General features: G+C 49.4%; 4 protein-coding genes and 2 pseudogenes across 10 annotated transcripts; 5 read left to right on the top strand and 1 right to left on the bottom strand.

Annotated features, from left to right (window-relative positions):
• The first annotated feature begins 46,883 nt into the window (after positions 1-46,883).
• Positions 46,884-60,693, top strand: Cxcr5 (C-X-C motif chemokine receptor 5). Its single transcript, XM_021173373.2, has 2 exons — positions 46,884-46,940; positions 59,588-60,693. Exons 1-2 carry the CDS (start codon positions 46,884-46,886, stop codon positions 60,653-60,655), a joined length of 1,125 nt encoding a protein of 374 aa, XP_021029032.1. The 3' UTR covers positions 60,656-60,693.
• Positions 60,694-64,086: 3,393 nt separating this feature from the next.
• Positions 64,087-91,061, bottom strand: Bcl9l (BCL9 like). Of its 7 annotated transcripts, none has more exons than XM_029481486.2 (10): positions 90,260-91,061; positions 84,095-84,151; positions 74,358-74,459; positions 72,760-73,145; positions 71,988-72,107; positions 68,686-68,896; positions 68,448-68,532; positions 66,078-68,364; positions 65,505-65,786; positions 64,087-65,243 (listed from the first exon to the last, which is right to left on the bottom strand). In XM_029481486.2, the coding sequence occupies exons 3-10, from the start codon at positions 74,381-74,383 to the stop codon at positions 64,156-64,158; spliced, it is 4,485 nt and encodes a 1,494-aa protein (XP_029337346.1). In that variant the 5' UTR covers positions 74,384-74,459; positions 84,095-84,151; positions 90,260-91,061; the 3' UTR covers positions 64,087-64,155. The 7 variants fall into 7 exon arrangements, with proteins under 7 accessions (XP_029337346.1, XP_085700685.1, XP_021027195.1 ...); XM_085844559.1 differs by lacking the exon at positions 90,260-91,061 and adding an exon at positions 88,827-90,219 and having other exon boundaries at positions 84,095-84,164; XM_021171536.3 differs by lacking the exon at positions 90,260-91,061 and adding an exon at positions 87,125-87,239.
• Positions 91,062-97,155: 6,094 nt separating this feature from the next.
• Positions 97,156-97,269, top strand: LOC115031984 (U6 spliceosomal RNA; annotated as a pseudogene).
• A 20,838-nt stretch (positions 97,270-118,107) lies between these two features.
• Upk2 (uroplakin 2) lies at positions 118,108-120,122 on the top strand. Its single transcript, XM_021173125.2, has 5 exons — positions 118,108-118,230; positions 118,646-118,777; positions 118,906-119,044; positions 119,286-119,356; positions 119,756-120,122. Exons 1-5 carry the CDS (start codon positions 118,155-118,157, stop codon positions 119,890-119,892), a joined length of 555 nt encoding a protein of 184 aa, XP_021028784.1. The 5' UTR covers positions 118,108-118,154; the 3' UTR covers positions 119,893-120,122.
• A 3,340-nt stretch (positions 120,123-123,462) lies between these two features.
• LOC147002002 (small vasohibin-binding protein pseudogene) lies at positions 123,463-124,024 on the top strand (annotated as a pseudogene).
• Positions 124,025-133,222: 9,198 nt separating this feature from the next.
• On the top strand, positions 133,223-140,696 carry Foxr1 (forkhead box R1). Its single transcript, XM_085828258.1, has 6 exons — positions 133,223-133,283; positions 137,954-138,028; positions 138,131-138,374; positions 138,651-138,809; positions 139,998-140,239; positions 140,644-140,696. Exons 1-6 carry the CDS (start codon positions 133,223-133,225, stop codon positions 140,694-140,696), a joined length of 834 nt encoding a protein of 277 aa, XP_085684384.1.
• The last annotated feature ends 571 nt before the right edge of the window (positions 140,697-141,267 follow it).

Raw genomic sequence — 141,267 nt, 5'->3', positions numbered from 1 at the left:
CTGAGCCAACTAGCTCCCAAGCCTCCCTTCCATTTACATTTTATAATAAATTTGCCTATTCTTACAGGAAGCTTTGCTGGTGCTTAACTTTAATTCAAAATAATTTATTTTGGTACACTGTCACCAAATAGTTCCAAACACTGGCTTTGCAAGTGTCCTTTAAACATCACTGTGATCCTAACCACATACGAGGAAACTGAGGCATGGATAAATTAAACAACTGGGTTCATGTCACCTTGCTAGCAAGTGACAGAAGTAGGATTTGCAGCAAGGTACAAATTTCTGACTCTAGAAAGCACACTTTTACCCTCCTTGCTACTTCGCTTAGAAAATAATGATTTCAGTCAAGAAATTTTTGTCATTGTGCTATGGTGGCACATGCCTGTAATTCACACACATGGGAGACTGAGGCAGGAGAATAATCAGTAAAGAGATATCCTCAGCTACAGGTTAGGTCAGTTAGGGTTAGATGAGAACATGTCTCTAAAGAAAAAAAAAAAGCCATTCTGGAAGCCACAAATTATGGTGCATACATAACCCAGTCCAAGAACCATACCTCACTACCAATGCCCTGCGTGGAACAGAAATGGCATCAAGAAATCCAGATCATGAAGGTTTGAATCTTTCAAGAGGGTTGACCCCGAGCTCTTGAGGCAACCTTTGTGCTTTGCCAAGAAGACGAGGAAGGGCCTGAAGCAAATGTCAACAATGCCAAGGCCTCAGGTGGCAGGCCAGACTGCTGTGGCAGGTGCCTCAGGAAGTGATGTTCAAGATGCCAAAGCTGAAAAAAAAAAAAAAAAAAAGAGAAAAAAGCCGGGCGTGGTGGCGCACGCCTTTAATCCCAGCACTCGGGAGGCAGAGGCAGGCAGATTTATGAGTTCGAGGCCAGCCTGGTCTACAAAGTGAGTTCCAGGACTGCCAGGGCATACAGAGAAACCCTGTCTCAAAAAACCAAAAAAAAAAAAAAATGCCAAAGCTGCCAAAGTTCCAACCACAAGCCCTGCCAACTTGCTCTCCTTGCCCACAATAAGCATGGGAAACTGATTTGTGGCTACATGGCCAAACAGACAACTGAAGACCAAGGCTCAAGGCAAGGCCCCTCTGGTTGTTCATCTCAGGCCTCAGCCCACTCAGACTCCCAAAGGAACCCAGGACTCTGTGAAGACCCCATCGTAAAGCTCCCTGTCTACCCAGTCAAAGACCGACAACCTCTCCCCCATCCCCCTACAGCATAGTACAGACATCTGGTGTCCTGTGCTGTTTTTACTTGAGACAGAAAACAACTACAAAAATACACCCAGAAAAGTTTACTAAGCCAGATATGGCGGTACACACGTGGAATCTCAGCACTTGAAGGACAGGGGCTGGAGGGAGGATCATTCTCAGATGTGTACTGTGTTGAATGTCAGCCTGGGCTACATGAGATCCTGGCCAAAAATAAAATACCAGAACAATGAACAAACAAAGAACAATAACAAGGTTAACCCTTCTAAGCCCAGAGTGGTGGCTCACGCTGTACTCCTAGGACTTAGGTCGCAAATGAAAGGATTGGCCACTAGTTCAAGACCAGCTGGGGCTACAAAGTAAAGCCCTGTCTCAAAAAAAAAAAAGAATTATTATTTGCCTATCCTATCTCAGGGACTGTTGTAGATGCTCATGGTATGGTAAACAACCATGAGTAAAATAAGATTAAGCAGGACACGAGACAAAACTCCGGCTCTCCTGGAGCTTATGTGGTAGGGAGCCACAGAATGCTTCCAGTATGAGTGTAAGAAGAATTGTTTTGTTGAAATATTTTATTATTTGATTTATATGGGGAACACAGCTGTTTTCAGTCATATGTGCTGGGGTTTTACCCAAATGATATGGCAGTTCATTAGTACCACAGTTCTGTAGACTGGAAAATCCCGTGGTTGGTAGAGCCATAAAGGCCAGGGAAATAAAGAAGTAGTCTTTGCTTCAGGGTGGCAGAGCTGTCTAGACTGCAGCTCCTGTGTAGCAGGAAATGAGACCACACCTGTGCCCTGCAGGTATTCAAGGGACTGAGAAAATAGGAACATATGCAAAATGCTAGAGCTTTTGTGCCGTCTCTGAAATGGGCTCACACCAGACTCAAGATCGGGCTCGTTACACAATGATCGATGCTTCTTTACACTATTTTCTAAGAAACTTCATATCGAAATGTGCCACACACATAGAAAGCACTGGGACTGGAAGGTGCCACTCCACAAATGTCACTGGCAGAACCAGCACCCAATCAAAGAACCAGAACACACTAGGTCTCCAAGAGATCACATGCCCTATGCAGGCACTAGCCTCAACGACGGTCATTGTTTTGTTCAGACAAAGGTCTTCCAATGTAGCCCTGACAGCTGGGTACTCAATATATATTCTAGGCTGAGGCAACTATCCCGCCTCACTTCCCTAGTGCTGGGATTACAGCTCTGTACCTGTACAGGGTCTCACCACCATAACAGTAATCACATTCATTTCAATGTTTGTTAATATCAGATAAATAGAACCAGAGACTGTCTGCTTTCCCTGGCTCAACAGTATGTTGGTGAGACCCACACTGCTGTTACACAAAGTTGTAGTTTGTCCATTTTTTAAAATGTATTTATTTATTTTATGTATATGAGTACATTGTTGAAATCTTCAGACACACCAGAAGAGAGCATTGGATCCCATTACAGATGGTTGTGAGCCACCATGTGGTTGCTGGGAATTGAACTCAGGACCTCTGGAAGAACAGTCAGTGCTCTTAACCACTGAGCCATCTCTCCAGCCAGATTTGTCCATTCTTGATCAGTATACAATTCCACTGGGATAGAGAGGACACCTTCATTCTTCTCACCAAGACATGGAGGCTGAGTCCCACATGTGGCTATGCAGATAGCGCTGCTAAGAACATTTTCGTGCATAGTTTGGGGGAACATATGCATACAAAAAAACCCATGTGGGATATGGTCCTAAGAATGAAATTGCTGGATCCTAGGGATATATGAGATTTAACCACTTTTAGTAGATAATACTTTTCTGAAGTTATATTTGTTTTATATTGTTTTCAAAATGTCCTTTTTGAGGGGCTGAAGAGATGGCTCAGTAGTTAAGAGAACTGGCTTTTCTTCCAAAGGACCAGGGTTCAATTCCCAGCACCCACATGGCAGCTCCCACCTACCTATAACTACAGTTCCAGGGATGCAACACCCTCACACAGACATATATGCAAGCAAAATACAAATGCACATAAAATAAAAATAAACATGGGCAAAACTTTATTTTAAATGTTTTCTGGCAGTTGTGATGCATGCGTTTAAATCCAGCACTTGGGAGGCAGAGACAGGTGGATCTCCATGTGAGAAGCCAGCCTGGTCTACAAAGAACATCCAGGGCTTTCTCAAAAAACCAAAAACCAAAACCAAACAAAATGTTCTTTTGGGAGGGCTGGAGAGATGGCCCAGTGATTAAATTTTTTTAAATCTAAAATAAACAAAAAAATATGTTCTTTTGGTTTCTTTTATAAATGTAAATGTTTTTTCAAAATTATTTTTAACAACTTTTACTTTATGAATATTTGTGCACATGATGTATGTATATGTGTGGCACTTTTGTGGAGCTGGGGTTCTACCTTCCTGTGGATTCTGGGGACCCAACTGATGTCAGGCTCGTTTGGCAAGTCCCTGAACTTCTTTGGTCATCTCTCCAGCCCTCCACGGTTGGTTATTCATCCAATATGAACAAGTGGGGCTCATTTGCATGAAGTATCATATTTAATCTTCTCAAGAGCCCTCTGGGACATATCTTATCATCTTCTCGCTGTAGGTAAGGCAATTTAGAGAAGTGAAGAGAGCTGTCCACGTAGCTGAAATGCCTAGATCTAAACTTAGGTCTAAGGCAAGAGTGTGAGATCTTGTCATTTTTTACATATACATAACTTTTAAATTAAGTGGCTCTCAGGAGCATATAGTATCTTTGCATCTGATTTCAATTAAATCAAATATATTTGGTGACTGCTATGTACTGAAAACATTTTTTTAAAGATTTTATTTATTTTATGTATGTGAGTACACCGTAGCTGTCTTCAGACACACCAGAAGAGGGCATCAGATCCCATTACAGATGGTTGTGAGCCACCATGTGGTTGCTGGGAATTGAACTCAGGACCTCTGGAAGAGCAGTCAGTGCTCTTAACCACTGAGCCACCTCTCCAGCCTCTTGAGTGAAATTTGTTTTTGGATGATTATAGGAGGATGAAGAGAGGCTTGAGTGGGTGTTACTAGGATACTAGGATACTAGTTATGGTTTGGGAATGCTTTCTGAGGAGAGGTGACGGGGTCGGGGTGGAGAAAGGAAAATGGCTTACCAAGGGAGAGTAAAGACCCTTGGCTCTAGTTTGGTTTCTGTTGCTCTGATAAAGCACACTGACCCAAAGAAACTTGGGGGGAAAGGGGTTTATTTCAGTTTATGTGTCCAGGCAACAGTGCATCACTGAGGGAAGTCGGACAGGAACGCGGAGCAGAATCTGTGGAGGAAGGCTGCCTACTGGTTTTCTCTCTCCCTGTCACTCCCAGGCCTGCCTGTTCTAGGGCCCTTGGTGGGATCAAGACAATTCCTCGCAGGCATGGCCTTAGGCCAACTTGACTGAGGCAATTCTTCAACTGAGGTTGCCCTTTTTCACTGGTTATAGGTTGTGTCAAGTTGACAGTAAAAACTTATCTAGTTCATCCTGCAAAGCTTTTCTAAAAACAAACAAACAAACAAACAAACAAACAATATGTGTTTTGGGCACAGGTGTATCATGGCATATATGAGGAGGTCAAAAGACAACTTGTAGGAGTCAGGCCCAGGGACTAAAACTCAGGTTGTCAGGTTTGACAACAGGAGCCTTTACCCGCTGAGGCACCTCACAGCCTCTGCAAATTCTTTCCATCAGAGCCATCCAGTTCTGGAAGGCCAAAGAGAGCAGAAGGAACTTGAGGCACATCAGCCAACCTGGCATGGCTATTAAATATGCAAACACTCTGAGTGACCGATGACGTGGCTGGCCACCTCAGGGACAGTCGTTCTGGGTTGAGCGATGCCCGGGTCCCTGGCAATGCAGCAGACTATTGTGGCCCTGTGCTGGGAGTGGGAGGGACTGAGCCCCAGGTGACATGGCAGTACTGCCAGAAGAGGCAGTGTCTGAGAGGGCTGTCCTAGAGTCCCTTGGCTGGGTGGCCAAGGGGACTGCAGGGATCCTGAGGAAGCAGAAAGAGAATGCCTATGGGTCATTGTGGTAGTCAGGAACAGAATGCTCCAAAGTCCTGCCCTCTGGCCCAGCTCCTAGCATACATAGCTGGTGCTGAGCGTCCAGTTGTTTGGACAGCTTCACCTTTCTTCAGCATAGCCTGCTCAGGGTCAGTGCTCATTTTCCTTTTGACCCTAGTTTCAGATGGCCCACAATGTCCCTGCTCATGATTCAGACTGAAATAGCGGCCTGCTTTGCATGCCTGTTCAGCCTGCATTTCAGTTCTTGTTTCTTTGAAAAGGATCTGTTAGGAAAGGAGCATGAAATGTCAGGTTCCGGTCTGGTATTCCCCACACTGCCCTTCAGCCGCCAAGCCTGACTTCTGTGGGGTTCCCGTTCATGCCACTGCGCACGCCCTGCATATTAAGAGGCTCTGATTTACAAGTAGCTGGCTGACTGGTGACGCCACGGTGCTGTAAGATGACATCGCTCCCCTTCCATGGGGAAATCACTTGGCTCGGTCCAGCCCATCCTCACTTAAACATGCCTGTCACAGACAAGACACTTCCTGGAACCACGTGCACTAGAGCTGGCTAGCCTGTGCTAATATCTAATCCCTAGACCATGAAGACATCTTAAATTTACTTTTTCTTGTCCTTGGAGAAGTAGATGGAAGCTGCTCATCTGCCCTCTTCAGTCCTTTCCAAACACAAGACAAGGTCTTCATCACCTTCTGAATACTTACGTGCACTCTGTGAGAAACAGAGCGTGGAGTTGGTTGGTTGGTTGGTTGGTTTGATTGTTTGTTTGTTTTGAGGCAGGGCCTCAGGTATCCCAGGGTAGTTGAGGATGGCCTGTAACTCCTGATTCTCCTGCCTCCACTGCCACATGCTGAGATTATACGTGTACACTATCATGCCTTGTTTCGGTGGTACTGGGGATCGAACTTAGGGCTCTTGCATGTTAAACAAGCACTCTGTAAAAACTTGAAAATTCTCCAAAAGGGCTCCATTTGTTGTCCCTCCTGTTTGTTGGAGGGATGTCATCCCTCCTGCTCAGAGAAGGCTCGTGTCTCTTTCAGAAGTAGTTTTACCCTGACCCCCCTTATGCACCCCTCTTTCCTCTGAAAAGCCCCTTTCCAATTACCTATACATTACTTATAGAAGTCTTTATGTATCCACTTTACCCAGAAAGTTCTTTCCATACCCTGAACAGTAGAGCCATGTAAGCTAAGAGCCAGGAAAGCTATAGACTCTAGAGTAATTGGTCAGATTTATAAAGAGAATATATCAAGAGCTCCACTAAAAAAAATAATAAAATAAATGAACTTGAACGGTTCACAAAAGAGGAAACATATTGTGCTAAAAGACACGTGGGAAAAAGTTCTACTTCAGTAGTAACAAAAGCAATGCAAATTTTTAAAAACCCAGGTACCACTTTCATCTATAAAACTTATATCAAAAATTTTAAAAAGAAGAAAGAAAAATGAATATCCAGTAGCAGGAAGCATGGAGCACAGTGACCTTCCTCATGCAGTGCAGTGACCTTCCCCATGGAGTGCAGTGACCTTCCCCATGCAGTGCAGTGACCTTCCTCATGCAGTACAGTGACCTTCCTCATGCAGTGCAGTGACCTTCCCCATGGAGTGCAGTGACCTTCCCCATGCAGTGCAGTGACCTTCCTCATGCAGTGCAGTGACCTTCCTCATGCAGTGCAGTGACCTTCCTCATGCAGTGCAGTGACCTTCCTCATGCAGTGCAGTGACCTTCCTCATGCAGTGCAGTGACCTTCCTCATGCACTGCAGTGGTCATCCTCATGCAGTGCAGTGCCATGCCATCCTCATACAGTACAGTGACCTTCCTCGTTCAGTGCAGTGCCATGCCATCCTCATGCAGTGCAGTGCCATGCCATCCTCATGCAGTGCAGTGCCATGCCATCTTCATGCAGTGCAGTGACCTTCTTCTTGCAATATAGTGCCCATCCTCCCCCCTGCTAGAGGGATGGTGAATAGGTCCCACTTTCAGGAAAAGTGCTTGGTGTGGTGACTCTCTACCTGTTAAACTGTCCCAAGACAATGACCCAAGATATGTACAAAAGTTTACAAAGATACAATGTTACTTATAAGACCAAACAACCTGTAAATAAAAATAGACTCTTGGGCCGGGCGGTGGTGGCGAATACCTTTAATCCCACCACTTGGGAGGCAGAGGCAGGCAGGTTTCTGAGTTCGAGGCCAGCCTGGTCTACAAAGTGAGTTCCAGGACAGCCAGGGCTACACAGAGAAACCCTGTCTCAAAAAAACAAAAACAAAAACAAAAAAAAAAAAACCAACCCAAAAACCAAAACAAAACAAAAAACTCTTGCTCAAATAAGAATGTTATCTGAATTATTTAAACACTGAATAATAATAGTAATAATAATGATAATAATCTTTTTTCTTTCTTTCTCCCTTTTTTTTCTTTTCAAAATAGGGGTTCTCTGTGTAGTCCTGGCTGACCTGAAATTCCCTCTCTAGGCCAGGATGGTCTCCAACTCAGAGATCTGCATGACTCTGTCTCCCCAATGCTGGTATTAAGGGTATGTGCCAACCACTTAGTCTAATAATATTTTAATGTTCTGGTTAAGTATGTTGCAACATATTCTTCCAGTAGAACATGAGGTAAAATCATTAAGATGTTTTACCTGTGTATGACGGCACACACCCCTAATCCTAGCACTCAGGAGGCAGAGGCAGGGAAGATCTGTAAATTCAAGGCCAGCCTGTTCTATATATCAACAGCTAGGGCTTACATAAAGCTTTAACTTGGAATGGTGATGCACTTCTTTAATGCCCACACTTGGGAGACAGAGGTGGGTATATCTCTGTGAGTTCGAGGCCAGCCTGGTCTACATAGTAAGACTGTCTCAAAAGAAAAATAAAAATGGACCCTGGAAGGAAACTCAGGTCTCCAGCTGTGGAGACCTGTTTATCCATGAGCGCTCTCATCCCCTCTCAAGGATCCCCATACCACGAGAAAATGCTGCTTTTGTTGTTTGTTTGTTTTTTTTTGTTTTTTTTGTTTTTTTTTTTTGAGACAGGGTGTCACTATGTAGCACTTGGCTGGCCTGGAACTCACTACACAGATCAGGCTGTCTTCAAATTCATGGAGATCCACCTGTCTCTATCTCCAGGTACTGGGACTGAAGAAATGTGCCATCCCAGACACCGAGAAAATATTTTTATAAAAAGATTCATTCCTTTTTAAACCATGCATATGTGGAGAGATATGCATATATGTGTCTGGGTGTTTATGGAAGCCAGAAGAAGGTGTCAGATCTCCTGGAAGAGGAATTACCGTTGCTCTCGAACCTTTGCTGTGGAGGCGTGAACTGAACCCCGTCCATCCTCTGAAAAAATAGTGAGCTGTCTTAACCTCTAGGCCAGTCTCCAAGCCCATGAAGAAGCTTATAAACAGCGTTAAGCAAAACCAACCAACCAACCAAACAAACAAAAGCCCCACCAACAGATATACAAAGCTCATATCAAAAACAACAGGAAAAGAAGGCAACTGAGCTTGATCTGTTGTTCATTGGTTTGGTTTTGAGACAGGTTTTACTCTGTATCCCAGGCTAGTCTGGAATTCATTATATAGCCTAGGCTATCTTTAGGCTCTTGGCAATCCTCTTACCACAGACTGCCAAGTGTTAGACTACAGGCATGTACCACCGTATCATGTCTGGATGACAAGGGTGCATCACCATGCCATGGCAGGCTTTATTGTTATTGTTTAACATTATTCTTTCAAATTTAAAAAATAGTATATCAAGTATATGAACCTTTTACCTGCTCTTGTGTACCTGGTGCCTGCAGCGGTCACCAGGTCTTCACTGTTGCTGCTGTTTGTTTGCTTGTTTGTTTCAAGACAGAGTAGCTCTGGTTGTCCTGGAACTTGCTCTGTAGACCAGGCTGACTTCGAACTCAGAGAGCTCTCTGCCTCTTTCTCCCAAGTGCTGGGAATAAAGAAGTTTGTCACCACAGCCTGGCTAAAAGTAACTTTTTTTAAAAATCGCTGTCCTTTTTCCTGTCTGTAGATTGATATAATGAAGTTCTCTTTTTGATTTGGACCAAGAGTTGAATCTTAGGATAACAGTTAAACTTGTCATTCCTGCCCAGTAAGGCCCCACACTCTGGCCTGGGTTGCTGTGTCTTTAGGTCCCCTGTGAAAAGCTTCCTCTATTGACAACCATGGAGAGTCAGGTGGGGTTTCATTCAGGCTGCGAAGAGGAAAGATAACCCCAGAAACAATAAAAACAAACTCACTGTTGCTATGAACTTCTAGCACCAGTTCACAAATAATACAAAAGCCCCCTCCTCCCCGCACCTCCCCAACTTCCGGTCCTGAGCGCTTCCTGGTGTCTGATGAGGGAGAGGAAAGTCAGTAAACCCAAAAGTGCCAGAGGAGGATTGTGCCATGACAAACAGGGAAAGGGCCGAAGGAACAGGCCTGAGGCTCACGGGGACCTAACAGATCTAGCGGAGGCACCAGTGAGGTGGTTGGCCTACGGGAAACCTCTAAAGGGGGCTCCTAATGAATTTAAAGACAGGTAAAGGTTAAATGGCAAATCGCGGTTAGAATTCTGAGCAGACTAAAAAGCATGGCCAACATAAAAATATTACATAGCTTTCCTTTTAGTCCAGTGTGTGTGTGGTGAGTTTGAGGAAGTAAAGAGGGCTGGTATTTTGAGGAGTGATGTCAGCTGAGAGTAGAAAGTGAGACGGAGGTTATGTAAGAAGTCGGGAGCTGGTGCAGCCAGTAATACTCATGCCCTGTCAGCATGAGGGCCTGAGTCCAGGCTCAGCGCCCACACAAATGCCAGGCAGTAGAGAGAGAATAAAAAAAAAAAAATAGCTCAATGCCAGCCGTTGTCTTCCACTGGTGTTCACATGCCATACACACACACACACACACACACACACGACACAGACATAACTCGAAAAAGTTAGGTCATATTAAGGGAAATATGGTCACCCAGCTGGGCTGGCTTTGTTGCACTGGGAAAGGAACCCAGAGCCTGTGCCCGCCAGACAGGTGGCCTACTACTGAATGGCATCTTAGCCTGGGTCTCGATGTCCCTGAAGGAATTTGGGTAAGAGTGTAAACATCTGTATTTTCCCTTGTAGGGACTTTTACCCAGATATGTGAGGAACTAAGGAGAAATAGAAGAAGAAGGAAGCATTACTATAAACAATTTTAAACAAATACAAGAGAAGTCACAATACAATTATGGCTTGGCACGTGCTTGTCACCAGAAGAACAAAAGCAAAAGTGTAACTGTAACACAGTAAATATTCAGAGAATTTCCCTTCCTTCAAGTTTTTAATTAATTAATTGATTGATTGATTAGGATGGGGTCTTTCTACATAGTCCTGACTGTCCTGAAACTTACTATGTAGACTAGGCTGGCCTTGAACTCATAGAGATCTACCTACCTTGGTCTCCCTGGTGCTGGGATTAAAGGTGTGTACCACCATGGCCAGCTGTGTTAATATTCTTAAATACAGGTCTCTGTGGCTTTTGTTTTATTTTACTTTTCTGGGTTTTTGTTTCTTTGTTGTTTTGTTTTGTTTTCAGTCAGGGTTGGACCAGTGTTGAATTTAAGTTCCCTGTGTCTCTGGCTCCTAGCCCTGGGTACTGTCTCAGGCTCAATCTTTGCTTTATTACAGGAGGTCCAAATGCAAAGGAGATATTTTTCATTTGCACAGTCAGCAGGTGACTCGCTAAGAACACCTTCAACTGCCCCTCAGGCCCAGCAGTAGTGTACCCTGTACCCATTGCTTCACAGAGAGGCCCAGTGGCTTGGTAAAGTTTGCTCTCTAGTTTTACTGTTAGAATTGATGTCATTTTTGTAAATTGACATTTTTTTGGTTAGTTTCTAATTTCACAGTGGTGTTTGACATCACTTTTCTCATCTCCTCTCTTCCCATTTGCTCTGCAGGAGCGTTCCAAAGGAGCGCGACCTTCAGCCAAGGCTCCTTGCTAACGCCAATGAACACCTAGCGTTATACAGACAGTGGGATATTTGAGTTTCCTGGTGGTAAATAGATCACCACCTGAAGTTGCCAGTTTAAGCTCTTCCTTTGCATCTAAAATGTGTCCGTTGGATCGCCACTCATTTAATTTATATAAGGTTACTATACACGGCAGTTGTTTCCTAGGTATTTTCAGAGAAACATGCTGATAGCCTCAGGCAGAGCCAGGAACAAGGGTTTGGATGTGATGGGATGGGAGTCTGTATGGATGGGCTGTTACAGTCCATTGAGACATTACAGCCTTTTTGTTTAGCTTTCTGTGGGACTGAACCCTCTGGATTTCCCACATGCTAGACAAAAGCTATGCCACTGAGCCTCCTCCCTTGCCCTGGGTCTTCCAAGACAGTGCTTCACTATGTAACCCAGGTTAGCCCTCAAACTTATAAGCCTTCTACTTTCACATCCCAAAAGTGGGGATCACAGGCACAGATCACCAAACTTGACTCTGAATGGATCTGGTGACTGGACTGGACACAGGTGGGTGTTAGAAGTTAAAGGGGAGGAGCTGAAGAGACGGCTCAGCTGTTAGAATCCTTGTGGTGGACAGAGTTCAGCTCCCAACACCCCAGTCAATTGTCTGGAACTCCAGCTCCACAGGATCCGATGCCCTGGTCTTCATAAGGCACCTGCATTCACATACGTATCCCCACATTCGAGCACACACACATAATTAACAATAATGAAGTTAAATCTTTAAGAAGAGGAGAATGAAATCGGGCAGTGTGGGCAGGTGTTGGGACCCTCGGAAAAGAGGCAGCAAGCCAGGCCCAGGAGGCTTCATTTGTGTGTGAGCGGTGGACCGGGAAAGTGAAAGTAGGGGGTGGAATTAAGAGATAGCCTGCCTTGGAAACAGAGTGGCATCTCTTCTGGGCTTGCTTGAGTAACTTTCCCTTGCCTCTAGGAAGCCAGTGGGACTCTCTCCTCTGAGATAAGCAGGCCCAAACTCTATCTACCCCTCTCCCTGCTCCTAGAGGCTGTGGCTGTGTGCAGCCTGCATTTGGCTGCTCTGTGGAGGGACCATGTTAACACAGCGGAAAGAGCCTCAGATCTACTGCAGAGATGTTTGCAGGGGTTCATGCCCTTCAGTGGGTACGATCCCACTCCATGCTGATCCCACTCGGATCTGTCTTATCTATGCTTTCAGTTTGGATCCTGAACAGGCCAGGGCTTTCTGCAAGCTGGGATGTTGGAAAAGTCTCTTCAGCTGTTTGACCCTGCTCTCTTGCCTGTACCTAAGGCTGAGCAGTCCAGACCTCTGACATCCTAGGGGCCAAAGCGCCTTTTGTTTCCTGTAGGGATGGCTTCTCCATGTCCAGGTTCATCTGATGGAGGCATTAAATAAAGGAGTGCCCATCACACAGCAGATTCCGGTGCCACAGTGATGTCAATCTGTCTATGCACCAGCTCAACAATTCTCTGATATAAGACTAAAAAAAAAGTCTTGGGGTGTAGCTCATCAGCTAGGGTTGCACTTCACGTATGAGGCACTGGGTTTGATACCCAGCACTGCAAAGTGGGAGATGGGAAGAGAGAAAGTAGGTTATAACATTGGTAGTAGTATCAATATGAATGTGAGTCTGGGGTGGGAGTCCAGCTGTGTCGTGTGCATGTGCGTCTATAACGGTATAGAAATGGCTCTAGATGGAAACTTGAAAGTCTAAATCTTTGCTCCTCATACATTCATTTGAATTTGGTGGTAGCTCTGAAGAATATTCCTCGGTTTGACCTTTTTCTGGTCTTCTTCTCCTCTACTATTGGGAAACAAACTTGGGAGGCCCTGCACTCTAGGCAAGTGTTCCACCACGGAACTGCACCCCCGGCTAGCTCCCCTTCTTAAATTTATTGACTTGTTTATTGTTTGTTTGTTTGAGGAAAGGACTCACTGTGTTTCCCTGGCTGGCCTAGAATTTGTTTTGTAGCCCAAGTAGGCCTTGAACTTTCCCAAGTAGCTAGGCTAACAGGCCTGTGTCACCAGCCCTGGGTCCTTGATTCCTAGATGAACTGAAGGAGGATGAACAGTCATCTCAGACTGCACCAGACTCAGGAGAAGACGCGCAGGCCTGGAGCCTGGGAGACAGCGTATTGTCCTCCAAAGCTTCAAGGATTAGAAGAAGAAACCAGAGAGCTAGGGTCAGTGCAGTGTGGTGATGCCTCAGAGCCACACCCGGGGCTTGGGAGACAGGATGGTAAGCAGCATCTCTGTGAGGACCGCAGGGGTTGGCTGGGAAGGGATGGATGGATGGGCAGAGGAGTCCACATCTTTCTTATTGGTGAATTACAAAAGCTGTCAAGCAAAGGTGACTTAGCCATTTAACAGGTAATGCAAAGGAATAAAAGCCAACCCACTGAAGGTCACCCTTAATTAACACTCAAGCATATCATCTATCTATCTATGTATCTATCATCTATCTGTCAATCATCTGTCTATTGAGATAAGAGCTCAATATGTAGCCCTGGCTGGCCTGGAACTCACTATGTAATCAGGCTGGTTCCATAGAGAGCCCCATGCCCCAACATCCAAAATGCTGAGATTTAAGACATGCAGCAACATGCCTGGCCTAAAAACACTTTTATTGATTTGTTTCCTCTTGACGGTGGTGTCAAGTTTTGAACCCAGAACTTCCTAGGTGCTAATTAAGACTCCACCGCTGTACAACCTCTTAGCTAAAGCACATCACTTCTAAGGACAACATTCTCTAGTACAACCGCCCGGCTGCTAAACACAGAACCATCCTTTTAAATCATACGAAAATCATTGCAGGCCGCATGATGGCGGCACACACCCTTAGTCCCAGCACTCAGGAGGCAGAGGCATTTCCAGTCCAACCTAGTCTACAGCAAGTTCTAGGACAGCCAGGGCTACATAGAAAAAACCCTATCTCAGAAAAAAAAAAAAATCATTGCAATTTCACAAAAACACCACCCCTCCCCCATCACACAGGTAAAGCGCTGACATTGTAGAAGGTTTGAGGGGGATTCCTACCCCGTAACAAAAACCCACGCGTTGTGCTTTAGACTCACAAAAGGACCCCTCCCATCTTTGTAGGTTTTCTCACGGTCCAGGATCCCATTGAGGTTCACATTTTACACAGCCCTGTGGTTTGCCATGTTTGAACATTGCTACATTAGAGCTGTTTCCCAGAATCCCCTCCCCCTGAATGGTTTCAGGTGAGTGTTGACCAAGAGAGGAATTTTCGTCAGATCTGGAAGGCAGAAATGAGGCAGCAGTTCTCTGAAGGTCGTCGTGGTAACTGTCGTGAGTCATGCTGGTGAGCATGCATTTGCTTGGCTCCGATTGGGGTCAGAAACTGCTGTCTCTGGCCCACCAGACCTGAGACAGCTAGGTGCTGGGGAAAGACACAGTGGCAGCCCCGAGACAGCTAGGTGCTGGGGAAAGACACAGTGGCAGCCCCGAGACAGCTAGGTGCTGGGGAAAGACACAGTGGCAGCCCCGAGACAGCTAGGTGCTGGGGAAAGACACAGTGGCAGCCCCGAGACAGCTAGGTGCTGGGGAAAGACACAGTGGCAGCTTTCCGGAGACAGTCCTCCCTCAGGCATTGTGTGTGAATCTTTCTGATCCTCTGTCTCTTGTCCTTCCCATCCTCTAATCAAATCATGTAAAGTATGACCTCATGCCGGCCCAACCTTTAACAACAATGGGTAGAAGCAAGGGTTCACTGTGACCTGAAAGACAGCCTGGTCTGCGCAGTGAGTTTCAGGACAATTAGAGCTATATAAAGAAACCTTATGGGGGTTTGGGGACGGAGAGAGAGGGAGCCACGCATTATGGTGCACTTTAATCCCAGCACTTGGGGGCAGAGGCATGTAGATTTCTGAGTTCGAGGCCAACCTGGTGTACAGAGTGAGTTACAGGACAGTCAGGGCTATACAGAAAAACCCTGTCTCAAAAAACAAAAAACAAAAAAAACAAACAAACAAAAAAAAGAGCATATGTGCTGCTGGGGCATGAACCTCACACACACCAGACTGGCACTCCATTACTTTCGTTTTTGTAGGTTGAGACAGATACTCTCTGGCTGTCCTGGGACTATGTAGAGTAGGCTGACCTTGAACTCAGAGACATCCACCTGTCTCTGCCTCCAGAGTCTAGCACTCTTTTTTTTTTTTTCAGAGCAAAGACTTTTTAATGAATATATTTTACAAATACACTGGAGAATCATGCAATGCTGCCTGCGTTGGATGCAATCCTGGGCCACACACAAGTCTGCACACTCCTTTGCCACTGAACCTGTGATAGCAGAACCTTTCATCTCTCCTTTATTGTTTACTATGCCCCCTGCGTTATCTTCAAAGTAAAGAAACACCCTGTCTTTTCTTCGATATGACTTTTGTTGTCGACTTACCACTGCTGGATGGACCTTGTTCCTTAGTTCTGGTTTGCCTTTCTTAACTGTGGCCATCACCATGTCCCCCACACCAGCAGCAGGAAGTCTGTTCAGCCGTCCCTTGATTCCCTTCACAGAGATGACATACAAGTTTTTGGCTCCTTGTGTTGTCAGCACAGTTTATCACAGCTCCACACTACATATGTACACTCCACACTCACATGTACATATATATACATGTATATACATACATGTATACACACATATATATACATATATGTATATATACACATATATTTATATATACATATATATACATGTGTGTATACATGTATGTATATACATGTATATATATGTATATATATGTGTGTGTATGTAGATAGATAAATAGATAGATAGATAGATAGATAGATAGTTTTTTTTTTTTTTTTTTTTTTGGTTTTTCGAGACAGGGTTTCTCTGCATAGCCCTGGCTGTCCTGGAACTCACTTTGTAGACCAGGCTGGCCTCGAACTCAGAAATCCGCCTGCCTCTGCCTCCCGAGTGCTGGGATTAAAGGCGTGCGCCACCACGCCCGGCGATAGTTTTTTTTTTTTTTTTAAAGGACAGAGGACAACTTGTGGGCGTCAGTGTTTTCGTTCCACCATGTAGGTCCTGGGGATGGAAGGCAGGTTATGAAGCCATCTGGTTTGGTGGCAAGAGACCTGCTGAGCCATCAGGATAGCTCTATGGTTAAAATTGTCTTTATCCCTGAAAAAAAAAAACTATTATCTTTGAGTACCACATTTTGTTTATCTATCCCCTGGGTGCTGGGCATCTCGGCTGGTTCTATTTGTAGCCATGGCGACTAGCTCAGTGATAAACATCCATCTACCCTCGGGTATCTTCACCTAAAGTCCTTTGGGTAAGTGCCCAGGAGTGGCATAGCTAGGGCACTTGGAAGTTCAGTTTGTAGCGTTTTGAGGACCCTCCACACTCAGCTCTGCAGGGGCTGGGCCAGCTTTTATTCCCTGGCAGCATGCACGGTTCCTCTTTCCCCACATGCTTGATGCTTGCCAACATTTGGTGTCTTCTCTTTTTCTTTCTTTCTTTTTTTGGTTGTTTGAGATAAAGTTTTGCTATGTAGCCCTAGCTGGCTCAGAATCCACTATGTAGACCAGGCTGGCCTCAGAGATCTGCCGGCTTCTGCTTCTGGGTGCTGGATTAAAGGCGTGTGCCACCATGGTCTGCCATCATTTTTTTCCATGTGCTGTTTTTTGGCATTAAAAGTATGTGCATGACTTAAATAATAATTTTAAAAACCAAGCATTCTACCAAAAATACAAGTCAAATATATACTAATTTAGTAATTTCGTGCAGAGGAAAGATGGTAGGAAACTAATAAAAGCCTTTGAATTCTATAATTATACATTATGATTCTGTAAGACAGACGCACTTCATGCACACAGCAAAAGCGGTGCAGTTTCTAAGCAGTCTTGACTCTGAGTGCAGGGGTTTTAAGCAGCGCTTGCTGGCATTGCGTGATGGTGTACACAATGCACAGTGAGCACAAGTGTGTGTTCAGAGTCCTCGCTGCAGCGCGACCGTGCAGTCCCGTGCCAGAAGCTCTGCCAGACACCACGAGTTCATCCCATATTAAGTCTGGAGTCTCTTTCTGCCAGTGCACATTCAGAAACTTTCCTCGCTAACTACTTTGGCAGCCCTCGAGTCTGTAGTTTGTTAATGTTACTTTGTGTTTTTGAGGCAGGGTCTCTTGGCTGTCCTGGAACTCACAATGTAGACTGGTCTGGCCTCGAACTCACAGAGACCCACCTGCTTCTGTCTCTTGAGTGCTGGGATTAAAGGGGTGGGCCACCACAACCAGGTCAACTTGCCAATTTTTTTTAAAGCCCCTTCACAACTGCTTCATCCCCATCACACCATCAACATCACACACACACACACACACACACACACACCCCAAGCACCTTAAGGATACCTCTATCTAAACATGTGAAAGGCTTCTTAAATGGGAATGTTAAAACATTGAAGGAAGAAACTGAAGGAGAGACAGCTGAAAAGAACCTTCATGCTCAGAGCCTGTCAACATTAACGCTACAAAAGTGGCTGTGATCTACAGAACCCATGTAATTCCCATCAAAATTCCCATGACACTCTTCACAGAACTGGAAAGAAAATCGTAAAACTTAGATGGGAACACAAAGATTCTGAGTGGCCAGAGCAATATAGTAAGCAGAAAGAGCCGCTGGAGACGGCACACCACCTGGTCCCAAACTATACTATAGGATGATAGTAACGCAAACTGTATGGTAATGCCACAAAACCTCACCCAGATGACTAGGCTAAGATGGAGCAAAGTGGACTGTTGAAAATGACTCAGAGGGCAAAGGTGGAGCCACCAATCCCCACGCCTGAATTTGATCCCTGGGCTCTACACTCAGAGAGAACCCACTCCTGAAAGGTATGTCCTCTGACCTCCACACAGTCACCATGGTATTTATTTCTTACTTGTGTGCCCATGTGTGAGCACCCACATGGGCACACAAGTAAGAAATAAATGTAATATTTTAAAAGACTAAAACATAATATCTTAAATTGTGGATCAAGACCCTCATAAATAAATGTGAGAAGCCGGGCGGGGGTGGCACATGCCTTTTTAATCCCAGCACTCAGAGGCAGAAGCAGCCAGATCTCTGTGAGTTTGAGACCAGCCTGGTCTACAGAGTGAGTTCTGGGACAGCAAGAACTACACAGAGAAACCCTGTCTCGAAAACCCAAAACCAACCAACCAAAAGCATGTGTGTGCAGGTTTATATGTATATTCACATGTGTATGTGCAGATATGGAAGCCAGAGGTCAGCCTCAGTTGTCATCTTCAGGAGCCAGCCACCTGATTTTTTGAGACAGGGTCTCCTGCTGAGACCTGGGACTCTACTTTGAGGCTAGGCTGGCTGGTCTGTGAGCCTCTGGAATCACCGTGTTCTCACTTTTCCAGAGATGAGATTACTGTGCCTGGTTTTTTCAAATGGGCTCTGGGGATCAAACTCAAATCCTCACGCCTGCACAGCAAGCACATTACTAACCAAGCCTTCTCCTCAGCCCCAAAGTGGGACCCCTTGATGCCCACCACATCTCTGAGTTCTTCCTTGATAAGTTGGTCATTGATGTATAGAAAGGCACATGGTTATGTATGCTGCTACTTTGCTAAGTTTATGTCAGGTCTAAATTTTCTGGTTGGGTCTTTGGCTCATTTAAGTACGGGGTCATATTATCTACAAATAGGATACCTTTTTGTAACTTTTTAATTTCTAGTCTTTTGTTGTTTTTTGTTTGTTTGTTGAGACAGGGTTTCTCTGTATAGTCCTGGCTATCCTGGAACTCACTCTGTAGACCAGGCTGGATCGCCTGCCTCTGCCTCCTGAGTGATTGAATTACAGGTGTGTGCCACCAACCAGCTTAATTTCCTGTCTTATGACATCTAGCTAAGATGTAACATTCTACCTAGAATGGTAGTGAACATGAGCAGTTTTGTCTTAGTCCTTAGTTTAAATGTTGACTAAATGTTGTCTAGAAGTCTATTCTAGATAGTCATTTGATTTTGCAACAGGCCCTCTCTTTGTAGCCCTGACTGGCCTGGAACTCACAGAGATCTGCCTGCCTCTGCCTCCCCATGCTGGGCTTTAAGGCCTGTGCCAGCTCGCCAGCCATATATAGTCTTGATTATGTTGAGACATATTTCTTCTACCCTTTTTTCTTTAAGGTTTTTATAGAAAGGGATGTTGAACTCTGCCGAAGTCCACCATGTCTATCAAGATGGTGGCTGTCTTCAGGTCTATTCACGTTCTTTCATTTGAGATTGTTAAACCAAGCTTGCACCCTTAGGATGACCGCAACTTCGTTGTGATGCATGATTATTCTAGTTTTATTCTTTAATTAATTAACAAGATTAATTTTGATCTAGTGTCCATATTGTATGTTCTTGTGGACTCACTACATGGCTAAGTTGGCTTTGAACACTGCTAATCCTCCTGCCTCCACACCTCCCCTACCCATGTGTTACAGTCATGTGCCCCATGTCTGTCTGCTACTGTGCTCTTGAAATCAATTTGTACGTATTTTGTTGAAAATTGTGGGTCTATATTCATCAGAGAAAATGTGCTATAGTTTCCTTTTTCTGTTAATATCCTCATCTGGTTTGATACCAGGGTAACATTGGCTTTGGAATGAGGTTAGTGATGTCACATTCTTTGGACCTAACAAGGTACAGACTTTTTAGTATTACATTTTGTGTGTGTGTGTGTGTGTGTGTGTGTGTATACTTGTGCCACGGCAAGTAGTATGGAGGTCAGATATGGGAAGCCACATGTGCCGTTGCAGAGTGGCACAGGCTTCTGCTGGCCACCACGCATACATAGGCAGTAAAGTTTTTTTGCCAAGATGAGGTTTTGAGAATTAACCAAAATTAACCAATCAGATGAGAGAGAAGTTGACCAATCAGATGAGAGAGAAGTTAACCAATCAGAAGAGAGAGGAGTTAACCAATCAGGTGAGAGAGAAATTAACCAATCAGATGTAGGCATGCAAATGAGGTGGTAAGCATCAACCAAGCACAACCAATCCAGGTGTGAGACACGCCTCTCCTAGGCCTATATAAAGCAGCACCAGTGCTGGGCTCGGGGTCTATTTGCCTCTACAATCAAGCTCTCCCAATAAACGTGTGCAGAAGGATCCTGTTACAGCGTCGTTCTTGCTGGTCGAGTCAGATGCGCACAAGAGTCAGAGGACAACTTTCAGGAGTGGGTTCTTGCCTTTTAACCTGTGGATTCCAGGAATTGAACTCAGGTCCTCAGTCTTGGCAGCAAGCACCTTTAACCATTAAGCCATCTCGACAGCCCGAGACACAAGCTCTTAAAGATGAGAATTTGGGTCTTTTTTTTTTTTTTTTTTAAAGATTTACTTATTTATTTTATGTATGTGAGTACACTGTAGCTGTACAGATGGTTGTGAGCCTTCATGTGGTTGTTGGGAATTGAATTTTTAGGACCTTTGCTTACTCTGATCAACCCTGCTCACTTAATCCCTGCTCGCTCAGTCCCTGTTTACTCTGGCCCAAAGATTTATTATTATACATAAGTACACTGTGGCTGACTTCAGAAGTATCAGAAGAGGGGGCCAGATCTCATTATGGGTGGTTGTGAGCCACCATGTGGTTGCTGGGATTTGAACTCAGGACCTTCAGAAGAGTAGTCAGTGCTCTTACCCGCTGAGTCATCTCATCAGCCAGAGAAGTTGGATCTTATTCTCTGAATCTGATTGAATTTAAATGAATCTATGTCACTGGTAAGCAGTTAGTTAATCTCTCATTTGGCTTCTATGGTAGATGCTTGTGAAAGGTGAACTTGGGTAGTGCTGGGGTGTGGCTCAGTGATTAGAGCATTCACCTTCTGTGTGTAAGGCCCTGGGTTCAAGCCTCAGCACAGGGGTGGGAAGGGACATGAGACTAGGGTCTAAGTTAGTGTTTGTCTCGTATGCTAAAGATCTGGGTTCAATCTCTGTGTCTTATGGGGCAGGCTGTAGGGAGTGAGCTTGTATCTCACCATAGAAAGAGGTTGGCAAAGGAAACAATGAGCCTAGAACTTTAAATGTCTAGCTTGTGAGACCAAAAACAAACAAAACCCTGAATTATTATTGCCCCAAAAGAAACTCTTACTTTCTGTGTCCTCGGGGTCAAGTCTTCAAACAACCATACTGTAAGTCTGAACTTCCCAAGGTTGAACTTCAGAGCAGATGAACGTTCAACATAGCGAGGCCTCTTGTGTTGTAAAATAAGACATGGATCCAGAGAGACCCCAAAATCTCAGCATAGGGACATACATAGGGCTAGCTTCTAATGATGCTGAAGCCCTTAAACTCAGAGTTCTGTGGTTCCCCACCCCCATCCCACCCCTATCACTTAAAAGGGGGAAAGAGTCGTCTTTCCCCTCTCTGCAGCTAACATTCCCCACTTGTAGAACCTGTAATGGCCCCTGGAGGGATACTTTACAGAAGCAGCTGGTCGGCCTGGAACCTACACAGTCACTGCCTCTTTCAAGTCACAGCAGGCCCTGGCGGCGTCACACACACCAAAAGAATATTGAGAGTTTGTTGGTTTGTAAGTATGCCATTTTGCTTTTTGTTTTGACACACTTCAGTACTTAGCAAGAAGTTGGGTAAACAGGACAAAGGACTCTCTATGCCCATGAGCTGAAATCCCCAGTGTGGGGGTGAGTGCCTCAACAGAATTTCACAGAAGAGAAACAACAGCTATACATGCGCTGAGTATTCTGTAGGGCTGACTGATTCAAACTTGGTGATTGTGGAGAGTTGGAATGTTGCAGATGCTGAGCCAAAAGACCTTGAGCTAGCTCTCAAGATAATTTGTCCACCCCCTCCTCAGCATCATACACGCTGAACTTTGGATGTTTGTGTTTTACCTGCATGGGGGTAGTGCCTAGCTGGCTGGCACCAGACTTGGGTAAGGCAGGGGCATTTTAAGGTAAAGGGAGGTGAATGGACCAGTAGAGCTCTGGATAGGGCTTCTCTTGCCTGTTTGAGGCTGAGGAGGGCTGCACATAGTCAGATGAGGAAAGCTCTACACTGAGCTACATCACTGGTCCCTTTTGGATATGTTGACATCTTTAGGCATCTAAGAAAGGGCCCCGGATAGAGGTTATTTCTTTGGTAGGCAAAGATTTAAAGAGAGAAAACAAAATTACCAGGCCTTTAATAGTTGTCCACGCCCACCTTTGTGTCTGATCTTACATCCTGTTAATTGTTAGGTCAAATCTTTCGGATGGATTCTCCCCAGACCACTATTTTCCAACAATCCCAAAGTTAAGAAAGTCACGGGCATCTGAGATCCCCTCAGAGCTCTCCTGCTCTGTTGACGACTCCAACAAGGTGTCTGGAAGGTGCTTTGGACTATGACTTCCTTCTGTTCTGTAACTAAGAAAACTTCACAGAACTGATTCCACCATGAGGTTTGTTACTCAAGGTCACCGAACACTGTGTCCCTGGGCCATGACAATCATATTTGGCTCAGAATAAATGTTTCTGCTTTAAGGTGAGAACTGTGGGGTTTGTGAAAGCCGTTTACACCTGAAATGTCAATGGATGGAAACTTGGGGAATTTGTATGAGAAGGGAGCCCCAAAGGTGTCAGATTTGAAAAAAAAAATGAGATCTCAGATGTGGCTGAACTTAACGAATGTAGGCACTGTTTTATAAATGCCTTCGATAGTTCCCAGGTTATTGTGTGTGTTCCTCTGTTCAGCCTCATACATGCAAGGGAAGCTCAACACTGAGCTACACCACCAGTCCCATTTAGCCGCCTTGGCATCTTTGGTGGGGGTTATTTCTTCTTCTTCTTCTTCTTCTTCTTCTTCTTCTTCTTCTTCTTCTTCTTCTTCTTCTTCTTCTTCTTCTTCTTCTTGTTTTTCGAGACAGGGTTTCTCTGTGTATCCCTGGCTGTCCTGGAACTCACTCTGTAGACCATGCTGGCCTCGAACTCAGAAATTCACCTGCCTCTGCCTCCCAAGTGCTGGGATTAAAGGCAGCAAGGCGGTGGCGGGGGTGGGGGGGTGGGGTATGTTTCTTTGATATGCAAAGTATCAAGTGCAGAACCAGACCTCCCTTCACCTCCAATGCCTCTGCCTTCCCTGAGTCAGGATGCCAGCCAACTCGGCATTACCCCCATCCAGGTAAAACACACAAAACTATTCAACCTAGCCTGGCCAAAATTGTTTCTACCCTGTCCTTGGCTCTGGATCGAAATCTCTAGAAACACATGCCATCACACCTGTCACCTGCACCTGGCCACCTGCCTGAGTTTCCGAGGTGGCCGTGTGTGGAATGCCTGGTCTCAGGCCCCCAGGACCTAAGGATAAACTCTTTTGTTTTGCCTGGACCTTTCTTATCTCCTCTGGGACTGCACCTGATTGGTTATCTCATCGATGAACACAAAACCGTGCACCAAGTAGAGGTTCTGAGGCTAAGGTACTTGTTTGCTTGGTTCTAAGGATCCTGTCTGTTATTATACCCAAAGATGAAAGGATGCTAAGAGGTCAGAACTCACAACATGGCCGGGCAATGCTGAAGTGGACTCACTGCAGAATCAGCTCAATGCCCACTCTGGTAGGGTCTGCCTATTCCTCTCACAAGGTCCTCAGAAATACACTGGAGGTAACACCAGAGTTTCTTTGAGTCACACCAGCTCATACTAGCCTTGAACTATGTAATCCAGGCTGGCCTCAAACTCACTGCAATCCTCTAAGCTTAGCCTCCCCAGTGCTAGGGTCACAGGTGTGAGCCACTACCACTGACATGAGTTTCTGATCTCCACCGCCTCCCCTTCACCTCCTGAATCCTGCCTGGGATTCCAGACAGGAGGTACCACACACTCTGTATGTAGTGCTGGAGAGCGTTCACAGGGTTTTCCTCATGCCCTGACCAACTCCATTGTTTCTCTATGTGCATGTTGTGTATGTGTGCACATGTCTGTGCAAAAGCACATGTGTGCATGTATGTGTGGAGGCACGACTATGTCAGGTGTCTTTCTCAATTGCTCTCCACCTTAGTTTTTGACTCCAGGTCTTTCAACTGAACCTGAAACTCACCAGTTCAGCTGGGCTGGTTAGCTGGTCCAGAGATCCTCCTGTCTGCTTCTCTGGTGCTGGGATCACAGCGGCACCCAGGTTGAGAGGACCCAGAGTTCTGAGCACACTAGGCGACTCTCAGATAACTGAGCTACATCCTCAACCCCTCCTCTGTCACCTCACTCTCTCCTTCTCCCTTCCTCCCTCCTTCTTTCCTTCTTTCTTTCTTCCTTTCTTTCTTTCTTTTTTTTGTTCAGGTTCTCTCTATGTAGCCCTGGTTATCCTGGAACTCTCTGTGTAGACCAGGCTGACTTTAAATTTATTGAGATCCATCTGCCTCTGCCTCATGAATTCTGGGATTAAATGTGTGTTACAACACCCAGCTGTATCAGCATTTTTAAATAAGCTCTGTGGTGGCTATTCTTTGAAGGTAAGGCATGAGTGGGAAATTCCGTTATAAAACAGACTCCCTGAGTTAACTCAGTGGGAGTGATGGGATATTAAAGGGTCAGCAGGAAGGCTCTCAGTGCATAAGTTTCTTCAATCTGACACCTCCAAAACAATAGTCCAAAAGAAACTTATTTTCTTTATAAAGTAGCCTGCCTCAGGTATTTTATTATAGCAACAGAAATCAGATTAATGCTGTAAGGATCTGAGTGAATAGAATATACTTCCCAGCGGGTAGAATCCCACATTGATTTTTATACTAGAAAGGCCGAGTGGAAGCCTCTAGAACAGTCTGCATATGGAAACAGTAAATAATAACTGTACCACCTTTGTGGAAGAATTGAAGAGGTACAGAAAGAGCCCCATTTACATGCCTTGTTTGTCTGTCCACAGACCTTAGAGTGCAGAAAGGCAAGAATGTTTAGAAATCTGGCGACTATACTCGCAGGTGCTGCTCTGGCCTGATGTCTTTGCAAAAGCGGATCAACACTCCCGTGGGATGCGGCCTCCCACTGACCTGGTAAATACTTCAGGCCCCACACCTGCTGTAAACCTGGGCTCCAAAGGTGTTTCTGTGAACATAAAGCACTTCATGTTGTGTTCTTACCCTCGGCAGGGCTACGGTCCATTCCCACAGTGCTCCCCCAGGCGATTACCACAGCGCTCTCAGCCCTACAGAATCTGTTATAATCTAGCCTTCTAGTGGCTCTCCCTAAGGACTGCCTTGCCAGCTCTTCTGGCTTTCTCTTGAGGATTCAGAGTGAGCAAGGCGGAAGCTCCATATTTCTTATGACTCAACGGCAAAAGGAATGTGTCAACAATATCCCTTCCTTTCACAAGTCAGCACAATGAAGGGGGCGGGGCCTCCACCGTTGTGGACCAGGGCACAGGGAGCAGGACCACCCCGGAACCGGAAGTTACAGAATTCTTTGCCTCTTTATTTTCACTTTTCTCCTTTTAAAACATATATATTTCCACATGGCGGCTCACAACTATCTGTAACTCCAACTTCAGAGGTTCTGAAGTGAAGCCCTCTTCTGGACACCATGGATGACGGTCATCATGCTGGAGTGTCATCGTGTACACTCTATGCACACACAGCGCTACCAGCCCTACAGTCTCTGTTGTAATCTAGCCCTCTACTATCTTTTATCTCAACTAGATGAATCCTAGTGGGTGGGTGTGGGTATGGGTGTGTGTCTCAAAAATTATATATAATATGCATTTATTTGTATGAATATTTGTACATTTTATATCACACACACACACATTGTTTGTTGAATGCATATGAGTGTACATAAACCTCCAGCATGACTGGCATCCCTGGCGTCCAGAAGAGAGCTTCAGAACCTCTAAAGTTGCCGTTATAGAGAGCTGCGAGCCACCATGTGGATGCTTGGAACTGAACCCTAAACCCAAGTCATTTGCAAGAACAGCCAGTGCTCGTAACCATAGAGCCATCTCTCCAGCCCCATTTTTACTTTCTTAAGCATGTGATTGTTCCACAAACCTGAATTTTTTTAAAAGTGTCATGTACATAGAGATACTTGAATTTTCTGAGACAGGGTCTCACCATGTAGCCCTGTTTGGGCCGGAACTTGCTAAGTAGGCCTGGCTGGACCTTAAAGAGATCTGCTTGCCTCTGCTGGCCTCAAAGGCATGTGCCGCCACCCCCACCCCACCCCTGTGGGAATATTATCAACAGGCCCATTGTGAGGACCAAGCCTTAGCCCGGGAGACAAAGGCTTCTCCCTCAGTTCTTGCTTCCATCGCTGACTCCGGTTAGACTTTGCACAATTCTTTCTTCTCACATCTCGGGAGCTTAACGTCCTTCCCTTTCTGTAAACCGGAGAACAAGTCCCTCTCCCCCAACCCCCTTTCTTCCTTCCTCCAAAGAGATTTGTGCAAGTGTCTCAGCCACACCCCAGCGATACAGCTAATAAAGCCATTCATTTCCAAGTGCAGAAGCCATGAGGAGCAAGAGCTTTACCCAGCATCCCACAGCCTGTGAGCAGCACAGCCAGGACCTTAATCTCTGTCTGCCTCCCTACCATGCTCTGCCTTGAAGATGCTGGCAAAAGACTGGGTTCAAGTTTCACACTATTTACAACTTATTAGCACAAGGACTAGAGGGACAGCTTTCCTGTCCTCATCCTTGAACTTGGTAGATCCCAAACATTATTGAGGTCACTCAACCATATTCTTTTTAAAAAAGATTTATTTATTTCATTTATATGAGTTTATATGAGTACACTGTAGTTGTTTTCAGACACGCCAGGGTTATGTAGAGAGTCCCTGCCTCAATAGGTAGAGAGAGAGAAAAAAAAGAGAGAGAAAAAGAGAAAGAGAGAGAGAGAGAGGATAGATAGATAAATAGATAGGTGGATAGTGGATAGATGATAGATAGATAGATAGATAGATAGATAGATAGATAGATAGGTGGATAGTGGATAGATGATAGATAGATAGATAGATAGATAGATAGATAGATAGATAACAGATAGACAGACAGACAGACAGATGATGGTGTGGTGAAGCAAGCCTATCATCCCGGCTCTCAGGGGTCCCATGATGAAGTGGAAGTCTAAAGCAATTTGAAATGCAGGAGGAGGATAGTTGTGAGAAGTCTGGCCATCACTCCCAGATGGTGGCTTCATCTTGTCATTCCTGCCTCTTCCTACATGACCCCACTAACAGGGTAGAGACTGTCTATGTGGCCAAACCTGTTGATGTCACCTCTGATTTTTATTTTTAATTTTCATTTTGAGACCGGATCTCATGATATCTAGCTCAGAGTGACCTCTTTTTAAGTGTCTCCTCACCTGGTCTTCCCTTTTCAACATATAAGATTAAAGGGACACAGTTCAGTCCCCAGTAGTGACTAGGGACATGCCAGGAGTGGCAGAGCTAGGCACTAACTCTCCAGCCTCCCTTTCCTCCTTTAGGGCCTTTTTTTTTTCCTATTATTTGTCTAACTGGTGTATTGTGGGAAGGTGGCTAAACTGGGTGACTTAGCACCTTCTTCCTTCCTTCCTTCCTTCCTTCCTTCCTTCCTTCCTTCCTTCCTTCCTTCCTTCCTTCTCTTCTTCCTTTCTTGCTTTCTTTCTGAGACAGGGTTTTACGATGTAGTCCTGACAGGCCTAGAATTTTCTATGTAAACCAAGCTGGTCTCCAAGTCACAGAGTTCCACCTTCCTCTGCCTCCCAAATGTTTCAACTAAAGGTGCACGCCACCATACCCAGCCCAAGCACCACTTCCGATAGGGCCGGGCCAGTTTATTAATTTTCAAAGGGAAAGGAGGCTATGCTTGTGTGTTTACTCTTTCAGATAACATTCACAAATCACTTGGACCTCTCCCGTATTTGTGAATATTGATGCCTTCACTCTGAATCACCCCTACAGAAGCACGCTGGCCATGGGCTCCTGGGGTAGTGGGTTTTCCTCACGAGGATCTCCAGCTTTTTCCTGACAAAGGCTGTCTGAAGCATAGTCTTTCAGTTTGGTGCTTCCAAACTGCAAAGGTGCATGCAGACACCTGGTGATCTTTTTTTATTTATTTAGTTGTTGTTGTTGTTGTTGTTGTTGTTGTCTTGTTTTTTAAATTTCTGAGACAGGATTTCTCTCTCTATCCCTGGCTATCTTGGAACTCACTCTATAGTCCAGGCTGGACTCGAACTCAGAAATCTGCCTGCCTCTGCCTCCTGAGTGCAGGATCAAAGGTGTGTCTCACTACCATCAGGCTGATGTTCTTTTGAGACAGGTTCTCACCATGTAGCCCAAGCTACCATTGAACACACTGAACCTGCACTGCCTGTCCTGATAATCCATCAGAAAGCAGACTGATTCAATAGCCAAGATGAGACCAGTCATGGCGCTAGGGAAGCAAAACCCTCAACAGCTAATCCAGAGTGAATGGGACTCTGTAAGCTGGTTGGTTTCATGTCATAGTTTAGAACTAGTGGGGTGCTCTAGAAAAGCTTATAATTAAGAAAACCCAAATTACTGTATTCTAATTAACTCACAAATATTTTTCAATGTGATGTTCTTGTTTGTGAAATGCTCACAAAGTTTGTTCTGCCTCTTTTCCATACAGTTCCGTTTCTGAACCCAGGAGGTTTGCCTGACATGGAGTTCAGTCACAGATGCAGGAGGGGGGAACCCTTGGGATAGAACTAACATGTTCGTGCACACCAGCAACCAGACAGGGAAGTATAGTAATCAGTGCAAGTTGCCTGGCAACAGGCCCCTCCCATGCTGGCCCCTAGAGCTTGACTCCTTACCAAGTTCATCACTCAGCCTCAACCCATTGAATTCTAGAGCTTTCCAGGGTAGGTGCTCAGGCGTCAAGGGGGGGCTGAGCTTGGAACACCACCAAGTCTTACAGAGAAGGAAACGGGGCTCCACAGAGGAAGTCGCTTGTTGAAGTTGAGTGGTTGATGCGGCTAGAGTGAGAACTCAGGTTGTCCACCTTTTGATGAGATGAGTTTTCTACTTGGTACTGGGGAGAGAGAGAGAGAGAGAGAGAGAGAGAGAGAGAGAGAGAGAGAGAGAGAGAGACAGAGAGACAGAGAGAGAGACAGAGAGAGAGAGAGAGAGAGAGAGGTGTAGTCAAGACAAGGCTCCAGAAACACAGTCGTTTAGAACTGAGAGGGCCTCATGATTGTCTTATGAGGCGTCTCAGCCCTCTATTGTCTTGCTCTTCCAGAGTATAGTTCAGTAGGTCTCTCTGTGGTAGGCACTGTGCACTGTAGTGACAAAAACACAGAAATAATATAAGGATGTGTTTTAATCACAGGTGAGGGGATATCAGACTGTCCGCAGCAGCTGACGATGATTTGTCTCGTGCTCTAGCAGAGGCATGGTTTTGCCAGCTACAGATAGTTTCTAGGATTGTGTGACATTTGGAATTCTGGGAACTTTTCAGAGGGTTTATAAATCCTAGGGTCCCGGGGAAGGGGGGGTCATTAATTGTCTTTTAGGGGGGTTGCTTGAGGTTTGTTAGTAGTTGGGCTCAAAACAAACAAACAAACAAAAAAAAAGAAAAGAAAAGAAATTAGATGCCAGGCAGTGGTGGCACATGCTTTTAATCCCAGTACTTGGGAGGCAGAAGCAGGAGGATTTCTGAGTTCGAGGCCAGCCTGGTCTACAAAGTGAGTTCCGGGACAGCCAGGGCTATACAGAGAAACCCTGTCTTGAAACCCCCCCCCAAAAAAAAAAAACAAAAAAGAAAGAAATTAGATTCACAGATCTCAATTTCTCTCTCTCCCTTCTATCCTTTCTCCCTTATCTAGTGATGAAGTGAAACTTGGGGATAAAGGGCAGGAAAAAAGAAGAACCCACAGAGTAGCAAAGACCAGCTACAGTGGTCTATCATCTCCACGTTGGTGGGTGACCTGGATGCACAGCCAGGGTTAGACACCACCGTCCCGACCCAATGCCTTTGTTCTGCTGAAGAAGAAACTGAGCTCAGAAGGGCAGGGGCCCATCCAGAAGCATCGGTTAGAACTGGGGATGCAGCTCAGTTAGTATGTGAGCCTAGCTTGTGCAAGGTGCAATAAACAGTGCCACATAAACCAGTAGTGGTGCTGCGTGCCTGTAATCCAACACGTAACGTGAAGGCAGAAGGATCGGAACTTCAAAAGTTCAAAGTCACCCATAGCTAGAGAGTTTGAGGCCCACATCTGCACATCTGGAAGTCAAGAGTCATTGTCCAACCACAGATTCCCTGCTCAGGAGAGGAGGAAATGAGAATAAGGGGTTGAATCTGGCCTGACCCACCAGCCTTGGAAGAGCATGGGAGTGGCATGAGGCTTCCACCCTGTTTAAAGTCACAGAGTGCTTTTAAAGGGCAGAGTTCTGCTGGGCACAGTGGCCCATGCCTTTAAGTCTAGCACTTGGGAAGTAAAGGCAAGCAGATCTCTGTGAGGTAGGGGGCCAGCCTGCTCTACAGAATAAGCTCCAGACTAGCCAGAGCTACATAGTGAGAACCTGTCTCAACAACGACAATAATAAATATTAATAAAACAAAAGGGGCTGGTGAGATGGCTCAGTAGGTAAGAGCACCCGATTGCTCTTCCGAAGGTCCGGAGTTCAAATCCCAGCAACCACATGGTGGCTCACAACCATCCGTAACGAGATCTGACTCCCTCTTCTGGAGTGTCTGAAGACAACTACAGTGTACTTACATATAATAAATAAATAAATCTTAAAAAAAAAAAAAAACAAAAGATAAGGCCTCAGGCTAATGATATGGCTAGTAGACAGATGTGGGTCAAAGGCACTTGCCACCAAGCCTAGCAACCCAAGCTTACTCTCCTAAGGTAGAACGGGCTCCACAAATTGACCAATGACTTTCACAAGCACAAGATAACACATGTGACCTCACCCCACATACACACACATAAGTAAGTATAATGAAAAAAAAAAAAAGTTTAGCCGGCCAGTAGTGGCTCACACCTTTAGTTCCAGCACTCAGGAAGCAGAGGCAGGCAGATCTTCGAGTTCAAGGTCAGCCTGGTCTACAGAGTGAGTTCCAAGACAGCCAGGGCAACACAGAGAAACCCTGTCCCAAAACACTGCCAGAGCAAAGTGGGGGGGGGGGGAAGAAAAAGAAAAGCAAGAAGAGGGGTTCTACCACAGCCCTGCCAGCAGTGTTAACAGATTGCTTTCCTTAAGATCCAGTTTCTCTACCTGGAATAAGTGTGCATTTGACAGAGCAAACCCCTGTAGTATGGGGTCTAAGCTTATGAAACTTGAAGTGGCTATCAGTTCAAATCCCAGCTCTGCTGCGTGGCCATTGCCAGGGTTCCTAAAAACCCCATCATACCTCAGTGTCGTCACTTGTAAAATGGTGATGACAAGACGCAGAGTCGTCAGGAGGACTTGGTGAATCTACATTATCCACCTCCTCTGACCCCTGGTGTGCCCTGGAACACAAGCCTTGCTCTCTTCTCAGCCTAGAATCACTTCATCAGCTTGAAATCCTGTACATGTGCTGGCCAGGGCTCATGGTCAAGGAGCTCTCCGTTCCCACGTCCAGCTTCTAGACAGTCTGCTCCACTCAGTCTATCTAGAGCTTCGCAGGACAAAAGCTGACTTGTGTTCATCTTTAAACCTGCCCTTCCCAAGGTCTCCCCATCTCACTGCTACCTCACTCAAGGGCAGTCCGACCCTCCGAGGTACCTCCCAGTACCCAGGTCAGTGTTCTTGCATCCTTCCAAAGTTCTCTGCTCTGCCTTCCCAAGTACCACGGTTGTATATCTGTGATAAAGTACCCTGAACCACAGCAAGCATCACGCATCCCTGTAAATGCAAGGGCTTTCCTGATGGCCAGCTTGTCCCCTCCCACACTTCATCTTGTGTTACTTCTTTCTATTCTTTTTTTCTGAGATGAAGTCTTACGGTGTAGCCCTGCCTAGCCTGTAACTCACTACATAGACCAGGCTGGACTCCAACTCCACAGAGATCAACCTGCTTCTTCTTTCCCCATACTGGAATTAAAGGTATGCTCCCCCTTGTTACCTGTTCCACAGATACTAATACCCTTCTGTCGTAGGAGTAAATCCAGTACCCTGCCCAGTGCATTTGCTCACTGTCTGTCCTTCCCCATCAGAACCCAAGCTTCACAGGACTCTGGAGACAGGGATCAGGCGTGCTCACAGCTTCCTCCTCAGAGCCTAGACCTGAAAAACGAGACCAAAAGGCTCTTCATAATCAATACTGATTAGATATAGCCAGCGCATGTTAATTCTAATAATTACTTTAGCATCTTGGAAATAGCAAGAGGGAGAAGGGGATGCTATTAGGCACTGGCATTTCACGGGGAAAACCTCCAGTGTTTATGAGCCTATCCTAAGTGAAAAGTGTTCCAAAATTACATGTAACTTAGGATTAGTAAGCTGGGATTAGTAAGGGGCTGGAGATGGGAATTGGCAGCTAAGAGCACTTGCTGCTTGGTCTTCTGGAGGTCAAGTTCAGCTCCCCGTACCGCTTGTCACATGGTATAATCGTGTGTAACTCCAGCTACAGCGGCTGCGATGCCTCTTGCCCGTGTACCTGCACTCACATGCACATAACACCAGCAGACACACAGATCTACACATACATTTTTTGTTACGTTTTTTGAGACAGGGTTTCTCTGTGTAGCCCTGGCTGTCCTGGAACTCACTCTGTAGACCAGGCTGGCCTCGAACTCAGAAATCCGCCTGCCTCTGCCACCCAAGTGCTGGGATTAAAGGCAAGTGCCACCAGCACCAGGCTCAAAATATTTTTAAATTAATTCATTAAAAAAGATAAAAACTACTGCTAAGGCAGTTGTTGCTCTTCCAAAGAAGCCAGGTTCAAGTCCCAGCACCGACATGGAGTTCACAAGCATCTGTTGCTCCAGTTCCAGAGGATCCGACCCTTACATCTCACCTCTTAGAGAACTAGACATGCAAGTAGTGTGCATAGACACAGGCAAACAACCCATATACATACAGTATAAAGAGAATTTAAAGATTAAAATAATAAATGAATACATTTTTAAAACAATGTATTCTCAGTCTGGAAAGGCAGCTCAGTTGGCTGCTCTTACTAAAGAGGTTCAATTTACAGCACTCACACGAGGCTCACAACTACCTGTAACTCCAGACCCAGGGGATCCAACACCCTCTTCTAATCTTCACAGACTCCTGTACACATATAGTACACAGACATGCACGTAAAAATAGACACACAGGCACACACACACATGAAAAGCAAATTAGGAAGTGAAGACTTGGCTCAGTGGTTAAAAGCACTGGCTGATCTCCCAGAGGAACTGGTGTTTGGGTCCCAGTGTCTACCGGAGGCTCACAACCATCTGTAATGTAACTTCTGTCCTGGGGGATCCAAGGCTCCCTTCTGACCTGTCTGGATACTTACACAACATGTGGTGTGCACACACATACATGCAGGCAAACACTCATGCACATAAAGTAATAAAATAAATCTAAATATTTTTATTTCAATAACTTTAAAGAAAAATCATGTGTGCTCATGATGTAGAATTATATTTTTCAGAAATAATTAAAAGAAGCCATTTGAGCTGGGCAGTGGTGGCACACACCTTTAATTCCAGCACTTGGGAGGCAGAGGCAGGCGGATTTCTGAGTTCGAGGCCAGCCTGTTCTACAGAGTGAGTTCTAGGACAGCCAGGGAAACATAGAGAAACCCTGTCTTGAAAAACCAAAAAAAAAAAAAAAAAAAAAAATTGAAAAAAATTGAAAAAAATTCTTTCCCTCCCTGGGCTCTAGTTGCTTTCACTTAAACACAAATGTGTAGCTCACAGAGAGGCCTGGTGTGTACCCTGCCCTCAGAAGCTATGACTAAAGTGACACATTCCAGTGCCCTTTGCCAGTTCTGAGAGTAGATTGGTAAGAAGAACACCTGTGCCCTTTGCCCTGTGCCCAGCAGTGCTGTAGGCAGCTGCCATCTGAGACCTCCAGCTGCTTAGTCCTCTGGAAGCCTTCCAGGGCCAGTGTGACTGGGGAAAAGCCTGGCATGAGACTGGGCTCCCCCAGTGTCCTCTTCTCTCAAATACACAGTACCCACCACTCACTCACAGTTCAGTAACCATGGATCAGAGGGGCCCTCATTAGCTGCTGGGGTCATTTCTGAGACTTTCTCTTTGATGTCTTCCCAACTCAGCCTCCTCAGACAAGAACTCAATTATTTGAGTTCCCCCTGCAGTTGACCAGAGCCTGTCTCCAGGACAGCAAGTTCATTTTCTAGGCACTGGGCTGGGTCATGGTGTTCGGTCCATTGTCTTGTTCTCTTCCCCATCCCAAGTGTGGGGAGTCTAAATCGTTAAGTGTTTTATGGTGAACTAACTAGGCCCTGTGAGTTGCCCTCCTGTGGAGCTAGCTTCCATGCCTCTCTGGCTCTAGTCTCAGCAGTACCTGCTCTGTGGCAGCTGAAGACCCTGGAGGATTGTGGGATTGCATTGCTGCCTGAAGAATTCTACCTGTCTTAGTTAGTCTCCTAGGTCCCTTGCTTAAGGGAATGTAGGATTTCAGGCAACTGTTCTTCCCCCACCCCCACCCCCGCCCCTCACGATTGTTAGAGACAGAACCCAGGGCCTCAAGCCTTGAAAGGAGAGTTCTCTATTCTGGAGGTACAACCACTGCTGCAGGAAGCCAAGGTTAAAGGCTTATTTCCCACACTTTTGCTCATCCTTCAACAAACTTTGCTGCATATCGAGTCTGCCTATAAGCCTGGCACTGTGAGGGTGGGTAAGCAGCAAGGCAGGGAGATGACTCAGTGGGTGAAGGCACTTGCCACGGAGCCTGTCGGCCTGAGGACCTGTACCGGAGAAAGAGAACCGACTCCTGCAAAGCACCCTCTGACCTCCACCTCCACCATGGCACTCACGCTCTCCCCTCCATGAATAAGCGAATGGAAAACTTCTAACCAATGTTTTCAATGGAGGAGGAAGCATTTGGCAACTCCATACCCATCTCCACAGGAAAGTCAGTGCCTACCCTCCCCAACCCGGGGAGGCCTGCCTGGATAAACCCATGGGCACAGCTGCCCAGCACCCACTAGACACTGTGCACACTCGCAAGCCCCCTTTCCAGGTAGGAGTTGTACTGTGTACACACAAGGAAGGGCACAGACACTTGCCAAGCGTCATCGGGTTACTGACCAGCAAAGCTTCCATACAAACCTTCAGTCCCAAATCCCAACCTTGCTGGGAGCCTCAACATGAGCTTTACAGGCAGGGGCCCTGTACACCAGAACCCCACCACCACTTTCCTGTCCATCAGTCCATCCATCCACTCGGTCAATCAAAGACAATGATTGGAGCACCTATGGTGTGTAAAACTTTGGGGACAAGAGGGGAAGAATGGATCACAAACATCTTTGCCACTAGAGCCTCTCACAACCTAGCAAGAGTGTAATTCTTCCATAACGTGAAAATAAGGTAGGACATGAGAAAATGCTGGGAAAGTACCAGGTCAAGGTGGGGCAGGTGCCTCCTTGACTTTAGAGACTGTGGAGGTGGCTTTAAGGTTGTTTAAGCTTTAGACATATGGAGATCTGAAAATTCCAGAAGGAAAGCCTATAAGCAAAGGTCAGAGGTGGGAAGGCTTACAGATATGGGTAGAGGGAAAGCTATTACAGTCCTGGTTGTTAGAAGGGATGGCAGGGCATAAATTTGGAAACACACGAGAGACATGCCTATTACCTGGAAAACAGATGAATCTAGACTACGTACAGAAGACCTAATAGGCCAGGCCACAGAGCTGACCACGTCTGTCACTGTTAGTCAGAGCTGTTGACAGGATTTCCTGTTGTGACCCTCTGTGAGGGAAGGCCAGATGGCCCCTCCATCTCTGCTCTCTCCAGATCCGATCTCACTCTGTCAGCAGCCCTGTCCCCCAGTGCTGTGTCATCAGTTGCTCACTTGCAGATGCCTGACCCACACGCACAGGCCCCCATTTGCAGCCCGGAACACTTCCTTCCTGGAGCCAAGGGGCCGAGTCATTTGGAAACCTCTCTCTCATGCGGTGTGATCAGAGTGCAGATAGAGCAGGTGGGGCACCTCCACTGCTCCCGAAACGCATGCGGTGAGGAGTTTCGCTGGCCTCTCACCTCCACCTGGGGCCTGGCTCACTTTCACTGCAGGACAACCACATCAGGAAACTGCTATCAGCCATTTCCTGCCTTTGCTTCCAGGTCACTTTGTCCCTCTTGCCCTACTCTGGGCCACCCACGGCCTAAGTCTCTAACCACCCGGTCATTGACCGCAGCCTCTCTCAGGCTTGTGAAGGCTCTGAGAACTGAAAATGGGAGAGCCAGAGTTTGTGACCTTGACCTAAGCCATGGTAGAAGCTTCGGGAGCCAGGCACGGCAGCTCAAGTTTGTGATCTAAGGAAGCTGAGGCTGAAGAGCCGGGAGATCAAGGAAAGCCTGGGTACACAGCCTCGAATAAAAGAACTGTGAGTGAGTTGGTTAGCTGCCCAGCTCAGCCAAGCACAATGACCCACATCAGAACTAGCCCAGACTCCCTGCTGGCTGGATAGACCTGGGGCTACAGAGGCTGCCTTTCGCCCTAAACAAAATACACTAAGAACTCCCAAACGGCTTCTCTATAGGCTGGGACGATGCACTCATGTGGCGCAATGAATGTGAGGGGCCTCCCATATGAATCGGTCCAGTTGTTAGGTCATGAGGATTAATGCTGTTCTTAGCTTGCTGCCTTCTCTCTTCATAGAACTCGTAGGTTTTTACAACTATATTATGAGTTTCTGTCAGCACTAAGTGCATGGTTTATGTGTTTAATGCCCATCTCCACGGTGCTGCATGGGCTACGCCTCGTGTGGCTGTGTTTCTCATCACTTCCCCAGCATGTAAGTCAGTACCTGGAATGGTCAGGCCCACCGAATAATTCACTGTTATCAAAGGACCTGTCACTGGTCTTCATTGGAGACCTTGTCAGGGGCCTGTTGAAACTGGTATGTAGTCGATGATTCGTTATCTTACCTGGATGTCAGCATCGCTGTGAGGGTCTGTAGTGTGGTCTCTGCTGTGTTCCCAGCTGTCCCCTCAGGCCCTCTCAGACCTGCCTTCCTCACCTCTCATCCCTTCTTACACTTCCTCTACTCCAACCGATGCCTATAGCTCTCTGTCCTCTCACTCAGATGTATGCTACGGTCTGCTGCACCCAGGTCTTCCCTCAGAGTCCTGTCTACCCTTCCTGCTGTTCCCAACCTTCTTTTCTTTCTTTAAAAAATTTTCATATAAGAGCCTCACTCTGTGGGCCAGAGTGACATTGTATTCATGGTGATCCTCCTGCCCCAGTCTCTTTAGTTCTTGGATTACAGGTGTGAACAATACTAATAATAATTTACACAAAGAATACTAAGATGTATCACTCAAGTACATTATAAACTAGTAAACGAAGCCTCACAGGTTGTACACACATATCTGTATTGTTATTGTTGCTGTTATTATTATTGAGACAGGGTCTCTTTACGTAACCCTGGTTGTCCCGGATCTTTCTATGTAGACCACGCTGGCCCGGAACTCACAGAGATCTGCCTGCCTCTGCCTCCTGAGTACATCTGTATTTTAAGTGTTGTTTTTCCAGTTTGAGACATATTCAGTCTCCTTTGACTCTGTTTCCCCCACGAGCCTCCTGTATCTTCTCCCTTCCCTCCAAACCCCTTCTTCCAAGTGAATCCCTTTTCTGCTTTCATGTGTGTCTGTGTGTGACTGCACATGCACACATGTGTGAGTGTGTTTAGTTGGGGTTTCTGGCATGAGTGTGGGTGAGGAGTCATTTACCTAAACAAAGGCAACTTAGAGTGTCTAAGTCAGCACTGAGGACTCTAACCCCTCCTTCTCCAGCAACCATCGCCTGCCTATAGCACCTCCGAGAGGGACGGGCCTCATGAGGTGACCCTATCCATGCCATACATGACATATATTCACACATGAGAGGATTTGATGGACCCAGCCTTGTACAGATCTACAGTGAGTTCATGAGTACCATAACTATGCCATGTACGGAAGATATAACTCTCATAGAAACGCCTCCCCATAGAACGCCATCTTACACTCTAGCCATCCTTCCTTCTGAGATGTTCCCTGAGTCTCAGAGGTGGTGATGCAGCTGTCTCCTTTAGGGACACTTCGACCAGCACATAGTCGCCACATTAACTGTCACCTACCACAGACAAGAGCTAGAAAAATTTTATTTCTAATTTTGAACCCCAACGTATCTTATAGATGTGAATCCATAAAAGGAATTTGCCTGAGTGACCATCATTTTTTGAAAGGTGCAGTTTATGTGAGCATGAGCCTTTAATCCTATCACTTAGGAAGCAGAGGCAGGTAGATCCTGTGAGTCTGAGGCCAGTTTATCTGCAAGTGAGTTCTAGGTCGGTTAGGGTTACATAGTAAAACCCTGACTTGAAACAGGCAGGCAGGCAGGCAGGCAAGCAGACAGACAGCAAAAGAGTGAAGTAGGGGAGTAAGAAGGAAGAAAATATGAGTATTATATATACTAAGTATTCTTTATAAAGTTTATTATATGTTGTGCTGGATATTTTCATGTTGATGACACAGTCTAGACTCATTTGAGAAGAGGGAAACTCAATTGAGGAAATATTTCCATAAGACTGAGCTATAGAGAGATTTGTAGGGCATTTTCTTATTTAATGATAGGCGGGGGGTGGGATTGGGGGGGGCACCTCTGGCCTAGTGGTCCAGGTTCTCAGGCTAAAGAAACCATGAGGATTAAGCCAATAAGCAGCACCCCTTCGTGGCCCCTGCATCAGCTCCTGCCTTCAGGTTCCTGCCTGGTTTGAGTTCCTGCCTTGGCTTCTCTCAGTAGACTAGGACTCAGGATCTGTGAGCTGAACAGAGCCTTTCCTCCTCACACTGCTTTTGCTGATGGCACTTTACCACAGCAATGGTGACCCTAACTAAGACAGAAGTGTATGCACACCAAGCAGGCTGCACCGAATGCATGTCTCACTGTGGGGCACAGTCACAGCGACAGGATACATGATGTATCTAACAGGGACTAAACACTCAATTAGAGCAGAGGCTGAAGCTGATCCCAGTGGCAGACACTTGTAGTCTCAGCATGTAGAAAACAGAAGCAGGAGGGATGTCATGAATTTGAGGCCAGCCCAGGTAACAGGCAACAGCGTGAGATCTTGTCCAACAAACAAACCAGAATTACAAAACAAAGGAGAGAAGGCTTGACAGATGAAGGTATTCACTGCCAAGTCTGAGGACCCAAGTCTGAACTGACTCCTGCAAATTGTCCTCTGTCCTCCACACACATATGTAGAATGCTCATGCCCATATATACACACACACAAATACATACTTGTATGCTTACATACATACATACATATATATGCATGCATGCATGCATACATACATACACACATACATATGCACACACATATATGCATACATATGGCAACAACAATATAGAGTGGAAACTAAAATAGACCAGCAAAGTATCCGAGGCAGAGGCAGCAAAGTCTGTGTGACATGATGGAAGTCTCAGCTGTTCCAGAGTTGGCCCTGGGGACACTCGTTCTGCGCAAAGAAACTGGTGGGTTTTGCTAGTTGTGGGAGGTGCTGTCCTTGTTCCAGAAAGGTCTCCATTATATAATGTGCTCTTTGTGTGGACAGGCCGAGAGCTCTGTGGGATGGGATGGGAGGTCCAGTGTGGCATGCTAGCTGTGTCAGAACAGGGCACTGACTGGTGTATCTAAGTAAAGAGGTCCTTGTGGTCTAGGGCACTGGCTTTCTGAGTGTTCTTAGGACATATGCTAGACCCATGACTCTAAGGCCAGAGTCAACCACTCGGCTGGGGCCCAGACATTGTACTTACCAAGTCCTTCAGGCCACTGTGTCAAGTTTGAGAACCGCTCTCTGTCTGAGGCATAACTGTTTGGTGTTTAGAGCATCTTAGAACATTGGGCAAAGCCCGCCCCTTGATGAACAGCAGAAGTGCTGGGTCCTCCATCTGGCCTTTAGGTGCTGTATCTACAATCTTTCTCTCAGTCTCTCAGCCTTATACAGCACATTCACACACAGCTCTCCTGTGAGAGATGGCTGCTTGGCCCTTCATCTCAAGCTCCTTCCACCCTGTACCACTTAGCTGTGTTACATTAACCTGGTACCACTGAAAATATTCTCAACACATGGATAGATACATATACAAATGCATTCACAGGCTGTCCTGCCCTCCCTGTTAGACACACTGCCCCGTGTTGTCTCTTCCCTGGCCAGTGCTCATTTAGTACTCATCCGATAAACACCTGATCCAGGCATCTGACTTGCTCTCCGGGCTGAGGTGCCCAGATACACACATAGTCCCTGTAACCTACGGCAACCTTGGTGTGCCAACCCAACACGGCCTGTTTCCTCCCTGCAGACTACTTACTACCTGGTACCTAAAGACAGCAGAGCTGTGTGTGTGGGAGTTGGCTCCCAGCAATGACAGCCTTTATTGCCCACTTCCTGTGTTGACTGTAATGTGCTTTTGGGTCCTGGTGCCTGAGTGAGCTGCTAACCTTCATACTGCTTCCCACTGCTGTCTGAAGCTCAGTTTCCATGTCTATAATGTGGTGATATCATGATTACACTTAAAGGCTGTTCAGAGGATGAAAGGAAGGGAGAATGTAAAGAATTTAGCTTGATGTGTGGAACACAGCACTAAGAAACAGCTTCTGGAGGGGTTAGCCATAGTTTTCCCCTGAGACAGTCAGGAAAGTACAAATCCTTTGCGAATCGTGTGGCCTTGTGCGGAGTTAGGTTTGATGCCTATGGAGCTGCCTCCAGTCGCTGGCTCTCTAAACCTTTCTCACTATAATCATGAGAAGAAGAAGAAAAGAAGGAGGAGGAGAAAGAAGAAGAAGAGGAGGAGGGACAGAAGGGACTGTTTTTCTACCTTCCAGTCCCCAACTATGGCAGGCACCATGCCACTAACTTCTAACACAGATGTTCTGACAGTTTTGTATGAAGAGTGAGTGTTAAGGGCTGGGCGGGCAGCCTGGTGTACTGGCCTAGCTTATGGGCGGGGCTTGGTTTGAACCCCTGGTCCTAGAGGGGGAAAAGAGTGAGTTGGGCATGGTGGTGCATATCTATCACCCCAGCATTCCAGAGGCAGAGGCAAGTGGGTCTCTGTGAGTTCAAGGCTAGTCTCCTTTACACAGTGAGGGCCTATCTGGAAAAGAAAAAGAAAAAGAAAAAGAAATAAGATGGACAGACAGATAGAATGGAGTATAAAGATTGAGAAAAGCTAAACTTGAGAGCCATAAGGCTGTGTAACTGTTGAATGCTGTAAAAATCCAATGTTGATTTTCCTTAAGGACTTAGGAGACCCTACTCTTCCTGAGGCTAATGAGCTGTGAAGTGTTACTGCTCACCATTGAAAGAGACCCAGAGGAAGAACAACGAGGTCTCTGCCCAGGAACAGAGAAGAGCACTCCCGGTTAATAAAAGGCTGAGGCAGAGGGGACCCATTCCCTTCAGCAACGCTCTAAGCCTCTGTGGCACAAGTTAATTTCTCTGTGGGTAGAAGTGATTATAACTAGCAGCTGGAACAAATGAAAATGAAATACAATTTATTAACAGCGAGGCATAATTACTGAGAAAATTCCACCTGAGCTGGGGCTTAAGCAGCCACCCACACCTAAGCCAGACACAAATCTGGCAAAAAACCACCACTGGTCACTTCAGTGAGAAGCCTGGGGTAGAATAATTCAGACTTGAGAAAGCTGTCCACAGGGTAGAAATTGAGAATCACAAACAAACTGCAAATTGAAATGTAATCTTGGCTGTCTTGCCTGGAAGCACCCCTACCCCAGCTGACTGTAGCATAAAGTTGAAACCTCTGCCTTCACCTCTTTTAAGTCAAGGACCACAGCATAGGCATTGCCTTCTCCATCTTGGAGAAGCTACTCTGGTTCTACGGGTTTGAAGATTTCAGTTACCATAGCAACTCTCTGCAACCATCAGCTTACAAGAGCTTATTTTGGCTCACAGTTTTGGAGGTATCAGTCCATCACCGGTTAACACCATTGCTTGGGGCCTATGGTAGCAGTTTATGGCAGAACCACGTGGCAGAGGAGGCCACCTGTGTGACGTACGGATGATGCTCTGAGGGGATCCCTGGAACCTAAACCTCCCTCTGCTTCTGCTTGGAGTTTGGGCTTATGAGGCAGTGTCTTGTCCCAAACATTCAGGTCATCCAGGATGGCCCTAAACTCACAGAAATCCTCTTGCCTCAGCATTCGATTATCTGTGTTAAGATAGAGGGGCTGGAGAGATGGTTTAGTGGTTAAGAGCACTGACTGCTCTTCCAGAGGTCCTGAGTTCAATTCCCAGCAACCACACGGTCGCTCACAACCATCTGTAGTAGGATCTGATGCCCTCTTCTGGTGTGTCTGAAGACAGCAACAGTGTACTCACATATATAAATAAAAAAAGTTATTAAAAAATATTGCAGATAACACTGGGTGTGGTGGCGTACGCCTTTAATCCCAGCACTTGGGAGGCAGAGGCAGGCAGATTTCTGAGTTTGAGGCCAGCCTGGTCTACAAAGTGAGTTCCAGGACAGCCAGGGCTATACAAAGAAACCCAATCTTGAAAAATCAAATATATATATATATATATATATATATATATATATATATATATATTGCAGATAGATGTTCCTCCACACTGCTTTAAGCCCCATCTCTTTATTTATTGACCTATATATCTTATTTTTATTATTGTATTAGTTTGTTTCTCTGGTGCTGTGATAAGATGGGAGAAAGGGTTTATTTGACTTACACATCATAACCCGTCATCCAGAGAAGCCAGAACCTTGAGGAAGGACCTGAAATAAAGACCAGGAAAGAGTGCTGCTTGCTGACTTGCTTCCAGGCTCAGGTCTAGCTGCCTTTTATACACCTCCCAGGACCATGTGCCCATCGCTGGCTCAGCACACAGTGGGAAAGGAAAGGAAAGGAAAGGAAAGGAAAGGAAAGGAAAGGAAAGGAAAGGAAAGGAAAGGAAAGGAAAGGAAAGGAAAGGAAAGAAAAGAAAAGAAAAGAAAAGAAAAGAAAAGAAAAGAAAAGAAAAGAAAAGAAAAGAAAAGAAAAGAAAAGATGTTCCACAGACTTGCTTACAGGTCCATCTAATGGAGACAGTTCAACTAAGGTTCCCTCTTCCAAGTTCTGTCAAGTTGACAACCAAGATTAGTCATCACAATTACATTCAGTGTAAGTGTGTGTGTGTGTGTGTGTGTGTGTGTGTGTGTGTGTGTGTGTGTGTGTTTGAGCGACAGCACTTATGTGGACGTCAGAGGACAACTTATGGGATTTGGCTGTCTCTGACCATGTGTTTCCTGGGGCAGGAAAGGAAAGGGGAGGGGAGGGGAGGGGAGGGGAGGGGAGGGGAGGGGAGGGGAGGGGAGGGGAGGGGAGGGGAGGGGAGGGGAGGGGAGGGGAGGGGAGGGAAGAGTCCTGAGTCTTCCTGACATTCCCTCTGAGTCTACAATGCAGCCTGAGAATCACTGAAAGTACAGTGATTGAGAATCAACAAGGAGACAGCCCCAGATCAATTCCAGGCTCCACCCACCTCCTCACATTGCCATCAGCATCACCACATCCAATGCTGAGTGTCCACAGTGCACCACACACGGTACAATTCTTTCTACACACTTTCTCATGCAGTCCTCCATCTCTCTCTGTCTCTCTCTCTCTGTCTGTCTGTCTGTCTGTCTGTCTCTCTCTCTCTCTCTCTCTCTCTCTCTCTCTCTCTCTCTCTCACGCACACGCACACACATACATCACATCAGACACCTCCCTAATGTCCAGCTTAGGTCCTACGTCCACACAGTCTTCCCCGACCTTTGAAGCGTCTAGCTATATGAAGTAAGATGCTGATTTTGATTTTATCCTTCCAAGAGTGGACTTGGTTAGACCTAGGGATGGCTTTTTCATGTTGTCATCACATTCATAGATGACAAGTTTCCCTTCGTAAAATCCAGTGGTGGGTTAGGACCATCAACGTGAAGTCCAATAAGCACGCTGCCAAGGGTAGAAGGCTCTACAGAAAAGGTCACGCTAATTGCAACTAAATATGTTCAGAGTCCCGAACAAGGAAACTCGCCTTCCCGTGGTTTGTCCTTGTCACAGGCTTTCTGGACCACTGACAGGAAATCACCTAAGGTCAAAGCACAGGCTGATAAGGCACCCAGAAACCAGCTATTTGAAAAATAGTTGAAGACATTAGGATGTGGGTTGGGACACATAAGACTCACAGGCACATGATGTCTGTACCCAGAGGTCACTTGGGAGACATGCTACACACACGGTCCTGTCTGAGGCCCGGCTGGGGGCGTCATAGAAGATACATTTTGACTCAGCGTGAAGGCTCAAGTTTCTAATTCTAAACAGTAAACCATCCTACTCTGCAACATGATCTACCCTCCCCCTTCGCACTTTATTTTATGGATGGGTCTTATCACATAGACCTCTTTAGCCTCAAACTCAGAATCTCCCTGCGTCATCCTCCCAAGTGCTCAGGTGACAGACATTCACCCTCACAGCTGAGGAACCATGATTTCATATGAGGCAGCTTTCACCCCCTTGAGTGGTTGCTTAGTGAGGATGCTCTGGTCTCCTTTCTTGCATCCTCTGGAGAGGAGGGGTGGGCAGAGTGAGGCGTGACCGGCTTGTCTTTCAAAGTCCCTTTCCATTCCTTGGAGTTTCTCATGCTTTTGTCTTTTCTGGACAGTGTACTCAGAGCAGCAAAAGCTGACTTGTGTGTGTTGCTGGGCGGGAGGGGCGTGACCGCATGGTGTAGGGTTGGAAGGATGGACAGTGCTTCGTCAGCTCCAGACCCAGGAAGCGCCGAGGCAGTGTATCCCTGAGCAGTACAGGACTAGAAGAGCTGGAGAGGGGCTCCAACCCTGTGCCCTGGCCTTCTTCCTCCTTAAGAACAGTTTTGGGGGCCAGAAAGATGGCTCAACAAGGAAAGACATTTGCCACCAAACCTGACTACCTGAGTCCCACATTCCCACATTGTAGGAGAGAAACAACTCACACAAGTTGTCCTCTAACCTCCATAGGCTCTCTCTGTGTGTCTTTATCTTTGTCTGTCTCTGTCTGTCTCTGACTCTCTCTCTCTCTCTCTCTCTCTCTCTCTCTCTCTCTCTCTCACACACACACACACACACACACACACAAATAGTGCCCCGTATGTAGTACCTACATAGTGTAGTGGGTACAATCTTACAATATCATGGACTGAGTCAGGAAATATCCTCCCATGGAAGAAAACCCACCAGGACAAGACCTGGAGGGGAAATGGATCAATATCCACCACAGGTCTTCATGAACAAAGTGGCTCTCAGGATGGGCCAGAGCAGGGGTGAAGAGCAGGGGCAGAGAGAGCCTGCAGAGCAGCTATGATGGAAGCAGAGGATGACAAATGTGGAGTCAGAACACTTGGGTGCAAGGTTGCCACCATTGATGCGTTACAGGATCCTGGGTAGGTCAGTCTCCATCTCTGGGCTTTGGGGTCCTCTTGTGTAAAATTGGAGGTGTGGGGGTGGCCTAGGTAACCATCCATGTCCTTTCAAGCTAGGTGTCTACAAGTTTACTTGTGGTGGAACGCCTTTTTGACCTTTTTCTCTGAGTCAGAGACAGCTCTATGGCTGTATTTATACTGCACTCTTTTTTTTTGTTTTGTTTTGTTTTTTTTTGTTTTTTTTGTTTTTCGAGACAGGGTTTCTCTGTGTAGCCCTGGCTGTCCTGGAACTCACTCTGTAGACCAGGCTGGCCTCAAACTCAGAAATCCGCCTTTCTCTGCCTCCCAAACGCTGGGATTAAAGGCGTGCGCCACCACACCTGGCTATACTGCGCTCTTGTCTGGTAATTTCATTTCATGTTTTTTTTCTTCTAGTATTTATCTTAGGGTTCTTCCCTTTGAAAAAGTCTAGCTTAACTCTTTCAAACTTGAGCTGAAAAGAGGGAGGGGGCAGGGTTCCCCCTCCCTGGCCGGGCAAAAGGATGGCAGTCACAGGTTGATCAAGTACCCTGGCTCGCCTGGGACTGAGGGGTTTCCCAGGACAGGGGACTTTCTCTGGTTCTGGGCAAACTGGGATGGTTGGTCACCCTAGTGATAAGGAAAGTGAGTGTGTAGAGGAGGCTGGGAGTACTCTTTTCTTAGCCCCTTCTATGAGGAGTTCCCCAAGTCTATATGCATCCCTCATAGAGATCCAGTGAGCAGAAGGGAGGGGCAGCCTTCACACCAGACGCTTGGCCCAGTTCAGACCATGAGTGCCAGGAAAGGCGCTGAAATGCTTGCGTAGTACTGACTCTGTGGGGGGAGTTTCCCTTTTTCTTAAAAAAAAAAAAAGAAAAGAAAAGAAAAGAAAAGAAAGGGGGAAACACACACACACACACACACACCAGAAAAGACTCAGTGGAAAAAAAAAAAAAAAAAGAGATGAGTCGAGAGGCAAGCAGCAAGCCCTCCCTGGCCCCAGGAGACCGCACATGGCTCATTTGTTTAAGTTTGCAGCTGACGCCTGCCACCTCTCCATAGGCACCAGCACAAACCTTCTCGACATCAGACAGTGACCAGCCTGGTGACGCAGAGCTGCAGCTATGAACTACCCACTAACCCTGGACATGGGCTCCATCACATACAATATGGATGACCTGGTGAGTCGAGTCATGTGGCTCCCTGCTGCTCTGATCCTGCTTGGAACTTTAAATATACTATGTCAAGGAAGAGGGGATAGCTTGGGAATCCCGCCGCAAGGATTATAGAACATAGGCAAATACATCCACTTTTAGACTCTTATTGTCTCCCATATCTGTTGCCCTTAATAGATGCCAAAGGGAGGTGGGAGACACAGGATCAGGTTTGGCATCTCCTGCTGTGTGGCTGAGGACACAGCTCTGCCTCTTGCTTCTTTAACAGAGAAGTTTCTCTTGTCTCCTTGAGTTAGAATGGCAAAGTCATTTGGAAGGGGTATTTTTGTTTGCTTTTTTTTTTTTTTTTTTTTTTTTTTTTTTTTTTTTTGAGACTGGGCTTCTCTGTGAAGCAAGCATTGGCTGTCCTGGAACTCTGTAGACTAGGTTCAAACTCACCTACTTCTACCTGCCAAGTACTGCGATTAAACGCGTGCGCCGCCGCCACCGCCGCCGCCGTCACCACCACCACCTGGCTGGAAGTTTTCTTCATGTCAGTTTGCTGGCAGTGCTAGTCAATCAGGCAGTGTGGAGTTGTTGGCTGGGAGAGGAGGGGTGGAAACAGTACTCAGTTGGTAGAGTGCTTGCCGAGTGCTGCTAGGCTCATCCTCAGCTTGCACACACTTAGTGTGGTGGTACACACCTATAATCCCGGCATGAGAAAGGTGGAAGCAAGAGACTCAGGGGCGGGAGCCTAGAACACATTGAGACCTTGTCTCCAAAAGAAGGTATATATAATTGTTCATCTTGCTGAATGACTTGATCATTAAGGCACAATACAACATCTATCTGTGTTGGGTGGAGAGACTGAGGACATAATCTTTGCCCTCAAGTCGCTGATGGTCCAGACAAGGTGGAGCTAATCCCTGGCTGGAAGCCTTTAGACAGTGATTTTGTATAGATGAAGAAATCGTGAGGCCAGATGGGTGGCAAGGAAGAGGATCCCAGGGGTCCAAGTCATGCAGCTGTATTGCTCCTAAAAACACCTTGGAGCACGCCGCTTTGTCCTGGGAGGGACTGTCATCTCTAGAGATACAGTATCTTGGAAGAGTTTCTTAGGTGGGAGCTTAAGAAAGAAACAAGCAAAGAAGGAAGCAGTGCCTGACACCCTCTCTGCCACCCGCCCGAGTGTCTTCCAGTTAAGCATAGGAGTTCACTTGACTTGGCTGCTATTGGACTACCAAAGGATGTTGTTAGGAGCAGTTCAAGTGGAAAACCCCAGGGCTGTGGGGCTGTGGGTTTTGGGCATCAGTAGACTTAGAACCTTCATCATGGCCTTATTCTCTAATGAGCTCCAAACCCAGAGCCCTATCAGCTCTCCTGCCCTAAGCACACCTTGAGGTGTTTCCCCTGACTCTCCCAGCTCGCCAGGATCTGTGATCTGCTTTATCATTCTTCCCACTATGTCCCTGGGCTTGCTGAACCTGCTCAGCTGGCATCACTTGGGCACTCTTGGGGATTCTGCAAATAAAAGGACCTCAGGCTTAGCTCAATGCTTTCTGTTGTTGTCTTGAAAAAAATTTAGGGGGTAGGGTTGTTTGTTGGCTTGTTTGTTTGAAACAGAGTCTCTGTGTAGCCTAAATCTGCTTCAAACTCTTGCCTGAGTCCTTTGAAAACCTAACTGTTCTACAGGGGAGTGTGCTCCCACGCTTGCTTGCCCTCATCCCCACTGCCAGCTGCCCCTGATATGGTTAGGTGGTATCTTCTGCCCTCAAGCTGACCATCAGCCCTGACCCACTTGGATGCCTTTGTAACCACCTGGAGACCTGGCCGTTCCTGGCTTCTGAGAAACCTCAAGAGTTTCCCCTAACTGCACGCCTCACATCACAGTGTGACCTACTAGAGACAGGTGGTAGTGGGGGCCAGAGGGACAGCGGGATGCACTCATGACATGAAGCAAACCTAGATTCCAAGGAGAGAAGCAAGGTAACTTCTTTCATGACACATATCAAACCCAAGGCCCTGAGCTATGTGCCCAGACATCTAGCTAGGAGTCCAGGGATTCTAAGACAACCCTGTCCCTGGAGTCCTTCAATCAGACATGTTCTTCCTTCACCCACCACCCACTCTCATCAAGGGTAGTTGTCACTCTGAAACACAGAACCTCCTCTTTGGCCCCACTCACCTTCTAAAAGGCCATGACCGGCCTTGGCACACTGCCCTATTCTGTCATAGCATGCATGTCCTGGAACGACAGAACTGGCAGAAAAGTTTAGCATTAGTGGCTTCTCCATAAAACAATGGGTTTCTGTTTTGCTCTGTCTGTCTGTCATACTGGACAAGACAGTATGACAAGGCCCTCCTGCATCCCCAGCTCTCCCAAGGAGCACTTCCTGCCCTGTGACAGACACTTGGAAGGACTGCAGGCTTGGCTCAATGCTTTCTGTTGCTGTTTTGAAAAAAAAAATTGGGTGGGTGGGGGTGTTTGTTGGCTTGTCTCTTTGAAACAAGAGTCTCTAGGTAGCTAAATCTGCTTCAAACTCATAGTCGTCTTGCCTGAGTCCTTTGGGTACTGGCATTATAAATCTCTGAGGTCTTAGCTTGACATTTTTCTTAGGCGTCCGCTGAGCTTCTCCCGTTGACTTTATTTTCTGCTCCTCACTCCCTGTCTTTGACCCAGCTGAGTACTGGCCCACTTCTCCAGATCAGTGGGTTCAACCCTCTCAACTCTGAGTTCTGAAACAACAGTCTTGATAAGTCAACCATCCCTTGTCTTAATTTTAATTTTCTTTTTACATTTGTTTATGTATAGTCAACAGAGGGTAACTTGTGGGATTCAGTTCTTTCTTTCCAGCATGCGTGTTCTAGGGACTTAATTCAGCTTTTTAGGCTTGATGGCAGGTGCCCATTAAGTGTCTCACCAGCTACTCTTTGTATTATTTTTAATGACAATTAATTTTGAGATAGGATTTTTTTTTCCCTTTGCCTTTTTGAGACAAGGTTTCTCTGTGTAGCCTTGCCAATCTTGGAACTTACTCTGTAGACCACGTAGATCAGGCTGGCCTAAAACTTAGAGATCCAGGTTGGAGAGATGGCTCGGCGGTTAAGAGAACTGACAGCTCTTCCAAAGGTCCTGAGTTCAAATCCCAGCAACCACATGGTGGCTCACAACCATCCGAAATGAGATCTGACACCCTCTTCTGGCTTGTCTGAAGACAGCTACAGTATACTTAGATATAATAATAATAATACATAAATCTTTTAAAAAACAAGAAACAAAAAACTTAGAGATCCGACTGCCTCTACCTCCCGATTGCCGGGGTTAAAGGTATGCACCACCACTGCCACCTGAGACAGGATCTTTCTAAGTAGTCCTTCCTGTCCAGAAACTTGCTATGTAGATTAGGCTGGCCCTGAACTCAGAGATCTGTCTGCCTCTGATTTTCAAGTGCTGAGATTAAAAGTATGCTCCACTATACCCTGTCCAGGCTGGCCTCAAAGTCAGAAATCCGCCTGCCTTTGCCTCCCAAGTACTGGGATTAAAGGCATGTGCCACCACTGCCAGCTATCAATGAATTTTTAATTGTTGTTGTTGTTATTATTATTATTAGTGTGTGTGTGTGTGTGTGTGTGTGTGTGTGTGTGTGTGTGTGTATGCCATCTGTGTGGAGGTCAGAGAACAACGTTTGAGAATTCCTTCTCTCCTTCTTCCATGGGTTCCAGGGAGCAAGCTCAGGCCATGAGTCATCAGGCATGTATAGAGAGCACCTTTCCCCATCGAGGATCTTTTGTCCCTTGAACTCAAACACACTTGCTGGCCATGGGCAGCTACTAAACTTCTTGATGGCTAAGAGCGAGGAGAAGAACCCTAGCACCTAGAGTAGGCATGGCCAGAGGTCACCCCACTCTGGCGAGGTGGGTCCGGGTGGCCCTGGAGGAGATCCTGCCCAAGAGAACCACCATGAGTTCTTTCATGTCACTCCTCAAATCAGAGGTCCGCGGTGGGGCTTGTCTGGAACCAACACAGACTAGTTCTGAAGTAAAGTTCCAGGCGTCAGGAGGGGAGGCTGCCATAGAACAGGGTGAAGCTAGTCTAAGTCTCGCTTCCCTGACCCTTCTTCATTGACGATCATCAGGAGCCATGAATTCACTGTGACCAGAGCATCACAGGTCACAGTTTGTCCACACACAAGTGTCTCAGTTCAGCAAGGGAGTTAAAAAGAGGAACCAAAACTCGCTCAAGCTGTTTCTGGGCTTTACCTGGGTGGAGGGGAGGGTCCCCCTTGTTCTAACCATGTGAAAAGTCCCACAGAAGCCCCAGTAGAGGAAGCCTCAACCGAGGGTAACTGGAGGGATCAGAAATGAGGGGAAACCTGAAGCCAGCCTTCGAGGGGTTGCATGAGGGGGAAATCTAGGTTCTGTTAGTCAGATATCACAGACCGCATTAGGAACATACCTCTTCATAAGAGACCCAGCCTGCCTGGTCTTATTCCTTTGGCGGACACATAAAAAGCAACAGGATTTGGGATGCAAAGTCAGAGTACAGGAATGAGTTTCTTTTGGGAGTGAAAGACAAAGTGTTTCAAATCCACACCATCCCAGAAGGCCCAGCAGGATGGTTCAGAGGGTAAAGGTGCTTGCTGCCAGCCCTGACGACCTGAGTTCAGTCCTGCGTCTCATAGGGAAAAGAGAAAACCAACTCTGAAGTTGTCCACTGATCTTTTGAAATTTCCACACAGAGATAAATATAATATATATTTTTTTAACTTAAAGCAAGTGTTATCTCAGGAGGTAGCTTTAAGAGGTTACTGGGAGATGCGTGTGCATGTTCCTCAAATACATGACCCCATGTTCACAGTGTAGACAGCCATTGGTTCTCAAGATGAACTCATTTTAAACCTAAAGATGTGGCAAAGCCATAGTTCTTCCACGTTTCCCCCAGAGCCAAGCATGATGGCAATGACCTAAGCATTTAAGAGATTGAAACAGGGAGGGTCATAATGTTCAGGGTAGCCTGAGTTCAAGGCTAGCCTGGGCTACACAGTGATATCCTGTTTTTAAAAACTACACACTGGGGCTAGAGAGATGGCTCAGTGGCTAAGAACACTTGCTGTCCTTCCAAGTTTGGTTTCTAATACCCACATCTAGTCTGATGAGCTCTTCTAGCCCCCAAGATCACACACACATACGTGGCACACACACACACACACACACACACACACACACACACACACACACTATATATATATATGCACACACAGAAACATAAGTAAAATAAAAAGAAATATTTTTTTAAAATACTAAAAATCAAAAGCACTACATACTCTTAATGGCCAAAACCCTCAGGCAGAGATGGGAGAGGACCCAGTAGGTTTGCTCCTTTGGGGGAAAAGAAGGACAAGGGGCACATGACAAACCAGAGTCCTGAATTGTCTTTGGGGAATTCTGAAGGAAGAGTGTGTTGAGAAGAACAGATCTACACACCCACAACCCAGTCTCATTCCTATAGACTGCACCCTGCAAGTTACTGAAGGCTAAAATGAGAGACACCCTGCACAGCCTCTCCCAGATCCCAACTGGTGGCTGGAAACACTCACGTAAAAGGAGACATAAGCTCAGCAGAACCTGGAAACACAAGCCTGGAATCCCAGCTACTCAGGAGACTAAGGCAGGAGGGTCCAAAATTGAAGACATTGCCTACAGAGTGAGTTCAAAGCCATCCTGGGCAACTTAGTGACATGACACTGTCTTAAAACAATGAGTAAGGGCCAGGTGGTGCCTGTGCACATCTTTAATTCCAGCACTGGAGAGGCAGAGGCAGGCAGATCTCTGAGTTCGAGACCAGCCTAGTCTATAGAGTGAGTTCCAGGACAGCCAGGGCTACAAGAGAAATTCTGCCTTGAAAACACAAATAAGGCCTGGAGAGATGACTCAGCAGCCAAAAGCATTGGCTGCACTTCCAGTGATCCTGAGTTCAATTCCCAGCTACCACATGGTGGCCCACAATCATCTGTAATGGGATCTGATGCCCTCTTCTGGTGTGTCTGAAGACAGCTACAGTGTACTCATATATATAAAATAAATAAATTTTTTTTAAAAAATCTACATCTGTTTTAAAAACACACAAAACAAAACAAAAGTAAGTAAATAGTTATGCTTTTTTGCTATGAAAGTATGAGGATTCAAGTTCACATACAAGAAGATCCTTGGAGGGCTGGAGGAAGGGCTCAGCAGTTAGGAGCACCGGATACTCTTCCAGAGGTCCTGAGTTCAATTCCTAGCACCTACATGGTACAACCTTATATAACTCCAGACCCATAGGATCCAACACTCTCTTCTGGTATGTGCAGGCTTGTGCATATGGCCACAGACATATATGCAGGCAAAACACCAGTACACATGAAGTGAAAATAAAATAAAGAAGTTCATTTAACACTCGGGAGGCAGAGGCAGGCAGATTTCTGAGTTCAAGGCCAGCCTGGTCTACAGAGTGAGTTCCAGGGCAGCCAGAGCAACACAGAGAAACCCTGTCTCCAAAAATCCAAAAACCAAAACCCAAAAACAAACAAACAAAAAAGTTCATTTAAAGGGAGGGGGATACTGGCACTCACTGGTCAGCAAGTCTACATAATCAGCGAGTTTAAGGTTCAGTGAGACTGACAACAGATAAGATGGAGAATGATGGGAGAAGACACCTGATATCTACCTCTGGCCTCCATAAACACACACACACAAACAACACACACACCCCACAGTCACAGTAGCTCAGTGGAAGAGCACTTGTCTAGCTTGCGATATTGCTCCACAGAGAGGAGCCTGGGAGAACAATGCACTGGGCAGGAAGCCCTATAGGCTCTTCAGGGCTGGGGACTAGGGTGGGCCGGTGGGCTAGTGAAGCAGAGACTACTGTGGGAGGGGAGCTGAGACCATGCTAGGAAGCAACTCAAATCTGTCCACACAGGGCATGACAGACAACCAGGACACCAGTGAACAGCAGACTCGAGAGGCAGGGTTGACTTCCCCGAAGCAGGAACTCTTCCCTTGCACATGAGCTCAAAGATGTCCCCCTGGTGGATCACTGTGCCTGTTAGAAAGTCGTCCCTCGGGGACTGGTGAGATGGCTCAGTGGGTAAGAGCACCCGACTGCTCTTCTGAAGGTCCAGAGTTCAAATCCCAGCAACCACATGGTGGCTCACAACCACCCAAAATGAGATCTGACTCCCTCTTCTGGTGTGTCTGAAGACAGCTACAGTGTACTTACATATAATAAATAAATAAATCTAAAAAAAAAAAAAAAAAAAAAAAAGAAAGTCGTCCCTCCATCGACTGGAGCCACTTGGGAGCTTCTGCCCAGTTCTCCTGCTCTATACGTGAGGCTCACATCGGAGTCTAGCTGTCTCCTCTGAACCAAAGGCCCTTCCCAGCCCTTGAAGACAGTTCCCGTAGGCTTCAGGCTTCTTTTTCCTATTTCCTACATTCATAGTACCTGGAAATGCCTTTCCAGGGAGGGATTTTCCAAACCTTTCAACAGAGCCAACTGACCTGAAAAAGAGTTCACCTCATCTAGAAAAAGCCTATGACGGCCTGAACGCCCAAGGTGTGTGTGTGTGTGTCTGTGTGTCTGTGTGTGTGTGTGTGTCTGTGTATGTCTGTCTGTGGCTCTGTGTATATGTGTGGTGTTTGAGTCAGGGTCTACGTATGCTAACTATGCTGGTTTCAAACTCATGAGCTCAAATGACTCGTTCGACTCAGCTTCCCAGCTAACAGAGACTACTGGCTACAACCCAACCCAGCTCTAACTTGCACCCTGCAATAATTCTACCTGGTGAATCTGGGTTCCCCGTCTCTGCTTATGAAGGGCTCTGCATTGTTAGTGTTCTCCAGCCACACCCCATCCAAAGCATCCTGAGTGCTAGAAGAAAATCCAGGGTACATCCTTAAGGAATATTCCCCAGCCTGCTCCCAGAGAAATCCAGTCAGCAAACCCTCGCAGGCTGCCTGCTAGACAGCTCGAAGAAACACACACACACACACACACACACACACACACACACACACACACACACGGCTAGAGGCTCTCCAGGGAGAGACCCCAGTCTTGTGTAGAGGGAAGAGGAGCCTGTGTGGATGCCGACATAGGAAGAACACTTTGCGTCGCTTACCTCTTCTTCCCACCCAACCTCCAACAGCAGGACCAGCTTCCCATCCTCCTGGCCCAGAGCTCACAGTGCTTTCTAAATACATCCCTAGCTTATGTCTGGCATCATTCCAGGCAGCATACGTTCCCGTGGGGCATGTTCCCGTGGGGCATGCATCCCTAGAGCTTGTGTGTACGCTGTCTGTGCTCTGTTTGAGTGCCTGTCTATGCAGCAGAGCAGTGTGGTCCCACCTGGGCATATGTCTGTGTCTATATAGGATGTGTGTTGCCCATCACAATGCGGGTACACAGGAGGGTTTCTGCTGCCTTTTGTAGCCAAGAATGAGGGGGCCATTCATCCCATCGCTGACAATGCACTCTTCCCAGTGTGTTAGCTAGGCCAGCTCCCTTTGACAGCATCTTTCCACCAGGCCAGAGCCAACCCTACCTAAGGCTTCTCTCTAGGGTTTGATGGAGAGGAGGAGGAGGAGGACCCAAGCTCCTGTGTATGGGGAGTGGCTTTAACATTTGTCAAGCTCCAAAAATGTTTGACACCTTCTGTTGATTTATACCAGACTAGCTTCCTCCCATCGTCTCCTCCTCTGAACACTTTGCCAAAACAATACCTGTTGGCATGGAGGAAGAGACAGACCCTCACCCCCTTACCTGTCCCAGTGGGAATGTCACACGGATTGAACTTCGAGTGAAAAGGAAGTTCACCAGCCTAGATAAAAACTTGAGCCGTTATCATGAAAGGCCTCTGGGCCAGACAGGCTGGCTAGACTCACATGCTCCCCTGGATGGGTTCGGCTGTTACCAAGGTGAGTCATCACATCTCCACCATCTGCCTGATGCGTGTGCTCACCAGTTCACCCCACAGCTTCCCTCTCCACCTCCTACTGCAGAGTCAGAGTCAAATAGCTCTACTCAGTTCTACTGGAAACAACTCCCTAAAGGGATAGAGAACCCACGTTAGACTCCAAGCAGAGTTTACAGACAGATGCAAACGTGTAAATCCCTGCTGAGCCCCAGATGGAGTCAACTTGGGGGCCTTGAAAGAAGGCCGGAGTTTAGAGAGGCAGACTTGAAAAAGGAGCGAAGGTGACAGGAAGCTGCCTGGGTTGCTGGGGACAGGTGGCTGTGGCACACATACCTGAGGAATAGCATGTCTGGTGCAGTGAAGTCGTAGGTACGGTCTGATACATCAAAGGAGTGTGCATTTGGGAGAAATTTATTTTTGCAGGGCTGAGGCTCAAACTCTGGGCCCTGTATATGCTAGGCAAGCATCTACCTGCTGAGATGCACTGCCAGGACTACTTTAGATAAAAATGTAAAGGCCTTCTACCTGGGGCATTGAAGCCCTATCTAACAGGTCGATTGTTTTCAAGAGTTGTAGGGCCATTCTCTCTCACACCGGCTGTTGTACAGCCCTTTTTTGTTTGTTTGTTTGTTTGTTACAGAGACCCAAGCAATACTTGCCAGCCTGGAACTCATGTAGATGAAACTGTCTTTGAGCCTTTCATCTCCTGGCCCTTCTCTCCAGTGTTAGGATAACAGCCTGAGCCACCATACCTAGCCAATGCCTATATTTGCTTGTTTGTTTTTACCATAGAATCGAAAGTAAAGAACACTAGTTTAAAGGCAAGAAGAGGAGCTGTGAGCCCTAACCTAGACACTCCTGTTAGCTCAACTTGGCTTATCCTAGGGACCTAGCAATGGCTTACAACATCATCTGCTGCCATTGCCTGATGCTGAGGTGTAGGCAGAATATAAAAGCGCTGCTCACCGCCCCAGTTGGCTCTCTCTGTTCCCTCCTGTTCCTGGCTGACTCCTCTCTCTCCCCTTTTCCGTCCTTCTCTGCCCTGCCCCCTTCTCTGCTCTCATGGCTCTGCTCCCATCTGCCTGCCTCTAACCATCTTCCAGGCCCTCACTCCCCTCCCTTCTACCACTAAATCCCCTTCACACCAGATCTGTTGCGTGGCGTGATTTCTCAGGGAACACCTTGGCACGGGCCCACCAGGTACCCACTTCCCCCATTATATTTCATAACAACTCTTGCCTACCACCTTGGGCCTTTATGCTGTATGAATACCCTGTTGTTGGTTCTGAAATTAAGCTGTGTGAGTTAAATGTCTTTCCCTGAGAGGACAGACATAAACAACATAAACTTCATTTCCTTCCAAGGGTGTGTTGAATTCTGCTGTGTGAAACTTGACTTGATCCACTTTTCTGCAAGTGAACATTATCATCAAAAAGTGGCTTTAATATATATATATATATATATATATATGGTTTTACTATTGTCTATGATATCAGAAAAACAAGACAAAAGATACCTGTTTCTTACAGGTGATGGGGAGTCATTAAAGGACACTAAATCTATAGGGCCTAGTTAGGTGTGGTTATTTGCCCTGTGTAGGTGTAGATTTGGTTTGTTTGTTTTTGAGACAGAGTCTGGCTATACTGACAATGGAACTCAAATCGTGGGCTTAAGCCATCCTCCCCCCTCAGCTCCTGAGAAGTGTGGGGCTGGGATCTGAGTACGAGGAAGCTCCCCCTGTCCACTGGGTAGGAAGTGGAAAAGAACAGAAACAGTAGTAAGTAAAGGACCCATAAGGCGGGAGTGAGGCTCCAAGGTCAAGAGCACTTGCTACTCTTGCAGAGGACTGGGGTTCAATTCCTAGCACCCACATGGTGACTTCCACCATCTGTAACCTCAGTTCCAAGGGAACCAGGGCCTTCTTCTGACCTCCATGGGCACTAGGCGGTCACATGCACACATACACACGCGCGCGCGCGGGCAAAACTCTCATACACGGAAAATAAAAAGGTTTGAAGTCTAATTTTTTTAAAAAATTGAAAGAAAAGTAAGGGGAAAGACCCATAGAGAGACAGGATGGGGGACAGGATGAAGTGACGACAGAAGAAGGGACACTGGAGAGTGGGTAGATAGTGCTGCCATTGTACCATGTGTCCCCATCCCCTCTGAAAGAGCCACCTGCTCTAGGGACCAAAAGACCAAGATGGGGAATCGGTTTACCCATCAGGGGAAGTGAGTGTGTCACCCACAACAGTGTGCCTGGTGGCAAGAAAGATTTAAGGTAGCCATGAACCAACCCCTACTGGCAGGAGACCCTCACTCTCCTCAAAGGGGGTCAGCACAAAGACGAGATCGCCAGAGCCTAGAGGACAGAACAGCCCACTATCTCTTACCTCCCTGGGGCCCATCACTTATATCACTGTGTTTTGAACCCATAGTCGGTTGGGTGTAATTGGTTTTGTATTGCCCAGGAAGGAGGTTGACCAGGGCAGGGCAGGGCAGGAAGAACAGTGTAGGGAGCTGAGGAAACGCAGGTGCAGGGCAGCTGTGAGTGAAAGGTATGAAAACAGGCACTCTGTCTTCCTCTGTGGTTAGCAGGCAAACAACCTGAGAGCTGGGGTGATGGAGGGCAGTGGCAGATGGGGAGGAGGATGCGGAGGTAGGGACTTCCGGAGATATAACAGGCACGCCCCCTTCTTTTCCACGCAGAAAACGCTTCCTCCCTTCCCTGCGCCTAGTCTCCCTGTGTGTGACTCACATTTGCCTCCGCTGCTGGGTTCCTGTGCCTAGGGAGTTTACTCTCTGCTTGGGAAGTAGGAAACTTAGGCTCCGCCCCTTTCCCAGAAGCCTTTGGAGGGAAGTGTGGGTAGCATCTCTCAGTGTAGCGGTATTGATTGACTGAAGACAGGCAAACGTGCCTTTAAGCAAACCTCCTCTTTGAGCAAGACAGGTCTGTAAAATAAGAGTTAGATTACATACCTCAAGCGTGTGTGGATTAAACCAAATAGGAGGCCATTTCCTCAGTTTCAGCAATAATCAAGACAGGAAGAAGGGGAGAAATTTAGAGGAAGTAAGCCAGCCACATCAGCACTCAACCATTCCCCACCCCCAGTGAGAGCTTAGATTTACAACCCACTGCCCTTACAGAATTGGAATGTTGGCTTCTTGTTCCTATCAGGTTCCATTCCCAAATGCCAATACTGACTGCAATCCCTACGCCTTCCACCTCTAAGAACACCCTACCACTTTGTGAGTGACTACCGGTCCAGTTTACATACAAACAAACGAACAAAAACGAAAGAAAAGAAGAGAAAAGAAAAGACCTGAAGTTTCAGGCCAGGGATGTGGCTCAGTGGCCGAACAGTTGCTCAGCACTACCAAAAATTAGAATAAAAAAATTATATCTAAGAGACAGGGCATGGGGGCATGTGCCTTTAATCCCAGCACCCAGCAAGCAGAGACTACCCAAAGCTGAGGTCAACCTGGTCTACATAGTAAATTCCAGGCTAGCCAAGGCTATAGAGGGAGATCCTGCCTAAAATAAATATGTAGAAGGGAGGAAGGAGGGTAAAAATGGCATGTTTAAGGACAGGCCAAGAGGAAACAGAATAGTACAGACAAAAAGCATTAGCCTGGAAGGACAGGTAACCTCACAGAGAAAAGAAAAAAAAAAGATATGGCTATCGTTTTCATTTCTCTTTCTTTTGGTCCTTACAGTACAAGGAACTGGCCTTCTACAGTAACAGCACGGAGATTCCCCTACAGGACAGTAACTTCTGCTCTACAGTCGAGGGACCCTTACTGACGTCCTTTAAGGCGGTATTCATGCCTGTGGCCTACAGCGTCATCTTCCTCCTGGGTATGATGGGAAACATCCTGGTGCTGGTAATTCTGGAGAGGCACCGGCACACTCGGAGCTCAACCGAGACCTTCCTCTTCCACCTCGCAGTAGCCGACCTTCTCTTAGTCTTCATCCTGCCTTTTGCAGTGGCTGAGGGCTCTGTGGGTTGGGTCCTAGGGACCTTCCTCTGCAAAACTGTGATTGCTCTGCACAAGATCAATTTCTACTGCAGCAGCCTGCTGCTGGCCTGTATAGCTGTAGACCGGTACCTAGCCATCGTCCATGCTGTTCACGCCTACCGCCGCCGTCGACTCCTCTCCATCCACATCACCTGCACGGCCATTTGGCTGGCCGGCTTCCTGTTCGCCTTACCGGAACTCCTCTTTGCCAAGGTTGGCCAACCTCATAACAATGACTCCTTACCACAGTGCACCTTCTCCCAGGAAAACGAAGCGGAAACTAGAGCCTGGTTCACCTCCCGTTTCCTCTACCACATCGGGGGCTTCCTACTACCGATGCTCGTGATGGGGTGGTGTTACGTGGGCGTGGTCCACAGGCTACTGCAGGCCCAGCGGCGCCCTCAGCGGCAGAAGGCGGTCAGGGTGGCCATCTTAGTGACAAGCATTTTCTTCCTCTGCTGGTCGCCCTACCACATTGTCATCTTCCTAGATACACTGGAGAGGCTGAAGGCTGTGAATAGCAGCTGCGAGCTGAGTGGCTATCTCTCTGTGGCCATCACCTTGTGTGAATTCCTGGGCCTGGCTCACTGCTGTCTCAATCCCATGCTCTACACCTTCGCTGGCGTAAAGTTCCGCAGTGACCTCTCTCGGCTTCTGACCAAGCTGGGCTGTGCTGGCCCGGCCTCCCTTTGCCAACTTTTCCCCAGCTGGCGCAAGAGTAGTCTTTCTGAGTCAGAGAATGCTACTTCGCTCACCACCTTCTAGATCCCGGAAGTCTCAGGGCCCATGTCTGTTTCTGTTTTCCATGGGAGGGATAAAGTGGTGGCGGAACCCATCCAACACGAGCTTGGGCCAGTGTCCCCAGATGGGAAAGCTAGATAAACTCTCTCTAGAATGTCCCTAAAGCTCTTCCGCCAGCCTTCAGGCTAGACTAGAGCCACCGGAGGGGAAAGCAGCCCAAAGGCAAAGCAAGCAATATCCAGGCCACCTGTATCACCTTAGATGAAGAGAACTCCACACACCTCCCATCCTAACCAGCTAAAGCTAAGCTCAGCTTTATTTCTTCCTGGCCATAGGGACAACTACTTCTGCTGTGGCCCAATCTCATCTTCCTCCTGATTATGAGCCCAGACTCTCCTCCCAGAATGGATTCCATCATCTTAAAGACTACTGGCTGCCACAGCTACCCACCACTCCTATACCACTGAGGAATAGCCAGCTGGCGGTGGCAGACTATGGCCTTAATGTGCCTGTCTCCTAAATACAGACTTCATGCCAGACCTTCAACCGTGCCTTTCTCTTAACCAAGCAGAAAGCTGAAACCGATCTACTTTAGGTAGCTGTCTGGTTCCAACCTAACCAGCATTGGGTCAGCCCCATGTTACTGGATCTTGGATTACAGACTGAGGGCAAGTTCCAGAAAGTTCTGGAAGCTAGCCAGTATCCTAAGAAGAGTAAAGGGCAAGCCAGCAGGAAAGAGGCCCAGCGGAAAAGTGGAAAGACACCTTTTCCAGGCTCCAATGAAGAACAAGTAAAAATCAAACCCAGCTGTCTTCTCCACCCATGGACCAAAGCTTCCAGACTGGCGGGGAAATGAGATCCAGGGCCCTCGTGGATTCTGCGCACCAATGGGGAAGGAAGCCAACTTGCCTGGGGAAAGCAAGATAGCAAAGTGGTCCTAGCCTCGAGAGAGGAGACACCTAGCTAAGAGAATGACAACAGAGGTCCCTGTCTTCATTAGGCAGAGACAATATGAGAAGCCAACCTGGGCAGGCAAGTCCTCAAACCCCAGGAAAGCAGTACCCTGCCCCTGGGAGGGTACCACTCACATGGAACCAGAGGAAGCTGCTCCATGCACACATAGGGGAAGTTAGCAGGCAATTCTGAGCTCGGCTTCCTCCCAGTCACCGATCTGGGGGCGTGGGGGTAGGAAGCAGAGTTGCCTAGTACCACTCAAGCCAACCGTACAAGCTCCCTGGGGGATCCCACTGGGGAAACCAATGCTATAGCTTCAGAGACTGTATTCTCATTGCAGAACAGTAAAGACACCTGGGGACCCCCTTTTCTGCTCCCAGCATCCAATTGCCAGCTGAGAAGAGGCAAACCGGACACAGAAATAAAAATGCGAGAGATGGCATTTTTGAATTTTCTCTTTTTAATAAAAAGGCACCTATAAAACAGGTCAATACAGTACAGGCAGCACAGAGACCCCCGGAACAAGCCTAAAAAGTGTTTCAAAATAAAAACCAGGAAGATGTCTTCACATATTGTATTTATATATTTATATTTTATATATATATTTATATAATGGTACAAAATGGCTGGGGTATGGCCATGGATGGAGGGAGAAGGCTGGCCTGTGGAGATCACCTTGGGAAGCTAGTGGTAGAGGTGGGAGACGAGGGCACAAGAAGAGGGCATTGGGCCCTTTGTGGCCAGAGCCCTCTCCTTGGAGTAGGGCAGGCTAGACAGTCTGGGCAGGGTGGGGATGTGGGTGGGGGCACAAGGCCCAGATGGAAGCAGGGAGGGCAGTGTCTGGCAAGAAGGACAGGTTTCCACCCACCTCTCAACACAAGAGACCTTGGCTATGGTCCCTGGGAGGGGCAGGAGAAGCCAGGGGCCTGCAGCCAGCTCTGGAGGGGGCTTGGTGCCTGGCCTGGCTGATGGTGGACAGCACCAGACTGGGAGAAGTGGGCACGAATTCCCTTTGTATTACAGCTGCCAAGGCAAAACCAGGCCCTGCAGGTCAGAAAGGCTGGGGACAGGGCCCTGGTAAAAGACACCCTGTCTAGAATGGCCCTTGGCCCTGGAGGCAGGACAGGAAAGGCCTTAGCCAGGGAGCTGCCCGCCACCTTACAAGGCAGGAAAGGACGTGAGAAAAACAGAAGTAGTTTACTCCTGGGGCCAAAGGGGACAAAACACCCATTCCTGTATGGCTTGAGTCTGACCAGGGGCGGGTGAGGGGCTCTCCTGGGAAGTCAGAGGAGAGGCAGTGGCTGTGTCTGGTGGGCATAGACAGATCTGGTGCATGGCCCTGAGCCCTGGACAGAAGGATCTTGCAGAGAGTAGGCAGGCAGAAAGGAGGCAACAGGATGTTCTCGCTCACACTGCCTTCCCTCGCTCTGCACTAGAGGTGGAGGGCCAACTCTGTCCCTTCCTTCTTTGGTGAGAAGCAAGTGGTGCTTTCTAGAAGAGTCCATGCCCTGAGGGGTTACCTGGCCCACGGCTACTGCAGCCAGGGTTCCAGCATCCTAACCCCTCCATAGCTCCATTCTATGGGGCCACACGCTGCCCCTTCCTTCTCGCCTTTTATCCTAGAATGGGGACAAAGGGCTTCAAGTTCTGGCTAAGATGTAGCAGCAGAGGCACCCAGGCTGGGGGCCCTATGTCACTGGTGTGGGTAAACACATGTACATGTGCGCACCTGCTCTCCGGAAATCACTCAGCAGCAGACAGGCGGCCGTCGTAGAGGGACGGGGGTAGATTCTCAGTCCTCAGGGGCTCACCAAATGGAAGCCTAGATGGTCTGACCTCATTTTATAGGTGGGGCGTATGGAGGGTGCATAGGACTGTATGTCTCTGGGTCCAGAGGAATGAAGGGTGTGATTATTTGAAAGAGGGGGGAAGGGTTTTGTTTTTTTTTTTTTTTTCTCAATCTTTTTTTTTTCTTGTGTGTGACTTCTATCAAGACACAGAAATACGGCACACGCACAAACCGGCACAAAAGCCCAGCTCTATTTACAGCTCCGCTGGCACCTGCCCACCTGGCCAGCTGCCTGCAGGGGGCGTGGGAGAGGAGGTCAGCCACGTCAGTAGGGAAAGGAAAGGAGGCAGAAGGAAAACAGGGTAAAAGCAGAGAGGCGAGAAACGGACCTGAAGCGCCGCCGGCAAGGTGACAGTCCACGACAGTCAGAGGATGGAAGACCCTCCTCTCTCCCCAAGGACCCCCAAAACATAGCTGAAAGCGGGGAAGTGCAAAGACAAAAGGAGACAGAAGCTCCACGGGAAGAGGGGGGCAGGGGAGAAGCAGTCCTGGTGGCAGAAATGGAGCAGAGCCTGATTCCAACTCCTCACCCGACGCTTGCCGCTTCCCCCTCAGCTGCCAGCACAGCAGGTTTCCACAAACACCACTCCCCACACAAGCCCGTTCCCACCCCGCCACCCTACCCCTGGACCCAGGCCATCCATCCCAACACTGGAGGAAAAACAAAACTTTTTAAAGTTAACATATTTTCAGTATCCCCAGCCCCAGACCGAGGGGCCTGCTAGAAGGGTAGATTGGCCATGCTGCCCGGTGTTGGCAGGTAGCCCATCTGACTGTCCAGAGACACACTGCGCTGACGCAGAGGGTGGGACACCATGAGGTTCTGCTGGGGTGGGGGGCCCATGAGGGAGCCCTGTGGGGAGAGCATGTGGGGAGGCTGAGTGTAGACTTCGCCCCCCACACCCCTCTGCTTCATCAGCATAAAATTCTGCTGGGTCATGAGGCCTTGTGGAGGGGACATGACCCCCTGGTGCAGGCCATGGGGCACCATGCCCTGTTGTGGGGGCACACCTGTCCTGCCCAGCAAGGACATCTGTCCAGGGTGGCACATGGACATGCTGAGCCCCCGCTGGACCCCCTGTTGGCCCGGGAGGTTGGGGGGTCGAGACGGGGTCTGCTCCGCCATCATGTTCTGCAGGTTCATGAGATGCAGATTGGGGGGCTGGGCCTTGGGGGGCTGGTTCTCGCTCTTGGGAAAGTACTGGAGGGTGCTGCTTGGTTTCTCAGAGGGGATGATCCTGGATAAGTCGAACTCAGGAATGCCGGTAGGGGTGGGCCGGATCACCTCACTCAGCTCTGGGTCATTCAGTACCGATGCCACCCCAGGGAGCACCCCGGGTGGGTATGCGTCGCCCATGCGGCCAGTCATGCCTTTGCCCATTAGGTGCTGCTGGGGGGGTATGGGACCGGGTGGCTGGGTGGGCAGGTCCTCGGGGGGCAGGGCCATGCCTGAAGGGTAGTGCTGCTGCAGGCCCGGGCCCCCGGCCCCGGTGGGGGCCATGGCACCGTGGGGTTGCTGCAGCCGAGGAGGGAAGGGCATCATCTGGGAGGAGCTGGGCACTGGGCCACAAGGGGCATTTAGGGAGTCTGGGCCTCCTGGGGCCATCATCATTGAGTTTTGAGAAGGGCCCCCAGTCCCCTGTGCATTGGGGTGCAGTGGAATGTTGGACCCCAGAGGGGTGGGGGAGGGCAACATAGTAGGGGGAGGCTCATGGGACAGGGGCTGCTGGCCTGGCAAGTTCATGCCCATGGGGCTCTGGGCAGCAGCAGGGTTCATGTGCATCTGGTTGGGCTGGTTATTGCTGATACCTGTGGGGGGAAGGACGAACGGGACATTAGAGGCCATGCCCACCCAGTTTGGGGAGGGGCCTCCCAGTCCTTCCCAGCCCACTAAAGAGCTCTGGGCTAGGTTTCATGAAGAGATGGTAGTCATTCAAACGAGGCCTCAGAGCTCACACCACCCCCATGACCAGAGACTGTAGAAGCATGCAGAAGCCAGCATGTCCGTGGGGGCAATTCCTAAGCAAACCCACTGTTGCCACTCCCAGAGAGAGCTCTGCCTCATCGCACCTGGCCCAGAGCCCTGCGGTGGTGGGGGTGGGGGTAGCAGGGGCCGGTCAGGCAGCAGCTCGTCATCTGAGGTGGCGATGGTCTTGATGGCGTTGTGGTATAGCGGGGTCGAGCTGGGCATGGCGTACTTGGACATCTGAGACATCATCAGCGACAGAGGGTTCTGGGAAGGGGTGGGGTCTGGGGAGGATGTGAACGGTAGGCTGGGGTTCATGAGGCCACTGGAAGGGTTGGCGGGAGGAGCGGAGGAGCTGTTCCTGGGGCCGCTAGGTGGGAGAGCACCTACAGAAGCGGAGAGACAGAAAGAGAGCAAAGGGGGGGGGGTGTCACTAGCGAGGTTAACGTCCACCAAATCTCCACCTCACGTCAGACACACCCATAGCCCACTGACCACAGGTTCCTTGTGGTCCCTATGGCCCATGCTTCTCCAAGCAGTTTCCCCAGTGGGGAAAGTCCTAGCTCCAAGTGGCACCCTTCAAGATGTTTGAGAGGCTCCGGCAGAGCTGCCACCATGCCCCTGCAGGAACCTACCGGCCACCATGGCTCCCACCCAAATCCGCCTAGGTCACTCACCCTGTTCCATGTTGCCCAGGGCAGAGGAAGAGTTTATGTTGAGAGGTGGCTGCTTGTTCTGGGAGACCCCAGGACTAGGCATGGCTGTCTTGGGAGAGGCGACCCAGCCTGGAGAAGGCACCGCCATGGAGGGAGACTTGAGCCTGCTGGGTGAGCCAGTGGGTGAACGCACACCGAGGGAAGAGCTGAGGACCTGGGGTGACTTGAGAGGTCCCGGTGGGTTGGCAGAAGGCAAGGGTACCATCTGGGAGGGAGTCTGGGGTGACTTGAGGTTGGCAGAGGGTGAGGTGACCAGGGGGGAGTGCACCTGGCTAAGAGTGGGTGACTTCAGATGTCCCATGCCCGGTGAGCCCATCTGATTAATACTGATGGTGAGATCTGAAGGCCGCCTGCCTAGCCCCCTATTGGGAGCTGAGTGCACAGACCCAGGAGGATTGGAGGCAGGGGGCAGAGGCATATGGCTGAGCCGGGCAGTGCCCACAGTGCCCATGGGCACTGAACTCTGATCAGGGCTGAACATGTCTGGAGTGTTGCCCATGTCCTGGGGCATGGCTTGGTAGGGTCCCTGGCCCCCAGAGAATCCCTGCTGGCCCTGGTTGGGAAACTGTGAAGGCATGAGCATCTTCTGCGGACCCCCCATCATGCCACTACTGTTCTGGGCCCGAACCCGAGCCATCTCTTCAGGACTGAGGCCCTGAGGACCCATCATGTCTCCAGGGCCCCGCATCTTCTGTGACATCAGCATCTGCTGCTGGGGCGTCATCTGCACATTCAGATTCATGTTCATGTTCATGTTCACATTCATGTTCATGTTGAGGTTGCCTGGCCCCATAGGCGGGTCTACCTCCCGCAGCCCAGACTGTCCCATTGGAGGACTCAGGAGGCCCCGGCCTCCACCAAACTCTATGCCCATGGGTGTGCCGGCGAGACCATCTCCTCCAGTCATCTGTCCCGGGAACATGGCAGGGTCCATCTGTCGATGAGCCTGTATCATCCGTTCCATTTCCATGCTCTGTCCCATGCTGCTACCTGCCATGCCCAGGGGACGCTGCATGCCCATGGACCGCTTCTCCAGCAACTGGTGCCTCAGCAGCTCCTCCCGGACACGAGGGGTCATGAATCGCTCTGCCTCCCCCTGCCCACCTGGGTAGGGCACGGCATTCTGGGCAAAGTTGCTGGGTCCCCCAATAGGGGGCAAGTCTTCATTCCAGGCCATGCCTGGCCTTACAGGTCTCTGCATGGCATTCATGGGTACTTCCATGGGCATACTCTGCATACCTCCAAATCCGGGCACCCTTTGCATCTGGTTGCCTGGGAAACGGGGGCCAGGGAAGGGAGGTCCAGGTCGGAGCTGCATGGGATCTTGGACATCCATAGGCCCTCGGAGTTGTGCACCCATTCCAGGTGGCCATTGATCCCCAGGTTTGCTGTGGTAAGGAGGTGGGGGCCCCCTCCCCATCATGCCCCCCATTCCCACCATGTCCTGCAGAGGGCGGCCTCCGTGCAATCCAATCTGCTCCTCTTTCCGCCGCTTCTCCTCGTAGTACTCTTCCTGCAGTTTGCGCCAGGCCACCTGCTCCGGCGTCAGACTATCCTGGCCCAGCCTCTGCATCATCATGTTCATTTGCTGTCCCATGTCTCCACCCTGAGGATGCCCTGGCACTTCATGCTCCAGAGCGGGGCCTCCTAGGCTCTGTGTCTGTGAGATCATTGACTGCAGAGGCTCCTCATACTTCTTCAGCCCCCCAGGAGGGGCGGAGGGAGGCGGCTGAGCAGCAGAGGGGGCTTGTGCCGGTGGGCCTCCCTCACCAGCTCCTCCCGGGGGCGCCTTGAGGAAGGGCTCAGTCTCCCCACTTCGGAGCAGCAGTCTCTCGATGTCCCGCAGTGTCTGGAGGGAGCGCTCTCGGTGCTCCAGCTGCTCTTTGGACAGGCCCTCAGAGCCCACCAGGTTCCTCTGCCCATTTCCGGTGGGCGTGGCCTCCCCCAATAGGGCAGAGCCAGGGGCACTGCCAGGGTCTCCTCCAGGAGGCAGAGGGTTGTTAGCGGTGGCAGCCGTTGGGGTGTTAGGGTGGGTACCCCCAGTCCCACCACCTGTACTGGCAGCTCCCACTGAGTTGGGGGCCAGGTCCTGACTGGTGTCTTCAGGAGGCCCCTCCGGGGGCAGAGCAGGAGGGGCACTGCCAGGGGCTGGGGGTGGCGGTGGCAACTGAGGTGGCTGGGACTGTGGTGTACCTGCTGATGGCGTATTCAGGGGTAGTGGTTCTGGGGTGGGTGGCACTTTAGGGGCCTGCAGGAGGACAAAGGTAAAGAATAAGACAGATGAGGGGACATCCCAAAGTATATTAGAGCCTGGCAGGCTACCACACTTACCTGATCCAGCTTGGCCCGAGGCACATTCTGCTGGTGGTAGGCAAGGATGGACTCTGCCCGGCCCTGCAGCACTGCCTCTGCCGCTCTGCATAGGGAAGCAGCCACAGGCAGCTCAGAGATGGGCAAAAGCAAGCCGGCCCTCACCCACCAACCTTGCACCGCCCACCCCACCCCCCCTTTGCTCAGGCTGGTCGGATAGACAAAACCCTCTCACCCCTCATCTCTCCCAAAGACTTACGTGTTGGCCAGATGGGTGGTGAAGACATAGACGAACTGTGACGGAGGCTTTCCTGGGACGCCCCCACCCCCACCCCCAGGGACGTCTGGCCGAAGGCCTGGCTGGGGGCCATGTTGGGGGCCTGGTGCACTGTTCTCACTGAGGGGCAGTTGGGCAGTTTGGCCAGGACCCAACTGTGGGGTCACCATGGCTGGGTCTGCTACATTACAATCTGCAAGAGGAGGGAGAAAGGAGAGCAGGTGAGCGGCCCAGACGTGGGAAGAAGGCCAATTCCTGCCCTCAGATGCTCGCTCACGGCCTCAAGCCCATGCCCAGAGGGTCATCTGTCCCCACAGTCTCCCTGTTTACCAGCCTGACTTTCCAGTTCACTTAATCTATACTAACCTTTGCTCAAGATGGCCAGGATGCAGAAAGATGACCGTGGAGAGAGGAGAGAAAAAGTGGCAGAGACCCCAAAACTCTGCTCTAGAGCTCCCACACTTGAGATCAGTCAGTTTCTCTGTCTCTGTCTCTGTCTGTGTGTGTGTGTGTGTGTGTGTGTGTGTGTGTGTGTGTGTGTGTGTGTGTGTGAATATACTGTCTAATGACCCAGCCAAGGGGAAGGTAGGGAGGACATAGTAGTAACTGATGATTCAAACCACAGACAGATTTTCATCCTACCCCACGATTCACTAACTGTGATTTTACAAAACAGCATTTGTCTAAGCCTCAGTTTCTTCATCTACAAAATGCAAACACTACCCATGCCCCACGTGCCCTGCCCAAGGACAAGTCTTTTTAAAAACATGGTTACTACGCCACAAAGCAAAGCATCAGTTTCAACAAGAGTCAGAAAGGCTTTCACAAATGATCAACGCAAGACTTCGGTCACCTCTGATCACCAAGAATCTCACGGAGGTGTCCCCATCAACAACACGCATACACACGGACGGATGCACGTGAGATGAACACAGTTTGCACGGCACGTGAGAAAGGGCATTTGCTTCTGCACCCTCTCTGAGCATGAGACAGTCCTTTTGGATTTTGCAGGGGAAGGGCACACATACTGCACACATTCAGTTTAAGGGCACAGGGCACACATATGGAGCTCAACAGAGAACACTGAGTGCTGGCTCTCAGACTTTAACACGCACACCACATTAGCTGGGCAATGAGCTTCCAGAGAACCTGGCTGCTCCGCTTTGAATGTCCCATCACTGGGCTGATTATAGGCAGGTACCACTGTATCCGGCTTCCTGTGTGGGTTCTGGGACTCTGATACCTCGCAAGGCAAGGTTCTCCCAACTGAGCCACCTACCCAGCCCTCTTTTTTGGATTTTTACAGATTAATCATTAGTCACATTTAATTAAACCATTGGCTTCAGGTGATCAATTTGACTTTCAGCCCCATTCCTTTGACGAGGATGGAGTGTGGGGCTGAAAGCCCCAAACCTCTATCCTGCTTTGATTTTCCCAGTCACCAGGCTCCATCTAGAAGCTACCTCAGGGCTGCCAGACACACCAGTCAATACAGCATTAAACAAAACAGAACAACAAAAAACCACTTATCCCTCTGGAGCTTCCCAGGAAACAAGAGAAGACCAAATATATGTTTCACAATATCACAAACTCACAGACTCGGAACAGTCCCAGAATAGTCCTCAGGAGCAAGACAAATTTCGCTCCACGGTCACAAGCCTGGCATTCCGTTCTCACACAGATAAGACCCACGACTGGTCTTCAGTGGGTTTAGGTGAGGCAGAGATCCATGGTCATACCAAGAAAAAACAAGCTAAAGCCTCCGGACTACAAACAGCAAGTGCCAGCACTTCCCGAAATCACAAGAACTTGACCAAGGCGGCAGACACCAGTGGCCTAGAGTATAAATCAGAACACACAACAGGCTCCTACAGGCTACGGAGAGGGACGCAGAGTTTATCACAAGAAGGAATTTTCTAGTACCCTAACATCAATACAAGCTAGCACTGTTCAAAGTATGTCACATGCCTGAACTCAACTTTCTCCTTGTGCCAAATCTATGACAAAGATCACTTCTATAGATGAGCATTCAGAACTCCTTTCTCAAGTTTACAGTCCCTGGGATGTAAGTAAAGGCGCCTGGGCTCTGAGCCTGCCTCATCGACAGCTACATCAGTCTGCCTTGCTGTGTGAAGAATTCAGTTACATGGTTGAATACTGCTGAATGACACAGTGTCGCAAGACTATAATCCCAGCACTTGGGAGCTATAGGCAAGAGGGTTAGGAGGTCAAGGCCAGCCTCATCTATATAGTAAGCCTGAGGCTAGTCTGTACAACATGAAACCTGGTCTTCACTGAATTGCATTCCATCTAAAAGAGGCTGGTCAAGGGATCTTAGCTATTTCTTATCGCTCTGTATCTTTCAAAGTTTCTCCAATGACACAGGATAACGTTACAGACACAAATTTGGGGAGACAGGAGGGTTCTGATCCCAGGAAGCAGTGACAGATTCTACCACTCAAGCATCCATACTGAGACTGAACATAGCTCATACAGTACTAGTTAGTCACATGGGGCCTTGGCAGTCCCAGCCAGTTGTGGAGACTTCTTACAGGACACTCGTCAGTAGGGTCCCCTCATTCCCTCTTGCTGACTGTTTCCTCCACTGTGACAGTCATCATTACACTTTCTTCATGGGCGGCTGTAAGGACTAACTCAGTAGCAAATGTATCTTTCTTCTCCTTTCCTTAACTCCTGCCTGTAAGCAGCACACAATTTAAACTCTGGCTAGCTTCTCACATGCTTAGGTTGGAAGCACCAAGGGTGTCTCGGGCCTCAGGCACAGAAGGATGGATTGGAATGAGAGAAATGGCCATGAGTCCTAGAAATGCATCATGAGCATTTTCTGAGTGTCATTTAGAGACTGGAGAAAGGAACCAGGGACACAATTAAGGGTCAGTTCACACCTAGGCTTAGCAAGGCTTTGCAAAGCCAAGCTAACAGATTCCCAGAGAAGCTGGACCTTCCCTGCCCATCCTCCACTGACCAGTAGGTGGCAGCATAGGCCATGAAATCTGTTAGATGTGTAGGTGAGCTGTCTGGAAAAGGGATTACCTGAGAAACCTTAGACAGAGAGAGGGAGGGTGGCAAGGGTGTGAGCAGCACTCACACTATAGATAAGGAAAAAGTCCAAAGTAGGGCTGAAAAAGAGCCTGGGCTCCTAGTCCTTGCCATTTCTTGAACAATCCCCTAAAGCCCTAGGTAAGGAGGCTCCCTCAGGACGGACACACACACACACAACCAGGGGAAGGGCACCATGAGGCACAGCATCAATGGGCACTCACTGTGGGCGGCCGCAATGGGCTTGTCGTCCTCCTCGCTGTCTGGCCCAGAGCACCATTCGTCCCCACTGTATGGCTGCTTCCGCTCCAGCACACACCTCCGTTTACTCCGGGGTGCCACCTCTGCCCAGGCAGAATACAGGCAGGCGGAGTAAGAAAGTATGGCAATGTGGCCTAGTCCTTCCACATGCAGAGGCCCTCCCAGACCATTCTCCAGAGTGCCCCACCCGAAAGGGCACTGCCCAGACCACGGTGGGCACTTTGCCAGTCCTTGGTCCCCACCACACCACCATTTGTTTCTGATTTCTTTCTCCAACCCTGGCTGCCTGTCTCCCCTCCCCCCCACCCAGCACAGCATAGTCCCAACCACAACTGGTTCTAATTAGGGCTGGGGGGGGCAGGGAGGAGCCACTGTGACTCTTCCAGGCCCCAGTGCCTGTTCCCAAAAGGCTCCCACCAGCCAGGACATCAGGAAGCTTTAGGGACGATGCGGGTAGGGGGTGGATCTTCACCCCAGACACCTCCCTCTTCAATGTGGGGGCTACAGGAGTATTATCACTCTGCTGTCAGACCCTTCTCTGAGTGCCACCCTAGCCAGCCCCACTCTGGAATGAACTGGTTGACTGATGGGTAGAGGTAAGAGAAAGTTACTACAAACAATACATGTTGGATGGCAACACAAGGATGAGACCCAAGTCTGGCCAGTTTGGGTCTCGCTCACTCGGGCTGTAGATGATGTTGAAGTCTAGAGGTGAGGGAATACAGTATACAGTACCTTTGGCCTCTGAATCAAGGGATGGAGTCCCAGCCTCCCGCTGCTCTCCAGAGTCCACAGACACACTCCTCTCGCGCTTCACCTTGCCCTTGAGTGAGCTGAAAGGAGACACTCCTGCCTGGGGGTTCTTCAGACTTGAGTTGCTAGGTGAGATCTGGTTGGCCTTGGCCCCATGGCTCCCCGCCCCCACGCCCTTGGAGCCCAGGTTGCAGGTGGGTCCTTGGTTCACATTCTGGTGCTGGGATTGGGCCCCTCCATTCCCTGTCTTGCCATGATTGGTCAGTTTATTTTCTGGGTGCATTGGCTTGGCTGGGGCAGGGGGGCAATGGCCCCGAGGGGACAGCGGTGGACTCCCTGGAGCCTCTCTCCTCCTGGGGTGGGGTAACCTGGGAAAGGGAGGAGAAACAGGAAAGATTAATCCTGCAAGGCGTCAGGCATGCCTGGACTTTAGCTCTCTCCTAACAATGCAGGGGGTGGTGAGGTGCTATCTTGAGACCACCTGCTATTCCCTACCTCTGTGCAGTTCCTCAGATAAGAGCAGAGCTCTGTCCACCTAGGGGAGTGGCGATGGAACAGTGTTCCTTATCTTCTAGGCTCAAATCAAATGGAAGCCCAGGGCTTTGACTTGGCAGAATCTATCTACCTTCAGCCCCAGGATCCAGCAGCTTCCATTAAAGCCCTTTCTCCCTAGCATCTGATGGATTCTTCGCACCTTCTAGGGTTTAAGACTCCTTTCCAAGGCCCCAGACCTCAACTATGCTGTGCCCTGACAACTAGCTGAGAAGGGCCACAGGACCTGTGAGTCACTGCTCAAGCCCGAGCCCTATTCCCTAGGGTACTAGGGAAAGCATAACCGAGAGTGGTACCCACAGGTCCAGAAGACTCCCCAGAGCCTAAGTGGGGAAGGCCTGAAGAGGGTGGGCCAGTAGGCCCTGTCAGCAGGCAGGGATTGGGGGGGGGGGGGGGGGAAATATGTCAAGCAGACAAGAGTACAGCTTGAAGCCATGGATTCCTGCAGCCTAGGCTGCGGGCCCTTTAAGCTCCAGCCCGCTCCCCCCACCGCCTCCCCCTCCCCGGAGACCTATTAATAGCCGCTGGAAAGATCACATCACGGGAGAGGATATTTATCCCCCCTCATTCCACACCAGCTCAGATTTATTTCAGCTCTGCTGTCCTGCTGCCGCCGCCTGGCCCTGTCTGCCCGCTTCTCCTGGGGAGGAGGGAGGCAGGCACCACCCCCACTCCAGCTCCTACCCCCGACTAGACTGAGGCTGGAGGGCGCCATCACACCCCCAACACTAGGGTAGGATGAGGGTCTGTTCTAACGGTTTTAGGAGGGAAGAAGGGACCAGAAGCAGGCAAAGCTAGCTGCCAGTCTCCTCTGCCCCCTGGGCCCAGGCGCTAAGGCTGGCTGCCAGCTCCTGCCTGGGGCCAGACTTTACCATTCTACTTCCCTTCAACCCACTGGTGGCCAGGAAACCAGGTGCCCGAGGGGCTCCTCTCCAAACAGCTCTATAGCTTGGCCCCATCATCATGGGCCCTTCCCTTCCCCACTCTCCATACACACATATATCCCACCCTCCGTGACACCCACACACCTTGTCTTGTTAGCCAGGATCCTCATGGCTCCCACACACAGTGGGGCTACGACCCCTGTGCGTGCCCAGGGCCCAGCCAGGTACTCGGTACTGGAGCAGGGACTGCAGCAACAAGCCCCAAAGAGAAAACTTGTGACTTAGGGAGGGGGTGTATGAAGGGGAGGGAAAGGGAGAACCCAAGGCCCCAGGACTAAGGAACTGGATAGGGTAGGGTAGGATTGGAGAGAGAGGACTTCTCAATCCTAAAGACCAGTCCAGTCCCCATCCCTTCCACACCTTGTCCACGGGGAGCTTGCAGTATCGTGCAAGCCCCCCACCCTAGGCACCCCCCTCCAAGGGCTGTAGAGTCAGAATTCACTAATAGGCTTGGTCGCAAAAGTGACGCATGGGGCGGCTGCGAGGTCTGCTCTGGCCCACTGGGGGACTCCCGCTCCGAGACACGCCCCTCACCCAGGATTCGGGAATCCCTCACGCCCCGCCCCAGCACTGCGCCCTGTCCCCGGGCGCTGCAGCCTCCCAGGGGCCGGGGTGGGCGCACTGCCCTGCCCCGCCCCCAGCTCCAGGCCTAGCCCGTGCCCATCCCGGCAGGCCCGGGCGGGCAGCGAGAGGCCTGGCGGGGCCCCGAGGCTGCAGCTGGGCTCTTTTGGAGACCAGTAACGCTGGCTCAGATTCCTCCCCGACCGCAAGAATGCAGGAGCCTCCCCTCCCCCCTCCCTTGCACCCCCCCTACCCCGCCCCCTTCGGCAAAGCCCGAGTGTAAGACAGAGCGAGCTAGGAGCAAGAGAGCCAGCGAGGCAGCGAGCGAGGTTGAGGGAGGCGGACAGGACTGCAGCGTGGATCTCCCGGGTCCACTGGAGGGCGCGCAGACAGACACATGGACAAGTCCTCCAGGGACTGACTGGGCGCTAGCCGGTCCGGCAGACTGGGCGCACAGAGCTGGAACTTAAGAGACCCACAAGCACCCGAACTGTGACTCTCACGCACACTTACATCTCACACGTGGACAGGGAGACAAAGACACGCACGGAGCCCAGGAAACTAGAGACGCTCACGGCCAGCCGACGGAGGTGTGCCCGAGGGACTGGGCAGCGCGAACCAGCCGGAGTCGCCGGGCAGCCTGGGGCACACAGACATCCGGGCCACCCAGCAGAGGGATAGCCGGCGGACTCATTGAACAGATGTGAAGACTGAGACCCAGACACAAGGGAGCCATAGAAAGTTGAGCCCGACAGTCACAAAGAATACACCGAGGGCCACAGAGACACCAACAAGCTGACTTACACAAACACGGACACCTCACGCAACCGCCCCCTGCTCTGTCCCCTTTCCCCGCCCCCAGCAGAGATCCCGGTAGAAGGTGGGGGAGGGAAGGGGAGGAGTCTTGAGCCCTAGAGGCTCTTCCCGTGACAGGTCCAGCTAGACACACCCGTGTACACTCCAGCTCCCGGCTCAGCTGCTGGAAGCCCCGGGCTGGAACCTCCAAGCAAGGGGGGGGGGGGCTCCCAGGTACTTTGCGGGCGTCCTCTCAGGTACTTTGCGGCGGTCTAACCCCTATAGAACACTGGGCTTCCCCACTCCAACTCTGTCTCTGAAAAAGGTTCCAAAGTCCTAGGACCTAGTTTGCAGCACGCGCGCGCGCACACACACACACACACACACACACACCACAATCAGGAAAGAACAGAGAGGCAGAAGTCACTGAGGACTCCTGGGGAAAACACCTTGGTCAATAGAGGACCTGCTGTTTAAGTTCTCACCTCCATCCCTGGTTGATTCTCAAAGCTATCTCCCCAGTCTCACAAGGAGGAACTGAGGCTCCCGAAAAGCTGTGTGCTCTTGGGTCACATGACAGCATGGGCGACCCAAGACCCCCACTCCAGGTACTTTGGGCCCCTGACTATTCATCTCAGTCTAAATCAAATCAGTGGGCTTTTCACACATGAGCCCCCAGAACTTATCACCTGTTATGAGGGATGGGGACAGGCTATCTAGAACTTTCTGTTGAGGGATCTCAAAAACTGGAGCCCTAATCTTGGCATAGTGACTCACAGCTGTAACCCTCACCCTTGGGGGGGCCAAGGCAGGAGATCACAAATTTAAGCCCAACCTGTGAGTTCCAGGACAGCTTAAACTACCCAGCAAGATTTCAAAACCTTTCCCCAATAAGCTACTGGTGGGAGGGGGAGGGCCACTACTCTAACAATCCAGGGAGGTTCCAGCAAATCTGAAAAGTGCCCCCTAGGACTCCCACCTCCTGCTCCCACCCAGCTGCAAGGCGAGCTGAGGTAAGGACAGATGGATGAGTCAGGGCTTTCCCATCCAGCATCTCTCTGCCCTTCAGAACTTGGCCCCAGCTCCCAGAGACCCCTCTTCCTCTCTGCTCAGTCCCAGATGACACCCGAAATCTGTAGCCTTGAGAAGCCAATGGCTGGCAGGGAAATGCTTTAGCACTGAACCAGCAAGGAGCCTCCCTAGCACCGGGAGCCCCTGGAGATGTGGTGTATGTGAGATATGGTGTGTCGGGGGAGGCTGGACTTTGGAGGCGCCACACTCTTAGACTGGTGAAGGGTGACATAAGCTCACAAACAGGGAGCAGGTGCAAGTCACCTGAGTGAAAGAAAGGCCAGAAGCAAGCCCAGGAGCATGTGCCTGGGGCAAAGCTGCCTCCGCCATCGCCGAGACAAAGAAGCCAGACCCAGGCCTGGTGGGCAGAGGTCTCTGATCCCAGCCCTTGGGCGGCTGAGATAGGACCCAGGCTAGCTTTGGGATGCTTAATGAGCTTCTGAAACAAAAAGCCTGAAGCGGGGTCACTGGCCTCCACTGTGTAAAATAAGGGTAGGCCCCAGGTGAAGGGTTAGGGAGAGCAATCCCAGGAGGAGGGGGAGACAAGGAAGGCCATGGCCAGAGCCTTCGGGTGTTTTGTGTCAGCCCTGTTCAACACAACTGTTCCCCAGTTGGGCAAGCATCCACATACCCATGCAATCTGCCTGTCTCCAGGCTGGGAGTCTGCTTGACCAGCCCAGACATCCCACTAGTCTCCCAACTGTCTCGGGGGAAGCCAGGAACTGTGGCTCAGCCCTAGAGTCTCAGCTCTCAGGAAGCTGAGGCAGGAAGATGTCTGTGGATTCAAGATCAGCCCAAGCTACACAGTGCGTTCCAGAAGATTCTTTGTACAAAATAAATCCTTATTTATGCTTGTGATGGCTTACACCTTCAACCCGATCGACTCCAGAGGTAAAAAGAGGCTGCCTTTCTCATTTGTAGGCTATCCCAGGCTACACACCAGATTCCGGGCCATCTAGGTCTGTGTAGTGAGATGCTATCACACAGGCACACACAGATGCACACATGCAACAACTATGATGACGACAACAAGCAAAATACATTTCACTTCAAGGCCAATGATGTCATCAGTAAGACAAATACTTCATCAGAGAACCTATGCACTATGTCTGCGAGGTCAGGGAAACCCGGGAACAGTGAGAAATGCTTGGGGGGGCCATGTCCCTCACATGCAGTTAACAGAGACATCTGGGGGGAAAAATGTGGGATTCATAGGGAGCAGGTTCTGGGCCTCTGGCCGAGGGAGATTCAGTTCCCAAGACAATGTCCCAAGTCCCCTTCCTCCTGGTGTCCCCTGGATCTCAGAAGCTCCTTTGTAGCACTCGGGTAAGTTTCCCTGAGGTGGTGACTCAGCTAGGAGGTTGGGGATTCAGAACCTAGCTCAAAGAGAGGACCCAAGGTGTTATTTTAGTGGAGACCCTCTAGGTGGGGACTTCCAGGCTTGGGGGTACCCCCCCTTCCTACCTACAAATCCCCTCCCAGGAGTCCATGCAAATAAACCAGTTTTGCTTGGGAGGCTTCACCTGGGAGTTTCCAGCCTGCCCCACCTATAGCCCCAGGGTAAGGTCATACAATCCTAACCCTGCAGGACCGTCAAGTCTGCTGATCCTAGACCTTTGCAATGCAGGATCTTTAAACAGAATGCCTGTGGGAGATTAGCTCTACTCTTGCTGGACCACTGCCCCTCTGGAGCCTGTGGGGACAAATGGCCTTGCCGGGACAGGCCTAAGTTCACCTCACTTCTTTTGGCTCTTTCAGCCATTACCAGTGAGTCCAGACCTCAGGAAGCAATCATGCCCTGGCAGTAGGGTGCCCCCAAAAGACTGATGCCCAATCCCTAGTTACTCCCTCCCCCTAGGGAGAGGGGTGGGGAGGGGGGAGAGCACTAGGAAACAAGACAGGGCAGGAAGCCCAGGCAGGCAGCGGGCACTCTGGGCCAGGCACAAACAGCCAACACAGGAAACCACAGCCCACCCCCGCCCACCCCACCCGCCCAAGGCTCTGGGAGAGAGGAGTGCCTAGTACCCTGACTGAGGCCCGGGCCAGGGGTTAGCCCAGGGCAAAGGAGGTGCTCAAAGGCCTCTAGGCCTCTCTAGGCCTCAGACCCCACCTGGGGAGGGGGAAGGAAGCCAAGCTGGCAGAGATGGGCTGCCTCTTTAAATCCACCGAAATCCTGAGCTGGGCCCAACCCAGCTCTGGTTTCACAGGAAGGAAAGGAGTGCAGAAGCCAGCGGAGCCAACGGTGGTGGCTGGAATTAGCCCCACCGCCCAGATATATCTGGACTGCACTGCCACCCTACTGGCACTTCCTGCCCCCTGGCACCTGTACCAGAGTGGGGGCAGGGGAGGGTCTAGGTGCTACCTCTTCCAGATGGGTGACCCCAGTGTCAGGAGGTGGCCTGCTGCTGTATGCACGTGGGTAAGGAATGACACCTCAAGCTTCACTTCAACAGGGGAAAACTGAGCCAGGTAGCTTCCGGGGACCTTCACCTGGTCCGAGTCTCCCAAGGGGTTAATCTGGCCCCTATTTCGGGGGGGGGGGGGCATGGGTGACCGAGGAACCTCCTCCAAACTGCCTGGCTACTGGAAACAATGGGGCCATTGTGGGAGGAGTGGAGTGCGGGCAGGCTACTGGCACAGCCAGCGCACCACGGGTGGGACCTCGCCCAGAGACTGCCTGCCACACTCTGCTCTCTCCCCCAGGTACTGCCAGAGGCAGACACATCCTCCATCCCTTGCCTTGCCGGCCTGGCCCAAGCTCTTGGCACCGCAGCACCTGAGTAGCCACGAGCTCCTCTGTCTACCTGTCTACGTTGACATGCAGACAGCCATGACCCTCCAGGAAGCAGGGGCTTGTGGGCCAGGGCTAGTGGGGGTGGGGTGATGAGACAGGATGTGTGCCTGTGATCTCCTGCAGGGCAGACAGGAAGGCCAAACTGGGTTTCTAGTGTCAGTCCTGGCACCCTCAGGCTAGAAGGACTTACAGGACCTAAAGGACAGTGAGAGCAGTGACAAGCAGGGTCCCCTGCCCTAAGGCCTCCTTTCTCACATCCACTCCATAAACTTTCCCCTGACAAGTTCTGTTGCCAACAGTAGCCTTGACCATGCATCCTGGCATGCATGGGGTTACAACAGAATAATCTGTAGTTGGGCAGGGCGAGTGCCAGTCCCATGGAGCCTCTTCTAACCTGCTGAACCTTGTCCACCTCTTCATCCCTCCGAGCCTCAGTTCCCTCACAGGCAAAATCACAAAGTGAGGTCATTACCAGAAACTACCTAAAAATGTCTACGACACATTAGCCCTCAACCAAATCCCTTGGGCACCCTCTCTTTCCTGACATAGTTCCCAAGAATGCGGCATGTCAGGAAGGTGCATTTGTAATGAGAAGAACCATCTAGATAGTTGCCTTGTGAGTACTCAGGCAAGTGGGGCCCATGGGCATCATCCCCGTGTTACACACAGGCATGGCTTTCTCTGCACTCTGTAAAGACGCTTGTTCACTCTACTAACAGGCATCCATCCCTGAGCACCCCTGAGCTCTCTGACGGTCTCCAACCCAGAGTGTGTGGATTCAGAGAGCAGCCATCTGAAGCTCCCTCAGCCTCAGGTCTTACCCAGGGGGGTAAGTGAAGGACACTTCTCTTCCAGTGATCTGCAGCCTCCCCAGTCTGACCTCTTTGGGAAATACATGCAGTGTGGAGCCATGGTTCTCTCTAAAGAGAAGGTCTTAGACAGAAAGGGCAGCTGATACACAGAACTAGAGAGGAGGCCTGAGGATGAAGCCCTGTTCTCTTCTCAACCAGAAAGGGCAATATCTCTCAGGGTGGCCCCACAGAGCCCCAAAGGGTTAACAAGGTCCTAAAAATAACCCTGTTCCCAGCAGGACCCACTGATCAGAACCCTCTAGCCATCTGTCCCTGCTTTCTCCTGTTCACGTTGGAACATCTGAAACCGGCCCCAGAGCCCCAGCCCAATCCCAAAAATAGCCCCAGCCTGCCCAAGGAACAGGCAGGCCCAGAGGCTGGGCACAGGAGGCACGGCCAGCTTAACAGCTAAGCACCGTGGTGCAGGCACATGAGCTCTCGTGAGCTCTCGCCTCCTGAGCCCATAGAAAAGAGGAAGTTCTCTTCTCTCTGTCCCAGGACGCGGTAGGCAGCACAGCATCAGGCTCTAGCCCACCCCTCCTAGTCCAAGACCATGGAAGGTACCTGGTAGCCCAGCCCAGGCCTCAGACCCAGGAGCCCTGTTACTCCGTAATCCACAGAAGGTCCTGATCACCTGTCGACATAGATTCTTTCTTCTGTAGGCAACCCGGCCCTACCATCTACTCCGTGGTCCCTCACCCAGAAGTTCCCGAATTCCATCCCTACTATCCCAGTCCTAGCTCAGGACCTTTATGAGTCCCAGTGGCTCACATCGCCCCCTGCCCTGAGACACACTGGACTTTCTTCAACGCTCGTAGGTAGGGAAGGATTCCAGGGGTACCCCACTGTATCCCAGGGGTGCTGACATGCTGGGTGTGCTTAGCTCATCTCTCAGGCACTGCCTTTCCCTAGCCAGAAAATGTTCAAGACAGGTACCCTACAACCTGAGGCAGGTGTGACCACTACCATCGCCCTCATAGCCCCACACTGCCTTATTTCTTCCCAAGGAAGGCCATTGGAGCCATTTGAGGACAGAGTGTTTCCTCTGGTCTGGTGACAGAACAGAGCAGTGTATGTGTGTGTGTGTGGGGGTGTTAGATGGATGGTGGAAGGCTCCAAAACTAAATCAAGCAAGCAGATGGGGGGGTGGCATTAGGGGGGCAGAAATGAAGGGCAAGAACAAAGGAATGGGGGGGTCCTTGGAAATTCAAGTCCTTCTCTAGGTCCAGGGCAACTACAAAACTTGCAATCACAGTATCAGTCAGCACCAACAATGGGGAAACTGAGGCAACAAGGTTTGTCTTGTCAGCTGTGGTACCTCATGACTTTAATCCCAAAACACAGAGGCAAGCAAAGTTCTGTGAGTTCAAGGCCAGCCTGGTCTGCGCAGCGAGCTCTTGCCTCAAAATACAAAAGCAAGGTGATTCTGGAAGGGTGTTAGAGTCTGAAGACCTAGATGGGTTCTCACTCCAAGCCCTAAACTCTCTACCTTAGGCCAAAGCCCCAGGATAAAGCCCCTTCGAGGAGCTCAGATTAACAATAAAGCCAAGCACCTCTCATGTCTGCCGAACCCCTGCAAGCTCACTGTGTTTCACCTGATCTAACCTTCAGAACGACTCTATAAGAAGTTGGGTGTCTTTTTCTTTGTCCCCTGGTCCCGGGATGGAATCCGGGGTCTTGAGTCTGCTAGGCAAACTACATCACTACCTAAAAGTTTTCTTCCTGAGACAGGCTCTCCCTGTGAAGACGAGGCTGGCCTGGAGTGTGCAGCAGTCTTCCTGCCTCGGCCCGGGGGTCTAAGGAAGCGCGAAGGTGCTCGGCTTTTTCAGGGTCTCCTTTAGCAGGGGAGTCTTCCAGTTCACTGTGCAGCTAAGAATGTCCTTGGACTCATGATCTTCCTGTTTCTACCTTCAGGGAGCCAGGGTTCCAGGCACGTGCCTCCATGCTTGCTTTACGGCCAGCCTGCTTTATGGCCAGCTCCTGTCATCCGAAGCTGGAACGTGGAGTTCCTTGCATGAAAGCAAGCATTCTATCAACTGAAGCACAGCCCTAGGGATAGCCTTTTCTTATTTTTTGAGATAAGAGCCTGTTGTGTTACTTAGGCTGGCCTTGAACTCCTGAGGGCGGGGCTCCTCCCTCAGCCACTAAAATAGTTGGAACTACAGGCAGGCTCCTGCCACCACAGCCAGCCTTAGAACAGACTTTATTTTGATAGTCTAGGGGTGTTTGGGGTTTGCTGGTTTGTTTGTCTATTTGTGACTGGATACTATTACTCTGTGATCCAGAATGGACTCAGACCTGACAGGACCCTCCTGCCTCTTCTCAGTTGCTGGAATTCCCATGCCCAGCCTAGAAAGCCCTTTTATTACTCCCTCTTTGCAAGTAAGAAGAGTTAAGTAGCTTGCCCAAAATTCATCTAGCCCACCATCGCAAGACCGGGACTGGAAGCTCAACAAGTCAGCACTGGGTTCTTAGCCACTGCCCTATGCAGAGGCAGCAAGGTGTCAGCCCCTCACAGGGGTCAGGCCTGGCACCATCCATGCACCATTCCACCCTCCTTCTAGGCCTAATGGGTACCGGGCCCTGCACTAAAGGCAACACCGTTCCTGCCTGGGGGGAAAGATCAAAGAGAGCCCTGAACCCTGTGGCCTCTCTACAGGTGCCCTGCTGAGCCAGGCCTGAGATCTCAAAGAGCAAAGTTCTAGGGCCTCGCTAGCTCCACCCACCCCCAGTCCGTTACCTCCTCGCCTACCCAGGTCCCTGACATGGTCCCCAAGACAGGTTTCTAGTGCTCTAACACAGTCTTCTGCTGCGAAGCCCAGGGCTAGGAGGAGTCCTGGTGGCCTCCCTCCAAGCCCCAGGTGGGAGTCAAAGGTCAAGTGGGACTTTCCAGAGAAGGCAGGAGCCCGAGCCCTGCGGCCGGCCCACCTGTCCCTCCTCTTCCCACTTTTTTTTTTTTTTTTCACTGCCAGAGTTAGAAGCAGGACCGCTTCCTCTGGGAAGATAGTGGCCTCCAACAGGGAAAGTTGGGGGGGTTGGAGGATTAGATGGAGGAGCTAGAAGGTCCTCCTCCCAAGGACCGTCCAGGAAAAAGAGGCACCGCCCCCCTTCCCTTCCTCAGGCTTGCCCAAGTCAGACAGGAGCCTGCAGGACTGCAGAAGTGTTTGTTGTGAATGTAGAGTTGTTGCTAAGTAAGGAGAGAGGGAGGAGGGAAGCTGTGTGCTTGCCTCTGTGTGTGCGTGTGCGTGTGTGGTGAGTGTGTACACGCCTATAGAGCCAGGGCAGCAGAAACCAAACTTAAGGTGGTGGCTGGTGGCCAGTGGCACTGGCCAGTGGGTACCCTGGATTTGACTCAACCTCTAGAAGTCAAAGCCAAGGAAAGAGGACGAGTAATTGAGACAGCCATAAAAATCTACCTCGCCCTCCAGGTAGACACAGTTCTGAGTCTCCCACCTCCCACCAGGAGAAGAGGCTTAGAATTTGCCAGTGGCAACCAGCTTTAACCCTTTCCTGTCCGGGGTGAGCGTGAGCGCCCTCGAGAGCACACGCACGCGCGCGCGCGCGCGCACACACACACACACACACACAGACCAGCAGTATTGCCCACCCAGAGACAGAGGAGAATGCAAGTAGGGGCAGAAAGCCAGGAGGCGGGAGCTGACAGAAAGCGCCAAGCGGGATGGTGCGGCCACTGCAGACAGAATGGGGAGGCCAAAATAGCAGCACAAAACACACGGGGCCCCGCTCACCTCTGAGGAATGTGTGTCAGGTTCAGGCTCAGGGGTGTGGTCTGGGATGGGGGCTCCCTGTGGAGAAATGGTCACAGCTAAAAGTCCCTGGCCAGCAATCTGTGCCCCTGATCCTCCCCCAGAAGCCCAACCCCAGCCCACTCCCCAGCCCCAAACGTGTACAATTTACAGATAGCCTACAGCTCCAGGAAGTCTCAGAGCTGCTCAGACACAGACACACACACACACACACACACACACACACACTCACGGGCACGGACTTCTGTGGACTGGCCAGGAGCCAGGCCAGACCCCGCTGCCCACCACACCACCCCCCTTCCCTGTCCTGGAAGCAGGAAGGAGAAGGCACTGGGAGGGAGACCTCAGACTTAGTTCCCTGAGAGCCTGGCCCCACAGAGAGAGGGAGGGTGGAGGACTCCCACGACCTGGCCTGAGGTCCTGGGGGGAGGGGCAGCTGAAGCCCAGAGACCCAGCTTCAGAACCAGTCATCCCCAGGTCAGCTTGTGGCAAGGGTAAGGATTTATGTTTCTGTGTACCTATGTGGTCTCCTTGGCTATAACACCCTGGTCCCCTAAATACAACGAGTCCTGGGGACCTGGTCTCCGTACCAGGGCCTGGGGCAAGGAAGGTTTAGCAGTTTAGTAGCACTGGGTGAAGCTCCCACAGCAGGAGGGAGGGAGGCTGGTGGCTGGGCTCAGTTTGTACTGGGGGTCAAAGGGGAGTTCTTTTCCGAAGAATTCTGGGAGAGACGCCAACTAGAGCAAGCTGCTAACCACCCCTCCTCCCTCTCTCTTGCTGCACTGGGGGGGGGGGTGTCCCTGCCAACCAGACTTAACCCTCTGCAGCCTGTGTTGCTCTTGGCTCAAGATGGGGCTGTTAGAAGGGGGCCCTGACTGCACCCAACTTCCAGAGACAGGAGACAGAAAGCACAACGTGCCCCCCCCCACAAAAGGCTGTCTCCCTATGATTCCAAGTTCACCGCCCTACCCTACCACCACCTAGGTGACTTTTCTGGACTCAACTCCCAGAGGTGTCTGCAGTGACGTGCCCGTGTGCATGTCTCAGAGACAGAGATTGAGAAACAAACTGAAAATTCCTTGCCAAGGCCCTCCTCCTGCTGGGTCACTGAGCCCTGTACCAACAGGGGCCTGTATTACTCCCTTCTTCCCACTGTACTGGGACCAAAGAAGCCTAGCCTAGGCCCACCTCCCGAGGGAGGGAGGTCTCCACGGGCCCTTCACTCACAGCAACACCCCCTGCCCATCTTCCTCCTCACTGACCTCTGCATGTACTTGCAGAAAAGCATTCAGTTACTGCCTAAGATCCTAAGATAGGAAGCTGAGTCCTAGCACGGACTCGGAGCATCCCAGTGTATATGGCCAACCAGCTTAAATATACTACCAATGCTTAGGCTTTAGCCAGAATAAACAAAAACCACAACACTCATGGCTGCCCCTCCCCCTCCCCCTCCCCCCACCCGTGCAGAACCTCACTGGTAGTAGGAAGGAATCGAAGGAGACATCAGTAAGACTTCCCTGGGCCAGGGCTGCAATGGTCCATCCCAGACGCCTGCATTCCAGGCACCTCTGCCTTTTGCTTGGGATGAGATTTTGAGCTTGTTTTGTTAAGCAGCTAACTGTAAGTGGAGAAGACCAGTTTTCTGAACCTGAAACTCACCACCAAACTCCTAGGTAAATTGTGACCGACTGTTCCTGGTCTCCAGTGAAGGAGGTGACTGCAGAGGTGAAAGGAACATGTCCCTTTAGTCCCTAGGCTCCCTCTATCAGCCATCACTACACCCTCAGGACACAGGCTTGCCTGGTGCTGCTGAGCATGCAAGGCCAGAGAAAGAGAGGACCAGGCCCTGGCAACAGCTTATCTAGGCGTCTCCCCAACTCCACCACTCTTTCTCCAAGGCCTCAGAGCTGCCAGGAGCTTGGGCCTCACTCCAGGAAACCTCCTATCAAAGGGCAGAGGACTCCACGTCCCAGGGAGCTGCAGACCTGTGACTACACCCCCCAGACACGTTCCCAGGGTGGAGGAGGAGGCGGAACAGATGCAAAGCAAGCGTAAGCACACATCAGAGACACACCTCCAGCCTCCACCGCACTCCTCAGAAAGACCCCCCCACACACACACACACACACAAGTGAGAGGCAAACAGACACACTTTCAAGGTACCTCCTTAAATAGCCCAAAATTTCCTTCACACCCACGAGAGTGGCAAATTCAGAGGCAACCAAAAGAATGCTCAGGAAACTGCCAGCCATCATCAGCCAGTCACACAGAAATCTGACACAGACACACCCACTCCGGGACACACGCAGAGCCACCACATACAGAGTAGTACGTTTTGTATCCATGTGCAAGCACACACACTCAGATCGATTACCTCAAGTGCAGCCCAGCGAAAAGTCAGATTGGAAGACAGTGAGCTGTGAGTGAGGAGGGGAGTCAGAGGGGGCGGCGGGGAAGCACTCAGGATTTCAAAACAATCCTGGTTTCGAAACGCTGGAAATGCTGGATTCAGGGCCATTCCTGAAGCTTGGGGGAGGGAGGGGGGGTGGACACAGAACAATGTGGAGCTACCAGGACAAGGAGGAAGAAAGGGCCAGACAGAGGTGGTTCAGCCAGTGGAGAAGGGGACCAGGAAAGGGCTACCAACTTAGGAGGAGCAGCTGGCCTAGAACCAAGAAGGGAGGGCCCTGCCTGCTGGACGCAGGCAAAGGAAAGGTCTCCAGTGGCTTTTGCCACTGACAGGAGAAGTGTGGAGGCAAAGGGAGCCTCCACTCCCTTCAAGACTGAAAGTTAGAAGCCACCACACCCCTTACCTACACACAGAACAAGGTGAGCGAGCATCCCTGTTCTCCGGAAGAGGGCCTCGGCTCTGTTCCCTAGCTAGTAAGAGTCACGAGACAGTGAGAGGCAAATGTCCCCACATTCAGGACTGGCTAAGGGAACATGTCCCCTAGAAGTCTTCATGAGCAATCACCTCAGTTTCCCCCAAGTACCCCACACCCAGGAAGTCACCTTTCCCTGGTAGCCAGAATGTTCTCACTGCCCCTCCTCCAACCTCCAGGGAAAGTAGACAGAGGGAGGGAGGGAGGGGAGGTCAGGCCAGGCTGGGGGTGGGGCCTTGGAGGCCTGGCCCTGGCACCCAGCAGGAAATTCCAGGCTGTAACTCCAGGCTGCCTTCAGGGCCACCCATCCAAGTGACAAGCTGCAAGTAGCTCTTCATGACTAGGACCATCTCCACGTTCCCCTCAGCTCCTGGTCCTGACCACCCAGCCCTCCAGCCCCAGCTCTGGAACTCAGAGGTCCAGACTTGGGAAAACTTAGCAATCCCTGGAAGAGATGCCCAGTCCTGGAAGGAGCCCTACTAAGCTCCTTGGACTAACCTGAGCTTCTCTGCTCAGATCCCTAGGGGCAGTGTATACAGTGTGGCTATGGGTGGGCAGCTGATGCCAAGCTATGGCAGCCAGGCGTTCAACAGGTTGAGCCAGTCCCTGGAAGAGATGCCCAGTCCTGGAAGGAGTCCTACTAAGCTCCTTGGACTAACCTGAGCCTCTCTGCTCAGATCCCTAGGGGCAGTGTACACAGTGTGGCTATGGGTGGGCAGCTGTTGGGGCTGGCAAGCAGGGGCACAGATGCCAAGCTACGGCAGCCAGGCGTTCAACAGGTTGAGCCAGTCCCTGGAACAGCCAGCCCCACCCCAGGGAGAGCGGGTCTGGCAGAGGCTCCCTGCCTGGGGCACCCAGCCTGTACCGCTTTGCTCCCACGTCTGCCCACTTTCCCACGGTGCCATCCCCCTCTATCCCCTCCCCACACCAGGTCAGCACCCGGGCAGTGCCCAGGGCCTTGGTACAAGGAAGCAAGGGATGCCATTTCCCTGTTATCCTTGGGTGCCCGGGCTGTTCAGGTACCTCACTATCAGCAATGGAGACGTTCAGGGAAAGTAAACATTGCATGGGGCTGCATCAGTACCCTACCCCCACCTCCTACCGGCTCCCTTTGATCCCGGGAAGACTGGACACAGACACTCTGGCTCCCTAGAGCTGCCCCAGAGCTCTGGGACAAAACCTCAGCCTGAGGCAGCGCCAGAGGCAGGGTGAGGGTGCCCTCAGCCACTCATCTAAGGTTCCCTGGAGGAGAGAGGCTGCAGGGTGACTTTTGACTCTCCCTACTTACTCCAAAGCTTCTGCTGCCTGTAACTCTGGTGGCGCCTGCACCTCCAGCTCACTCCAGGGCTCCGTGGTGGAGTACAGTCCTAGCTGCCCCCCCCCCAAGGCAGGCACCCCCACTTCGTAACACATTTCTTTTCATGTAAAGCAGGTGCCAGGCGTTCTGGCCCTTGCTGAGTGGACACTGCCTCTCTGCTACCCACTAGGTCTCTGTCCAGCAGGCTCCTGGCCTCCCTAGTTGTTGAAGCTGAACCCACCAGCCTAAGGCTTCTGCTGAATCCAGGTACCAGCAACTTGCAAGCCAGAGTTGTGAGTGCTCTGTGTACTTTGAACAAGCGAGCTCACTAAGCTTCAATTAGCATGGATGCTTTAACCCCATTTCTGTGAACCACCAGCCCTTTTTTAGTCTTCACTCTCCCCTTCATGAACCCCTCCACCCCATCCCAAGTATGAGTGACATGGCTTAGAAAAGAAACACCGGCAGGGCAGGGATGCCTGCAGCCAGAACCATAGTCCTTTGAGGCCAAGATAGGTGGATCACTTAGTGAGATTGCTTTCCTTCCTGGTACCAGAGTTCTGCTTGCCTTCCTGCTTCTCACCTTCCTCGGCCATTCTCACCCTATCCTGAGGCTCCCAACTGTGGGGCCTGAGCTGACTTAGAGCACTCTTCCCTTCCCTTGGAGCCATGAGATCATGGTCTTGGCCTGAGAAGGCAGCCAAGTCCATGGGGGTGGGGGGTGGGGCAGCAGAGGAACTGTCCTAGGGAAGAGTCTGACCCCTGGAGAGGCTGAGGAGTCAGGGAGAAGGAAGTGTAGACATTGGCATTGGTGGTGGTGTAGCAGCTATAATACAGACAGCATTCCCAGGGAAAACAGAACACCATGCAGTTCCGTGGGAGGGAGAGAGGTGGAGCAGAAGATCAAGGGGGGGCTGCAGACCCTCACACACACCTTTCCCAGGGCTCAGGCAAACACCAAGCCCCCTCCTCTCTCAGAAATGATACTCTATTTCTCCTAAAGCAGAGGTGCCCCCCAGACATGACATGAACACACACACACACACACACACACACACACACACACACACACACCAAGCAGCAGACAGAACAGAAGGAGGAGGGAGGAAGGTGGTGTCAGAAAAACCCGGAAGGAAGGAAGCTGGACAGACAGACAGAAGCTAACCCTTGCTTCGTTGCACCCAAGAGACACTCTCGACTCCCAGACTTTGAGAGACGTTCTATTTCTCTGCCTCCAAAGGGGGAGACTGGGTGGGGGGGGGAAACCCTCCGGATCCTCTGAAACCAAATTCCAGCAGCCCTCGGAGTAGGACCATACTCCAGCTATGCAGAAGGCCTAAGTCTTACTTCTCTTCTTCATATCTCCCTCCCAGTGATCAAGCCAGGAGCCACCTTTCCTTGGCAGTGCAGAGAAACCTCCAAGGAACTGTATGACTGCCCTACCCCCAGCCAAGCCCACACCACTCAGAATCCTTGGCAAGGGAGGCTCCTCAGGCTCCTACGGCTCAGAGGCAGTGCCTGGGGGCAGATGACCCAACCTCTCACTCTTGTCCCAACCCTCCTTCCCAGGAAGCTCCCACGAATCAGGGGAGGAGTGCAAGGGTGCTAGGTCCTAAGAGTTAGTGAGTCTGAGAAGGGGACTACATCTCCCAGAAGCCCCCAGGGCAGAGTTCCCTGCTCCAGCTGGCCCAAGGCCGGCCTTGTTCTCTGCGCTAAGGTGGTAGGGTCTCCTGGCTGCCACTAAGCCCTTCTTATAGTGCTCCGAGAGTGCCAGCTCGGCTGAGGACCTAAGAATATCCTCTGATGACCCTAGAGGAGTCCCCCGCTTCCTAAACAGCCTGGGGTGCGAGCTAGAACGCAAGAGACAATCAGACTGCGTTTCCCCTCCCCAATTTAAACTGGATCTCGCTTGGCGCGCACCAGCTGGCCTGGCATGACTTTAGCCCTCTGCCCCAAACCAACCCTCACCTCGCACCGCTCGGGGGTCCTCACGCCAGGCCGGAGCTGGACGCCATAACCAGGTCAGGGTCGTTGGGTGGACTGGGATCCTCCAGCAGGACAGTGGAGACGCGGAGAAGGCAGGCAGGCGGTGGTCTTTTTGATCCTGGACGCCTTGATCTTAATACCAGCCCGGCCCGCGAGCAGGTATCCGGGAGGCGCTGGTTGCCTCGGTTCCTGCCTCCCAACCGCGGAGCATGGTCCTGGGCGCCGGCAGCAGCGGGAGAGCTAGCGCACCGCCGTGCCGGGGCTCCGGGCTGGGGTCTCGGCCCAAACCTCTCGGCTCCGGCTGCTGCCGCTCCTGCTCCTCCTCCTCCTCCCTTCCTTCCTTCCTTCCTTCCTTCCTTCGCCTCCTCCTTTCACTTTCCCCGAGGCCCGCGGGGACGGCGGGCGCGGGGCGGGGAGGGGGCTGTCTAGGCGCTTATTGTTGGTCGGATGCCGAGGGTCCAGATCGCAGCCCCCGGGCGGCGCGGCGCCAGGGGACCCAGGCGTGCGGGCGTCCGGCCGGCTGGCTCCGGGCGGCGGCGGTGCTGCAGCGGCCCCGGATCCGGGGCATGTCCGGCCACTGGCTCCGCCGCGCGCCGCCGCCTCCCCGGGATCCCCTGCGCTGCCGGAGCCTCGCTCGCCCCTCCACTCCGCTCCTCTCCCCAGCCTGAATAAGCATCGGGGCTCTCTGGCTGCCTCCTTCTGCCTTCATACCAGAGCCGGGAGAGGCCCCTGTCAAAATAAGAGCTCCCCCATCTCGCCCGACTCCTCGCCCAACCCGGCTCCCCCAGCCTCCCAGTGGTCTGACTCGGTAAGGCGCCCGACCGGCTAGCAGGAGGCAGTTGGCCCTGGGCGGGGAAGGGGCCTTCGAGCTACCCTCCCCCTTTCCTAAGGACTAGTGAGGAGTAGCACCCACAGCATCAGAGGCTAGGAAGAGATCTGACAAACCTACCGTGCTATCTGCACGGATTGGAAAGAGTGGGAGTTACCTACCTACACACACACACACACACACACACACACACACACACGCACGCACGCGCGCGCACACACACCCACCCCTAGCTCCCCTCTTTATTGTACCCACCTACATCCATTTTGCACTGAGAGCACTCCCCCCACCCCCAGGATATAGACTGAATTTTTTTTTTTCAATTAAACCTTCAGCAGTGCAAATTGGATGCTAAGAAAATGTTTGAGGAAGTGAAACCTTCATCTTCTCCAACTCTCCCTCCCCTCAAAAGATTTCACACCTACATTCACAGTACACACACAAACACCACCCTATGGGATGCTAGACCCACGGAAGAAAAAAAATTCTAAGCAGTGTTTTAAAGCATTGTCTTATATTATCTCAATGGTTACCACCACGAATTTACAAGGAAGGGGTAAATGAGAAAAGTGAGGCTTGTGTGATAAGGAATTACCAAGTTACACAACTAGAATTGTGGACCTGGGACTAGAACTCAAAGCTTCTTCTCCCAGGCCATTTTCCTTCTATCCCACTGCCCCCTCACCTCGAATGAAATCAACCAGTGCCGAGCGAGCACTGACTGCTTCACAAAGAACAGTAGCAACCCGTGTCTTCTGTTCCCCGTCACCTGTCACATCAGTGCCACCCACCAGAGTACTGACTCCCAGATGTGTCGTTCCTCCTGTCTGTACATCTGGCTGGCATGAGATTCCTGAGGACTCAGATCATAACTTCGAGTCTCTGTGTTCCTTGCATGACTGTCTCAGGTGCTGGCCAGGTTCACAGGAGGGCTTCAGTGAATGTTTCTGGGTGGATGGGCCCAGGAGCTGGGCACTGGGCAAGATCGGGAGGTCCAGATGAGGCGCAGGGGTATAAGCGCTGAATGAAGGGCTCATCATGACAGGAAGGGAAGGCCAGAGGATCAGTTCAAGAGCATCTTCAGCTTCATATGGAACCCGAGCTCCAACTGGGCAAATATGAGTTTCTATATAAAATAATAAAATAAATGATAAATTAAACAAAATCCCTGAGAGTGGAGAGACTATTTCTCTATAACTTGTGTGTGTGATGACTTACTGAGCACTTTCATGAGTATTACCAAATGACCATGTTTTAGGTTTGTAGTTAGGGTCTCTGTAGCCCTGTCTGTCTGTCCTAGAATTCACTCTGTAGACTAGGCTGGCTTTGAATGCACAGGTCTACCTGCCTCTGCCTCCCAAGTGCTGGGATTAAAGGAATGGACCACTATGCCCAGGGACTATGTTTTTGTGTTTTTTTTAAAATAGAACTATTTTGTCTTTATGAATGTCTTCGTATGTGTATTATGCACCCACGTGTGTGTGTGGTGTCCACAGGTGTGAGCTGCCATGTGGGGTGAAGAACAGCCTGGGTCCTCTTCAAGAACATCAAGTGCTCCTTGCTGTGAGCCATTCTTCCTCCACTCAGCAACGATCCCCAAGTGTGTACTAACACTGTGCTAGTTTAAAGATTTGATCACCCCAATTCTATGAAGCAGGTCTATCTTCATTTAAAGGAAAAGAAACTGAAGTCCGGAGAATCGGATCTCTGTGATCCCCGTATTTTAGAGTGTAGGGCCGTGGTGAATTTGGGTTTAATTTTTTTTTTTTCTGTCTTTAGGGTCTCTAGGGTATACTACTGACCACAGGCAGAGGAGCAGCAAACAGATTGACTCGAAGTTACCATGTGGATCAGCCTCTATCAAAAATGACAAAAGGCTTGGGCTTCACTGTGACAGGTTCTCACTATATAGCCCTGGGTAGTCTGGAATTCTCTATGTAAAGCAGGCTGGACTCGAACTCACAGGAATTCACTTGCCTCTGCCTCCCGAATGCTAGGATTAAAGGCATGTAGCACTAATTCTTTTTAGCATAAGCCCTGTTCATAGTAGATCCAGAAATCAGTATTTATAGTGGTGGTGTTAGGCTGGAGAGATAGCTTAGCCTTTAAAGGCTAGGCTCACAACCAAAAATATAGTGATGGTGGTGGCTGGGTTACAGGGGTCTCTAATGTCGTAAATGTAGTACATAATAAAACCCAAGAGTGGTATGTCCCGTGAAGCAGCCCTGTGGAGCGCTTCCCTGGGTGTGGCTGTGACTCATCCCCCAATGTAGGTTCCAGGTCTGGATGCAGAGCCCAGCTTTGGGCAGCCACAAGTTATGGGAGGAACCCTGGAGCCAGAGAGCAGGGAAGGAAAGCGGGTGGCCCTTTGCTGGAATCGAGCGGCTCCCTCTACTGGCCAACTAGGGGAGACGTCCTGCTTGTGTGTGTGTCTGCATCACGAGGGATGTCACAGGTGTGCCAGCGAGTGTCTATGTCAGCTTTTGCGGGTAAAAGTGTGACGTGGGCGTAAGTGTATGAAGGTGCCTGTTTCTGATACGATGTTGCTGTGCCAGCGCGGCTCGAAACTGTTTCTGGAAGCTGTACTCACAACCGCATCTTGTAATAAAACGTACTTTTTGGACAGTGTGGAGCGGACGCCCAGGACTGGGACTGCTTGTTTTCAGAGATTAGCCATCTTTCTGTTTCTATAGTGATCCGAATGCACAAATAATGCTAGCATTCCTCTCCAGCGTGCACTAGCCCAAGTAGGTGGGCGCCGGTCAAGGGAAGTTATGTGGAAGAGGCTCAATATTCTGAGGACCCAAGAAAGGGTTAACCTCAAGCCCCACAGTAACTTCAATCATTGGCTCGGGGCACTGCCTGTCAGAGTTCTGAGGGTGGGGTTTTCGAGGCTGCAGTCAGATTGCCCAGAGCCCCTCACTAGTCACTAGTCCCTGGAATCCCCCTCCTGTCACCATCATCATCGTCATCCGACCACTGGGCTTTGCCCCACACTGTGCGTAGCTTGATGGAGACACCTTTCTGGGCCCTGGATGAGGCGCGGATCCGGGCATCCTGGCTTACCCACTCTCTCCAGCAGCCTGGCTTCCTGATAGATGGTGATTATTATATAATAGACTCTCTGGACAGAGCTGTGCCAGCGCTGGGAACATTGCCCCTCCTTGAAGTATGCCTTAGGGCCTGGCATCTGCCGAACCGACCTTACCGCCCAGCTGTGCCGACGTCCCCGGCACCGCCTCCTTCCGGGAGCGGGAGACCCCAAGAGCCACCTTCCTGGTGGCCAGAGGCCGAGTCCTGGGACAGGGCGGGCCCAGGCCGGGAGTCAGGCCGACACCCCGCAGGTCTCTGGGTCGGCCGGCAGAGTGAGGCTTTACCAGCGCCTCGCTAGGATTGTGGAGTCCACCTGGCCCCTCCAACCTGAACTTGGAACTTGGGAACCAACAGAGGTGTGGCTAGGGGGCGCTGGGGCCAGGGTGGGAAAGGGAAAGGAGTTTCGAAAGCTGCGAGGACAGGAAACTCCAAGCTGGACCAGGGGGCCGGCAGGGGCAGAGGGGGGAGGGACTCTTATCCTGACAAGGCTCCCGCCTTCTCCTACTGGAGGGTTTGGAAAAACTGAGCAGGCAGCCAAGGCTTGGCTGGAAATCCTGCAGCCCACCCTCCTGGGGACACAAAGCTGGAGGGCGGGGGCAGGGCGGGGGGGAAGAGAGCGCGACCCCGGGGAGGGCAGGGCCCCTTTTGGGGCTGGGGGCCCAGGGCCAGGTCCCTGGGGAGGGGGTTCCAGGCGCTGTCTCCCTGCAGTCTGCTTCCCCCAGCTCCTTGCATTCCCCCTCCCCCCTCCTCCTCCCTCTCCGGCTCCAGTCTTGCGGATTGCGGGCAGACTTAACTCCTAGCGTGCCAGTCTGGTGGACTTGGAAGTGGTGACACTTGATTCGCGAAGGAGGGAGGGAGGGACTCCGGACCCCACTCCCACAGTTTAACACGTTAAGGCCCGGAACGCAATCCCGGAACTTCGGCTGATCTGAGCCCTGAAAGGCTGCCAGTAACAGGAGGAACGACACGCAAAGCGGGTACCTGAAAGCTGCCGAAAGCCATCCGCTTTCGAACCCTGTCTTAACTTCTTACCTCCTGCTCCCATCCTGTCGTCTTCCCTTCACTGGTGAGCTGCCTTCCTCCCTCCCTCTGGCTGAAGCCCCTTGACAGATAAATGGCTGCAGGGAGGCGGAAGTCTGGATTTTGAAGCTACTTGAACAGTCTCCACTAAAGCTTGTCCCAGGGGTTCCAGCGCAGTAACCACCTCACTTGACTTTCACTGCTTAGAAAAGAGACCTACCCATCTGAAGCAGAGAATTCTATAGCCTCTCCAGCTAGGACAAGGACAAGGGTCTGAGTTTCTGGAAACCATGACTTCACTCCCACCCCCGGACTGGACACCCTCCCTCCGATCAAAATTGGCCACCAGTTCTACTAAGAAAGACTCCATCTCGGGGAGGTACTTCACATTAGGCAGGAAGTGGTTAAGAGCGCTAGGTGAAAGCCAGGTGAGGCACCGCCCATCTTGGCCTCAGGTGAGAGTAGGTGGGGTCTTGGAGGAATACTGACCTTAAGGGTTGTTTTTACTGTCCCCTAGTGGTTATGTCTGGCTTAACACCCACTTGCTAAAATAACGTATCCTCGCTGGAGATGTTGTAGACTGGCTAGAGAGCGCCTCCGAGATATGGAAGAAGTCCCCACAATCTTTGCCCTGCAATCCCCACTCATCGGGCGGATTCAGCCATTTCCAGATCTACACGGTAGGATTCGCCTTATGGTACTCAAGTGCAGCGCTACAGAGCAGAAGGCGGAGGTCTCTCCTCCGAGGTTCTCCATCTAATAGAGGGGATCAGAAGGAAGAACCTTCCCTTTGCTACGTCCTCTTTTGTGCCCCAGGTCTTCTCTGACCTCCCAGGCTTGGCATCGGATGCAAATTCAGCACTAGATTCCAATCTCCTCGGCTTCTCTTCACCTTCATTTCCCTCTGGCCAAGTTGTCTGTCTTCTGGATGTCTCCACCTTGAAGGATCTAGCAGCTCAGTCACTTCCGCCTCCTGGCAAGGCTGGGACTCTCTATGCAGAAGCCTGCGGGGAGCAAAAGCCAAGGGTTTAGAAAGGCTGGTATCTCATCCTTTCAGAGTTCTGAGAGTGGCTTGTTTGTATTGCTGGCAACTGAACCTGAGCCTAGTCTCTCAGTGCTAGGCAACACTTTACCACTGAGCCAAATCCCTAGCCCTCTTCTTCCTCTCTAAAAATTGAAAAAGATTCTCCCTAAAGTTGCCCGAGATAGCTTTGAACTCACTCTAGCCCAAGCAGGCCCTGAACTTGGAATCCTCTTGTCTCATCCTATCAAGTAGCTGGGTTCAGGCTTCCGCCATCATAGCCAGCTCTTCTTGTGAGTTTTGATAACTCAGTCGTCTTCTTCTTCTTCTTCTTCTTCTTCTTCACTCCTTTTCTGACCAACTCTTCCTTCTTAGTCATTCAATAAATATTTACTGAAGACCTATTATTTTCCAAGCTCTGGACTGGACACTAGAGATTTATATTGGTGATATGACAGGTATGGTCCCTTGTCTTTACACAGCCAACAGTCTAGCTAAGGGCAGACAAGATGCTGACAATTACAATTCAGTATGAGGGTGACTTAGGCTGCTCCCAGGAAAGATCCTTGAGCTAAGCATGACCAGGAAGCAACATCTTGACTTCTGTGGATCTCAGGGAGACAGTATACATCTGCTAGAAGCCATAGCAGGAGAGTTCTACCAGAGAGATTTCTGAGGTTGCCCTCTCTATGTTCTTCAAGGAAATAATAAATTCTCCCAAGGAAAGACTGGTCTGAAAGGCCCCAGCCTAATCACTTTCCAGGCCTGTTTCTTCAAATGTTAAAAAAGAAAGAAAAAAAGTGAGATGCCCAGTGGGTAAAGGTGCCTGTTGCTAAGTCTGACGACCTGAGCTCCATCCCAGAGACCTGCATGGCAGAAGGAGAGAAGTCTCACAAACTGTTTTATGGCATGTGTGTGGAGACAGAACCTCCCACCCCCATGCCCAAATAAATAAAAATGTTACAGAGAAGATTAGCAGGGCCCCTGAACAAAAATGACACACAAAGTCTTTTTTTTTTTTTTTTTTTTTTTTTTGAGGCAGGGTTTCTCTGTGTAGCCCTGGCTGTCCTGGAACTCACTTTGTAGACTAGGCTGGCCTCGAACTCAGAAATCTACCTGCCTCTGCCTCCCGAGTGCTGGGATTAAAGGCGTGCGCCACCACGCCCAGCATGACACACAAATTCTTTTTGGTTTTTTTTTTTGTTGTTTTTTTTGTTTGTTTTTTTTTTTTGTTTTTTTTTTTGTTTTTTCGAGACAGTGTTTCTCTGTATAGTCCTGGCTGTCCTGGAACTCACTTTGTAGACCAGGCTGGCCTCGAACTCAGAAATCCGCCTGCCTCTGCCTCCCGAGTGCTGGGATTAAAGGCGTGTGCCACCACGCCCAGCATGACACACAAATTCTTAAGACATTCCTCTCCCCCAAACCTGAGGACAGAGTTCCTCTGGGTAGGCCTGCCTGTTCTGAAACTTAACTCTGTAGACCAGGCTGGCCTCAGGCTTAGAGGTCTGCCTGCCTCTACCTTCTGAGCCTGAACATTCCATTTAAAAAAAAAAAAAAAGGAAAAAATTGGGTGAATTTAATTGCAAGTGCATCTCTATTATTATTTATATTTATCTTGAGATTGTATTTGTTCTTGTGGGTGTTTTGCCTCCGTGTGTCTGCACACTACTTTGTGTGCAGTGCCCATAGACACCAGAAGAGGGCATCAGATCTCCTGCAACTGGAGTTACAGACATTGTAAGCTTCCACCTGGGTGCTAGGAAATACACCCATGGCCTCTGGAAGAGTTGCCACTACTCTAAAGCCACTGAGCCATCCTTACAGGTCCATAAGTGCGTCATCACCCTGAAGAAAACAATTCAGGAATGGACTTGGGTTGACTTGGCTGTTGGTTGGTTTCATCTGTTGTTTGGGGGGAAAGAGGCCTTGTTATTATGCAGGCCTGACTGAGCTGGTATTCACTATATAGCCCAGGCTGGCCCCAGGCTTTCTTTTTTTTTTTTTTTTTGGTTTTTCGAGACAGGGTTTCTCTGTATAGCCCTGGCTGTCCTGGAACTCACTTTGTAGACCAGGCTGGCCTCGAACTCAGAAATCCACCTGCCTCTGCCTCCCGAGTACTGGGATTAAAGGCGTGCGCCACCACGCCCAGCTGGCCCCAGGCTTTCTACAATCCTTCTACCTCAGCATTTAAAGGGGTGCAGTTATGGGCATGTGCCCCCACACCCAACTGTGGGATTGTTTTTTTTTCTTTTTTCTTTTGTTGTTGTTGTTGTTGTTGTTTTTCTGAGACAGGGTTTCTCTGTATAACCCTGGCTGTCCTGGAACTCACTTTGTAGACCAGGCTAGCCTCGAACTCAGAAATCTGCCTGCCTCTGCCTCCCGGGTGCTGGGATTAAAGGTGTGCGCCATCACGCCCGGCTTTTTTGTTTGTTTGTTTGTTTAATGTATGTGAGTACACTGTAGCTGCCTTCAGACACACCAGAAGAGGGTATCAGATCCCATTACAGATGGTTGTGAGACATCGTGTGGTTACTGGGAATTGAACTCAGGACCTCTGGAAGAGCAGTCCGTGCTGCTCTTAATTGCTGAGCCAATTCTCCAACCCCAACACACTTGGCTATTTCGAGAGAGGGTCTCACTATGTAGCCTAGGCTGGCTCCAAACCAAGTCCACCTACCTCAGCCCAAGTTTCAGTGATACAGATATCCACCACCACCGCAACAGACACTAGGAAGGAAAATCACTTCATCGAATCAATACAAGATTCTTTTTGAGATAGGGTCTTACTGTGTTGTTCAGGCTAATCTCGTACTCCTAGAGTCAGGCCGTTCTCCCAAGAGCTCAGACTATGAGAACATTCTCCCTCCAAGCTCCCACGGGGTTTCTCTGTGTAGCCCTGGCTGTCCTGGAACTCACTCTGTAGATCAGGCTGGCCTCGAACTCAGAGATCCTCCTGCCTCTACCTCCTGAGTGCTGGGCTTGAAGTTGTGTACCACCAATGCCCAGCTTCACTATGGCATTCTTAAGCCCAAGAGAAGAGCTGATGGTGTCACCCTACGTAGAGTGCCTGCCTAGCATGTTCAGGGCTCTGAATTTAATCCCCGGTACAGCTAAACCTAAAGATAAACCTAAGAGAGGCTGTCAGAGGCAGGGTCGCAGAAAAGGCTGTAGCCACTTTCCTTTTCTCGTAGAAAATGGCTACGTGCTGCTCAATGTGCTCTTCTGCATAGCACTATACAGGTGTCATTTTGCAGAGAGAGGGTTTGCAGGGTGCTGAGAGATCACATGGCTGGCAGGGGATAGCTGGGAGATGACCCAGCCTTCTGGATCTCCATCCAGACTCTATCCACGACACCATGGCAGAGTTTGCTTCCAACTTTCCATTGGATGTCTTCCTGTACCTGGCTCCTCTCCCCATGGGGCCTTCAGAGCTGCAATGGCAGCCTTGACCTCCTTATCTGGATCCTTCCCAGAGTGTAGGGTGCCAGGGCTCCCATCACTGCACCCCTCTTGTCATGGGCCTATTTATATTCCTGTAGCTCTCCAGTTCATTTTAAGGCATCACTGGATTCTAGAAGAAGCCCTGGGCCAGGCAGAGACCGAGTCCCAGCCATTCCTAAACAGCTCTGTGATTTCAGACAAGCACATCTTCTCAGGCCTCATAAAGATCTGTCGCTGGGTGACGGTGTGGCACGCCTTTAATCCCAGCACTTGGGAGGCATAGGCAGGCAGATTTCTGAGTTCGAGGCAAGCCTGGTCTACAAAGTGAGTTCCAGGACAGCCAGAGCTATACAGAGAAACCCTGTCTTGAAAAACCAAAACCAAAAAAAAAAAAAGATCTGTCAAGACCACTAACCAGGTTCTAACTCCTAGGGTATTTGTAACTTGCTGCCCCAGGTTAGGAAGTGGCTCTAAGAGGCCTGGCATGGTGACACAAGCCTATAATCTCAACATTCAGGATCAGGAGTTCAAGGCCAGGGTCAATCAAAACTAACTTGGGTTATGTGATACCTCGTCTTTTATCTGTTTTGTTTTAAGACAGGGTTTCTCTGTGTAGCCTTGGTTCTCCTAGAAGTACCTCTGCAGACCAGGCTGGCCTTAAACTCACAGAAATTCACCTGCCTCTGCTCCCAAGCGCTGGGATTAAAGGCATGCGCCACCAGTGCCCGGCCATTGGCACCATGTCTTTAACAACAATATCATCAACAAAAATATACAGCAGGAGGCCAAGGAATGGGCTGATATTTCTATCTTTCTGCAGCATCCCACAGCCTCAGGGCCATATCTGCAGTTATCTGCAGGGTTAGGGCTCTATTTACTGAGTCACCCACACTCTGGACTCATTTGTGGCCCTGTGAAGATTATGGGACATGTGAGCTGAATATATGTGAGGCCCCCATAACTCAAATACTAATACTTGCAGAAAAGAATTCCAGTTTTGGGGACTGGAGAGAAGGCTCAATGGTTATGAGCACTGGCTGTTCCAGATAGTGGCCTACATTCACCTATAAGTGCAATCCCAGATTATCTGCCACCCTCTTCTGGTATGTATGGGCACTGCACACAAAGTGGTGGACAGACATACTTGCAGGCAAAACACACATATGCATTAAATAAAAACAAATTAAAAAAAAAAGAATTCCAGTTGCTATAAATTATTCTGGTCCTCTCGTCACAACCCGCAGCTACACTTGTACACGTCTTTCTCCCGTTCTGTTCTACCCCGCAGTCATCAGCAGCACACTGCAAACAGTAAGCCACCCAATTCCTTACTATGTGGAATGGGGGTGCCCCTCAGGTTTTATTTTCCTTTTTTTCTTTCCACCTTATTCCAAGACAAAGCTACTTTCTCATGCCTGTTTCATCCAAACTCTTAGCTCCTGTCCTCTCAGCTCTGTATTACAAGAGCCCCGAAGAGCTAGCCAAGACAAGGTGTTCCTACAACAGGTAAAGGATAAAGTTATCTTGATAGGGAGAGAAGCAGGCAGGCTGGGAACATCAGAGATCAATAAGGCTTTGTTGTACTTGAGACATGGTCTCCTGTGTATTCCTTGCTGTCCTGGGTCTCTCTATAAAGACCAGACTGGGCTCCAATTCAGAGACCCACCTGTCTCTGCCTCTTGAGTGCTGGGATTCATGTGCCACCACACCTGGCCTTTGGTGGTGGTTTTTTGAGACAGGGTCTTGCTAGCCTCAAATTTGTCTATAGACCAAGCTGGCCTTGAACCTGAGATCTTCCTGCCTCCACTTTCAGGAGTGCTAGAATTATAGGTGTGTACCACTATACTGGCTGACCAGTACATTGTTACCCAATAATAGTTAACTCAGGTACCTGGCCTAAATGTAAAATGGGGACAATGATGGAACAATAAAGGATGCTGAGTTCCTAGGTAGCATCTATACAGGTAGGTTTAGAGGACTGAGAGAGCAACAGGAGGGACCAGGAGCAAAACCAGAAACAACCCCAGATGTCAGTGGGACTAGACCTCAAGAACAAGCCGCCAGTTCAAATCCTTTCTGACGCTGAGCTTCCGAGCAATTTCTTTGGCAAGCAGTACTCCAGAGCCATCTTGAACATCTCCAGCAATGGGGAGCTTTCTGCCTGAGACAGCAGCTCCCCTTAAGCGCAGGGGTCTGCCTTCCCTTCCTCTGAGCTGAACCCCGGCTCCCAGTGATCTCTACCCAACTGGACTTCACACTTTGAGCTCCCTCTACCTCATGGGTCATACAGTGTGAGTCTTAGTTCACAGCCCTCCACATAGTTGAACTTTAGTGGTAACCAACCCTTCTCCCCAAAAGCCCTTTGAGACAAAATCTCATGTACCCCAGTCTGGCAGCAAACTCAGTCAGTTTACAGCTGAAGATCACAAGATCTTTAGAGGGAGTGGAGTGGGGGGAATCTACTTTTTAGAAAAAGATTGTTTTTTAATGTATATGAGTATTTGCTTGTGTGTCCCACGTGTGCCTACTGGGCATCTGATTCCCTAGAATTCGAATTGCCGACAGTTGTGATCCATGTAGGGGCTGAAAACAACCCAGATCCTCTGCTAGAGCAGCAAGTGCTCATAACCACTGAGCCACCCAGCCCCTTGCCCTGTTTTTTGGAGAAAGAACCTCTCATTGGCTGGGCTGGCCAGCCAGTGAGCCCAAGGATTGCCTATCTTGGACTAAAAGCATGGATCACTGCAAACAGGCCTTTTGTTTAGAGTCTATGGGGGTACCCCTCAGGTTTTATTTTCCTTTTTTTCTTTCCACCTTATTCCAAGACAAAGATACTTTCTCATGCCTGTTTCCTGGCCTGGAATTCTCTATGCAAAGATTAAAAAAAAAAAAATTATGCACTTGGGAGGCAGAGGCAGGTGGATTTCCGAGTTCGAGGCCAGCCTGGTCTACAGAGTGAGTTCCAGGACAGTCAGGGCTACACAGAGAAACCCTGTCTTGAACTCCCCCCCCAAAAAAAATTATGTATATTTGCCTGCATTACCTGTATGCACAATGTCCACAGAGGTCAGAAGAGGGCATTAAATCCTCCTGACCTTGAGTTATAAATGTTTGTGAGTCACTGTGTGGACTGGGAACAAAACCCAGGTCCTCTGAAAGAGCAACAAGGGCTCTGAACCACAGAACCGTCTCTCCAGCCCCTCGAACCAACTCACTGTGTGTGTGGGCAACTCAGAGTCCTCCCTCCCACGTGCTGGGATTCAAAGGTGCGTGCCTGAAAAGCCAGCTCAAGGCATGCTTTTTCAAAGATGGATTCTGAGGATCCAGATGTTCCAGGTGTGGTAGGCATGCTTGTAAAGGAGATGTTAAGAGGCTAGGCAGCCAGGGCTACATAGAAAGACCCTGTTTTGGGGGAAAAAAATCTACTTTGGTGTGTGTGTGCGTGTGTGTAGGCACAAATGTCAAAGTGCATGTGGAGGTCAGAGGACAGTTTGTGGAATTGGTTCTCTCCTTCTGCTTAGCTTGTATGATTCCCCACCCAGCAAGGCATAAAGCTGAGAAAGGTAGGTTGGGGGGGGGGGAACACACTGCTGATCCCAGCACAGGAGCCAGAAGCAGGCGGATCTCCGTGTGAGTTCAAGCATAGCCTCGTATGCAGGCCAGACAAGGCTACAAAGACTCTGTTAAACAAACAAACAAACAACCACAAACCAGGTATGGCGGTGCTCTCAGTAATTCCAGCTCTAAGATGCTGAGGCAGGGTGGTCAGAAGCTTATTGTTGGGTCGCAGAAGTGACTCGTCAGTAAAGCACTTGGCTCTCAAATCTAATGAGAGAGGGGACAAAGAATTTTAGTTGATAGAGATGAAGACAGGCAGGTGGCACACAAATGTTGAAGTTCATACTGTTCAGGCCACATTGAAAAATATTAAGATACATGCAGGAGACACTAGGCAAGAGGGACCGTGATCAGATGAGCCTCCAGGTCTACCCTGAGAGTAAGGAATGAGAAAGGCTCAGCAGCCTTCTGACTTGGGGAGAGCCATGTGAGGACAGTGCAGTGTAGAAAAAAAAAATAAAAAATAAAACAACACACTAATTTTGGAGAGTTCCAAATCTGGATTTGAGTCTCAGCTCTTTGGCTGACTAGCGTGAGTGAATTAACCACTCTGGGCTCCAGAGTCTTCTTGGAAGGTGGAATAATAGCTATCTGACCAAGTATCCTGAAGATGAAGTGAGGAGCCATGTGTAAAGTGGCTAGAACACAGTAGCCGCTCAGGAAATGGTAAAGAAAACAGAGCGTTAGGGAGAAAAGGAGAAAAGACGGGACTAAGACAGGTCTAGCTTCTGAAGTGTGTCTACACCTGTAGCCGGTCCAGGTCTGTCTCTGGGATGTTGGTGACTACATGGAATGACTTGTGGGATGTTTGATGAAGGGTTACATCCAGAGCAGTACCGTCCCCAGAAGCCCTGGAAAGGAGAACGGTAGGACCACATGCAGCATCCCTCCAGCTTCGTATCTGAGAAATGAGATACTATACCCCTCCCAGGCAGGGCCTCATGTAGCCCAGGCTGTCCTCAAACCTCACGTTTGGAGAATGACCTTCAACTCCTGATCCCCCTACCTCTACTGCCCAATGACTGGGATTACAAGCGTGCACCACCATGCCTGTCCAGAAAAGTCCTTATTGACAGGTTATACGATGATACAGAATCCCATTTCTCTGCTACAAGGTTAGAGGATAGTGACAGGGAAATCCAGAGGGGTGATGTGGAACAGGCAATTCATGTCTAGGATCCCCACATTGGGATATGATACTAGTACCCAACCTGCCCCCCAAATCCACCTCCAAAGATACGATCAATGAAAGAATGGAGATGCTTAACTGAAATTTGAAGAGAAAGAAATCAGAACCGGCTCGGCTTGGGGGCTGTGACCCATACTGGTGTTGGCTGAAAGGCATTGCTGAGTGTCTCCAAGGGTGAGCCAGAACACCCTCAAAAGAAGGTTGAATTGACTGAGCACAGGAACAGAACTGTGCCATGCTGCTGCCCTGCCCCCCATGTCCTTCCTTCAGGTCAGAGTGCAGTCAGCTTAAGGTGGTACCCTCCACCCACACACCAGGGCAGCAGACCTCTGCCCAAAACCCACTGGGATCCAAACTCTGTTCCCCTGAGACTCTCCTCTCTGTCCAGGAGGGATAAGAGTTCTTGCCTGCCCAAGAGACCCCAGCTGGCTGCTGCAGTTTTCGACTTCAGAAGGGAGGGGTGAGAAAGAGTCCCGAGAAACAGATCTGCACAGGGGAAGGACAGAGGGACCTGGGGGAACTGAGAGAGGAGACAGGTGAGCACCTTGCACCAACCGAGGATGAGAAAAGAGAGATTGAATTGGGGAGGGGGGGCAGAAAAAAAGATTTGCTGAGAAGCTGATGAAGTGCAACTGAGAAAACTGTTGCCATGGTGACAGGTCCAGAGGAGGGAATAGGAATATAAATCGGATTATGAATTTTAGGGATCTGGTATGTGCTGGAGTGGGGACTGAAACCCCAAAGGCAGTTCTCCCATTACTGGGCCTTCTTACTCGACTTCCCTCAGCCTGTGAGGAATACCTATCCAGCTGTCACACCCAGGCCAGAAAAGCAGCACCTGCGGAGGGCTCTGAGCTCTAGCATGGAGGGAGACAGACTACACCTGCATTCTTACCTCAGGGGTTCCTGGCCTCTTGCAGCACCCATCTTCTTTCAGAGCCCCCAAAGAACCCCAAACAAGTTCGGAGGAGATGAGCTCATTCTAAGCATCTACTACTTATCAGGCACCATGTTAGGCTCTCTGAGTCTCCTATTCTTTTGCATCACCCCTGACCTGTAAAGTGGAGATTACAACTTCTGTTCACAACCTGAGTTCAAGGTCAGGGCTGGACCCTCTGCTCCAGCTCATTCATCCCCTTCCCAGCCCTCTGCTTACCTCAGGAGCCTGCATCCTGACCTCCAGCTTTCCTTTTACCCTGAAGGTGGGTCGCACCCTTGGGAGCTGATCAGAGGGTGCACTACTTGGAACCGACTGCCTTCATTTTTGTATGCCATAGACAGAGGCTCAGGGTTGAGAGCTCCGTGGGAGGCTCAGGGCTACTATGCGGGCTGGCTTGGGGAAGTGGAGAGGAGGGGACTAGGTTCAGAAACTCCTGGAGCAGGAAGAGGGTGCGGCAAGCACAAGCCAGGCTGTCTCGAGCAGTCGAGCAGTCGTGAGAACTCAAAGCTTGAACCAGGGCACCTAAGGAACCAGGGAAGCAGCAGGCTCCGGTGTGTCAGTAAGAGTGACCAGGGGGTGATGTATGCCTGCAGATCCCGCTGCAAGAAGTGGTGGCAGGGACAAAGCAAGGGGGAGGGACGATTTCCCCTATCCCTATCCCTTGGGCTTCTGTACAAATAACGGCTTTGCAAAGGGCACCAGTAGCCAATGTGCACGTCAAGCAAGGTCTAGGGATGCAGAAAGCCAGCTTCAGGTTTGTGGCCTGGGCAGCCATGCCAAAACCACCCATCAGCTTCAGGAGGCTGGGAAAGGAATCAAAGCATTATTGACCTCTTCCCATGACTCTCTGCTCTTCTTCCTGGTGGTAACCTTGACTATCACAGCTATAGGTGGGCTTGGGCTACACCCCAACTGGAAAGTGGTGGTGAGGGCTCAGAAACCGCTAGACCTCAAGAGGAATTACAAACGGCAGTTCTTGGGTCCCTAGGCCACTTGGCTGGAGATGGAGTCCTACTGTTCTTTGGCTATGATCTCTAGGATCTGCTCCCTTCTGCTAAGGCATTCAGGTCTTCTCTATACTCCATCCACATCCCAGGAAGGCTCCTGAATCTCCTTTCCTGTGCCCATCAGAGGTGCTGTCTTCCTTACTTTTTTATTGCTGTGAAGAGACACTTTGGGGCTGGTGAGATGGCTCAGTGGGTAAGAGCACCCGACTGCTCTTCCAAAGGTCCAGAGTTCAAATCCCAGCAACCACATGGTGGCTAACAACCATCCGTAATGAGATCTGGCGCCCTCTTCTGGGGTGTCTGAAGACAGCTACAGTGTACTTACATATAATAAATAAATAAATCTTTTAAAAAAAAAAAGAGACACTTTGATCAAGGCAACTTATAAAAGAAAGCATTCGATTAGAGACTTGCTTACAGCTTAGGCTTTTGAAAACTCAAAGCCCACTCCCAGGTACATATCTCTTCCAACAAGGCCACACCTCTTAATCCTTCCCAAACAGTTCCACCAACTGAGGACCAAACATTCAAATATATGAGTGTATGGGGACCATTCTCATTCAAAGCACCACAGGGCCTTAGAGAATCTTAGAAACTATATGACAGGGCTTAGGAGGGCAGATCCCTCTCTGAGCTTCCTCTGATCCTGTCCTCCCCAGGCTGTCTGGCCTCTTGGACTTTAGGGGGCCCTAGGCCCATCTCCACACAGCCATTTCCTCTTCAGTATCCTCTTGCCCAAGCTAGTCCTTCTTGTTTACATGTCTCCCAGTACAAGCTGTCGTCTTGCACTACCAGGGATCGAACCTAGAACGATGTGCAGGTTAGGCCAATAAACGCTCAATCAGTGAGCCACAGCCTCAGCCCGAAGAGCTCCCCGATGGCTTCGCCTTGCCAAAGCCAGGAGCAGATTTCAAATCTCTCTGCTTCCCCTGCTGCTGTTGCTGCCCCAAGTCCTCTCTGCAGGCTTTCTTCTTTGAGTACCAAGGAGAGCAATCCCTCCTGCTCTTTTCTCTTAAGGAAGCTTCACAACCTCGTTTGCAAGCCTCACTCTTCCTTTGTCCACAGACGTCAAGGTTCCCTAGGCTCTTGCCACAGCTTACATGCTCTCCCTGAAGGCTCCCGCTGGCCACCCTGTGACTGCCTGCCTTCTTCATAGACCACACACCCACTTACCTGCCACATGCCTCAGTATCTTCAGGCCCCTCAATCAGCGAGTCTAAAACAGAACATTCACCTCGACTTCTCTGAACTAAATAAGAGATCTGCCCTTGGTTGCCAGGGCCAGGACTGGAGACACCCCTGACCCTCCTCTCCCCTCTTCTATAGCCGAGCCTACCTAGCCTCACTCACTCTAGATCCTGTCATTTGCTCCCCACCCAACCCCTTTTTCTACTAGCTTCCGTCTGGAAAGTGATCTCAACAGCCTCTAAAGCCGGGCAGTGAGTGGTGGCGCACGCCTTTAATCCCAGCACTTGGGAGGTAGAGGCAGGCAGATTTCTGAGTTCAAGGCCAGCCTGGTCTACAAAAGTGAGTTCCAGGACAGCCAGGGCTACACAGAGAAACCCTGTCTCGAAAAACCAAGTCTATCTGGTCTCAGCTACTTCTTCAGTGATTTTTTTCCAGAGTCCATTCTCTGACTTTGCATCTTTACAGTTTTCTCAGCCTAGAACAATCCTTCTCCACCCCTCACTTCATGCTGCTAATTCCTACACTTTTAGCTCTCTACTTCTTCTGTTTCCTCTAGGAAGTCCTTCCAGATACCCCCACTCCAGTCCATTTAAATTTCCTCTTTGGCCAATTATATTTAGTTAAGAGAAATTCCTCCTTGGTAAATCGCCTACAGAGAAGTCCAGCCTTAGTCTCCTGATACTAAAGCAAGGACAGTAGTTCCTTGCTGCCTGCACTGCACATCTACGGTCCCAGCTGCCCCGGAGGGCTAAGGCTAGAAGAACCTCCTCTTTTAAAATATAACGTTCATAGTAATTGAGATTACCCATCCTGTCCGTTCAGTTTCAGAGAACCTTAAGTATAGTCAGTGCCAATGAAGAGAGTGGACCCTGGAAAAGTGGCTTGTCACCACCAGTACAGCCTTTCTCCAGAGTCTTGGGAGCTTTAAAACCCAATTCCCCTAACGGTCATTTCAAACTTCTTTGGCCCCAAGATCATCTCCCCACTGGGTTTTTTATTTCACCAAAACAAATCAGAGGCCTTCAGGAAGAAACCCCTGAGGTTCTTAGCCCCTGCTTCCTGCCTCTGTCTCCTCTGCCTCCTGCCTTTTCCACTCAGTTCCCCCAAACACAGCATCTCCTAGCAGGCCTGCCCCTTTCCCTCCCTCTTCAGGGAAACATGACTCTTATGGATAAAGACTAGACGTCTCTAAGCATAGTCCTGATCTCCATCTTCTAGAAGGCTTTCATCCATTTTAGTCCTGTCTTTCTTATCTCTCTTCTTTGTATTTTTAAATATTTCCCTTGTTATTTGCTGTTACTTATTTCTAGATAACTCTTTAAAAGATTTATTTTTAAAAGTGTGTGTGTGTGTGTGTGTGTGTGTGTGTGTGTGTGTGAATGTGCAGAGGTCTGTGGAGGCCAGAGGTATAGCATGCCTCAGACGCTAGAATTGCAGGTAGTGTGTGCTTCGCAGTGTGAGTCTGGACCTGAGCTTGGGTCCTGTGGAAGAGCAATGTACTCTCTTAGCTGATGGACCATCTCCCAGCCCCATGATATGGGGGTTTTGGTTGGTTGGTTTGTTTTGGTTTTGAGACAGGATCTCAAAAGTCCTGGCTGGCCTGGAACTCAGAGGGATCTGCCTATCTCAAAGAGCTTCTCCTATATTTATAAAAGTGATACAGGGATGGAGGGAGTAAGATGGCCCAGCAGATAATGGCATCTGCCACCAAGTCTGATGACCCAAGTTCAGTCTCTGAAACTCACATAGTAGAAGGAGAGAACTGATTCCTTCAAGTTGTTCTCTGATTCCCACAGACATTGTGGCCTGCATACACCTATACACCACACACACACACACACACACACACACACTAAATAAATAAATACAAACATACATATATAATACACACATACATATGCACATACATATATACATATGAACACACATCATACGTATATATACATATATACATACAAAAAAAGGAAAGGAGAGAGTGAGAGAAGGAGGTAGGCACACACACATAATCAATCAATCAATTAATCAATCAATCAAAACAAAGGAGCGGGGAAGAAGCTAAGCACCAGAAGCCTACAACTCTAGCACCTTGGAGATGGAGCAGGAAGATCAAGAATCCAAGATCATCTCCACCTATGTAGCATTTGAGGCCAGCCTGGGCTTCATGAGATCTTATCTCGGAAAACCAAGAGTGAGCCGATGATGTGAATCAGTTGGTAGAGCATCATGCATGAGACCCTGGGTTCAGTCCCCAGCACCATACCCGTAATCCCAGTCCTCTGGCATTTCAAAGGAGAAGAAGGAAGAAGGGGATAGGAGGAAGAGCAGCTAGGCATGGTGATGCACACCTATACTGCCAGCCCCGAGGGAAGACCGACCTTGTCTCTAATTAATTAATTAATTAATTAAAGCACAGCCAGCCATGCTAACACACACTACAATCACATTTCTGGGAAGGCTGATGATCAGGAGCTCAAGAACAGCCTGGGCACCAAATCAAATCAGCTTTCCTAAAGAGATAGATAGATAGATAGATAGATAGATAGAGATAAAATCCAGAGCCAGAAGCAGGCTAGCAGGGCCGGTAGGGCTTACCCCAAAAAGGGATGACCTGAAATTGGTCCCCAGGACCCACAGAGGAAGGAGAAAGCCAACACACAAGTTGGTTCCACCTTGTGATGTAGCACACATGCCAGGTTTCTCAGTGTAGCCCTGGCTGACCTAGAACCTACAGAGATCCTTAGTCCTCTGCCTCTTGAGTGCTGGGATTAAAGGTGTGTGCCACTGTAAGGCTTTATTTTTTATTCTCTCTCTATATGAGGGTTTTTCATGCACGTATATGTGTACCGTGTGTGTGTGTGTGTGTGTGTGTGTGTGTGTGTGTGTGTGTTAGGTAACCTTGGAAGTCCGAGGAGGGTATTGGATCCCCTGGAACTGGAGTTATACAGTTGTTACAGTTGTACCCACTACATGGATGCTGGGAACCAAACCTAGGTCCCATCAGTTGCTCTCTTCAAAGAGCTGCCTACCCTGTTCTGATGCTAGCACCTCACCTCCCAGCTCTGGTTTCTGCAGGAAGCTGCTCTCCGGAGGTGAAGGAGAAGCCCTGTGGTACCAGCCAGGATGTTTGTGGATGTCTTCTTCCCTTCTACACTCTGAAAGAGCCTCCCTCCACTGTTAGAAGGGGAACCCTGTCACATGCCTGTCTGTGCTGATGAGTCACGTGCCCCATTATAATGGCCTCTTGACTATTTCCCAAGGCAGTTGTATTTGTTAGCTATTACTGTTGGGGAAGCTACCACTAGTGTAGTAACTTGTAAGTGCAAACATCGTTCTGAGAGTCAGGCATTTGAGCGAGACCTGTTGTGTGTGTAAGAAGGGGTGGGGGAGTGTTGTCTCAAGAAGATGTGCTGACAGGCGAGATGCAGTCATTTAATGGTTTTCTTGGCACTGGAAGACTTAGACCTAGTGCCATGCCTTCTGTGTCACACACTATTGCCTGAAGCTTTAGTTCCTTGCTGTGGAGGCCTCACCTCACCATGGAATTGCTTCTGTCTCCTTTAGAGTAAGCAAGGAGGAACATCTGGTCCTATGAGTCATTGCTTACTGCCTTTGGGGGAAAAAGGGGCTTCTGAGACAGATGTCCATCTTATATCCTGTACCGTCTGGTTCTGTGTAGCAACTTGACACAAGCTAGAGTCATCAGAGAGGAAGGAGCCTCAGTTGAGGAAATGCCTCCATGAGATCCAGCTGTAAGGCATTTTCTCAATTAGTGATCAGGTGGTTGGTGCCATCCCTGGGCTGGTGGTCCTGGGTTCTATAAGGTAGCAAGGTGAGCAAGCCACAAGGAGCAAGCCAGTAAGTAGCACTCCTCCATGGCCTCTGCATTAGCTCCTGCCTCCAGGTTCCTGCCCTGTTTAAGTTCCTGACCTGACTTCCTTTAGTGATGAACAGCAATGTGGAAGTGTAATAAATCTGAATAAATCCTTTTCTCTCCAATTTGATTTTTGGTCATAGTGTTTTGTTGCAGCAATGGAAACCCTGACAAAGACATGCCCTAAGCTGACCCTAGAGCCGCTATAGTTCAGGCTGGCACTGACCTATAAATCCTCCTGCCAAAGTCTCTTGAATACTGGGATTATAGATGTCTTATCTTTTCTTTTTTTTTTTCTTTTCTTTTTTTCTCTTTTCTTTCTTTTTTTTTGGGGGGGTTGTTTGTTTGTTTGGTTTTGGTTTTTTTGTTTTTGGTTTTTTGAGATCGGGTTTCTCTGTATAGCCCTGGCTGTCCTGGAACCCACTTTGTAGACAAGGCTGGCCTGGAACTTAGAAATCCACCTGCCTCTGCCTCCCAAGTGCTGGGATTAAAGGCATGCACCACCACTGCCTGGCATCTGAGTTCTATTTCTTTCCATGCCTCCCTCATACCTGCTCTCATGTCTTTTGTTTTTGAGACAAGGTCTCTCGTGTAGACCAGGATGACTTCAAACTTCTGATCATCCTGCCTTCAACCTCCCAATGCTGCTGGCCTCCAGCTCCTGGCTCAAGCAATGCTTCTGCCTCAGCTTCTCAAGTAGTTAGGACTGCTGGTCCACACCAGCAGACTAACGGGAAGGAGTTCCACACAGTCACAAATTCGAGGAAATAGGAAGCAGGGATTATTATGGGTCATCATGGAGGAAGCCTGTAATCATGACACCTCCGACTTAAAGGCTCCACAGGGAGCATTCATCCTCCACCCCGCCATGCCATTTGCCATTGGAGCCTGATCTGAACCATAAACCTGGAGATCATTTGTTCTCCCCTTCTTACACTGCTCAGTGGTCATCACTGTCAGGGGCACCACTACAGCCTGCTCCTTTCTACTCTGGTGGCCATGGCCTGGCCACACTTGCTTTTCTTTTCTCTTGGGTAGTTCTGCTCCTCGGTCTCCTCATCTCATCTCTGACCACATGCCAGTCTTTCCTCCTCACTGCCAGAGGGATCCATGCCAGAACGGTCCCTCCAGAACTCTGGGGAAGAATCTCAAAGGCAAAACGTAAAACCCTTGGCAAAGGCAGTAAGTCACCGGTGGCCCAGAGCAGTTGCAGGTCCTGCCAGGCCTCACCTTTGAACCTTCCTCTTGAGGAAGAAGTTTGGTATGCAGTTTCTAAGTGTGAGCATAATTCAAGTCCCTCAGCCTTCCCGAATGCAGATTCTTTCTCCCACACCCCCACTTCTCTCTCTCTCTCTTTCTCTTTCTGTTTTTTCAAGACAGGGTTTCTCTGTGTATCCCTGGCTGTCCTGGAACTCACTCTGTAGACCAGGCTGGCCTCGAACTTTTGAGATCCACCTGCCTCTGCCTCGACTTCTGGGGATTAAAGACTTGTGGTGCCGTGCCGGGTGGTGGCCAAGACTTTAATCCCAGCACTTGGGAGGCAGAGGCAGGTGGATTTCTGAGTTGAAGGCACAGCCTGGTCTACAGAGTGAGTTCCAGGACAGCCAGGGCTACACAGAGAAACCCTGTCTCAAAAAAAAAAAAAAAAAAAAAAAAAAGACTTGCATCACCATGCTCAGTGATAAGGTCCCCTCTTTCTAGGCTATGGTCCTCTACCTAGTCCAGACAGACCAGTTGAAAGCAGGGGTAGATTCTCATTTCTCAGTATCTCAACACCCATCATGGTGCCCGCTGTGAGGGATTTCTCTGCCAATGTTTAATAAGTGAAGGAATCAGACAAGCTCTTCTGGATGCCTGGTAGCCTATAGCTACTCACCCTTGGGCAAGCTTTTCCAACCTAAACATCTCTCTGTATCACTGACAAAGCTAGAAATGCAAATGTTGAGTTGTGTAGGGTACTGCATTCCCTGTTTGCTCTGTGATCTCGGGGATGGCATGGATCACCTCTGCGCCCTCATTCCTCATCTGCAGTGAGGGCTAATGCAAAGGGGAGAACAAGGGGCTGGAGAGATGGCTCAGGGGTTAAGAGCACTGGCTGCTCTTCCAGAGGTCCTGAGTTCAATTCCCAGCAACCACATGGTGGCTCACAACCATCTGTAATGGGATCTGATGCCCTCTTCTGGTGTGTCTGAAGACAATGGTGGTGTACTCACATACTCACATGCAAAAAAATAAATAATCTTAAAAGAGGGGGGAAGGGGGAGCAAGATGGATTACTTAAATCAGTATTTATTGAACCAGATGCTTTCCTGGGCACCCTTAAGTAAATTAGATGGGCTGACAGCCACCATATTCCCATGAGATGGGTTTTATTTCATTTCTCTAGAAATGGAAACCATGGTGGCTGGAGAGAGAGAGAGAGCTCTACAGTTTAAAGTACTTGTTGTTTTTACAGAGGCTCCGGGTTCAGTTCCCAGCACCTACTTGACAGCTCACAAACATCTCTAACCCCAGGTCCCTGGGATCTGATGGCCTGACTTCCAAGGGCACCAGCCCAGATGTGGTGCACATACATACATCCATGCAGGCAAAACACTCATAACATCAAATAAGTAAATTAAAAAAAAAATCCACTTGAGCCAGGCGTGGTGGTGCACGCCTTTAATCCCAGCACTCGGGAGGCAGGGGCAGGTGGATTTTTGAGTTTGAGGTCAGTCTGGTCTACAAAGTGAATTCTAGAACAGCCAGGGCTATACAGAGAAACCCTGTCTCAAAAAAAAAAAAAAATCCACTTGAAGTGGGAACTACAATTTAAAGAAACAAGGGAGAAAGCTTAGCCAAGGTCAAAAGCTGAACAGTTTGGTGTAAATGGTTATTTTGGCAAAAAAAAAAAAGAAAAAAGAAAAAAAGAAAAAAAAAGTACTCAGGTCTCTGCCAAGCCAGAATAATTGATTTTTTTTTCCTTTAGCCACAGAACCTGTCAGCCTCAGATCTCTAAGGAATGAATGGTCCTCACCATTTCCAACAAACCAGCTGAGCATCACCTCTGGTCTCCAGGCCCAAGCCCTCAGGGCATCCACTGTGCTCCCAGGTCGTGGATCTCAGCCCTCTTTCTGCATCCTTGCCCTAAATCATACCTTGCTAGACCTGAGTTTGAGAGAAACGAACCTTCTCATTTTCAAGTTGAAAAAAAAAAAAGAGGTTCAAAGTGGCCCACTCAAAGTTACAAGCCGACACTCACCACTATGAGTACAACGGCCACCATCAGTGTCTGACATGCCCCAGGAGACAGGCATGCATATTATTCTAGATGACGGGAGGCAGAGGGGTGGCCTAGTGAGGTCAGACTGTGGACAGATCAGGCATATCTGGGTTCTGATCACAATTCTTCAGGCTGCAGAACTACTGTGGTTCAAGAAGGGGACAAAAGGACTGCAGTCCCGGAAGAGGAGGTCCGCTTTGAGAGCTGACTGAGCAGAAGAGGAAAGTGAAGAACTTCGGGGGCAAGAGCTTACCCTACTTTTACAGCTTTGTTGCCTTCTTTATTCCAGGGGCGACCCTGGTACTCAGTAAATGTCTGTTGGCTTGAGGAACATATGTGTAAGGAGGAAGGAGAGGGAACTTGAGGGAGTTAAGACTCAAGAATCAATCAAGGAGAGGACAGCAGAGAAGACAGGGTTTGAGGGAGAGACTCCAGACATTGGCCCTAGTTCCCTTCTTGGCCATTGGGAAACCCTCCAGAGGAACTGGGTGCTGTGGCTTTAAATGATCTCAACACTGTCAGTGAAGCCGCTCTGCTCAAAGAGTTATCCTCTTGCTCCTGTGCCGGGCCTCCCCCTCCTCTCAGCTCCCCAAACCCTTCTCAGCCACTGTGATGGGATAATTAGATGCGAGAGCTCAGCACAGATGATGCTCCAGTTGCTTAGCAACTAATGGTTTCCATGGAGACCGCAAAGCACAGCCTCTAGAGCAGCCAGTGAGCAGCTCGGCAGGGCAGGGAGAAGACAACTCTGCTCCTCCAGAAACCTGGGGAGGGTTAGGGTGGGGAAGGTGAGGGGGGGATTGGAGGGAGATGGGAAGGCTTAAAGGCACAGGACCCTCATATCCCTTTAAAAATGTGATCAGAGATCTGCTCTTTCCTATCCCACACTGTCTCACTTCTAATTTCAAATGGGGCTTCGGAGTGGACCTATATGGTCTGCTCCGCAGTAGACCAATCCTCTTCCTGATTCCTCCTTAGCCCAAATGGGAAGAGACAGCTCCTAAATCCTCACGTAAACACTGTGCTATGTTCAGGTTTGAGACTTGCCAGGAAGATCTCCTGACCCTGACACCCTACCATGTAGCCCTCTTCCCCACCGCCAGTTCTCCCTCATGTGTGATCTTCCTGTGTGTAAAGAGAGGAGGAGATCTCATCTAAAGGGGACAAAAGCCAAGGAGCTGGAAAAACAGAAATCAGTTCCAGTTCTCCACCCAAAGGCAGCCTGGCCTGGCAGCCTGAGAAAAACCTCTGTCCCACTTTGCATTTGCATGTGTGTGTGTGTGTGTGTGTATGAGTGTGTGTGTGTATGAGTGTGTGTGTGTGTATGGATGAGTGTGTGTGTGTGTATGAGTGTGTGTGTGTGTATGAGTATGTGTGTGCATATGTATGAGTGTGTCTGTGTATGTATGAGTATGTGTGTGTGTGTCTGTGTGTGTGTATGAGTATGTGAATGTGAGAGTGCATGTGTATGTGTGTGTGTATGTGTGTGTATGAGTATGTGTGTGTGTGTCTGTGTGTGTCTGTGTATGAGTGTTTACACCAATACAGCTCTGCTAACTCCAAATGTGAGTCTGTGTCTCTGCATTACCTGTAAGAATCTTAGGAAGTTTTAGGAAACCATGAGATGGCTCAACAGGTAAAGCTCTTGCCACCACGCCTGACATTTTGGTCCCCAGAAGCCACATTATGAAAAGGAGAGAGCCAATGCCCACAACTTGTCCTCTGACCTCCACATACACACCGTGGCACACATATGGGCACGCATATAAAATAAATGCAACTTTAAATTTTTTAAAGAAATTAAGTTTCGGGTTTTACCTCAGACCCACTGAATCAGAAGCTACGTCTGAGCCAGTTTCCTGATCGTCCATTGCGCAGTAAATTTGGAGATACTCTGGGGAGAGTTCCTCCTGCTCCCAGCCAGAGCCCCCAGGTTCTGTCGTCTTCTACCCCCTACACACATCGCAGACTTTAAGTCCACCCAGCATGGGGGAAAGGACAGAACCCCATCAGCCCTTCAGTGGCCCCCACTTTTCCACTAGGACCTTTCTCTGGGGTTGGGGAAAATGGGTGGTTCCTGGAGCAGACCCTGATGGTCTGTGCTCAGGCCCTATCCTAGCTGAGACACCCTGCAGCCACTTTGCAGTGACAACCTGAGTCTCAAGTTCTGCATCTATAAAAAGCAGTGCCTTTCAGGAGGGCATGCAGAGCCCCTGGCCAGCGTCTAGAGGAGGGGTGACTGAGTGGGTCCATGTCACTCATCCATGGCTGGAGAACCTCCATCAATTCTCCCAGTTAGCCTGGGGCAGGAGAGAACCAGAGGAGCTGTGGCTGCTGATGGTGTTTCTTCCCCAACTGTTGTCCCAGGCATCGAACCCCAGAGCCTCCTGCACGCAGTCCACCGCTGAGCCACACCCCAGCCCTCCCCGTTCTCTGCTCGTGGTTACAGGATTGTTTTGTCTTGAGGGGTTTTGTTGTTGCTACTTTTTGCTTTGTTTTTGTTTTTGCTTTTTTTTTTTTTTTTAACATAAGGTTTCTCTGTGTAGTCCTAGCTGTCCTGGAACTCACTCTGTAGACCAGGCTGGCCTCGAACTCAGAAATCTACCTACCTCCCAAGTGCTGGGATTAAAGGCATTTGCTACCACCGCCCAGCCCCTGGTCTTGTTTCCTAAGGTTTTCCTGCTTTATTCTCTACCAGTTGCACAAACGCTTGCTGTCCAAATCTGTTTGTATCTACTCCACCGCCCACTAGCCTTGCTGGACTGGATGGGCGTTTACCTGGAAGCCTTCACTAACTTCCCTTGTCTCTACCTTCTGGAGAAATCTGAAGGCTCACACTGATACCCTCCGCTTCTCCCAGAGTCGCAGTTTCTTAGGCCTCAGTTAAATACCAGAATTGGATCTCAGGCTCTGCTATCCCCACCCTTCCTAACCAACCTCCTCCTCTCCCATCCTTACTAGCCAAAGCCCTTTCAACCCTTGGGGCTTTTCCTACACCTACACATCAGGGCAATTTTAGAACTCATGGCTCTCCTAGGAAAACTCCTACCTCCTTGAAGACAGCACCCTCTACAGTCCAGGACGCAGACACTCAGACAGAGGAACTCTGTGCTTCAGACTCGGGAGTTCCAGAAAGAGCCATACTCCACTGCAGCTAACTAAGCTGCCAGGACCCAGCCAGAGCATCCCCCTTTAGGCCCCAGGGCCAGCTCCCCAGCCTGAAAAACCTGTCTGGGGGCCCTCCCTGAGGCTACGGTGCCCAAGGGGCAAGTTGGACTGGATTCCCAGCAGCCCCTCCCACTCTGAGACAAAATCAGCTACCCAGGGGCAGGGCCTCATTGGCCCCAGGAAGCCCCAGCCTGTCAGCACCTGTTCCAGGATCCAGTTCCCAGCGCAGTATGGCATCCACACTGCCTGTCCAGACCTTGCCCCTGATCCTGATTCTGCTGGCTGTCCTGGCCCCAGGGACTGCAGGTCTCTATTGCTGGTGGGAACGAGGAGGGTTTCAGAGCGCTAGACAGGGAGCATTGTCTCCCCAGGGCTCTCAAGGACAGAATGTTGGTCTAGCTGGTTGGGGTTGAGAGTTACTAGTGGTAGGGATCAGGTGACAAATTCCTGGGCTTCTTCCAGATCCAGGAGTCAAATTTGGGTAAGTGTCCAAGGTTAGTGTGAGTTGAACGAGACTGGGGACTGACTGGGTGCCATGGTCTAGTCTGGCTCCCAAACAGCACGGCGTACCCACCATCTGCAGCTCAAGCCTGCCATCTGGTGGTCAGATCCACACGCTCCTCTTCTGTCTCTGCACCCTTAGCAATGACCACCCACCCACCCCGCCAGCTCTGAGTTAAGAGGGGGCTAACTCCTGAGTTCCCTCTCGGCTCCCTAACAGACTTCAACATCTCAAGCCTCTCTGGTCTGCTGTCTCCGGCGCTAACAGAAAGCCTGTTAATTGCCTTGCCCCCATGTCACCTCACCGGAGGTAATGCCACACTGATGGTCCGGAGAGCCAACGACAGCAAAGGTAGGCCTCCCTTGTACCCATTTATTCTACTTGTCGTAACCCCTCTTAACGATACCCAAGAGCTGCCCGTTCTACAAGAGTGGACTGCTAGAAATCTGATCTTGCCTTTCACTCCTATTTCCCCAAAGTGGTTAAGTCGGACTTTGTGGTGCCTCCATGTCGCGGGCGCAGGGAGCTTGTGAGCGTGGTGGACAGTGGGTCTGGCTACACCGTCACAAGGCTCAGCGCATATCAGGTGACAAACCTAACACCAGGAACCAAATACTAGTAGGTACCGATGGACACCTGTGGAGGTGGGACACAAAAAAGGGAAGCGGAGGTCCGGTGAGGGTGGGGAACTGCCGGGAAGCATGGGTTAGAGAGGGCACAGCTAAAGGGTAGGAAATGTGAACCTCGACCCCAGGAGGGCCCAGATGGGACACATAGCTAGAAGGTGGAGGCTGGAACCCCTCCTCCCGAGTGCCAGATATGTACGATCTCTGCTTTCTCTCAACTCCTGCCTCTAAAGCATATCCTACCGAGTACAGAAGGGGACGTCCACGGAGTCCAGTCCAGAGACTCCGATGTCCACGCTACCTCGTAAGTAAAATGCCTGTCTCTCACACCTCAGTTCTACACACTTCCCTAAGCTCCGATTTTATTCTACTAGAACAAATTAGCTAAACCGTTTTCCGAGCGCTCAGTCGCTCTTCCCCCCTCCCCCCACAACCCCCCAGTATTTGGTATGGCCACCTCCTGTCCTGTTCATTCATCTGCTGCACTAGAGGTTCCTTGTGCAGAGGGATGATGTCCTGTTAGATCTCCTTGGTGGCTCCTAAGTGTTGCTGTGAGGGAGGTCTATGTTTGCTTGACTGGTTGGCTGGATGACCAATTGAACTGTAGCTGTGGCTACTTGGATGGCTGGGCTAAGCTGTGAACCATGGGAGCTACCTAGGAACCCCTTCAACTCACAAAGGTTCCCCCATCTTCTTCTGACAGGAAAAAACATGGAGTCTATTGGGTTAGGAATGGCCCGAACAGGAGGGATGGTGGTCATCACAGTGCTGCTGTCTGTGGCCATGTTCCTGTTGGTCGTGGGTCTTATTGTTGCCCTGGCACTGGGTACCCGCAAATGAGAAGGGCTCTCCTGCATCCCAGGCTCCTCCAAGAAGTCCAGCCTGCCTCCTGCCAGGCTGTAGTCACTGACTTCTCAGTGGCTTCTCTTCCCTCTCCCCGCCCCCTCCTCGAGTCCACTCCTGACAGTGTCCCCCTCCCTGCTCCCTGTCTCACCTTGCAGCACTCCCTGCCAGCCCCACTGCAATCCTGCCAATACTGATTTATCTCTTAACTGTACTTAATTCTCATAATAAAGGCTGACCCACGTCGTATGTCTCATCTCCGACCAGGTCTATGTGAGTCACCCCTTTAGCTGGTCCCCTTACGCACATATCTAAAGTACCAGTGTCAATGTCACGTGCATGTCATTCTCTCTATCCCCAGACCCCAAGGGTGACTTTTCCCAGGAGGGAGGCAGGAAGAGGCAGAGATAATGAAAGCCCTCCAAGCCCCAGACCTAGGGCTTGGGTTTTGCATCCTGCACTCAGTAGATGACCCAAGCAGGACTCTGAGTTGGGCAGGGGGTAGAAGCTGGATCACCATGTGAGGGTGACTGGGAAGCTGACAGAGCTAGGGAAGAACTAGAGAAAACACAAACAGGGCAGGCCCTGGAGCCTGGGTGAAGAACATGCTAAATGGTGCTAGACCCTAGAGCCGAGGTGGACTGAAGCTCCCTGGAAGGGGGGGGGGCACAACTGTGGTAAACAGGCAGGAATGTCACCCTCGTCCATTTTTAAAATTTAGTTTTGTTCTATAAAAGTTTTATTTATTTATTTGCTTGGTGTTTGTTTGTTTCCAGAGCTGAGGACCGAACCCAGGGCCTTGCGCTTGCTAGGCAAGTGCTCTACCACTGACCTAAATCCCCAGCCCCTGTTTTTGTTTTTTGTTTTTGTTTTTGAGGCAGGGTTTCTCTGTATAGCTTTAGCTGTCCTAGAGCTCTTTGTAGACTAGGCTGACCTCGAACTCACAGAGGTCCACCTGGCTCTGCATCACCCGACTAACGGTTTTATCTTTCGAGTGTGCATGTGTATATAGTATGTTGGATACATTGAGGACAACTTTGGGGAGTCCATTCACTCCTTCCACGTGGGTCCCAAGGATCAGATGCGGGTTTCGGGGTTTCACCATACACAGTTAACCACTGAGGTAGGCCACTGAGACATCTCCTTGGCCTACCTCCTTTGTTTTTGTCCTCCCCACGATGTATTCCTGATGGGAAGCCGTGATCTTTACTTTGCTTATAGGGTGAACACCCCAAATGTGTAAGGTGATCTTAGGGTCAGAGCTGAAATACACAGCTTCCCCTCAGCTTTTCCCAGCATGCCTCAGGAGCCTCTTTTCTTTCTTGCCACAGGGCCTTTGCACAGAGGATTCCGTGTGCCTAGACTGCCCTTGTGATTCTCCTGTTTTCATAGCTCACTGCCCCTTCCCCGGGGAAGTGTCTAACCTTCATCAACCCCTTCCTCCACCCTCTAATTCCTATCCTGCCCCACAGTGGTACACACACAGGCTCACAACTGTGTGTGTGATGACTCCGCTGGCCCCTCCTCCAGACCGCAAGTTCCCTGAGACCAGATACTTTGATCTTGAGACAAAGATCTTGTCGTGATTGTTGATCTACGACAGCTGGTTCTATAGTGCTGATGACACAGTAGGTACTCAGTAAATATTTGTTGATTTCAACTCTTGGGAGGTTGAGGATGGTTGCCCAAGTTCAAGGCCACCCTAGGCTATATAGTGAGATCCAGAACAGCCTGGGCTACAGAGAAAGACCCTATATCTCTTATATTTTTTGGTTGTGAACCTAGCCTTTAATGGCTGAGTCCAAGAGACCCTATCTCAAAAACAAAACAAATACAAAGGGAAGTGAGATAGCTCAACAGGTAAGGCTCCTGCCAGGCTAGCCGAAGGACTCGAGTTGCAAGGAGAAAACTGAACCCACAAAGATGTCCTCAGACCTCCTCCACACATGCGCTGTGGCATGAAAGCTTCAACCATCACGCATACACACACACACACACACACACACACACACACACAGACTGGAGGGTTGGTCAGTGGTTAAGATTACTGACTGCTGTTGCCGGGGGTGGTGGCGCACGCCTTTAATCCCAGCACTCGGGAGGCAGAGGCAGGCAGATATCTGAGTTCGAGGCCAGCCTGGTCTACAAAGTGAGTTCCAGGGCTACACAGAGAAACCCTGTCTCAAAAGAAAAGAAAAAAAAAAAGATTACTGACTGCTCTTCTAGAGACCTGGTTCAATCAATTCCTAGCACCTACACGGGGCTCATAACCATCCATTACTCCAGTTCCAGGGAATATGATGCCCTCTTCTGGTATCTGCTGGTACTGCAAGCACACAAGTGCCCAGGTAGATAGATACAAGCAAAACACCCAGGTACATAAAATGAAAATAAATAAATATTTTTTTAAAATTAGGTATTTTCTTCATTTACATCTCCAATGCAACCCCAAAAGTCCCCCAAATCCTCCCACTCCTGTCCCCCCACACTCCCACTTCTTGGCCCTGGCGATCCCCTGTACAGAGGCATATAAAGTTTGCAAGACCAATGGGCCTCTCTTTCCACTGATGGCCCACTAGGCCATCTTCTGATTCATATGCAGCTATAGTCAAGAGCTCCGGGGTACTGGTTAGTTTATAATGTTGTTTCACCTATAGGGTTGCAGATCCCTTTAGCTCCTTGGGTACTTTCTCTAGCTCCTCCATTGGGGGCCCTGTGATCCATCCAATAGCTGACTGTGGGCATCCACTTCTGTGTTTGCTAGGTCCTGGCATAGCCTCACAAGAGACAGCTATATCAGGGTCCTTTCAGCAAAATCTTGCTAGTGTGTGCAATGGTGTCAGCGTTTGGAGGCTGATTATGGGATGGATCCCCAAGTATGGCAGTCTTTAGATGGTCCATCCTTTTGTCTCAGTTCCAATCTTTGTCTCTGTAACTCCTTCCATGGGTGTTTTGTTCCCAATTCTAAGAAGGAGCAAAGTGTCCACACTTTCGTCTTCGTTCTTCTTGAGTTTCATGTGTTTTGCAAATTGTATCTTGTATCTTGGGTATTCTAAGTTTCTGGGCTAATATCCACTTAGTAGTGAGTACATATCATGTGAGTTCTTTTGTGATTCGGTTACCTCACTCAGGATGATCCCCTCCAGGTCCAACCATTTGCCTAGGAATTTCATAAATTCATTCTTTTTAATAGCTGAGTAGTACTCCATTGAGTAAATGTACCACATTTTCTGTATCCATTCCTCTGTTGAGGGACATCTGGGTTAATAAATCTTTTTTTTTTTTTTTTTTTTGGTTTTTGAGACAGGGTTTCTCTGTGTAGCCCTGGCTGTCCTGGCACTCACTTTGTAGACCAGGCTGGCCTCGAACTCACAAATCCGCCTGCCTCGGCCTCCCCAGTGCTGGGATTAAAGGCGTGCGCCACCACGCCCGGCTAATAAATCTTTTTTAAAAACAAAAACAAGGCTAGGCGCTGCGTCCCGCGGAAGGGGGAAGCTAGGGTGAACCCCGAGTGGGGGCTTGTCTATGACATGGCGGAGGCCGAGGCCGGGTCAGAGCTAACTAACCAAGAAGCATTCAGAAGCCAAACCATGGATCCACCTGCCCGGAAAGAAAAATCCAAAGTTAAAGAACCAGCCTTCAGAGTGGAGAAGGCTAAGCAGAAATCTGCCCAGCAGGAGCTGAAGCAAAGACAGACAGCAGAGATCTATGCTCTCAACAGAGTCATGACGGAGCTGGAGCAGCAGCAGTTTGATGAGTTCTGTAAGCAGATGCAGCCGCCTGGGGAGTGAGCCAGCCTGCATCCCCGGCAGAGGAACTAGTGCCTGCCTTTGTCTGTGAGCTCATTCCCACTGTTACCCTGAGCTGGCCCAATGGAGCCTTACAGAACTAATCAGGACTTGTGGAGACCTCTGCACTGAACTTCCTATAAGTAACTTCACCACACTGGTTTCTACTCTCAGAACTGCCCCAGTGCTTGCTGGGTAGACTTTTCATCTAAGACAGTGGATTTTTCAAAAAGACCTTTTTTCTATTGTTTGAGAAAAATCATTGTTTCTTGTGAAACTGTGTGTCTTCCCTAAAAATAATAAAATTCAGAAATGTTAAAAAAACAAAAACAAAAACAAAACCAGGCTGGAGGCAGTAGCACACAGTTTGTGCCAGCACGCAGGAGGCAGAGGCCAGTCATCAGGAGCTACATAGTTTCAGGCCAGCTAGGGTTTTATACGGAGACCCTGCTTCAAAAACAAACCAAAAACGGCTAAACAAACAAACAAACAAATAATAATGGGAGCTGGAAAGATGACTCTGGCACTTGCTGCGCTTACAGAGGATCCACGTTTGGTTCCCAGCACCCACATCACTGTAACTCCAGTTCAGGAGATCCAAGGCCCGTTTCTGGTTAACACAGATGCAGGAGCTTATGTGGTATGTAAGCCAACACCCAGGCCCTCACACATACACACAAAATGAAATGATACAACAAAACTTTATTAAAAGACATTTTATTTTGAATCCCATGTTAGCATTCCTTCTAGGCTCCACCCCACAATTACCTGGCAACAGCCAGGTGTGCTTGACTCACTATAAAAGGGGTGTTTGCCCCCTCACTCTCTTACTCTCTTATCCTATTACTCTCTGCCCTTCCTCTCCCTCTCACCCCTCCCCTCCTTCCCTCTCCACATGTTCCTGGACGATCTCTCTCTCTCTCTCTCTCTCTCTCTCTCTCTCTCTCTCTCTCCTTCTCTCTCTACCTTTCTATGTCTCTACTCTCTCAACTCCCCTTCCCATGCCCTAAATAAGCTCTATTCCATACTACACTATATGGCTAGTCTTTCGGGGGAAGGAATACCTCAGCATGGCCCACAGAGACATCCCCACTTCCACCTCACCATACTGTGCTTCTACCAAACTACCAAACATATCCTGTCTCTCTTTCTCTTCTATAAAACACAACACTCTGCATGTTTGTGGTGGGAAGAGAAATGGTATGTGTTCATGAGCGCAGGTGACATGGAGGCCAGAAGGTGTTAGGGTCAGGTCCCCTTGAACTGAAGTTATAGGTGGTCAAGAGCTTCACTGCCCACCCTTCCTTTCCACCCACCTAGGTAAAGTCTTTGTATAACAGCCCTGGCTGTTCCTGGAACTCACTCTGTAGACCAGGCTGGCAGCAAACTCTGAGATCGGCTTGCCTCTGCCTCCCAAGGGCTGGAATTAAAGGCATGCACCACCGCTACCCAGCCACACCTCCCCCTTTAAAAACAAGGTCTCAATGTATAGCCCCAACTGGCCTGTAGACCATGTTGGCCTCAAACTCACAGAGTTCTGCCTATGTTTGCCTTCAGCTCTGGGATTAAATACATACATTGCCACATCCAGTATTAAATAAAAATTGTAAAATTTAAAACAAAACCCAGCCTGGCTGTGGTGATGCATGTCTTTATTCCCAGCATTCAGGAGGCAGAGGCAGGTGGGTCTTTGTGAGTTCGAGGCCAGCCTGGTGTACAGAGTGAGTTCCAAGACAGCCAGGGCTACACAGAGAAACCCTGCCTCAAAAAAAAAAAAAAAAAAAATTACTTCATTGCTTTTAGACTCTTTATATGAATGTTGTGCTTCGAACGAGAATGGCCCCCATTGGCTCGTATACTTGAATAGGTGGTGGAACCATTTTGGGGAAGGACTAGGAGGTGTGTCACTGGGGTGAGCTTCAACATTTCAAAAGCCCATGCCAGGCCCAGTCTCTCTGTCTCTCTCTCTGCCTCCATCTTTCAGATAAAAATCTAGCTCTCAGCTACTGCTTTGCCCGCCTGCTGCTGTTGGAGTTCGTCAAAAGACCCTTACTCACAAGGACCACAGAGACCGCCACCATCGCTGCATGAGGATTTTATCCAACATGTTGGGGATTCCCCTCTTAGCACGCAGGCCTGAGGAGAGACCCAGAACAAAGAAAGAGCACACTTTTTATACCTTTGTAAGGGGCAGATTTGAGCAACAGGGTTCTCATTGGTGTAGCAAGTAACCCTTTCAGGCATGGTTGGTTTGTATAGTGACTAAGTAACCCTTTGGCCTAGTGACTCACTTTGCTTGGCCCCCATGGTGGGTTATTAAGATTTGGTCAGCAAAGTAGAGTACATTAACGTCACAGCTATTAATGTCAGGGGAATTCTCGCTACAAAGTCAGGGTGGTTTGTGGTCTTTGTCAGAATTCAGTATGGGGCGGGGTGGGGGGCAGGAGAATTGCTAATCTTGTTATGGTTATTTCTCTGAGAACAGCTAATATTGTTTTGGTAGCTGCAGGCTTAATCATTTTGACCGCTAAAACTCTGTTTTTACATTTGTTTAGTCAGCCAGCTTCCTTAGCTGGCTCTGCACTTGGCCTGCTACTACAGTTTGGAAAGTCCTTTTGGAAGGGGGAAGGTACTGGGTGGTCTTGAATTCATTGTGGATGTTACACTGCCCTGCTCCCCGAGGTGATGAGCACGGCCTCACCCTCTGAAACTGTAAGGAAGCCTCCATTAATACTTTCTAACATAACTAGGACAATGAATAAAGCTTTCAACACACTGTATGAAATGCACAATGAAAATAGCACAGACAGGGTGGTTAGGCGCACTAGGTGGTCTTTTTTTTTTTTTTTTTCAGAGCTAAGGGCCTAACCCAGGTCCTTTCTCTTGCTTAGCTTAGCGCTCTACCACTGAGCTAAATCCCCAACACCTCATTGGCTACTCTTGCAGAGAACCTGGTTCATTTCCTAACACCCACATGGTGTCTCACAACTGTCATAAGATCCAGTGTCCTGCCGGTGGTGGTGACCCCCACCTTTAATTCCAGTTCTCGAGGCAGAGGCAAATCTTGTCTCTCAGAAAAAAACAAACAAACAAGCAACAGAAACATATTTACATTGCAATTGATAACAATAGCAATGGAAATAATTTTGTGGTTGGGGGTCACCACAGCATGAGGAACTGTATGGAAGGGTCGAAGCCTTAAGAAGGTTGAGGACAGCTGCGCTAGAGTCATCTGAGAAGACTGAGCTTCAGTTGAGAACACACCTCCATGAACAGACTGTCGGCAAACCTGGAGGGGATTTTCTTAATTAGTGGTTGCTGTGGGAGGGCCCAGCCCTTTGTGGGTAGAGCTACCCCTAGGCTAAGGATCCTAGGTTCAGTCAGAAAGCTGACTGAGATAACTCTGAGGAGCAAGCCAGGAAGTCGCCCGCCAGGCCTTCTCATTAGCTCTTGCATCAAGGTTCCTCGCTGGGATATGTAAGCCGAATAAACCCTTTCCTCCACATCTTGCTTTGGTCCTGGTGTTTCACCACAGCAGCAGTAATCCTAAAGTGCCTGCCTTAGCTACATCGTATAATTCCAACCTGGGTTAAATGAGAGTTCAAAGGAAAAGACATGTTAGCCTGGGGAGATGGGTCGGTGGTCGAGCGTATTTGTTCTGCAGACAAGGGGATCTGAGTTTGAATTCTCATTAAAACAAAGACAAACAAACAAATCATGGTTCCACACACACACACACACACACACTTAGGAGGCAGAACAGGCAGATCTCTGTAAGTTTAAGGCCAGCCTGGTCTACATAGTGAGTACCAGGCCAGCCAGGGCTACATAGTGAGACCTTGTCTCAAAAAACAAAAACAAAAACAAAAACAAAAAACCCTATCAGGACTACACATGCCTGTAAGCCTCAGTGTTAGGAGCAGAGACAAAAAGATCCAGCCTGGCTAGCCAAACATCAGTGCTCGACCCTGTCTTAAAGAAACATGTAGGCTGGAGAGATGGCTCAGTGGTTAAGAGCACCGACTGCTCTCCCAGAGGTCCTGAGTTCAAATCCCAGCAACCACATGGTGGCTCACAACCATCCGTAATGAGATCTGATGCCCTCTTCTGGTGCTAATGAAGACAGCTACAGTATACTTAGATATAATAATAAATAAATCTTAAAAAAAAAAAAAGAAAAGAAAAAGAAAGCATGGTCCATCAAAATGGTATACTGTTGTTGGACACAATTAAGCTTCCAGGACGAGATGTTTGTTTAAAAATAAAAGAAAAAGAAAGAAATAGGTGTCCTCCACTTGCAGGTACATGGCACAAATGAGCGTAGGCTACACAAAGTAAGAAAAGTAAATAAAGGCAAGGCATACTAAATGATGGAGAGCGGAGGTAAGGTTCTGGAGCTGGGCTTCCCTTCCCGTGTGCAAGAGCACTATACGAGCCGGCAAACCACTGTACATACAAGTGCCATGTAAGGGATTCTGACTCATACAGCCCTCCCCTGGGTTTAGAATGTTTAGGAAGGACCAATACACACCGACATGGGATTTCCTACTGTTACATGTGTTGTTCTGGTTTTCCCTCTTTGGGTTCTGGTGGTGGTGGTGGTGGTACTGGGAGGAACTCAACAGTGTCCTGCCTTCTAGGTTCTACCACTGAGCCCCCCCCCCCACTGGCATTATATACCTAGACATTGTTCTGTGACCTTGGCTGTAACCAACCTGACAGCGATAAGGATATTCTAAAGAGAGACTTGTGTCCCTTTGTCTGTCAGACTGGAAGCCAGGGCTGACCAGGAGGAAAGACGGAAGCCCTGGGAGTTGTCAGAGGAGGAGCCTGCCTTCCAGAGAAAGATCTACAACTTAGATACCCTGTAAGAGGCAGTGATGGGTCAGTAGTGCACAGGACCGCACCATGGCTAGGACTCCTAGATTGTCTTTGAAGTAGAAACCTACAGAAGGACAAAACCCTCGCTATCATTTTAGAATAGTGAAGATGGACCTCTGGGGACATCCACTAGGTCTGTCTCCTTTCCTGATATGCCTACGTTGAATAAGTCTCTCTCTCTCTCTCTCTCTCTCTTTTTTTCTATTTTTCTCTATTAATTTAGCTTTTGTAATTGGCTCTTTGAAGATGGGCGGCTGAGCCTGGCTTGTCAGGGCCACCAGAGAGCTGACCCCTGACTGTGACATCACCGCTACAGGTTTTGTCGTCACCTCTGATTGATAGTGAAAAGCAGAAAAAGGCCGGGTGTGGTGGGACATGCTTTTAATCCCAGCACTTGGGAGGCAGAGGCAGGCGGATTTCTGAGTTCGTGGCCAGCCTGGTTTACAGAGTGAGTTCCAGGACAGCCAGGGCTGCTCAGAGAAACCCTGTCTTGAAAAACCAAAACCAAAACCAAAAAAAAAAAAAAAAAGCAGAACACGGACATACGGCTTAGCAGGTGCCCAGGAGGTCCAGGACAGCCTGGGCACCAGAAAGGGCCCCTTCTCAAAAATATAGACTTGGTTTGATTTTGTTTTGTTTTGTTGAGGCTGGGCCTCACTTTTGTAGCTCTGGCTCTCCGGGAACTCACTAAGTAGACCAGACTGGCCTGTTCCACACAGTGAGGATAGAGCCGCATTTACTGGCCTCTGCCTCCTGAGTGCTGGGGTTAAAGATGTACAGCAATAACTGTGGTCCAGTAATGGGTGATAATTCACCTTAAAAAGTAAGACTGGGGTTGGGGATTTAGCTCAGTGGTATAGTGCTTGCCTAGCAAGGACAAGGCCCTGGGTTTGGTCCTCAGCTCTGGAAAAAAAAAAAGAAAGAAAGAAAGAAAGAAAGAAGAACTGGAAAAAAAAAAAGTAAGACTCTAGGCTGGAGGTTTAGCTCAGTACTTCAAAACTTGCTCTGAGGCCTGGGGTTCAATCTTCAGCACCAGTAAGCAAGTAAGAAATTAAAACTTAGAAGGTCATGGTGACTCATGCTTTTTGTACATTGGCTTTTTAGATGGGGGTCTCTTCCGTCTAGGAACTGTGTAGATACACTGGGCTGGCCTTGATCTCACAGAGATCCAATTGTCCCTGCTTCCCAAGTGCTGGGACTAAAAGTAAGGACCACCTATGCCCAGAGTGACCCACCCCTTTCATCCCAGCTCGTAAGAGACAGAGGCGGACAGATCTCTGAGTTCAGGACAGACAGGGCTACACTGTGGGACTCTGTCTCAAAAGCAAACACCAAGATCATTGTTGGGAACAAATGGTGAAATTTGAGTAAGATCTAGAAATTAAATAGAGTATTGAGTCAATGTTAAATTTTTTGGTTTGTAGGGCTGGAGAGATGGCTCAGAGGTAAGGAGCACTTGCTGTTCGGTCATGAGGGGAGGAGGAGTTCAGGGCTCAGTACCTGTGTCTCCACAGTCAGCCTGTGGCTCCAGCTCCTAGGAGCAGGACCCCTCTAGCCTTCAAGGGTACCCTCACACGTGTGTCTATGCACTCACAATTTAAGACTTCAGACCTGAGCAGGGTATAATAATGCACGCCTTAATTCTAGCAGCAGGCAAATCTCTGTAAGTTTGAAGCCAGCCTGGTCTACATAGAGAGCTCCAGGACTACACAGTGAGATCCTGTCTTGAAAGGCAGATAGACCAACAGACAGACAGAAAGTTCCAACTCCCGATTTTTGTCTATGTAATCTAATATCTGCTTTTTAGGAAATACCAATTAAAGTGTTCCTGGGTGAAAGGATATGCCGTTGACAAATTACTAAATAATTCATTCGAAATGATACACTTTTAAGGGCTGACTAAGGGAACACAGATACTGACACCTGAACTCCTGTCCTCACGACTGAACAACAGTGTCTTTACCTCTGAGTTATCTCTCCAGCCCTAAAAATCAGATGTCACCCCGTGGCAGAGCAATGGCCTAGCACACCTAAGGCCCTGGATTCTATTCCCAGCATCAATCAGCCATCAATTAGGAAAAACAAAACAAAACATAGCATAACAAGGAGCTGGGTGCGGCAGTTTGCACCTTTAATCCCAGCACTCCAGAGGCAGAGGCAGGTGGGTCTATTTGAATTTGAGGCCAGCCTAGTCTACATTGGGAATTCCTGGATAAAGAGCTACATAATGAGACCACGTCTCAGAACCAACTCTTCCAGGTTGTCCCCTGACCTCCTCACTAGCACAGTGGCATGCTCACATGCATTTACACACATAAATAAAATATATGTATAAACATGAGCTGAACATGATGATACCTGCCTGTAATCTTTTTTTTTTAAATAATTTACTTTTGATTTTACATGCATCGGTCATTTTGCCTCCATGTATGTCTGTAGAAGGGTGTTGAATCCCCTGGAACAGGAGTTACAGACAGGTGTGAGCTGTCAATGTGGGGGCTGGGAATTGAACCCAGAGCCTCTGGAATGGTTGCTAGCGCTCTTTACCAGGGAGCCATCTCTCCTGCCCTGCATGGCTGTAATCTTGGGGAGTAACTGAAGAGGCTCAGGATTTCCCAGCTACTCTCAGTGCACCGAGTTCAAAGTCCAGCCTCTAAAAACTGCAAAACCCCGAAAAGGAAAAGAATATATGTGGATTCATGCACATGTCCATATAGGGCTGAGAGTCTAGTTGCACCATACAGCACTTGCCTAGCATGTACAAGGCCCACCAATTCCCAGAACTGAGAAAAGTAAATGGATAAATGTATAAAAAGTTAATAAGGATGTAAAGAAAATTTTACAGCATATAGAATTTTCTGTAAACTTGAAGTTAAAAACAAAATTTTAAATAATTTGCTATTTAATTTAATCTCTGCTCTACTATCTACTGAGGTTGTAATCTTTGATAAACTGTTTAAAACTTTTATGAAATAAATTTAATTAAAAATAAGATACAGCCGGGCGTGGTGGCGAACGCCTTTAATCCCAGCACTCGGGAGGCAGAGGCAGGCAGATTTCTGAGTTCGAGGCCAACTTGGTCTACAGAGTGAGTTCCAGGACAGCCAGGGCTTCTCAAAGAAACCCTGTCTCGAAAAACCAAAAAAAAAAAAAAACAAGATACAGTTGGGCATGGTGGCACACACCTTTAATCTCTGCACGCAGGAGGCAGAGACAGTCAGATCTCTGTGAGTCCCAGAACAGCCAGAACTACACAGAGAAACCCTGTCTCAAAAAACGAGATCAATACATTAATAAAACATAAAACCTTTGTTAAAAAAAACAAACAAAAAGCCGGGCGTGGTGGCGCACGCCTTTAATCCCAGCACTCGGGAGGCAGAGGCAGGCGGATTTCTGAGTTCGAGGCCAGCCTGGTCTACAAAGTGAGTTCCAGGACAGCCAGGGCTATACAGAGAAACCCTGTCTCGAAAAACCAAAAAAAAAAAAAAAAAAAAAAAAAAAAAAACAAACAAACAAAAAACAAAAAAACAAAACTAGATACGCTCTAAAAGCCCTCATGAATTCTGGAATATAGATATTAATACAATCAATCATGGAATCACTGTGTCTTTAAGTAAGAGCTTTTCTCAAATGTGGTAAAGAATGGTCTGGGATATGTTTCTTCTGTATCTTCATATTCTTTTGTTATGACATTTATTTTATTTATTTATTCAGTTGGAGGAAAGTCACCTGGATGTACCTTGACCCTCTTTTGCGCCATCCCATCTTTCTTTGTTCTCTTCATTCATTTATTTGTTTGTTTCTTTTTTTTTTTTTTTTTTGGTTTTTCGAGACAGGGGTTCTCTGTATAGCCCTGGCTGTCCTGGCACTCACTTTGTAGACCAGGCTGGCCTCGAACTCAGAAATCTGCCTGCCTCTGCCTCCCAAGTGCTGGGATTAAAGGCATGCGCCACCACGCCCGGCTCTGTTTCTTTCTTTCTTTTTATTTTATTTTATTTTATTTCTGTGTGTAGCCTCCTGAAACTAGCTCTGTAGGCCTTGAACTCAGAGATATGCCTGCCTCTACCTCCAGAGTGCTGGGATTAAAGAAAGGCCTAAAGTGCACCACCACGCCCTTTTTTTTTTCCTTGCCTTTAAAAACAAAAAAAACTTGCTGGACTAGCAGTCTGCACCACCACGCCCCCGCATTTAAACTCCTCCCTAGCTCACCCACCCAGAGATACACCCCCTCGAGCCAAGGTCTCTGGATTCCCAGATTTGCTTGTGTAGTTTATGGTAACTTTGAATCTGCGCTTCCGCCGAGTGTCTGATTACAGGCGTGTAGCTCAAAATCTGGTTCTAGGAGGTGCGGGCTTCGAACTTGCTAGACAGGCACTCTACCAGCTGAGCCACATCCGCAGGCGCAGGAAAACCTGATGAGCGCGAGCTGGATGGATCCTCAGGCAATCGTGAGTGTCTGCAGGGGTGCTGTACTCTTGACCGCTCCCACCTGCGATTGCCCGCGGTTTGAGGAAGCACCTTCCATGCAGGCGAGTCTCTCCGTCTCTTGCACCCCGCACAACTCGCCTCCTCTAGCCTTAAAAGTGGACCCCAAATTCCAGGACCGGAACTTCTGGGCCAGCCTCCATGGCCAGGTTCCGGGCTTGCTGGATTGGGATATGGGCAACGAGTGCTTCTTGACCTTCACCACGACACACTTGTCCGAGGCCGAGCAGAAACGTGAGTGGGGGCGGGAGAAGGGGGGAGGCGCGTGGGTGGCTGCGGCATCGAGTGGGCGGACTGCCTCTGTGATCCCAGGCTCGCCAGCCTCACTGGGATCAGGGTCTCGAACCCCACGCAGCAGTGGGTGTGGCCCTTACCGCCACTGAGTCTCCAGAGCCCACGAATTGTGGGCTATCACCATTTATCCCGTCACACACACACACACCCCCGCCCCCAGAACATTCCTAGACCTCCTCTGAGCTTTGGCGCTTGGGCATGGGAACTTGGCATGCGTTAGGCTTTATTTTTTGGTGTAATAAAAAAAAATCATCGTTCCCTTTGGGGAGGAACTTTGCCTCTTTGGTCGTTGCTGGTTATGATTTTGTTTTGAAGCCCAGACTTGCCTCAAGTCTTTACAGCTGACCTACTGGTGCTCTAGGCATGGGCCACCATCCCTGGCTGCTAGCCCACCTCTCCTTGTTTTATCTGTAGTACAAGATGGAGTTAATATTGTCAAAAGGATGGCAGACCTGTCCTTTTTAAGGTTTTCCTCTTCCGTGGACCGAAAGTTCAGTAGTTTTAGGTGATCACCCTTGCCTTTAAAGTGCTTTTTTAAATCCAGTGCAAAGTCGTTGGGTTAACACTGCTTTCCTCCCATTGATAGCCAGAGCCATCATTTCCACATCCACACATGGAGTAAGTCTCACTCTCCAGAAGCTGAGACCAGAGTGACTGAGCCCAGGAGTTCTAGACCAGCCTAAAGGTGGCTTGTGCAAGGCCCTAGTCTTGTTTCCGGACAGGTTTTGTGTTTTGTTTTGTTTTGAGACAGGTTCCCACACTTGTAGCATTGGGCTGGGTCCAGAACTCTGGATCAGGCTGGAGTCCCTGGCTTGGGACTATTTATCCAAGTAGGAACGGTAAAGTGGAGGCATGGGATTCTGGGGAAAAGTGTGAATGGCAACACATGTTGAGTGGCTTTGGTCTACAGTTAGAATTTCAGGAGTGAGAACTCTTGGACCAAGGCTTGAACCCTGAGGCATTCCAGTGTAGAGACTGAGGAAGCATAACCATCCCCAAGGAAGACAGCCAGGAATAAAGACAGTGGTCCAGCCTACAGGAACCCTGCGGATAAGATGTTTCCAGGCCTGAGATTGGGAGCTAGGCAGGAGGGTCTGGAGCTCAAGGTTAGCCTTAGCTTTAGCAGGACTCAAGGGCTGCTTGGCTAGAGACTATGCCCTCCCCTTCCCCCAAATGGAGCAATAAAGGGGGTCAACAAAGGGAAATGGGGTGAACCTGATCAAAGACATCATTAGATATGTGTGTGAAAGTGCTGTAACATTTTTATTTGTTGGTTGTGAGACAGGGGCTCACTGTCTGACTGAGGTCTTGCCATATGACATGCATGAAAAGTCAGCAGCCGGGCGTGGTGGCGCACGCCTTTAATCCCAGCACTCGGGAGGCAGAGGCAGGCGGATTTCTGAGTTCGAGGCCAGCCTGGTCTACAAAGTGAGTTCCAGGACAGCCAGGGCTACACAGAGAAACCCTGTCTCGAAAAACCAAAAAAAAAGAAAAGTCAGTAACTCCTATAGGAGTTGGCTCATTCTGTTATGAGGTTAAACTCAAATTGGCAGGCCAGGCAGCAAACTCAGACTCACTGAACCATCTCATAGGCTCTGATATGCTTTTATGTCTTCTAAAGGTGCTGTGTAATTTTTGCATTCCAAACGTAATCCTTCTACCTCAGACTCCCAAATTCTGGGATTATATTACCCTGTACAGCCCCCCTTGGCTTTACAATGTTTTTATGTTGGTCAAAGTTGTCATACAGTTTTTGTGCCCCAAATTCACAATCTTCCAATTTAGACTACTGGGATTACAGGTGTATATCCTTACAGATATGTTTATCAATCAAAATTGTTGTGCCTTTTTTGTTTTTGTTTTGTTTGTTTTTCAAGACAGGGTTTCTCAATGTATCCCTGGCAGTCCTGTAACAGCCTTGAATTCAGAGAGACCACCTGCCTCTGCCTCCCAAGTGCTAGGATTAAAGCCCTGCACCACTATACTGGATAAAACAAAAAAAACTTTTTTCTCGAGACAGAGTTTCTCTGTTGGGCCCTGGCTGTCCTGGAACTCACTCTGTAGACCAGGCTGGCCTCGAACTCAGAAATCTGCCTGCCTCTGCCTCCCAAGTGCTGGGATCAAAGGCGTGCGCCACCACGCCCGGCTTCAACACAGTCTTAAACAATATTTTGTCTTGTTTTGTGGTTGAAGATTGAACCCAAACTTGTGCCTCTCACACGAGGGTTTTCCTGATGAACTATATGTAACCTTAGCCCTGAGGTCTTTTGGTTTTCACAACAAAAACATGGGGGCCTGGGAGGTGGGTCAGTGGTTAAGAGCACTCAACTCTGCAAGTATGCGAGGTTCTGGTTTTAAATCCCCAGCACCTGCCTCAAAAACTAGGCCTGACTGTCTGTGCCTGTACAGTTAGGAATGGAGGGGTACTTCTGGAGCAGTGAGAGACCTTCCTGAAAAAACTAGAGGCAACTAGATGCTTAGCAGGTAAATGTTCCTGCCACCTGGGTCTCATATAGTATGCAGAGAGAATCAGCCCCTTCAAATTATCTTATGACCTATACACAAGACACATGTGCTCCTATACACCAATGAACTGTAATGAGAGAGAGAGAGAGAGAGAGAGAGAGAGAGAGAGAGAGAGAGAGAGAGAGAGAGAGAGGACCAAGGAAGACATTGGAACTCCTGGCCTTCACATGTACTCGTACAGGTGCCTGCATACACACCCCATACATATTCGTGTTCTGCCACTCACATAGATGCTCCACAGCAGATATACATCCTCCACATCACCCACGTACACATATACAGGTGCCCAAACACATACATGCTCTACGCTACACATGAATGCCACACACAGAAAACCACAATAAAGACAGACAAGATGGCTTAGCAGGTAAAAGGGCCTGCTGTCAAACCAGATGACCTGAGCGTGGTCACCAGAGCTCACAGGATGGAGAGAACTTGCTGGGTGTGGCGGTGCATACCTTTAAGACCTCCCCCCAAACCCCCATAAAAAGAAAGAACAAAAAAATTTGTGCAATGAAGACACTGCAGTTTAAGCCTGGCAGTGGGGACATGCGCCTTTAATCCTAGCACTCAGGAGGCTGAGGCAGGTGGTTCTCTGAGTTCGAGGCCAGCCTGGTCTACAGAGGGAGTACCAGGACAGCCAGAGCTACACAGAGAGAAGCAGTCTTGAGAAATAAACACAATCTCCAAACACTGCAGTTTGTAACAGAAAATTCTCAAATCTGAGCTGATGCTTATTAGGTTCCTTTGTAGCTGGATGGTGTGCGTAGCACCTGTGTATGTTTTACCATTGTTTTGGTTAATTGTTTTTTTTTGTTTGTTTGTTTTTGTTTTCCTTCCTTTCTTTCTTTGGGGCGGGGGTTGGTTTTTCAAGATAGGATTTCTTTCTAACTCTAGCTGTCCTGGAACTGGCTCTATCTACCAGGCTGACCTGGAACTCAGAGATTTGCCTGCCTCTGCCTCTAGAGTGCTAGGTAGTGTGAGCTACCACTGCTTGGTTGGTTTTAGTTTTTATTTATTATTTATTTACTTATTTTATTTAATACAGGGTCTCTACGTAGCTCTAGCTGTCCTGGAACTCACAATAGAGAGCCTTCTGCCTCTGCCTCCTAAATGCTGAGATTAAAGGCTTGTGCCACCATGCCTGACTGTTGTCCTTGCTTTAATTGTGGTTCTATGGGTTGAAGTCATGTTGAAGTCATATCCAAGTGCTCAGAGCTCTCTTCTCAACCAAGGAATTTATTTTTTGGTATTATTTGCATACGAAGAGACCTTTAAGTCTCTGCATAGGCCATAAGTCACCATCTAAAAATTCAAGGCTCTCAGATCTACCCGCAGACAGGAACTCCACCATCTGTGACCTCCACTTTCAGTCCTACAGACTGTATAAGGGAGTAACTCAAAATTTACTAAGGTCAGGCTATATAATGAATGACACTTCTGGGCAGGGGCTGAGAGATAGGGCTGAACATTGCCTGATGTGCCGCCATCTTTCCGACCCAAGAAAATGTAATTTAATTTAAAATATGATAATCATGAAGCTGGCCTTGTGATACTTGTCTGTAATCCTGGGAGGCTGGGGCAGGGGTATAGCAAATTTGAGGCCAGCCTGGGATTTAGAACAGGAACTCATTGTCAGGAGGAAAAGGAGCAGAGGGGAGAGAGAGGAGAGATACTGAGTTTGCAGTACTTGTCAGTAAACCAAGCAACAGCACCCAGTCCACAGCTCTGCCATATAGACTAGAAGAGAAGTCTGATGTGTAGCCAGATTTGGGAGCCTTGGATTTATGGATGGTAACTGACAGTCATGGGCATGAGTGTTCAAGGATAGTATGTGTGGAGTAAGAAGAGAATGCAGAAAACTTGAGGTCAGGGGTGAAGGGTACACCAGTCTCTGTAGCCTCATACTACCCGGGCTTGGCCCACACTTGCCTCAAGAGATCTTCAAGACCCCAGATCATGGGGTAACAGTGGAAATTCTAGAATGTCTTGACCATCTTTTTGCCAGTTGCCAAATACAGACTCCCAAGAAATTGAACCACCAAGCCTGCCTTTCTCTTGACTCTTCTCTCTCTTTTGGCCAGTTGCCCTGTACAGACTCCAACTTGTTGAACCACCAAAACTGCCTTTGGAAAAAAAACCCAACCCTGATAAAGATGGTAAGTAGTGAGTTCTGTGGACCGGATCCCCTCTCCTGAGCTGGAAGCACCTTGCTCCCCACAGCCACAGAACTATGAGAGATCCCCTGTTCCTCTGCCCAGGTCCAGACATTGAGCCCAATCTGTGGATGTGGGTGAACCCAAACATCGTGTATCCTCCCGGCAAGCTGGAGGTCGCAGTGAAAAAGGAAGACCAGAGTGCGCTGCCTGCTTTCCAGCCAGCCCTGAAAGAGGAGGAAGACAGCTGTTCAGAAGCTTCGGAGGTACAGCAGCCATTGCCTCCTTGCAGGCAGAAGAGGAAGCAGAGGAGAAGCACATTGCCTCTTCCCCTAGCACCTGGGAGGAGGTAATGGATGGGTGGGCACAGGGCCGAAGCAGCAGCAGCTGGGTTTCGGAGAGCCAATAAAAGATGAACAAGTCTAGACCTGACCTGGACCCTGGGGCTGGGGAGAAGGTTGGATAGTGGATTCTAGACTGCTCCCCTTTTTGCCGTTGCACACTGGAGCTGAGACTGAGGAGTCAGGACCAGATCCTACCCTGTGCCCCTCTAGCCTACAGAAGAGGAGGAGGCCAAGGCTCATGACGACAGCTCCTCTCTGGCTCTCCCATCCCTTCCCACAAGGGCTCCACTCGAGAATCCGTGGAGGCTTCCGCAAGCCATCAGCCCAGAGGGGAGGCTCTGGTCCCGGCCCCCTCTCCATTACTTCCATCTGATTGCCTTGGCACTCAGAAACAGTCCCCCCTGTGGCCTCAATGTACAGCAGATCTACAGCTTCACTCGGTATGTGCCCAGGGCGCCCTGTGAGGAGGAGGAGGGGAGAGTCGGGGTTTAATAACTTCCAACCTGGCCCTGGGCTGCTGACGCAGTTTCCCCTTCTCATTTTATATCCCCAGGCAAAATATATGCCTACTCAGCGGTCAAAAACATAACCACTGCCACCCCTTCGCCACTTACAATCCAGCTGTCCCTCAAATACCAATTCTTCTGGGTCAAGTTACAGTTTCTCCTACCATGTCCCCAAAGATTAGCCAGAATAGAATCCAGCATCCCCAATAACATCTCTGCTTTCTGCCCCTTAGACTGTCCTGCCTGGCACAGAACCTTGTACCTCCAAGGGTCAAGGAAGCCTCACTGTGAATTTGCATTGTATGTGTCTCTGTGTGTTGTGTGATCATTAAACTTTGGGCCTCTTTTTTTGAGACAAGGACTCACTTTGTAGCTCAGGCTGACTTGAATATCACTGTATAGACTGGGCTAGCCTTGAATTCAGAGACCTTCCTTGCCACTGCCTCCCAAGTGACAGGGTTTCTGTGTGTCGCACTGGCTGTCCTAGAACTCGCTATGTAAACCAGGCTGCCTTCAAAATCAGAGATCTACCTGCCTCTGTCTCTTGAGTGGTGGAATTAAGGATGTGCTACCATGACCAGCTAACCTTTCACTTTGATAGTCAGTCATACATAAGTGTGAGGGAGGTCTTCCCTGGTATTAGACAAAGAGCTCCGTGTCTCAAAGTGTTTATCTTGGGTGGTTTAATCCTATTCTTGGTTCTGCTTTGTTCCCACTGTCAAAAATCCCCAGCCCTCGAGAGAGGGGCGAAAATGAGCCTGAGACTGGGGACATTATACTGGGCTTAGAAGAAGACATTTCTCAGCCCTAGCATGGTGGTGCAGGCCTGTGATCCCAGCACTCAGGTAGGAGGAGGGCCAGGGGTTTAAGGTCATCCTCAGCTACCCAGTGAGTTCAGGGTCAGTCTGGACTACATTAGACTGTCTCAAAGATGGAAAGAAGGGAAAAGAAAAACGATGGTTCATAGGCTGAGATGTGGTTCTGCTGGCAAAGAGCAATTCCAAACCGGCCTGTCCTGCTTCCCAGGAGGCTGAGGCTCCTGGCCCTGGGGAAGAACAAGGACCCCAGTGCGTCCTTTTCAGGGGTGCCACGCCTGTCATCACTCTTCCTCCCTGTCCACAGAGAGCACTTTCCTTTTTTCCGGACAGCCCCAGAAGCCTGGAAGAACACAGTCCGTCACAATCTCAGTTTCCGAGACAGCTTTCAGAAAGTGCCGGCCAGTCAGCAGGGCGTCGAGGCCAGCACTGGGCCTCGATCCTGCCTCTGGAAGTTGACCGAGGAGGGACACCGCCGCTTTTCCAAGGAGGCCCGCACCTTGGCTTCCACTCAGCTGCAAAGTATCCAACAGTGCATGAGCCAGCCAGGTGTGAAGCCTTGTCATGCGTGAGCACAAGGGTGGGGGACCCGAGGCCCAGACTCTAGGCTAGATGCCTTCCTGGATCATACTCTCTCAAGACATCTGCAGGAAGCAGGACAGGCGTGATTGAGACCCTCTAAGTTATGAGACCTCCCATGAGAGTGGGAGTTTGTGTACAAGGAATAGGGAAACTGAGGTTGCCTCTGGCTCTGCTCACAGCCCAGAATCCTGGTTCAAATGGCCTTTGAGCTGGGTAAAAAGTAGGAGGGCTTATCTATTAAGAGGATTCTGCCTTAGCAAGCAGAAAGGCTTCAGAAGTGGTAGCCATGGAGCCTTAAGCTCTGTGAGATAGCATAGCAGACCAGGGACAGAGCGGGTCAAGATTGCAAGCTCCTCTGAACTCTCTTACAGATGTGATGCCCTTCCTCTTTGACCTTCAGGATGAATCATCCATGCCCTATTAAAGTCTCCTTCAGCAATACCTGTGTGTGTGTGATCTCTGAGGATGGGGCTAAGCATGACTGGGATTCAGATCCAAGAATGAAAGTAGGGGTTCTGGAAACTGGCAGATGATAGATATAGATGACAGACTTGTTTCTCTGGAAGCTGGCAGATGATAGATAGATAGATAGATAGATAGATAGATAGATAGATAGATAAACACAGACAGGCAGACAGACTTGTTTCCCCATGGATGAAATTAACCAATTGTAGCTGAATCTGAAGTATAAAGAGGGCTGGAGGGATGGCTCAGCAGTTAAGAGCATTGACTTCCAGAGGTCTTGAACTCAATTCCCAGCAACCACATGATAGCTCTCAAACATGTGTAATGGGATCTGATGCCCTCTTCTGGTGTGTCTGAAGACATCGACAGTGTACTCAAGTATAAAGTAAGGTTTATTGAAAGGCAACTTTGGAGTGAGTTCACTGATCTCACAGGTGGAGGTTAGAGAAGTCATGAGCTGGGCTTAAAAGCAAAGGGGTTTTATGGGCTAGGGCTGGGATTATGCCCATCGAAGGTGAAGTGAGTAGCTT

Source organism: Mus caroli, unplaced genomic scaffold (genome assembly GCF_978045245.1).
Source record: "Mus caroli unplaced genomic scaffold, Mus_caroli_1 scaffold_11, whole genome shotgun sequence".
Taxonomy (NCBI): domain Eukaryota; kingdom Metazoa; phylum Chordata; class Mammalia; order Rodentia; family Muridae; genus Mus; species Mus caroli.
Note: the sequence above shows the minus strand (reverse complement) of the source record. Positions and strands in the feature narration are given on the sequence as shown.

What these genes read in the sequence shown, in the direction of transcription:
- Cxcr5 (XM_021173373.2), top strand. Translation starts at nt 46,884, where the DNA reads ATGAACTACCCACTAACCCTGGACATGGGCTCCATCACATACAATATG. An exon ending in CATACAATATGGATGACCTG is followed by an intron (nt 46,941 to 59,587) that starts GTGAGTCGAGTC and finishes TGGTCCTTACAG; the next exon opens with TACAAGGAACTGGCCTTCTA.
- Bcl9l (XM_085844559.1), bottom strand. Translation starts at nt 89,001, where the DNA reads ATGGACTTGGCTGCCTTCTCAGGCCAAGACCATGATCTCATGGCTCCA. An exon ending in CCTTGATTCAGAGGCCAAAG is followed by an intron (nt 72,108 to 72,759) that starts GTACTGTATACT and finishes CTGCCTGGGCAG; the next exon opens with AGGTGGCACCCCGGAGTAAA. An exon ending in GCCCATTGCGGCCGCCCACA is followed by an intron (nt 68,897 to 71,987) that starts GTGAGTGCCCAT and finishes CTCCTCTTGCAG; the next exon opens with ATTGTAATGTAGCAGACCCA.
- Upk2 (XM_021173125.2), top strand. Translation starts at nt 118,155, where the DNA reads ATGGCATCCACACTGCCTGTCCAGACCTTGCCCCTGATCCTGATTCTG. An exon ending in CCTGGCCCCAGGGACTGCAG is followed by an intron (nt 118,231 to 118,645) that starts GTCTCTATTGCT and finishes GCTCCCTAACAG; the next exon opens with ACTTCAACATCTCAAGCCTC. An exon ending in GAGAGCCAACGACAGCAAAG is followed by an intron (nt 118,778 to 118,905) that starts GTAGGCCTCCCT and finishes ATTTCCCCAAAG; the next exon opens with TGGTTAAGTCGGACTTTGTG.
- Foxr1 (XM_085828258.1), top strand. Translation starts at nt 133,223, where the DNA reads ATGGGCAACGAGTGCTTCTTGACCTTCACCACGACACACTTGTCCGAG. An exon ending in CCCCTAGCACCTGGGAGGAG is followed by an intron (nt 138,375 to 138,650) that starts GTAATGGATGGG and finishes CCTTCCCACAAG; the next exon opens with GGCTCCACTCGAGAATCCGT. An exon ending in CAGATCTACAGCTTCACTCG is followed by an intron (nt 138,810 to 139,997) that starts GTATGTGCCCAG and finishes CCCTGTCCACAG; the next exon opens with AGAGCACTTTCCTTTTTTCC.